General features: G+C 33.2%; 9 protein-coding genes, 4 non-coding genes and 1 pseudogene across 17 annotated transcripts; 7 read left to right on the top strand and 7 right to left on the bottom strand.

The window, feature by feature from the left end:
• Nucleotides 1-18664: 18664 nt before the first annotated feature.
• Nucleotides 18665-20329, top strand: LOC140866178 (WAT1-related protein At1g43650-like). The gene is made up of 6 exons (XM_073271091.1): nucleotides 18665-18915; nucleotides 19017-19133; nucleotides 19224-19467; nucleotides 19669-19827; nucleotides 19934-20085; nucleotides 20176-20329. The coding sequence occupies exons 1-6, from the start codon at nucleotides 18665-18667 to the stop codon at nucleotides 20327-20329; spliced, it is 1077 nt and encodes a 358-aa protein (XP_073127192.1).
• Nucleotides 20330-23238: 2909 nt separating this feature from the next.
• Nucleotides 23239-27308, top strand: LOC140866186 (WAT1-related protein At1g43650-like). The gene is made up of 7 exons (XM_073271101.1): nucleotides 23239-23266; nucleotides 23479-23671; nucleotides 25222-25338; nucleotides 25555-25792; nucleotides 26542-26700; nucleotides 26796-26947; nucleotides 27122-27308. Exons 1-7 carry the CDS (start codon nucleotides 23251-23253, stop codon nucleotides 27306-27308), a joined length of 1062 nt encoding a protein of 353 aa, XP_073127202.1. The 5' UTR covers nucleotides 23239-23250.
• Nucleotides 27309-32287: 4979 nt separating this feature from the next.
• On the top strand, nucleotides 32288-36634 carry LOC140866197 (WAT1-related protein At1g43650-like). The gene is made up of 6 exons (XM_073271114.1): nucleotides 32288-32538; nucleotides 34773-34889; nucleotides 35271-35514; nucleotides 35879-36037; nucleotides 36130-36281; nucleotides 36436-36634. Exons 1-6 carry the CDS (start codon nucleotides 32288-32290, stop codon nucleotides 36632-36634), a joined length of 1122 nt encoding a protein of 373 aa, XP_073127215.1.
• A 3626-nt stretch (nucleotides 36635-40260) lies between these two features.
• LOC140892242 (uncharacterized) lies at nucleotides 40261-44946 on the top strand. Of its 4 annotated transcripts, none has more exons than XM_073301071.1 (11): nucleotides 40261-40466; nucleotides 40740-40838; nucleotides 41550-41635; nucleotides 42087-42224; nucleotides 42321-42542; nucleotides 42635-42756; nucleotides 42879-43061; nucleotides 43156-43434; nucleotides 43572-43832; nucleotides 44095-44378; nucleotides 44616-44946. In XM_073301071.1, exons 2-11 carry the CDS (start codon nucleotides 40833-40835, stop codon nucleotides 44640-44642), a joined length of 1608 nt encoding a protein of 535 aa, XP_073157172.1. In that variant the 5' UTR covers nucleotides 40261-40466; nucleotides 40740-40832; the 3' UTR covers nucleotides 44643-44946. The 4 variants fall into 4 exon arrangements, with proteins under 4 accessions (XP_073157172.1, XP_073157198.1, XP_073157181.1 ...); XM_073301097.1 differs by having other exon boundaries at nucleotides 44098-44378; XM_073301080.1 differs by having other exon boundaries at nucleotides 40744-40838.
• Nucleotides 44947-48988: 4042 nt separating this feature from the next.
• On the top strand, nucleotides 48989-49091 carry LOC140876722 (U6 spliceosomal RNA). The gene has a single exon (XR_012148959.1). It is a non-coding gene; the product is annotated as a U6 spliceosomal RNA (small nuclear RNA).
• Nucleotides 49092-63165: 14074 nt separating this feature from the next.
• LOC140876720 (U6 spliceosomal RNA) lies at nucleotides 63166-63268 on the bottom strand. The gene has a single exon (XR_012148957.1). It is a non-coding gene; the product is annotated as a U6 spliceosomal RNA (small nuclear RNA).
• A 765-nt stretch (nucleotides 63269-64033) lies between these two features.
• Nucleotides 64034-64136, bottom strand: LOC140876721 (U6 spliceosomal RNA). The gene has a single exon (XR_012148958.1). It is a non-coding gene; the product is annotated as a U6 spliceosomal RNA (small nuclear RNA).
• A 753-nt stretch (nucleotides 64137-64889) lies between these two features.
• On the bottom strand, nucleotides 64890-64992 carry LOC140876716 (U6 spliceosomal RNA). The gene has a single exon (XR_012148954.1). It is a non-coding gene; the product is annotated as a U6 spliceosomal RNA (small nuclear RNA).
• A 312-nt stretch (nucleotides 64993-65304) lies between these two features.
• On the bottom strand, nucleotides 65305-67729 carry LOC140875814 (uncharacterized). The gene is made up of 9 exons (XM_073279609.1): nucleotides 67497-67729; nucleotides 67326-67391; nucleotides 66630-66710; nucleotides 66444-66497; nucleotides 66290-66358; nucleotides 65911-65973; nucleotides 65728-65810; nucleotides 65576-65641; nucleotides 65305-65431 (listed from the first exon to the last, which is right to left on the bottom strand). The coding sequence occupies exons 1-9, from the start codon at nucleotides 67722-67724 to the stop codon at nucleotides 65398-65400; spliced, it is 744 nt and encodes a 247-aa protein (XP_073135710.1). The 5' UTR covers nucleotides 67725-67729; the 3' UTR covers nucleotides 65305-65397.
• A 6983-nt stretch (nucleotides 67730-74712) lies between these two features.
• Nucleotides 74713-78362, top strand: LOC140875068 (glycolipid transfer protein 3-like). The gene is made up of 6 exons (XM_073278612.1): nucleotides 74713-75091; nucleotides 75214-75269; nucleotides 76238-76368; nucleotides 77187-77322; nucleotides 77895-78038; nucleotides 78233-78362. The coding sequence occupies exons 1-6, from the start codon at nucleotides 74887-74889 to the stop codon at nucleotides 78266-78268; spliced, it is 708 nt and encodes a 235-aa protein (XP_073134713.1). The 5' UTR covers nucleotides 74713-74886; the 3' UTR covers nucleotides 78269-78362.
• Nucleotides 78363-78481: 119 nt separating this feature from the next.
• On the bottom strand, nucleotides 78482-80990 carry LOC140875067 (endoglucanase 25-like). Its single transcript, XM_073278611.1, has 6 exons — nucleotides 80589-80990; nucleotides 80121-80431; nucleotides 79557-80033; nucleotides 79339-79465; nucleotides 79084-79256; nucleotides 78482-78997 (listed from the first exon to the last, which is right to left on the bottom strand). Exons 1-6 carry the CDS (start codon nucleotides 80956-80958, stop codon nucleotides 78611-78613), a joined length of 1845 nt encoding a protein of 614 aa, XP_073134712.1. The 5' UTR covers nucleotides 80959-80990; the 3' UTR covers nucleotides 78482-78610.
• A 1516-nt stretch (nucleotides 80991-82506) lies between these two features.
• LOC140874646 (serine carboxypeptidase-like 42) lies at nucleotides 82507-85358 on the top strand (annotated as a pseudogene).
• A 646-nt stretch (nucleotides 85359-86004) lies between these two features.
• Nucleotides 86005-91731, bottom strand: LOC140891627 (auxin efflux carrier component 6). Of its 2 annotated transcripts, none has more exons than XM_073300218.1 (7): nucleotides 91202-91731; nucleotides 89737-90251; nucleotides 87674-87875; nucleotides 87140-87225; nucleotides 86880-87037; nucleotides 86724-86800; nucleotides 86005-86146 (listed from the first exon to the last, which is right to left on the bottom strand). In XM_073300218.1, the coding sequence occupies exons 1-7, from the start codon at nucleotides 91624-91626 to the stop codon at nucleotides 86080-86082; spliced, it is 1530 nt and encodes a 509-aa protein (XP_073156319.1). In that variant the 5' UTR covers nucleotides 91627-91731; the 3' UTR covers nucleotides 86005-86079. The 2 variants fall into 2 exon arrangements, with proteins under 2 accessions (XP_073156319.1, XP_073156327.1); XM_073300226.1 differs by having other exon boundaries at nucleotides 86013-86146; nucleotides 86724-86796.
• A 2753-nt stretch (nucleotides 91732-94484) lies between these two features.
• Nucleotides 94485-102712, bottom strand: LOC140879169 (putative transcription elongation factor SPT5 homolog 1). Its single transcript, XM_073282832.1, has 22 exons — nucleotides 102312-102712; nucleotides 101304-101536; nucleotides 101045-101191; nucleotides 100763-100921; nucleotides 100580-100663; nucleotides 100335-100405; nucleotides 99893-100250; nucleotides 99626-99781; nucleotides 99454-99551; nucleotides 99327-99375; nucleotides 99101-99253; nucleotides 98839-98982; nucleotides 98656-98749; nucleotides 97411-97569; nucleotides 97281-97329; nucleotides 97081-97175; nucleotides 96897-96975; nucleotides 96443-96497; nucleotides 96247-96361; nucleotides 96024-96167; nucleotides 95790-95890; nucleotides 94485-95053 (listed from the first exon to the last, which is right to left on the bottom strand). Exons 1-22 carry the CDS (start codon nucleotides 102619-102621, stop codon nucleotides 94808-94810), a joined length of 3099 nt encoding a protein of 1032 aa, XP_073138933.1. The 5' UTR covers nucleotides 102622-102712; the 3' UTR covers nucleotides 94485-94807.
• Between the last annotated feature and the right edge of the window lie 19598 nt (nucleotides 102713-122310).

The following is a 122310-nucleotide window of genomic DNA, read 5'->3' on the forward strand; positions in this document are numbered from 1 at the left end:
CGTCCGCGAATTCGGCGAGTCCAATCTGGGTTAGTCCCGTTGGATCTGCCAAAAAATAAATATTTTTAAATTTATTAAATTAAAAGTTTAAAAATTAAATTTAAAATAAATATTGATAATATTTAAGACAAAAAATATTCTTACAAGTTAAAATTTATCAACTTGTAATTAATTTATAATTATTAGCCAAAATATTATAATTATATATTTTTATACTAAATATATCATGATAAAATAAATTCATTTCAATCCAATAATATTATACACTCAAATTAAGGATAAAATATTAACTATTTAGTATAAAAATATAATTATATATTATTAATATTACATATATATTTTACATTTATATATATATATATTTAAATGTATATTTTAAATTTATATACATATATATTATGGCGAGGCGAGTTTGGCCAAACCCGAGATCCGTCTCGGACCCGCTTGTAGATCCATTTTGGCGGATCTAAACCCGCCCCGTCGGGATGAGTTTGATGCGGGCTCAAGTTTAGACCCGACCCATTGCCATCCCTAATTAGTACATATGTTTCTCTCCTTCCATGTCATTGAGAGTCCCACCAATCGAATATTTAAATTATTATTTAGAAATCTTTAATAGACTCATTATTTTTTTATGACGTGAAAATTCGTAGTTTATATTTTTTGATGTGCACTGGGTAAATTTCGGATTTAATAGACTATTAAATCATCATGAAAATTCAATTAATACTTTTTAAAATATCTGTTTTCAAAACCGGTCTCCCAAAGTTAAAATTCTAAATCAGCCCCTGTTTTTCTGTAAGTTGCAAATTATACAACTGCACAAGCATTTGTGACATTTAAATTTATTTAGATTTTCATGATGAACAAATGATAGTTTTTTCTGTATTGTGAATTAATCAATCATATAAATTCTTTCTATTGGTCAGAAAGTATGAATCGGTAGAGAAAACTACAAACTTCATCTTGTATATTGTGGATGAAACGACTATTAAACAATTTTTTTTTTTTTTTATGTACATTAGTTTTAAATTTAATTTTTAAAATTAAAAATCTATAAAATTTAATTGAATAAATAAAATAATATAAACGATCATGGTACTCTTTACTAGGAAATAAACTTCGTACAAAGACAAAGCGCAATAAAGATCCCACTTTAAAATTAACTTTATAGAATGAATGAATGATGACAAAATAATGAAAAAATTGCCTCTTTAAAATACTGTTAAATTATCCACTTATATTTGTATTAATTGTTTTTATATAGTTGCACCATATAATGAAGTGTGTGATGAATCAGTCCACCAATTTAAATTAAATTTTAATAGAAAAAGTAATGTTTTTGGTTCAGCATTTGTGGTCTTATCATGTATTGAATATTTATTATGTGTTTTATAATCAAGTGATATTGTTTGCACTATATTTGTTGTTACGTACATACACTTTATTTTGTAAATAAAATCAATAAAATATTTTGTGTAGGATCGAATGTATGTCGTTTTATAAAAAAATTAAAATTAACAGATGGTAACAATGTATCATTTAAACCGTACAACAATTCACTTAATTATCATGATTTGATCGCTTTATCAACATAGACAATTACAATTTACCAACAATATCTTCTCAATAATTGCATTTCTTCCGATAAATGAGAACCAAACATTACCTTAAATTGACACAATTATCAGGGATGTAGCTAGAAAAATTTCATTAGAGGGTGCATAATTTTCTGTCGTTATTTAATTTTCAAAACACTATTAAAATAAATACTAATATTAAAAGACTTTTTATTGAATAGTTGTGTACTTGGATTAGACGAATTAGTAGTTTTTCAAAACATAAACTTTAATTATTAAATTAAAATAACCTTTATTTAAGAATTGGCTGGATTGTGAGAGATTTTGACTAAGTTATAGAGAACAGAGTGCTAAAATTAATATGAAAAATAAATAACTTTTTAATGAAATAAGGGTAATTAGAAGTCTCGGACGAGTTGAGGGCAGAACCGTTTTCAAAAAATTAGAGGTCCTAAGCAAATTTTCAGAGGAAGATACTGTTGCATAATTTTTTTTTATTAAAAGTCTATACGTTTACTTCATCTAATATAATCAAATTCTAAATTCTTACAACTAAAATCAATGACATACAAGATTGCTTTGAAAGAAGAAGAAAAACTAATACTAGAAAATTAAGAACTCAAAGAACTCATTAATCTCATGAGTCATATATAAATCAATGCATAATACAAATAGAATAAGAATAATCAAACTAAGGAAACATAAATAGTTTATTTTTTCACAAAAATACAAATTATAATTTAATTAAACACTAACGAATGTAAGAAATAATTATAATCGAATGAAGTACTGAAAATTAGTTCAAGAGCCGAATAAGCAAATCACAAGATTCTAGAGACTAAAAAATCAAATAAATTATTAATTAAAAATAATAAAAACATAAACCACAATACACAACTCGACAAGAAAATCATGTTCAATAAGAAAAAAAGACATGTATTTAACACAATTTGAACAACCTAACTCACCCGAGTAGAACAATTTAACGAATTTTTTTTAAAAAATAATAATAAAGAGGTTTTTTAAGAAAAAAGTACAAAAAAATTGACCAATTTTTCAAATTTTAAACAAAATAATTAAGAAACTCTGCAAAGTTTTAATAGAAAAAAAAAACAATAATAATAATAATAAATTTTGAAAAAATTGAGACCTCCACCAAAGGGTTGCTTTCGTCTTTGATCATTAGAGGGCGGGTGCATCTCACTTTATTAAAAATTATAGTTGATGTTAATGGAACAATTACAATATTTTAAATTATAAAATAATTCAAATATAATTGTCCGATCATTCTCTTAACGTGGACGATTATGATTCCCAACGTTTGTACATAAATGCTAGAGTATCGATAAAAATCCCCTCAATATGGAAAGGAACCACTTAATAGTTTATGACTTTAATCTAATCAAATGTTAACATTCCCGTTTAATTATATATCCCAAAATAAGCAAAAGAAACTTGTGTTCAATGAGCAATATTGTAATTAAAAGGGTTGGCCTGTGGAAAACAATAAGTGGACAAAAATAATAAATAAATTTCATATATACAATATAAAGCTTTAAATATATTGATTGATCACCTCCACTCCAACACATAATGCATAGAAAGAATGAAAAAATAACTAAAATTATAAAATAAGCAAAGTTATTATTGTATTAAAACTTGAGAAAACTGCGATTTTGGTCTTTTATGTTTGTCATTTTACGATTTCGTTCCTCTATGTTTTCATATTTCAGTTTCAGTCCTATATGTTTTGATTTTTTGGCAATTTCAGTCCTTTTTATTCAAACATGCTTACGTGATACTATACACGTCAGCTCCATCAGCACTGCATTGGTGCCACATCAGCGTCACATCAGAAAAAAAGACTAAAATTTCCAAAAAATAAAGACAGCAGACTAAAACTGAAATTTGAAAATATAGAGGACCAAAATCGAAAAGTGACAAACATACCGAACTAAAAAAGTAATTTTCCCTTAAAACTTGCATTCGACTAATTAGATATCAAAATAAAATTTTGGCTATTTTGCACAATTAAATTTGTTATTTTTCCCAAAAAAAATCTTTGCAAAAATTACATCATAAACATTGTTAACTCTTGCAACTAACCTTAAATTAACCTTATGATGGCGGAGCACTCTTTCCTATTGTGAATAATATAAGATATAGCAATAAAAAAAGAAAGAAAAGAAACCTTTGAGTACTCCCCATTCGAGAATTTGTCCAACTATGCCAATAAATCTCAAATGCATTAGAATATCAGCAATATCACATGAAAATATAACCATATGATACTATCTAGCTAGTTATTTCATCGGTCGCAAATTAAATAAAAATCAAGTACATATATCGATATATGATGCAGATCAAACAGATCAAGCCATACGTTGCTGTAATGTTGATAAAGCTTAGTTTTGCAGGGTTGTTCTTGTTATCAAAGCTAACAATCTCTGCTTCTGGAATGAAACCTCCCATCTTCGTTGCGTACCGGCAGGCATTCGCCACTGTTGCCTTAGCTCCATTTGCTTTCATATGCAACAAAAATTCTAACACTCCTCCACTCTCATGGCTTGCATACTTCAAGCTTTTCATTATTTCGTCATGCGGGTATGTGCTCACCTGTGGGCTTGTTCGATCCTACCACTGCCTGTACATAGGGGTAATCCAGTGGACCCCCTTTTTTTTTTGCATGCGAGATATTCATGTGAATATCTTGCCTGAGAAAAAAATATGAGCCCTTAGATCCCCTGCATCCCCTGCAGGCAGTAACTGCAGGGGTAAGATCGAACAAACCTCGTCAGCGTGTATATATTTATAGATATTTGCACAAATGCTATACATCTTTTGCCGAAAATTATAATTAAGTGTAATAATAATTGATTAGGATTACATTGGCGCTGAATTTAAACTTTGCTGGATTGAAGTATACCTCTGCAACATTTGCTACCGCCGTCCTCAACATGTCTCCGGTGTTCGTCTTTGTCATGTCTGTTGTTTCCAGGTAATTGAAATCAAATATAATTAACGATATGTATCAAGCACCAAATTGCTAAAGGAGCTATGCCTGGAAACCAATCAAATTTAATGTTTTTTTGAAAAATATATAAGTTAATTTCATGCAATGAACAAATTAAAACTCAACTAATTAATCAAACGTACATGAGTTGTATCCCTCAAAATCAAGAATTATTACTGAACTTTAGATAGATTATATATTCTCGCCCATAAAAATATTACATTATTTTAAATTTAACCTATTAATTTTTACCTCGATATATTTGAACATTGTAGGGTTGAAAAGCTAGACGTGAGGGAATGGCATGGAATGGCTAAGGTTTTGGGCACCATGCTTGGGTTTTCAGGGGCAATGATCTTTACTTTCTACAAGGGCCCTTCTCTATTTTCAATGTCTTCAAATAATGAAAACTCTCGTCCTTTGATAAAGAGTAGCGGCTCTAACAAAGATTGGATCAAGGGTTCTTCTCTCATGTTGGCTGGTCAATTTAATTGGTCCATGTGGTTAACCATGCAGGTCATATATATATTTATTAACTTTACAATACTTATAATTGGATTTTTTTTTTAAAAAAAAATACTATATCAGCCACATGCGTATATGTGATAGATACCTTATCTTACGTACGTTGGCTAAAAATAAAAGTTTAAAATTATTTATATGGGTTATAACTTATAATTAATTTTTATATATAGCAATTCGAGTTAGTCATTTGCATAAAACGAAAACGGATACCAATTAGTTGTTATATGACCTCATAGTACAGTAGTACTCGAGACGACTTGAACCCGAATCGTGATGGATGATATCAGATACGATAGTCATCGACAAAACATCGGGGGATAAGTGCCATGTAATACGAAGTGATACGTGTATGATGTCAGCAATTGGCATTGAATTGAGGTTTGAAAAGTCAAATAGAGTGGTTGGCAAATGGCAACAAGTTGAATGAAGAAAAAACGTGTAGCAAATGTAGCAAAGCAAATTAAAAATTGATTTGCTTTGCAGGTTCACACCGAGGGATTAGCTCTATAAATTGAGTTATTCCCTCATCATTCTCTGCATCCCATTCTCAAGCAAATCATCCGAACTTGAGTTTCTTCTTTCTCCTTAGTTATTTCTATATATTTGTGAGATATGTTTTTTCCTGTATTAAGAGAGTGAGTGTCTCTTTGGAAACACAGAGAGATGTTGTAATTCTCCAAATATTATAGTGAAATCTTTTGGTCTTGCCCGTGGTTTTTACCCTAATAATATTTTTAGGGGTTTTCCACGTAAATCTTGGTGTCTATTTATTCTTCAATTTCCATAGTTTTTATCTCGTGATACCGCACCTGGGACCAACAAGTGGTATCAAAGCCTTGACATAAAATTTCTTAAAATTCTGAGTATGCTCTGTGGTTGCAGCTTTGACTGATCTTCCACATCAGAAAATATTTTTTGAAGATTTTATAAGGCAGGATTCTTGTAGTCAAGATGACGGCAAAATACGAGATAGAAAAGTTCAACGAGAGCAATTTTTTGTTATGGAAATTGAAGGTGCAAGCAATTCTAACAAAGGAGCGTTGTTTGGCAGCTATTGGAGATAGACCGGCGGATGTCACGGACGATCAAAAGTGGAACGAGATGAATCACAATGCTGTTGCCAATTTGCACTTGGCTATAGCGGATGAAGTTTTGTCAAGTATCTCTGAAATAAAAAGCGCAAAAGTTATTTGGGATACTCTGACAAAATTGTACGAGGTCAAGTCACTACACAACAAAATTTTCCTAAAGAAAAAGCTTTATACTCTTCGGATGGCGGAATCCTCATCGATGACCGACCATATCAATACACTGAATACTCTATTTTCCCGGCTCACGTCTATGGGGCATAAAATAGAGGAAAAAGAACGTGCGGAGCTTCTTCTTCAGAGTCTACCAGATTCATACGATCAGCTCATCATCAATGTTACCAACAATGTTCTTTCGGATAATTTAAATTTTGACGATGTCTTAACTGCGGTTCTTAGAGAAGAGAGTCGTCGAAGGAACAAGGAAGATAGGTTGGCAACATCAAATCAAGCAGAGGCTTTACCGATGATGAGAGGAAGATTGACGGAGCGTGACTCCAGTGGGAGCCACAGATATGGTAGATCCAAGTCAAGAAGTAAGAAGAAGAATATTTACTACTTTAAATGTGGCGGTAAAGGGCACTTCAAGAGAGAGTGTACGAAGAGCATCGATAAGGGATCTCAAGGAAATGTGGCCAGTACTTCAGGCGGTGGTGAAATATTATTCAGCGAAGCAGCAACGGTTGCGAAAGGCAGACACAAATTTTGTGATGCATGGATTATGGATTCAGGAGCGACGTGGCATATGACGTCAAGGAGAGAATGGTTCGATCAGAATGAACCAGTCTCAGGAGGATCTGTATTCATGGAAAATGATTATGCCTTGGAAATCGCTAGGGCCGGTACCATTAAAATTAAAATGTTTGATGGTACTATTCGCACCATACAGGAGGTACGACATGTGAAGGGCCTGACAAAGAATCTTTTGTCTTCGGGGCAATTGGATGATATTGGGTGCAAAACTCGTATTGAGAAAGAGATCATCAAAATTGTGAAAGGCGCGCTTGTGGTTATGAAGGCGGAAAAGGTTGCTGCAAATCTGTATGTATTATTGGGGGAAACACACAAAGAGGCGGAACTAGCTGTTGCATCAATTGGTTCGGGAGAAGAATCAACAGTGTTGTGGCATAGAAAGCTTGGACATATGTCAGAACGAGGAATGAAGATTCTCTCTGAACGGAAGCTGTTGCCAGGGCATACAAAAGTGAATCTATCCTTTTGTGAGCATTGTGTTACCAGTAAACAACACAGATTGAAGTTTGGCACGTCTACTGCCAAGAGCAAAGGAATATTGGAGCTGATTCATTCTGATGTTTGGCAAGCACCGGTGGTATCCCTAGGAGGAGCGAGATACTTTGTCTCGTTTATTGATGATTTCTCTAGGAGATGTTGGGTGTATCCAATCAAGAAGAAGTCAGATGTTTTCGAAGTTTTCAAAGTTTTCAAAGCGCGGGTTGAACTTGATTCTGATAAGAAAATCAAGTGTTTGAGGACTGACAATGGAAGAGAATATACCAATGATGAATTTGATGCATTCTGTCAGCATGAGAGCATCAAAAGACAGTTCACGACGGCTTACACGCCTCAACAGAATGGAATGGCAGAGCGGATGAACAAAACTTTGTTGGACAGAACAAGGGCCATGTTGAGTACTACGGGTCTACCAAAGTCATTTTGGGCAGAAGCAGTCAAAACCGCTTCTTATATCATCAATCGTTCTCCTTCAGTAGCGATTGATTTGAAGACTCCAATGGAGGTGTGGACTGGCAAGCCAGCTAATTATTCTCGGTTACATACATTTGGAAGTCTGGTGTACGTGTTGTACAATGAACAAGAAAGATCAAAGTTGGATTCCAAATCCAGAAAGTGTATCTTCTTGGGCTATGCTGATGGAGTAAAGGGGTTTCGCTTGTGGGATCCTACTGTCCACAAGCTTATCATCAGCAGAGATGTTATCTTCGAGGAAGATAAAGTGAAGGGAGACAAAGGCACACTGAATTCAGAAACTACTATCATTCAGGTGGAAAATAAGACAGACGAAGATCAAGTTTCTTGTGAAGCAGTACCAGAGCACGAAGAACAAGAACCAGTTGAGTCAGAGGTTTTCAAAGTGAGGCAGTCAACTCGAGAGAGAAGACCACCAGGTTGGCTTTTAGATTATGTAACTGAAAGCAACATTGCATATTGTCTATTAACAGAGGATGGTGAGCCATCGAGTTTCCATGAGGCTACTCAAAGCTCGGATGTATCCCTGTGGATGACAGCAATGCAGGAAGAATTGGAAGCATTGGACAGAAACAAAACTTGGGATCTTGTTACACTACCACGAGGAAGGAAAGCTATCGGTAACTGATGGGTCTACAAGATCAAGAGTGATGGCAATAACCAAGTGGAGCAGTATCGTACAAGATTGGTTGTCAAAAGGTACGCTCAGAAAGAAGGAATTGACTTCAATGAGATATTTTCTCCTGTGGTTCGACTTTCAACAGTCAGAGTAGTATTGGCATTGTGTGCGGTGTTTGACCTACATCTGGAACAGCTAGATGTGAAAACAACATTTCTTCATGGCGATCTTGAAGAAGAAATCTATATGCTCCAGCCATAAAGTTTTGCAGAAAAAGGCAAAGAGAACTTGGTTTGCAGGTTGAATAAATCTCTGTACGGTCTCAAACAGGCGCCGAGGTGTTGGTACAAGAGATTTGATTCCTATATCATGAGCCTTGGGTACAACAGACTCAGTGCAGACCCTTGTACGTATTTCAAGAGGTCTGGTGATGATAATTATATCATTTTGCTGTTGTACGTGGACGACATGTTGGTAGCAGGCCCCAACAAAGATCGGGTCCAAGAATTGAAGGCACAGTTGGCTAGGGAATTTGATATGAAGGACTTGGGACCAACAAACAAGATTCTAGGGATGCAAGTTCACCGAGACAGAAGCAATAGGAAGATTTGGCTTTCTCAGAAAAATTATTTGAAGAAAGTCTTGCAACGCTTCAACATGCAAGATAGTAAGCCAGTTTCAACCCCTCTTCCTATTAACTTCAAGTTATCTTCTGAGATGTGTCCTAGCAGTGAAGCAGAGAGGATGGAGATGTCTCGAGTACCGTATGCATCAGCAGTGGGAAGTTTAATGTTCACCATGATTTGTACAAGACCAGACATTGCACAAGCAGTGGGAGCAGTCAGTCGGTATATGACGAATCCTGGACAAGAGCATTGGAGCACGGTTAAGAGGATCCTTAGGTACATTAAGGGTACCTCTGATGCTGCATTATGTTTGGAGGATCAAATTTTACAGTCAGGGGCTCTGTGGATTCAGATTACGCAGGTGATCCAGATAAAAAAAAATCTACTACTGGTAATGTGTTTACAGTTGCAGGAGGTGCAGTCAGCTGGGTTTCAAAACTGCAAACAGTTGTGGCGTTATATACAACGGAGGCAGAATACATGGCAGCTACTCAAGCTTGCAAGGAGGCAATATGGATTAAAAGGTTATTGGAGGAGCTTGAGCACAAACAAGAAAAGATTTCTCTGTTTTGTGACAGTCAGAGTGGCTTGCACATTGCAAGAAATCCAGTCTTTCATTCCAGGACTAAACACATTGGAGTTCAATTTCACTTTGTACGAGAAGTAGTAGAGGAAGGAAGTGTGGATATGAAGAAGATCCATACGAAGGATAACATAGCTGATATTCTGACCAAGCCAGTGAACACGGAGAAGTTCGAGTGGTTTAGATCCTCGTGTGTTCTAGCAGAAACGTAAGCAGCGGGAATGACAAGATTGAAAGAATGTGTGGAGATGTGTTTGATTCTCAATCAAATCTCCAAGTGGGAAAAATGTCGACAATTGGCATTGAATTGAGGTTTGAAAAGTCAAATAGAGTGGTTGGCAAATGGCAACAAGTTGAATGAAGAAAAAACGTGTAGCAAATGTAGCAAGGCAAATTAAAAATTGATTTGCTTTGCAGGTTCACACCGAGGGATTAGCTTTATAAATTGAGCTATTCCCTCAGCATTCTCTGCATCCCATTCTCAAGCAAATCATCCGAACTTGAGTTTCTTCTTTCAGCTCCTTAGTTATTTTTATATATTTGTGAGATAGGTTTTCTCCTGTATTAAGAGAGTGAGTGTCTCTTTGGAAACACAGAGAGAGATTGTAATTCTTCAAATATTATAGTGAAATATTTTGGTCTTGCCCGTGGTTTTTACCCTAATAATATTTTTAGGGGTTTTTCACGTAAATCTTGGTGTCTATTTATTCTTCAATTTCCATAATTTTTATCTCGTGATGCCGCACCTGGGACCAACATATGAGAGTTACTTTTTGTACATGTAAGACAAAGTGCTTCATGATGTGAGCACATTTAGATTCTCGGCGGTATTGGATTGAGGAAGTGAGGGGTGATTATGATACCATGTATCACAATATTTGTTAAAAATGCACGTTAACCATTTTCGTAAAGCCACGATAGTTGCAAAGTAGCTTCTATATGAACCCATTATGGGGTTGCATTTGAGCAGACATGAGTCTGAAGCATGACAATATATGTCTAATATTGAACCTAACGAATGGTTAAGAATCCAAGCACAAAGGTGCATCGTAATAATAACTACATTTTAAACCAATTAATTCTCCTCGTACATGTGATTATTCTAGTTAGTTTCTTGATTCGAAGTTGTTAAAATCGTGTGACAGGGTCCACTATTAAAACAGTATCCGGGAAAATTTAGGCTTACATTCCTGCAGATTGGGTTTAGTTGTGTATCGGCCATGATATATTGCGCATCTGTGGAGAGGAATATATCATCGTGGAAGCTCGGTTGGAATGTTAATATTTTGACCTTGGCCTACTGTGTATGTTTTTCGCGCAAGATATTTTTTTAAAGTTTATATTGGGAAATCTTTATTTATTGTGTGTCTATTGCAGGGTATTATTGTGAATGGGTTAGTCTATTGGTTGCAAGCTTGGGTTGTTGAGAAGAAAGGTGCTGTTTTCTGTGCAAATTTTGGTCCTTTTGCAGCTCTTTTTGCAGCCATTCTCTCAGTTATTTTCCTCAAAGAAACCCTTTACATGGGAAGGTTGGTGCAATTTTTTAGTTAATTTTATATAATTAATATTCGAATTTGTGTTTGAAACAGATTCTAATTAATTAATGGGTTATTGTGACGCAGTGTTATAGGGGGCCTATTGCTGATTGGTGGGGTGTATGGTTTTTTGTGGGGCAGGAAAAAAGAAGCCCAACAAAATTTGGATCTTTCCAAAGGAGAAGCCCATTTAGAAAGTATCGATACATCTACACATGAAGCTGAGCAGAAATAAGAAAGAGATTGTATGTGGATTTGATGATAATTATAGACCTAATTTGAATCTATTCTCACATTTGTTAACTTAATTAGTTATAATTCAATTTATCAAACTTGTTGGAATCGATTACATGAATTTTAATCATCCTATATGTACATAGTTGTACTGTTGAAGGATATTATATTGAATGAAATTGCTCTAAAATAATTCCATTTTCATGTTTCGTATTATGTCTGTAATTATATACAGATAAGAGAATATTATTTATCACTTGTTAAGCGATTCCGTCACTCGTTGCTCACCGCCTCGCTTCTTGTTAGGTTATGTCTCTAGGTGTTGTCCGCTTAAGCGGCGCCCAAGCCACCTAGGCTGGCAGAAATCCGTCTAGGCGGTTACTATTTTTTATTTAAAAAAATTAAAAATGAAAAACTAAAAGGGAGACACGAAGCGAAAAACAAACACGGAATGAAAGAAAAACGCAAAAAACAAAAGTCAAGCAAAAAATTAAATATAATATTACATATGAAGACTTGATATCTATTAATATTTATGTTGTTGTTGTTATTATTATTAAATTTTATAAGAGTTTCGTATAAAAATTGAAAAACATAAGACATAAAAATTATATTTTATAATAAAACTCATGAATATTTCAAGTTATTTATTATTTAGGTTTTTTTTTTAAAAAAAAAAACCACCCAGGCATTTCGTACAAAAATTAAAAAACATAAGACAAAAAAAATATATTTTATTGTAAAACTCATGAATATTCCAAGTTATTTATTATTTAGGTTTTAAAAAAAACCGTCTAGGCCCCGCCTAGGCGGCTAGTTGCTAGGCGGTGAGTCGCCGCATGCCTACCGACTAGCGCTTTTTAGAACATTGATTATATCCACCCTCATACTCATTCTCATCCCGTCGTGTATTCAACTTTCATATTCATCCTTATACCCATTAGATGATGGATACCCATACCCATACTCATACCTTACCCAAATATCTTATTATCACATATAATTGCTTTTTTTTTTCAAATTTGATTGTTTTGCTAAAACTATGCTTATTTACCAATTTTTTTATAATAACAATAAGAAAAATATGAAAGATAAAAAAAATCAACCAATTAAACATAATATAATATATATAATTTATCCCAACATCATTATTCTACAAAATACGGTTAGCTTTATACTAATAATTTTTTATATTTCATCCAACTACCATCATTAAAAAAAATAAATTAGAATTAATATTTATTTAATATAATCAATACATGAATAAATATATATTTATATATTTATATATTTATTTAAAATTTTAATATAATAAGTATTAAATAAATTTCTTTATTATAAAATACATGAATAAATATATACATATAAATTTATATATAATATATGTATCTGTGTGTATATATATATAGTTTTTTTCAGCTGCCCACATACCATGTCCACCAATGATGAGACACTATTCTATTGGATGTGATAAAGATGTGATAAATTATAGGTCCAATAGAATAGTGTCACATCATTGGTGGGCACGATAGGTGGGCAGCTGAAAAAAAACTATATATATATATATATTTAATCGTACATTCGGATCGGGGATGGGTAACATGTTACAACATTCTCTTCTATCCCCAAATCCGAAATCCACATATCCATTTACCTATTTATTGAATCGGATCCAAAAAATGTCTCCATACTCTGCTCCATTCGGGTCGAAATCGAATATTCGGATCGGAGATGAGTATATCTCCTCTATCCCCAAATTCGAAATCCACATATCTCTTTACCTATTTATTTAATCGGATCCAAAAAATGTCTTCATATTCTCCTCCATTCGGGTCGGATATCGGATTTTCATCGGGTTCGGAGGATATTGTCATCCCTACATTCTGGGACAGAGCCAAAAAAATTTATTAGAGGGACGAAATTTTATTATTGTTATTTTTTCAAAACACTATTAAAATAAATACTAATATTATAAAAACTTTTATACATCGAACAATTGTTTCTTTGGATTGGTGGATTGGTAGTTTTGTAAGAAGAAATTTTAATTATTAAATTAAATAAACCTTTTAACTATTTGTGAATTAACGAGAATTTGAGGGATTTTGACTAAATTAAAAAAGTACGGGATGCTAAAATTATTTTTAAAAAACAATTATTTCTCAATGAAACAAACAAGACCCCTTTGGCCCCGTCTTCAATTTATGTGGCTGGTCACATCATTCTTCATGTTAGTTAATAATCTCAACTTTCCGATTATCTGTAAATAATGACAGTCACAGCCCTTAATAAAAAATAATCTTTGTAGAAAGACAAAGCGCAATAAAGGTTACCACTTTAATATAAACTTTAAAGAAAGTAACAAAAAAACGTCTCTTTAAAATACTGTTAAATATCCACTTATATTTTGGTTAAATATTTTTATATTATATTGTTGCACTTTGTAATTAAGAGTGCGATGAATCAGTTCATCACTATAAATTGAAGACAGCAATCTAAAAGCTAAGCTTTTAATTAAAAAAAAAAAAAGTTTTCTGCGTTTATGTTAGTAAAATCACTTTATTCTCTATAAAAAAAATTCACTAATATTTTGTGTTTGTGATAACATTTACCATTTTACTAAAACTTATAGCTTATTTTATTGTGAAACTCTAACTTCTAGATCATCTAACAACTCAATCGTCATGGTTTGGTCGTTCTTGCTCCCAAAAACTATCATCTCAATAATTACATTAGTCTTGCCATCAATGAAAATCGAACACATATTTTGAATATGATACTATAAGTATGAAATTGAATGTTTTTTGTTTAATCAAAACTTATAATTAATAGTAACGGTGTAATTAGTTATATATGACGGTTTAATACCTAAAACAAATAACAATCATTGTTTATCGTTCTTCAAATAAAAATAATTATTCCTCCCGACGTGTGTGTGTGTTTTTTTTTTCTTCCAGAAACTGGAGTACGATTAATTTTCATCAAATAATATAATCAAAATCACGAATATCATAAAATTAATTTTATTTTATTTAGTATCGATTGGAGTTAGTGATAAGATAAATAATATAGAGATAAGTAATATATTGTAATAAAAAAATAAGAAATGATAATTAATATAGTATTTGATTTGATGAATAGATTATAGTATGTTTGATTTGATTTATTAAATTTTATATATAATAATAAATTACCAGTTTGACCGTTTAACAATTAATAAAATATGAATATTATTATTTATGAAAGATAATGTAGTAATTTAAATTTAATTATTTGATTGATGTACGATAAATAATTAATAATTTGATTGATATAAGATAAATTGTTAATGAATATATAAATAATATGACAAAAATAACGTAGATAAGATAAAATAAATTATACATAAATTAATAATATGACAAACAAAAAAATAATTGAATATCAACTATCAAATGATTCAAATTAGTTTATCGATGGGAGAACAAATTAAAATCCCGCCAAGATGGCATCAAATATATATATGACGTGCGTAGATTTTGACTTTGAATGTTATAATTGAACGTTCCACTTTGTTCAAATCAACTTTTAATTGATATGACGTGCGATAAGAAAAAAGAATGACACCACCAAAATAATTAAGGATAACATGTAAGTTTGTTCATTTTATGTTTTAATTTTATAAATATTTAATTTTAGATTTGGTATTATAAGTTAGGTTGTCTTTCGGTTTTAAATTTTTATTATTATTATGGAGTGTTGATATGGTCCCGGATATACATGATTAATATTTAATGACTTTAATCAATTATAATAAAATGTTAAATATAATTTCCAGTTAATCCTAAAATAAGGAAAAGAAAGCTTGCGTTTTATATTCTAAATTAAGGGGGTTTAGGGAAAAATTAATCCCATAGTGCATTCTATATAAGAAAGCAATAAAATTCTTAAGATTAATTTTGCATGCTAATATGCTATATAAGAAAACAATAAAATTCTGATAAATTAACTAAGGGGTTGTAGGAAAAAAAATCCGAAAAGAGTAAGAACATGTTTGATACATTGGAAAAAAAATAATAATGGAATCAACTTTGAAATAAAATACGAATGAGAATGAAATGATAGTTATATTCAATTCTAATTATTGATATTTGAAAGAAATGAAAAGGAATGAAATGAAATTATTTTATATAATCAAATTATTTTTTAACTATAAATAATATAATAATAACTATTCAAACGCTTTATTATTATTATTATTATTATACTAAAAAATATAATTATTGTTCATGTATTAATTATTATAAAATTATTATTTAGTTAAACTAATCTAACCTATATTTTGAAATTTTGATGATTATTACTATTATTTTATTATAATAATTAAAAAATGATTGTCATAATATTTTTATAATAATAATAATAAATAATTATAATAATATTTTTATTAATACTTTATTAATCTTTACTGTATTATAATACGTCTCTACCTTTTAAAAATTGTTTTTGGTATGCAAATGATGACATTATTATAATATTACATTTATATCCTCAAAAATACCTTTGTTTTTTCATTGTTGTAGGATAAAATGGACAAAAACAATTCAACCATACTATCATCTTCTCTCACTATCTTCATCTCCTACCATCTTCTCCCACTATCTTTATTTTTTCAAATCAAACGATTTAACCCACTACCTCTCCCATCATCTTTTTCCACTATTTTTGTTTTTTCAAATCAAATATTTAAATTTAAAATAAAATAAATATATAAAATTTATATATTATATCACACACACAAAGCGTGTGCTTGGATGCTAGTAATAATAATAAATAAATAAATCACATATAATTAATATCCAATACTTATTATTAATTATATAATAATAAAATAATTATATAATTATTTATCGATATATAATAAATTATTGTTATTATTATTATTATTACATAGGTTAATAATATTTAAATAAATTAAATATGAAAATATTTTTTTATATACATTTAAAAATAAGATGTGTGAATGGTTATTCTCATCTAAAATGGATGAAATAATCAATTCCTATTAACATGAGAATAATCATTCCAAAGAGAATGAACAGTCTCATTCCAATGGTAAATAATGATTGTTATGAGATGTTCATTTTATTTTCACCTCATTCTTTCATATCAAACATGTCCTAAAATTAATATGAAACATGAACTAATATCGGTTAAATGTCAAATTGATACACTTACAAAATTTATTAATGGTTTAATGGTTTAGAGGGTGTTTGAGAGAGCTTTTAAGCTTTTAAAAACAGTTTTTAAGCTGTTTTAGAGCTTTAAAGCTCTCCGAATCTGTTTGGTAAATTTTTTTAGAAACAGCTTATAAGCTGTCAAAATAAACTGTTTGACAGCTTATAAGCTGTTTTTAAAAAAGTAAGGGGGGAGATACTTTTTTCAAAAAGATCTTATTTTAATATTCTATCTCTCTAAAATATCCTTAAATATTTTAATAAATCTTCATCATATTCTCCACCCATTAGATATTAAATATTATTTTTTAAAAAAAATTCCAAATCACATAATTTTTTCTAAAATAAAATATTATAACAATTTTATTTTTTAATATATGTTTATTCTAAAACTATTTTCATATATGTATAACTCGAAACATTATTTTCATATAATTAATCCCTTCTTGGTAATATCGACGATAAAAAAATCTTATAATACCAAACACATTAACATATTTAAGTTATTTAAAATAAGTTTATCCAAACACTTTAACAACTTATTTTTAAAATAAGTTCTAACAGCTTATAAGCTCGTAAAACAACTTTTAATCTCTAGAAGCTTATAAACTTTTTTTAATAAATTAGCCAAACACCCTCTTAATGGGTAGATATATCCAATTGAGTTTGATCAAATCAGATAAATTAAATGATATAATAATATTTTTGTCGTCAAGTGCATTTACCGACGGAATAGAGACGAAAATAAATATAGTTATTTTATTTCATTTTTTCTGTAGTGTACAGATTTATTATAAAAAAACTGATCTGGATAATTATAAGGAAACATATTTTGAGAGGAAAATTTTCAACCTAGTTACCCTATGGGTATTATCTCATGAGATAGGTGTATGTATTTTATTTGTTTAAATCATGGACTCCATATAATTCAGTGAGATCCACATGATTTGAACCAACCATTAATTTGCATCTACCCATGGGTAAGATCTAACCTACCTTTTGAGAGGTTATATTCTTGAATACTGAAGTGGCATTGATTATGAGTATCTGTCCGACTTCATTTAAACATTCCAACTCAGGGGTTATGACTAAAAAATTTATTGGGCCCAAGTCCAATTATAAAGTTTCAGTGCAAATATTTATGGGGCCCAAATTTATTTAATTATTATTTAGATTTCTTTAAGGGATCCTGAAATTTACGAAAGCTAATAAGAGGCTTAAGTACACAAAATTCTCCGAATATCTATAAATAACTCGATCAAGTCACCTCATTCTTAAGGTACATACTGATCTTTTAGCACTATAACGTTCTGCTCTCGATTATTATTCTTCAAGTAATCGTTGACTTGAACGTCAGAGTTCATGCCTATGTTGGAAACTCTTCCGGCGTTTCTGACTTTGCATTGTGACGTAAGAACAACCCAACGAAGATCGTGACTGAGATAATACAAGAGACTGTTGATACTCCGTATTTTGCGTAAACAACTAATTGTCGGGTACGAACATTTTTCGGCTACATATATACGACCCAAAAAAAACTAAAATTGCAAAACAACAAAGTTTTAATAAAATACATTAATTAGTTTATCAAAATTAAAATTTAATTTGGGCAAGTTTCATAAACAATTTTGATTTCCAAAAAAAAAAAATAAATTCTGGGCAAAAATTAAATTATAATATACAGTAAACACTTTTAACTCTTGCTCCTCTAAGCTTGTAATTGGCGCCGGCATGATATAATATGTCCTGGCCTAGCTAACAATAACAAAGAAGAAAAGAAACATTTGACTACGCGAGACCAACTAAGCCTATAAAAATCTCAAATACATTAGATTATCAGCAATATATATCACATGAAAATATAATTTTCTAATTACTATTAATATCTTGGTAGAAAATATATTCAATAAAAATAAAGTATCGATGCTGCTGAGGAAGCAGAAGCCGTACCTTGCTGTAATGTTTATACAGCTTAGTTTCGCGGGGATGTTCTTGTTATCAAAGGTAACAATTTCAGGTTCTGGAATGAAGTCGCCAATCTTTGTAGCGTACCGGCAGGCATTCGCCGCCGTCGCCTTAGCTCCATTTGCTTTCATATGCACCAAAACTTCTGCAACTACTCCTCCACTCTCATGCCTTGCATACTTCAAGCTTTTCGTTATTTCCTCCTACGGGTACGCATGTGTTCGAATATTTGTGTGTGTATATATATTAGATATTTGGACAATAATTATTGTTGAAAGTTAGTGTAATAATTAACATTAAACATTTGTAGGATTACATTGACACTTAATCTAAGTTTTGCTGGATTGAAGTATACTTCTGCAACATTTGCTACCGCCATCCTCAACATCGTTCCGGTATTCGTCTTTGTCATGTCTGTTATTTCCAGGTAATTAATAGTGGCATGGAATTATGGCTAAGGTTTTCCAGGTAAAAATGATTTGATGATATGATATTTAATTGATCTTAAATATTGTAGGGTTGAAAAGCTAGACATAAGGGAATGGCATGGAATGGCAAAGGTTTTGGGCACCATGTTTGGGTTTTTAGGAGCAATGGTCTTTACTTTCTACAAGGGCCCTTCTCTATTTTCATCTTCAAATAGTGAAATATCTCATCCTGATCTCATAAAGAGTAGTAATGGCTCTAACAAAGATTGGATCAAAGGTTCTTCTCTCATGTTGGCTGGTCAATTTACATGGTCCATGTGGTTAACCATGCAGGTCTTTCATTTCCAACACTTATTATTTTTATTTTAATTAAACTTTTAAATTAAACAAAAACTCATGGGAAATTAACTTGGATTTAAGTCAAAAGCCATTTAGAATCAGTACTCTTTTGTAGTGCTAAATTCTAATTGAATTCTTGATTATCCTAGCCAGTTACATGATTTGAAGTTCTTGACATATATAAATGCTTGACAGGGTCCGCTTCTAAAACAATATCCAGGAAAACTGAGGCTCACATTCTTACAAATTGGCTTTAGTTGTATATCAGCCATGATATATGGTGCATCTATGACGAGGGATATATCATGGTGGAAACTCGGTTGGAATGTTAGTCTTTTGACAGTGGTTTATTGCGTACGTTTTTTGTGCATGTTATTTTTTCCATTACATATACATTTTGATATTTTGATATGGTCATTTCTGAAAATTTTTATGTGCTTTCTGTTTTTGTCTTTTGCAGGGTATTATTGTGAATGCGTTAGTCTATTGGTTGCAAGCTTGGGTTGTTGAGAAGAAAGGTGCTGTTTTTAGTGCAAATTTCGGTCCATTTGCGACTATTTTTGCAGCCATTGTTTCAGCTATTTTCCTCAAGGAGACTCTTTACATGGGATGGTTGGTGCAATTTTAAATTTGATATGATATTGGAATTGGAATTAGTATTTGAAATTGATCCTAATTCATTAATGGGCTATTGTGACGCAGTGTTATAGGGGGCCTACTGCTGGTTGTTGGGTTGTATAGTTTTTTGTGGGGCAGGAGAAAGGAAGCCCAACAAAATTTGGATCCCTCAAATGGAGAAGCCCATTTAGAAGGGATCATTACATCTACAAATGGAATGGAGAGAGATGAGAAATAGACCTAATTTGAATCCATTGTCACATTTGTCAACTTAATTAGAATTCAGTTTACCGAACTAGTGGAAACGATGTTGTTGGAGGATTTTCTATCATTTTCTCTCACTTGCATCAAGTTTCTCTCACAACTTTTTGTACGTAGTTGAATGTTCGAAAATTTATTAATATATTTCACGTTATTTATTTATATCATTGATTGATAATAAAACTGTCAGACGGGCCAACTCATGAAGAAGTGGCCGGCCGGGTCCATAAAAAACCCACGTTTTACTGATCGAGTGCGGGCCGGCCCACCATCCCGTCAGGTTGAAAATCCTCAACCCAACCCAACCCAAGGTGGGTTGCGGACCGCCCTGCGTATTGACTCACTACAAATAAAAATAAATAAATAAAAATAAAAATCAATATAAATAATTATAAATTTCATAAATAAATAAATATTAATAGAAACATATTAATAAAATTTCTAATTATTGATTTAAATGTGTAAATTTTATATAAAGTAATTAATACAATATAAATTCACAAATTTCGTTAAAAAATACATATATATCACCATAAAAGTAAAAATAAAAATAAAAAATCCAGTCCTGCGACATGCGTGGGTTGGCCCGTTTAGGCCCGCCATTAGTTGGATTGAAAAAATTTCAACACAACTCACTTAAATTATGTGGCGGGACGGACCGACCGACGGACCTAACCCAAATTAATGGCTCTGATTGATAATAATCATCTCATGTCATGGCAAATTAAGACGATGCTGATATGTCTATAAGGATTGTTCGAGTTGGTGGAGTAAGTGAGTGACTAATATTCAAGAGTTTGTTTCCTCTACTAACACAATTTCGAATGAACTTAATTGTGTCATAAGATTTGCCTAATACGATTTACTTGACTAACATTATTTTCAAGTTAGTGCATTGTTTTATTGATTTTAATACGTCTCAAACATATACAGTGGTTGCGAGCTCCATGCATCGTTCTTAAAAAAAACAAAAGTTCCAATCTTTTACACTAAGATTAGGAATGAATTGATGGACATGATCTAAACCTAGCTAGACCCACATTAAACCCATCTCATTTGGGACGGTTCAAATCCGGTTAAGCGGCTTATGGGACAGGTCTAGCTAGACCCATATCACCGAAAGCAGGTAGCGAGTTTTGGTAAACCTGCTCCGGTCCCTATATTTATATTTTAAATAATAATTTATTTAAGTCTTTTATATTATTTAATTTATATCTCATTCATTTTTTTAAACTAAACATGTGTAACACTAAATTGAAAACAAATAATATTCAAAAAAAAACTTTACACTATAAACAAACTATAAGAATAAAATATTCTAAGCAGTTACTTAAATAACTCGACCGTTGCCCTCCCTAATTGAGATCATTTTTTAAAAAAAAATTATATGCATGGATACGATATTTTTATTGCGGTGCAATCACTTTTTGGAACGCCCCAATACATATTGAGTGGAGAAATTATAACATAGAGGAAAATAATTGCAAATAAAAGAATGGAAGTTTAATTTTTTTCGTTGATGCCTGATTGACTATATAATGGCTAACATCAGACCTTAACTTATTTATCTTTTTGAGAAGTATGGAATTTATTGTGAAATTTAAGAAGAGTGGTATAATTAATTTAAATACAATTTATATAAGACTGGCCTGTTTAAAGTTGTCAAAATAAATTAAGTCCGTCACGATGAAATAGGTGAGTTGAGTTCATATTAATTAACCAACCAACCCCAGCAGTGCACAACTAAAATGACATAATTTTGAAATGGAATGTATCTTCCTATTTAATTTATTTAGTTAAAGTTGCGACCCTCATACTAACCAAATTTTAATTAATTTGATTAAATCTTATTTTACAATTATATATATACCATCATTATATAAATTTATCGATGATTTTTTTTTATTTTCCTGAATTAGACTTTACTATTAAATCTTCAGTACTTTCCTTATACGTATTTTTTAAATCGAATCCTATTTTTTCTATATTTTAAAATTGTTAGATAATCTATCACTCTTATAATACTAAATATAAAAAAATAATTAATTTGAAAAAAAGAAAAATTATCATGTTCTTGACAAATATTTCATCTATATAAACACATGCACAATACGCAAAGAACACTAGAATACACCAATTGATGTTGCTAGCTAGGAAATTAAACCTTTACATGTAGACGGTTCATTAGAGCACAACCATATCTAATTTAATAATATTTTTGGTAAGCCACTAATTAATGATTTTCTCTCATTCTGTAATGATTTAGTGCGCTATGCTTCATTAATCACTAATGCCCATGATATTTGACTTTTTATTACGTAAAATGATGGTTTATAAATTATCATATTCATTAGTTGGAATCTATTATGCATTTCATTATGATCTGTTCTATACTATAACAGATGAGCTAGCGCTAGGGGTGGTATAGAGTAATCAACTAATTAATTAATTAATATTTGTGGTATGATTGATTCAACATTAACTTTTTATGATTAATTAATGACATTATTATTAGAAAAAACTGCAAATTTGATCCTTTATGTTTGTCACTTTGCGATTTTGTCCCTCTATGTTTTCATATTTCAGTTTTAGTCCTGCATGTTCTGATTTTTAGCAATTTCGGTCATTTTTATTCGAAAATGCTTACGTGACACTGTACACGTCAGCTCCACATCAGCACTGAATTGGTGCCACGTCAGCGCCACGTCGGAAAAAAGACTAAAATTTCCAAAAAATAAAGATAGCGGACTAAAACTGAAATCTAAAAATATAAATAATAGAAATCGTAAAATGACAAACATATCGAACCAAAAAAACAATTTTCCCTTATTTATATATAAATGAAGTTAATTATTAAAGAAAGACTGTACAAGCATATACGTGCATCGATGCACTAGTATGAATATGTGTACACGTGGGTGAATCTGAGGCTAATATATATGTAACATGAATATGAAATATATACACCCTTATATAATCTGCACTTATATTATATTGCTCAGAAAATCAGCATATATTTAACATTAAAAAAAATATAGGAAGCAACTGATCAATTAAACCTAATTAGGATGCTAGAGAAACAGAAACCTTACATTGCTGTGATGTTTATACAGCTGAGTTTTGCAGGGTTGTTCTTGCTAGCTAAGTTGGCGATTTCGGGTTCAGGAATGAAGCCTTCGGTGTTTGTCGCATATCGACAGGCGTTCGCCTTCGTCACCTTAGCTCCATTTGCATTCATCTTCAACAAGGGATCTGCATCCATTACTTCACAGCTTCCATGGCATGCACACCTCCAGATTTTCATTATTTCCTCTTACGGGTACGCATCAATATTAATTAATACATATATATAGCTTAATTTTGAACCACCCCACAAAATGGAGCAGCAATTGCGATTCTAACCTCAAAGCTACTGACAACTGACGTTGATGTTATTATTAAATGCGCACGCTGTTAATATATTGGTATCTTCTAAAAACCGTCGATTAGAAGATACATCCGTTGGTACTATCTTCAAACCTAGCTCAAAGCTATATCCAGACCTTCTACGTGAAAACTTCATGCTTGCGTTAGATACTTCGACATTTTTTGAGGCTGTTACTTATGATCACCAATAACTTTTGTTCTGTCGACAAGCATTATGATATATATATTTAATTAAGGATTTTGTAATCTCAAATAGTGTAAATGTAACATTTTTCTTTAATTAATGATGTGTATTAAAACAAACATCTTATATTAAAGGATTTTGATTAGATTGTCAACAATATCTAGATCCACGTTAGCACTTGGTCAACTAAGAGAGTGTTTGCAACCACTAAAAAAAAGTGATTGTTAGCTTTTGGCTTTAAAAAATCATTTTTGTGTGTTTCTTAAACCTAGATTATGTGTTAGCTTATGCTTAACTTAATTGAAATCCAAAAGCTAGTCTTGTGCTGATTATGATTTTCCAAAAGTGATTCTAATAAGAAGGTCATTGTTAAAATAACTATAATCACGTATTTATCAAACACTACTCAACTTTGATTTTTAGATTTTCACATTTGTTTTCAAACACTACCAACTTTTGATTTTTCTTAACTTTTTTAGAATCTATAAATTAATCACTTCTACAAAAACACAATCTATTGCAAACACTCCCTAAGAAAGACTAAAATCACATGCAAAAAATAAATAAAGAAAGAAAGGTCAATGAACTAATACTGAAATTTGATTAATTAGAAGCCCACAATCATAATTAGGGAGTGTTTGCAATCACTAAAAAAAAGTGATTGTTAGCTTTTGGCTTAAAAAAAATCATTTTTGTGTGTTTCATAAACCTAAATTATGTGTTAACTTATGCTTAACTTAATTGAAATCCAAAAGCTAGTCATGTGGTGATTATGATTCTCCAAAAGTGATTCTAATAAGAAGGTCATTGTTAAAATCACTCTAATTACTTATTTATCAAACACTACCCAACTTTGATTTTTAGATTTTCACATTTGTTTCCAAACACTACCAACTTTTGATTTTTCTTAACTTTTTTATAATTTATAAATTAATCACTTCTACAAAAGCACAATCTATTGCAAACACTCCCTTAGTCGAAATTATAGGATTAATTTTAGTCCAATTTCAGTTTTGCCAAAAAGTATATATAAGATATATACGGGACTGATTTTTATTTTTTTTTTAATCTAAGATACGGGACTTATTAAACTGATCAACTTTGCCAACATGAGTGGAGGACCAAAATAACAAAGATCGATTTATTTTATCATATAATAAAATTACTTTGAGAATTAATTAGCACGATTTTCATAGTCTAATGATTAAGATCGTTAATTTGATAAACGCATGGATTCTTGATTAAGTAAATTATTGCAGGCTCACACTGACAATGATTCTAACCCTAGTTGGATTGAAGTATACTTCTACGACATTTGCTACCGCCACTCTCAACATAGCTCCGGTACTCGTTTATGTCATGGCTGTTTTTTGCAGGTATAATTGGTAACCAAATTTTTTACTATTAATATATATTAATTTTAATTGTGTTTTGAAAAATATATATAATGAATTTTCTGGCTCCGTCTCTGGTCATATATATACGTAAAATTTCCAAGTCTTTTACCATGAATAAAAAAAATCAAATATTTCACAAAACAATCCTATGAATTTCCGATTCATTTTGACTATAAGATTAAATTAATATTGTAGGATTGAGAAGCTAGCCATAAGGGAATGGCATGGAGTGGCAAAGGTTTTGGGAACCATGTTTGGTTTTTTAGGAGCAATGGTCTTTACTTTCTACAAGGGCCCTTCTCTATTTTCATCTTCACATCATGAAAACCATACTTCTTTGGAAAACAGCACTCGCACAACTAAAGACTGGATCAAAGGCTCTGCTCTGTTGCTGGCCGGTGAATTTACATGGTCCATGTGGTTAACCATGCAGGTTGGATCACTTGCACTTCAGAAATCACACTTTATATATATATATATATATATATATATATATATATATATATATACCAAAGGAATCGAAGTCCCTAAAATTTAGGAAAAAATGCAATTTTGGTTCAATATGTTTATCACTTTGTGATTTCAATCCTCTATGTTTTCATGTTTCAGTTTCAGTCCTGCATGTTCCATTTTTGACAATTTAAGTTATTTTTTGAAAATGCTTTCGTGACACTATACACGACAGCTCCACATCAGCACTGCATTGGTGCCACATCAATGCCACATCAAAAAAGGGACTAAAATTGCCAAAAAAATAAGGATAACGGACTAAAATTAAACTGAAATATGAAAATATAGAGGACCAAATTAAATTACAAAGTAACAAACATATAGGAACAAAAAAATAATTTTCCTAAAATTTAATGCTCGAGTGTGCTGATTGAGTTCTGAAAGGATCGAAATGCTCTAGCGCAGTTGCAATAACTGGATCGACCTATATGTATATGCTATAAGAGTCTAATGTAGTATTTGAAAGAGCTAGCTTATAGAAAGCACTTATGAGCTTTTTCTTCACAAAAACTCTCTCAAACACTATTTAAAGCTCATGGATTTTTTTTTCACGAATTATCATGAAATCTAGTTAATTAGAATATGTGTTCCGTGATTGTAATTTCCTTACTAAATGATGAATTCCTTGTCATGATATTTTCTTGATCGTTTTGTTTATTAAATTTGTTACAGGCTCCACTTCTAAAACAATATCCAGGGAATTTAAGACTCGCATTTCTGCAAACTGGTTACAGTTGTCTATCAGCCATTGTATATAGTGCATCCGTGGAGAGAAATATTTCATCATGGAAACTTGGTTGGAATGTTAATTTTCTAATTGTCGCCTATTGTGTAAGTAATTTATTAACCATATATATAATATATGTATATATTGGATTATTTATTACTATTTAATTTTTTTAATTTCATTTTCTAATTAATTGTAGGGTATTGTCGTGAATGGGTTTGTTGGTTGGTTGCAAACATGGGTTATTGAGAAGAAAGGTGCTGTATTCAGTGCCAATTTTGGCCCCTTGGCAGTTGTTTTTGCAGCCATAATTTCAATCATTTTCCTAAAAGAAACTCTTTACGTGGGAAGGTTTGTGAAATTTTCATTTCATACTTCAATAATAACGTTAAAGGAGAATCAAGATTCAAGCAATTAAATATACATTATTTAGTTCCTTCTTAGTTTTTTCCCCTTAAAATACATGTTAATTCTCTATTATTTATTATTGTTGAAATTACTCGAGTACTGTATCTTCGAGTGCAGTATTTTGGGGGCACTATTGCTAGCCGGTGGGCTGTATGTTTTCTTGTGGGGTACGAGCAAGGAGTCCAAAAAAGAATCCCAACAAAATTTGGATCCCCAGAAACAAGAAGCTCAATTAGATTCCATTATTACATCTATATCACCAACTCATGAAGATTATAATAGACAGAGAAAAGAAGATGATTGATCGAGGATCTGATCAAGCTTGATATGTAGTGTAGTTCGTTGTACAAAAATTAAATCTCGATTGAAGTCGACCTAATCGCGTTAAATTATATCTTGTGTAACAATGCAACTACATATATATGATAAAACTTAGATGATTTTATTATAACAATCAAAGAAATGATGCAACTCTTTATATTTCCATTTACATTTACATGGAACCCTAAAATTGCAAGTAACAATAATAATATATATTAATATAGATTCAAATTATATATGTCACAACTGAAACGATAAAAAGAACCGAAATTTCATTAGATTAATAATTTTATTTATTTACATTTTTATTTAAATTATATATTTTATGAAATGATATTAGTGAATAAAGGATAATTTTGAATAATTAATTCATTTCGATTTTATATTTGAAAGTTTTATCTTATCTAAAAGTTCTTTCAAGCAACTTATAAGTTGTTTTAGAGTTTTTAAACTCTCAAATTTTGTTTGGAATTTTTTTTTTAAAAACAGCTTATAAGCTGTCAAAATAAGTTGTTTGACAGTTTATAAGCTGTTTTTAAAAAAATTAAGGGGGAGGTACTTTTTTCAAAAAGATCTTATTTTAATATTCAATCTCACTAAAATATCCTTGAATATTTTCATAAATCTCCATCATATTCTCTACCCATTAAATACTAAATATTATATTTAAAAATAAATTACAAATCACATAAATTTATGTTTATTCTAAAACTATTTTCGTATGTGTATAACTCAAAATTTTATTTTCATAGAATTATACTTTTTTGGGTAATTTTGACAATAAAAAGATCTTATAATATCAAACATATCAACATTTTTAAGTTGTTTAAAATAAGTTTATCCAAACACTTTAACAGCTTATTTTTAAAATAAGTTCTAACAGCTTATAAGCTCGTAAAACAGCTTTTAAGCACTAGGAGGTTATAAGGTCTTTTTAATAAGTTTAGGCAAACACCCTCTAAAATTAAAAAAAAAAAAAACCTAATTAAAATACCGAAATCTAAACCGAATTTGGTTTGTCGGGGGCAAAAGATGATTTATTTATGTTTTTAAATAAGTAAAAGAAAATCCTTTCAAAAAAAAGTAAAAGAAAATAAAAAGGGACTGGTTGGGACTCTGCGCCAACTAAGGGTGAGCAAAATTTCGGTTAAACCGAATTAATCGACCGAACCGAATCAATTCGGAAATTTGGTTCGGTTAATTTCGGTTTTTATGTTAGAAAATTTTGGTTAATTCGGTTCGGTTTTCGATTTTCTTAAAAAAAATTCGGTTAATTCGGTTAACCGAATTATAAATAATTAAATTTTGAAATTTTTTTAGTATGCCTTATATATAATTTATAATATATTTTTAATGGGTTTATATTTAATATTTTACTTAATTTTTTATATTTTAATTTTTTTAAGATTAATATATTTTTATAATGATAAAAAAAAAGCATATTTAAATTATTAATTTTATAATTTATTAATTTTTTAATTTTTTTTAAAAAATCGGTTAAATCGGTTTTAATATAAATTCGGTTTGGTTAACCAAAAAATAATTCGGTTAATTTAATTTCGGTTAATTCGATTCGGTTTTTGACCGAATTAACTGAATGTTCGCCCCTAGCGCCAACTCCTCTTTGCACTTCACTCGAAGATTTTGCGAGGACTCGATAATATGTGTCATCTAAATCTCCTTAAAAAATCAAAGCTTTTGTTTTCATATTCAAATGTGATCGCGGCAATTACTGAAGAAACTCCATCTCTCTGTTGGGTTCGAGTGATTTTGCTTGCGTCATGGTATGCCAATCTGGCTTTTCTTGTTCTTTTCCAGGATAACAGTCAATCAGAGAAAATGATTTGTTTGATGATTACACAAATAATAATGGTCATGCTCGTGTTGATAAAAGGTCGATGGGGACTAGATTGAATACAAGTACCGATGATTTTTTGGATAGTAATTTTGATAAAAAAGTAGCACTTGAGTGTGAAATTTATACTGATCTGAAGATTGAGCTAGATCATTATTCAGTAGACAAAGTGTTGCCAAGAAATGTTGATTTTTACTTATTGGAGTGGTGGAAGACCAATGGAATCAAGTATCCCACTTTGATGAGGATGACACGAGATATGCTTGTCATTTCAATATCAACAGTCGCATCAGAATCTGTATTTAGTACAGTTGGTATATGGTGAGTCCTCGTAGAAGCAGGCTTCATCCAGAAAACCTTAAAAGCATTGATGTGCACTCAAAGTTGGTTATTGAATGAGAAACAAGGTAATATAAATTGAATTTTAGTTTTTATTGTTTTTGAATAAAAGTATTATTCATTTACAATCTACAATAATGATTTGTCTCCTTCATTGAATTTTGTAGCTAATTAAAAATTCGCAAGAAACAGAAGCATATTACATCTTCAATTGAATATATATGATGAAGATGTGTACCATTGATATTGATGGGTTAAGTTTTCAATACAACTTAATTTTGTTAAATTAGATATTGAAAGTAAACTATTGGGTCAATTATTTATATCACTTTTCATCATTTTTCAGGACTCAACAATGCCAAGTTATGAAGACATTTATGATTAGTTTGGAGTTGAAACTGATCTGGTTTACTCTTTGGATGATAATGCATGTTTACATATGATTAAATGAGGGGTAGCCCATAGATGTTTAATCCGTTGAATTATGAATTTTTGGATATGATGTTAATTCAAATTTACTTTTGTAGGATGATGTAGTTGAATTGAATGATGAAAATTATTGGTATAGAGATGAAGTTAAGTTTATAGGATAATTATGTTGGAATAAATTATTTCTAATATTTTGTTTCTTTTTTCTTTGATGTTTACTTTGCGAATTTTTATCTTTAATCATTTTTCTTATTCTTCATTTAAAGAATTTGGTAAATATTCATAGTTTCATCAAAATAGTTCAAAAATTGAGAAAAATCAATTGTAGGTGGTAATAAGTAATAAGATATATGGGTAGGATATGGATATCCGATCCTCCAACGGATATGAGATGAAATTGAATATCCGATGTATATGAGGATGAATTTAATAAATAGGTATTGTGATGGAGATACGATATATTAATCATACTCGACTACTCATTGTCATCCCTAATGGCAAACTGACCCGTCTTAACTAATGGCGGGTTGCAGTGTATTACGAGTCGCCCTACACGGTACAGTTAGCTCATTTTGATGGTGCTAGCTAGATTTGTTAAATAAAATGACATAATTTTGAAATTGATTATATCTTACTATTTAGTTGTGATCACGCTGATACTAACCAAATTTTAATTAATTTGATTACGTCTTACTTAAAAGAGATAACCCATATAAGAGACCCGTCTCAAAGAAATAACACTTAAGACCGTCTCATAGGAGTGTTTGTCTATTTAAAATTACAATTATATATACCATATAATTATATAAGTTTATCAGTGATTTTTTTTTCCAGAAATAGCCTTTACTTTTAAATCTTCAATACTTTCCTTATATGTCTTCTTCTTTTTTTTTTTTTTTTATAAATCCGATCGTATTTTTTCTATATTTTAAAATTGTTAGATAATCTATCCCTCTTAATACTAAATATAAAAAAAATTTGAAAATGAGAAAAATTACTATATGTTTTTGATAAATATTTCAACGACCGATTCGATGGAAAATCACTGATCAGGTTCGAAATATATACTCTAAAAAATCATTTTAACGGTTGAACCGGTCAAGAACCGGTTCCATCGATTTTTTTTAATTTATTTTTTGATTTTTTTTTAATGTTGAAACTTTTATTTTATATTTTATTATACATATTACATATTTATATGAAATTTTTATTTCGTTAAAAATATTATTTTAATAAGATTAGAGTTTTATTAATTACATTATTTAAAAAATATAATTATAATTAATATTTTTAATATATTTATATATTTATCTAATATTTAAACTCTGATAAATATATATTTTTGGCTATATATAATTAATTTAAATATTTTAAGGTTTTAAAATTTAAAATAAATTATTGATTATATTATATTATATTATATTATATTATATTATATTATATTATATAAACAATTTTTCGTTCCGACCGTCCGATTAAAACGGTTCAACCAATTGAATCATTTTTTAAATGTTGACCGGTTCGATCTTTGATCCGGTTATGAAAATATTGCATCAATTGATGTTGCTAGCGAGGAAATTAAACATTTACATATAGACGAAGCACGACAAGAATCAGTTCGGTTACAGAAGCATTTTGCTTTAAAAAGTGTTGTTTTAAAGTTGGTTTTAAAAAATATTTTTTAAAGTAAAAATTGTAATAATTTTATGTTTGGATAAATAGATTGAAAGCATTTTTTTTAGTTGAGTTACACAAAAAAAACATCTGAAAAAGCTATAAATTAAATATGAGTTTTTTTATAAAAAAAAAACACTTATTTTGGTTTAAATAAGTGGTTTTAAAAACACTGCAGATCTATCCAAACACATATATTGAAACAATAAAAATATTTTTTTAATAAAAAAACATTTTTTATCTCGTAATTTCTAATCCAATTAAACACACTAATATCTAATTTAAAGATGTTTTTGGTCAGCCACTGATGTTTTTATTTTCCTTCCGTCTTGGTTTTAGTGCGGTATGCTTCATTAAACTCACTAATGTCCATGCATGATATTTGATTTTTTTTATTACCTATAATGACGGTTTATGAATTTATCATATTATATTATATTATATTGTATATGCATTAATTAGTTGGAATCTATTATGCACCAGTACGAAATATGCATGTGTACACGTGGATGAATAGCTCAGGCTGGCTAATATATTAATGTAATTAAGATGAATATGAAATATATACTTACCTTGTATATATTATTCTGCACTTATGTTACTGAAAAAATCAGATATTTAACATAAAAAAAAGGAAGCAACTGAAATTAATTAACCTAATTAGGATGCTAGAGAAACAGAAACCTTACATTGCTGTGATGTTTATACAGCTGAGCTTTGCAGGGCTATTCTTGCTAGCTAAGTTGGCGATTTCGGGTTCGGGGATGAAGCCGCCGGTGTTTGTTGCATATCGACAGGCGTTCGCCTTCGTAACCTTAGCTCCATTTGCATTCATCTTCAACAAGGGATCTGCATCCATTACTTCACAGCTTCCATGGCATGCACACCTCAAGATTTTCATTATTTCCTCTTACGGGTACGTATCAATATTAATTAATACATATATAGCTTAATTTTGAACCATCTCACGAAATGATTCTACCTCAAAGCTACAGATCACAACTGACCATCTACGTATCAATATTATATGCATTAAAACGAACATCTTATATGTAAACGTTTTTTTGTTTATTTCGTTTTTTTAAAAAAAAGAAATATATAGTTTGCTATTTTTTTAAAATATACGTATGAAAGGTAATTTAAGTGGGAGAATAACAAATTTGATAAATCGATTTAGGTAGTATTTGGGAGAGCTTTTAGAAAATATTTCTTAATTTTTTCTTCACAAAGTTGATAAATAATTCCTAAAAACTCTCCCAAACAATACCTTATAGTCTAACTAGCTAATGAATAGTGATCAAGATTAAGCTCTAGTTCAATGTTGTGTGTTTTTCGCTCGCAAGCGCATATGTCAAGTTTTAATATATGATAAGTTGAGTATTGTTCCCACGAGGATTGAAAATTTATATTCACATCAAATCCTGTAATTAAAATAATCTCAACTTTATTTAAAAAATCAAAGTTTTAAATTCAATAAATAAATTAAATTAAATTAAATGAACCAGAATTTCAAGGAAGTCTTTGGGTACACGATCTGAGACGGGATCTAGATACAAGATTTCACCCAATATTTTTCATTCATGTAAATCATATTAGTTGATAATATCACTTATTCCAATTTATAGGCCAAGATCCCATAAGTGTTATTTATTGTCTCTTCCGAGTGCCGAGTAAATTTATTATTTTAATGTCAGTTTCGATATCTCTATCAAAAATCAAACATATAAATAATTTAATCAAGTCATATGGTTCTATTTCAATGACCTCAAAGGAAATTATAGGCCTCTCGAATTCTACAAAAAATTCTAGGTTGTGTTTTCCTATGATCCTATTCAAAATCGTCTGTTTCGAGTATCAGATTTCAAATAAATTTAACATTCAATCTATGACAAGTTAATTGAAAGGCAATCAAAACAAGAATATACAAATAAATTGTTAAGAACAAATAATCGTAGGCAAAATAATATTCAAAACATGAAAATCAAATCAAGATCCGTCAATCTCTATAAACAACTAATAAATTTATAATGAAATTATAATCAAACACATAGATATATCCAAAAAAATCTCATCATAAATGAAGACAGATAATAAAAATCATCAGTCATCTGTCTTGTGATTCGATTATCCCTTGTTGTTCGCTCCCACGTCTCAAATCCAATTCCCAAGACTTCTTGAATGTGTAGTTTTGTGTGGTTGTGTTGTTTGGGTGTTATCGTATGAAAGAAGTATGAAAGGTGGTAAAAAGTCCCCCAAAAATCAGCTGTCGTCTTTAATTTATAACACAAAATCATCAACGGGCCGAAAACGGCGCATACAAGCCCAAAATAGACAAGTTTCCAAAATCTGAATTTTTGTAGCGCCTTCGGTAATGAGCGCAGAGACTCTGTCCATATATAACGCAGAGGCGCTACCTTCTTTCGGCGACCAGCGCAGAGGTGCTCTAAGACAGCGTAGCTGCTCCGTAAAATTTATGGGTATAGCGCCGAGGCGCTAGACTGGCGCAGGGGTGCTGTCTGTCTTCTTCATTTTTTATTTTTTTTTTCTTGAATCTCGATCTTTTTTTCCATCTCTTCGCTTTCTCTTACTTTTTTTTCACTCGATTTCACCACTTTTTCTCAACAAAAAAAGATTGTTACCTAAACTCCTGTAAATAACACAAACAAACACAAACACATATAATATTGTTTGATACATAACAAAAGCCACATTAAATCATATAAGATATAAGCACAAAATTAATAACTAATTTATTTCGTTTGCGAATTATAAGCCAACAATGTCTAGACCCACCTCATTACTTCAATGAAAAATACAAAAATCACAAAAAGAAACAAACAAAACAAAACAAAGTCAAATGGCTAATACTTATTAGAAGTCCCCAAAATCATAATGATCAGTGGAAGTTCTAGGATCAAGAATTCAAGATATTTACGGGACTGATTAAACTCAATTTGGCCAACTTGAATGGAGGACCAAAATAATAAAGATCGAGAATAACATAAAAGACGTTTGCAATTTTCCCTTTATCATTTATAATAAAATTACCTCGATCGAGAATGAATATATTAGCACGATTTTCATATTCTAATGATCAAGGTTAATTTGATAAACGCATGCATTCTTGATTAAGTACTAATTAAATTGCAGGCTCACACTGACAATGATTCTAACCCTAGTTGGATTGAAGTATACTTCTGCGACATTTGCTACCGCCACTCTCAACATAGCTCCGGTACTCGTCTTTGTCATGGTTGTTTTTTGCAGGTAATTAACTAATATCGAATGAGGGTATTTGCAACGTCTAGGCGGAGATGCTGCAGATGAGGGGCGTCTACCGCCCCTCTCAACGCCTCCTAGCGGTTGAATTTAACAACGGCCATTTTATTTTCTTTTAAAAAAAATACAAGTGCACGCGATCCACGGACACAATTGTTAAATAAAATTTGTTTTTATACTATATATTAAATTTAATTTTAATAGTGTTTTGAAAAATAAATATAATGAATTTTATGGCTATGTCTCTGGTCATATATATATATATATACGTAAATTTTCAAGTCTTTTCCCATAAGTATATCAAATTAATATTAATTCATAGAACAATCAACTGAATTTCTGATCGAATATAAGATTAAAATATTGTAGGATCGAGAAGCTAGCCATTAGAGAATGGCATGGAGTGGCAAAGGTTTTGGGAACAATGTTTGGTTTCTTAGGAGCAATGGTCTTTACTTTCTACAAGGGCCCTTCTCTATTTTCATCTTCACATCATGAAAACCCTACTTCTTCGATATCGGAAAACAACACTCGCACAACGAAAGACTGGATCAAGGGCTCTGCTCTGTTGCTGGCTGGTGAATTTACATGGTCCATGTGGTTAACCATGCAGGTAATTGGATCATGACTAGTACTCTATAAGAAATTAAATCACACTTTCATATATTATATATTGGTCATATATATACATAGATAGCCTAATCGATTTGGTGCATATAATATATGCCAGAGGAATATTCCAAGTTCATAAAATTTAATTCACGAGTTCAGGTTCACGAACTCGATCGACATATATCTGTATGCCAATTCTTTTGGATTAATTTGCTTCATGCACGTATTATCAGGATGAACATACGTTAGTTTATAGATCATATATATATATGTGTTTCGTGATCACAATTTCCTTAACAAATGGCGAATTTCTTGTCATGATATTTTCTTAATCTTTTGGTGCGCGCATTTGAATTTTGTTACAGGCTCCACTTTTGAAACGATATCCAGGGAATTTAAGACTTACGTTTCTGCAGACTGGTTACAGTTGTCTATCAGCCATTATATATAGTGCATCCATGGAGAGAAATATATCATCGTGGAAACTTGGTTGGAATGTTAATCTTCTAATTGTTGCCTATTGTGTAAGTAATTTATTAACTACCTATATATATATATATATATCGGATTATTAATATTATAACTATTTAATTTTAAAATTTCATTCTAATTGTAGGGTATTGTTGTGAATGGGTTTGTTACTTGGTTGCAAACGTGGGTTATCGAGAAGAAAGGTGCTGTATTCAGTGCCAATTTTGGTCCCTTGGCAGTTGTTTTTGCTGCAATAATTTCAATCATTTTCCTCAAAGAAACTCTTTACGTGGGAAGGTTTGTGAAATTTTCATTTCATATTTCAATAGTAAACATTAATTATTTATTTCTTCTTAGTTTTTTCCCCTTAGAATATATGCTTGGCATGCCTGTTAATTCTCTATTATTTATTATTGTTGAAATTATTCGAGTAATGTGTCTTCGAGTGCAGTATTTTGGGGGCACTATTGCTAGCCGGTGGGCTGTATATTTTCTTGTGGGGTACCAGCAAGGAGTCCCAAAAAGAATCCCAACAAAATTTGGATCCCCAGAAAAAAGAAGCTCAATTAGATTCCATTATTACATCTATATCACCAACTCATGAAGATTATAATGGGCAGAGAAAAGAAGATGATCGATCGAGGAATTGATCACGCTTGATATATAATGTAGCTCGTTGTATGAAAATTAAATCTCGATTAAAGTCAACCTAGTCGCGTTAAATTATATATCGTTTGTAACAATGCAACTCTTTATATTTCCTTTTACATTTCCCTAAAATTTCAAGTAACAACAATAACACAGCTTCAAATTACATGTCACAATTGAACCGATAAAAAAACTGAAATTTCATTAGATTAATAATTTATTTATTTATAATTTTATTTAAACTAGTAAAAGTCACGTGCATCGCACGTGGAAACATATTTTATTGTCGATAAACAATGTTAAATAAATTAATTGATATAAAAAGATATTAACACGCAGTTAATAAATTATTTTCATGGTAATAATATATACTTTTTGAGAAAAAAACCTATTACATGTCTTAGTGATGTAATCAATATAATTTTCGATATTGCAACTAATAAAAATATTTGTAAAATTTTCAAAAAATATATCGCTTGCAATTTCAATGTTTGTATTAATTACGGTCATGATTAATTTACATTCACATTAATAATTTAGAATAAGACATTATCAATGATTCATATAAGCTTATAAATATAAGTATTACATTTATTGTATTTTTACATTAACACAATATTAATATTAAAACTTATGTAATTATTACAGCTCGATCGAGTTTTTTATTTTTTTTATTAATCATGAGAAATTATGGCATGCTTCGTACCATGAATTCGTCTTATTTTTTTTATCTCATGTATGTATGATTTATTCTTTATTTGTTAATAAGTCAGATATGTTAATCAAATTATATTAAATATGATTTTGTAATTTCTTTATGTTATATGTTGATCATTATTGATTTATGAAAAAAAAATTGGTATAAATAATGCATTCTAAACCTTTATTTAAATTATTGCGTCAAATATTTTTTTATTTTATATTTGGGATTTTTTAAAGATTTTTCATATCATGTGTTTTTTATTCTCCATGAAAGAATCATTATTATCATCATATTTAATAACAATTCTTGTAATACTATTTTCATCAATCATTTGCATTTTTCTATCGTTATTATTTAATCAGACGGTCTCTTTTTATGCTAAAAATATTTACTTTCAAAGAATAACAATAATTTCATCATTCTCATCTGCATTCTGGTATGTTATCGTCTTTCATTACTTGTATGTCACTATCGTTAACGATCAATGTATTTGTTGAACATCCTCTTTTCTTTTTTTATTTAGTTCAATAGGTCCTTACGCAAATTAAAATACATAAGATTTTTTTGTTGAAAAAATATGTCATTTCATCTACAAACAAATAAAACCTAAAGTATTTTGGTGTTTCAATCTTTTAGAAAACTGAATAAATATTTAATTTATTTAAAAATTTTGTGAAAAAAATATGTTCACTTTATATACAAGAAAATAAAAACTGAAGTATTTTGATATTTCAATATTTTTGAAAACTGGAACTTTATCTAATATGCACACATTGTCAATTTTGACCTTATCATAATAATTTATTTTACAAAAGTATCCTCATAGAATTTATCAAGTGTGTACTAACCAATGACAAAGTTGAAAATACAAAATGAAAAACTTTGACCTTGGTTCACACTTTTATAATTGGTATATAGATATAGATTATATATTTTATAAAATGATATTCGTGAATAAGAATAATTTTGAATAATTAATTCATTTAGACTTTATATTTGAAAGTTTTATCTTATCTAAAAAGATAATATATTTCATTTTAGAATATATTTTATTATTAATTTAAGGTATTGTCAAAATTTTAACTGGACCAAAATAATCGAATCATGATTGGACCGAATAAAAAATTCGGATGTCTACTTATTTATACTTCTAAACCCGAAAAATCGGAAATTCACTTATGTTGTGCTTGGATGGGTGGATTTAGGCTGGTTTGAGGTCACTTTATTTTTTCCATTTGTTTGGAGGTTTCGCCATTCAGTCAATTGCCCAAACATCAAAAAGACGCAGCTTTCATTTTCTCTATTATGGTCGCCTTAAACTCCCTGTTTCTCTTAATAAAGCCCTCTTCAATCTTGATTTTTCATGTCTCTCTACCTCCATTTATCTTTATTAAAAGGTTTTTTTGGTTGATAATTTGTATGAATGCCCTTTTGTTTTGCTAAGTTTGATTGTATTCTTAATCCGTTTCTAAATTTGTGCTTACCTTCTCGAATAATTGGCAGTTTCCTGCAAATGGTCGGTTGTATTTTTGTTTTAGATGGCCATAGTTAATGGAGATTTAAGCAATTAAGCTCAAATCTTGTGGGATTTTGCCGTTATTTCGTGAATGAATTCTTACACATGAGGTGTAAAGGTGTGATCTTGATTATGAAACTAGGAAATCTTTGTAATATATGAGTCCAAGATTTCAATTTGTGTTAACAAGTAAAACTTCAAGATTTCAGTTTGTGAGCACATTATTGGTTTATATTTTGTTATAATGCAGAAATATTTCTTCAAGATGATTTGGTTGAGGTTGTTGGCATGATCGCCGCATCGTTTCAAGATTTTGTGACAAGCAAGAAGAAGGAACATAGACCAAGCGGTATTGAAATACACGTGGTTGTTTTTAGCATAACTGGACTTTATTACGAACACCGAAAGATTTAAGGCGATCCAAAATTGATGAATGATGACGTTGAAAATTTTAGATTATAAAAAGCACTTTCGGATGATGAGAAAAGAAAATGGGTGCATTTTCTCATCAACTCGTGATTATTCTAGAATTTTATTTAGAAACTAAGTTAAATATTAGATGTTTCTTTGTTGATGTTTTGGTTTTACAACTCATCACTATCCTAAAATTTGGATTTGATATTTTTTAGCTTATGAGAATGAAATCATGATTGCTATATCTATTTTATATGTTTGTTTTGTTGGAAAAATGTTAATACTTTGTTATATGTTAATTTATATAAATATTCTTGTCTATTTAAATAAATAAGTCATGAACTCTTTTGAGTTGAATATGGTTATTGTGTTATCATAATACTTATTTAATTTCAAAATTTATTTTTTGAATATTGGATGCGTTAATATAATTTTTTTTTTATCAATATATGTTACTAAATTTTGATTTTATTGTAGAGTTATTGCACGAAAAATAATGTTTTTATGTTACTAGTATGATGAAAAAAAAAATTGAAGTTTAATATTATAATAAGTTATATAATAATTTTTTAGAAAAGCTTAAATATTTTGTTTAAAATTTATTTACGTAAATTTTGTATTTAATCCAATTAAAATAAATAAAATTTATATTTATATTATTTTAAATTAAACATGGTTATTTTGTAATTACAATACTATTTTTAATTTCAAAATAAATAAAAAAATAAAGAATAATATATTAGACTTTTTAATTATTTGAAATTTTTAAATTTATTAGACAAACAACTAATCAATGAATTTAAAATTTGACTTTGAAATTCTATGTTATTCCAAGCAAAAGATTTAATAAAAAAAGATTCAAATCAATGGATTTTCAAATTTATTTATTTGAAATTTAATCTCAAATCCAATTGCCTCCGTCCAAGCACAACCTTATATATTTCTAAAGACTAAAATTGAAAATCTAAATACCAAATTAAAATACCAAAAAAAAAAGTAAAAGAAAATAAAAAGGGACTGGTTGGGACTGTGCGCCAACTCCGCTTTGCACTTCACTCGAAGCTTTTGCGAGGGCTCGATCAGATGTGTGTCATCTCCTTCTAAAATCGAAGCTTTTGTTTTCATATTCAACTGTGATCGCGGCAATTACTGAAGAAACTCCAGCTCTCTGTTGGGTTCGCGTGATTTTGCTTGGGTCATGGTATACCAATTTGGCTTATCTTGTTCTTTTCCAGGATAATTTTTTCGAGGTTTTTTCCACTTTGTAATTGCGATTTTGCTCTATTATGCTTCGGTTTCATTGCTGGTTTCCTCCTTTTCCCTGCTTCGGAAGTCAAACCTTTACCGTGTTTAATTACTATTTGAATTTTTGCATTTTAATCATTTTCTGTTTCGGGTTCGTTATTGTTTCCAAGTTTAATTTTTGACTGAATTTGTTGAAATTTGATCGTATTTTAATAAGTTGCTAATGTAGGTAGATCTCTCGATGTTGCTTGTGAACCCATTGTCGCTCATAGGGGAAAAGGGTTCCCTTTAGAGAGCCCAACCATGTGTAGTTATTCGAGAAATGAAGGTTGTTATGCCATTTTTTTTTAATAGAATGACGTGCATTTATTCATTGTCGTAGGATGCTGTTATGTGTGGTGACTATGAGCTTGAAACTCTTTTGGGGTTCTTTTTTTAAACTCTTTTAGGGTTCTACTTGACTAAAAAATACGAAAATTTTAATAATCTGGGCCCTTATTTTGTTTACCTTTTTCTGAGATATGTAAGCAATAAGCAATGGTGGATCGAAGTTTTACTGAAGGCTAAAATGGAATTAGCATGGCAATACTATAATGTTTGAATAATTGCACATAACATTCTCAGTGCCTATGTGTGCAGGGGTGAATCCAGTATTTATGTCTGGGGGAGGCGAGATGAGGGGGGAAGGAAATTTGTTGTAAAAAATACTCATAGAATTTATAAGTATTTAATCATAGGAGGAGGGTGGGGGGGTGGGGGGTTGCGGCGATCACCCTTTCTCGGTCCACACTTAGGGTATATAAGTTCGTACTGATGATTAATCCTCTACAGAAAGTATCATTGGAAAAATAATGGGGAAAATGAAGTGGCTGTAAAATGACAAATAAAAACAGATTTTTGTTCGGGTTATCAAAATGAATCTTTTCAGGACTTCCTTTTATTATTTCATTTCTTTCAGCTTTATGCATGTGATTGAAGAAGTCGTAATTTATGACCCTGCCTCTTTAATTGCTAAGTGGCGTACAATTTATTCATGCAGGAGACCACATGTTTGCAATGTGGCTGTAGAGGATTCACCAATGCCTTTGTGTACTGTGTCAAATGTCTAGATGTTGCCGTGCATCGGTAAGCTGCATATTGCTGAATGCTAAGTATAGCTACCTTATGTCTTATTTTTTGCTTGATCTAATATTTTTAGTAGCGTGGACAATTGATTTGAAAAATTCTGGTTTTCACTTATCTTTTGGCTCTGATTAAATGAGTCAGTAAACATGAACACGTGTCATGCCAAAGAGCTTTCTACTTCTCCACACTCAAGAATATCTTGAACTGTAGTTGCTGCTTTCTTTCTTTTTTTTTGAACAAATAGTTGCTGCTTTCTTGATTCTTTATTTCCCACTCGCGTCCCCGAGAACTAGAATGACTTGTTATATGGGTTTTTCATGTTTCCATCTGCCATTATCATTTACTGGCAATCATTTTTGATAAAGCAGTATTCAGCAGACATGTTTTCTCCTTATCTTCCAGGTTTACACTATCAGGGATTTTCTTTTATTTTTTTTATCCTGCTTTTCAGCTACTGTCTAGATGTAATACCCGGTAACAATGAGTTCATCCATTGGGTTTGTGATGAATGCAAAGATGAAGTTCAAAACAGAAAACCAATGGTTGATTGTGGTACACGTGCTGAACCCGTCGTCAAGCCCATTTGGATGTGAGAAAAATCAAATCTCATCACACCCAAGTTTTTGAAAAAATGCTTATGTTTTGCTCGAACATGTAGCTTTGATCGCTAATTCCTTGCTGACAGGGGAAGTTTCCACATATGGAACAAAAAACTCAGCATGCTTGATGGAGTCGTAGCACACATATCTACCAGAGCGTGCCAAGAAGCGTACGAGGAGTCGAGTCAATTTCAACCTGTGCTACACCTGGAAATGCTTCCCAAGTCTGCTGTTTGGCCAAAAAGTTTTGAAATATCAGAACCTAGTTGTGACAGTATTGCACTCTTTTTCTTTTCATCGGAGAGAAGGTGTTAGTAATGATTTTTCTCTGTTTTGTTATCTTTCTTTTTTATGTTTTCTACGTTCTAACCGCATAGTTTTTTAAATTTCTACATGGAAGTGAACGGGATTTTGATCTTTTTGTTGATGCAATGATGCATAAAGAACTTGCCATGAGAGCCTTTATACAGAATGCTGAACTTTTGGTTTTTACTTCGAAGGATCTGCCTTCGCTTTACTGGAGTATGTTTCAGTCATTTTTGTGGCTAAATGTTCATTTTTGCACTTATTTTACATATCCGCACTGGGATACTTGTCCTTCATACCTCATCTGCTAAGCCTCCTGGAATAAAACTACTCTGCAGGGTTCCAAGAGAAATATTATCTATGGGGAGTATTTAGAGGAAAGCACCGCCCGGCACCAAATTCTCATTTATGCAAAGAGGAGTTGGGAAGACACATGATGATGCATGGTGTTGGTGGGTTTAAAATTACTGAAACAATGAAGAGTTGTGATGCTCGTAGTCTTCTTGACACCCTGAGAAAAGGTAATAGTTGTGGTTCAAGCACCGGTTGTTGTAATTGTTTAGGAGGTTTATTGATGCATTGTAGCTTCCTTTTGTACTTTTACTTTTGTGACAGGTGTCTCGCTGGAGGATAAAACGAGAACTCGAATAATTGATAGTTGGGAACAGGCCAAACCTGTGGATGATTCAAGACAAAAGGCAGAGTGTCATTTCTGTGGTTTTGTGTCTTCAGAAGGAGGGATCTCACATCTCAAGGCACATTTGGGGGGAGGGGACCTGAAAATTCATGTACCAGGATGCTGTAAGGTGCCACCAGAAGTCAAAAGAATAATAGCTGAATCGGTCTCTGGATGTGCCCAAAACGAGAAAGCACAGTGCATAAAGAATACTCAAGGTGTGCCTTAAGAGAGAGATGGCTGTATATGTTTAAATTTTGTGGCAGCTTATTAGTTTGAAGTGACTAAAATTTTTCTGTGAAAGAGTAGCATTGTGTTACGATTGTCTTTCTGACTTTTGAAGTAACTACCACAGGAAAATCTCGTAAGAGGGGAAGGCCACTAGATGATGCTTGGGACCACGCCATACCAATGGATGATATAAGGCAGGGCACAAAATGCAAATATTGTAACTTTGTATCTAAACGTGGTGGAATTACTCGTTTAAGAGCACATTTGGGTGGAGGTGATCCTACAATGCGAATTAATGGTTGCCCTAACGTGTCACCAGATATCAAAATTTTGATGGAAAAGGAGATGAAAAAATTTATGGAACGGCCAAAGATTCCATTCCAAGGTAAGGAATCTATAAGTTGGTAAAGATGGTAAAGTTTCCTCTAGAAAGCCTCGTGCATCCACATGGAACAAATATCTGGTGGTATTGGGTCTAGGATTTATAAGGTGGAAAGTAGTGCGTACGATTCAAGGGATTCGTGGGATGAAAGTTGCATTCTTGCCATACATAAAATTTAAATTTCATTTTTGTTATAGTCTAGGCCATCTTTTTCGAATTTCAGTGTCCTGCATTATCTTAGCATTCTTTCTTACTTCGAAAATAGCAGGCACAGCAAAAGCATCTGGAAGGGGAAGGCCGCTTGATGATGCTTGGGAACATTGTATACCATTGGATAACATAAGGCAAGGTGCAAAATGCAAATACTGTAACTTTGTTTCAAAACGTGGTGGTATTGCTCGACTGAAGGCACATTTGGGTGGAGGTGATCCTATAATACGGATCAGAGGTTGCCTAAACGTGCCGGCGGAAGTCAAAAAGTTGATGGCTGAAGGGATCAAGAAACGTATGAAAACACCCAATGGGCAATCTGTTGGAGGAATTTACAAGGTATGACTTGTTTCCATGGTAATACTTTTGTTAGTTGGTGAGAAAAATCCAAAATTCCTCTTCCGTCTAAATCTTAAGCTTACAGTTTCAGAGAAAGTTACGCATAGAATCTCTAAATCTTATTTTGGTCGCATACTCTTTCATTCTTGCACCGCAAAAGTTCATATGCCGATCCATGATACTTTTCATACCAATGTACTTCACAAAAGAACACCTTGATGCATGCTTTTTTTGCAGGATCCGAAAATATACCAACCTACATAAAAGAATATTCTCCTCCCCGAACACTACTCCGAAAAGTCGGTCGTCAAAGATCAATTCATGTGAAGTACTCAGAGTTGCAAAAGATGCCATCTGAAATAAAAGCACCGGAGATTCGGTTAGCTTCAATGCCTTGGCAGGTTTGATGATTCCCACCAATGACACGGAACATACGATACTTTCTCGGCGAAAGGGTTAAAAAAAAAGGGATGGCTTTTCATTCTCCCATAATAGAATAGAAGTGTTTCATTTTGTTTGTATATGGAATTCTAGTTTTCATTCGTAGCCCTTCCTGTGTGTTTCTGATCCAATACACTCTGTGAGAAGGAAAGAATTAGAATTATGAGCAAACCATGCATCTATATTTGTCTACGCAATGTTTTGAGGACGAAGGTCTGTTGCATTTTCACGACTGTCATTTCCAATTATTGGTTTATTTATACCTATATATATATTCTATTTTATTAAAGTTGAGGGGTTGGTATGTTGGTAATTGGTATGACCGTAATTGGTATGACCAACTTTTTATGTCCATTTGATAACTATTTATTTATGAAAATACAACGTTTATAAAATTAATTTATTTATTTACAGAAAACACTTTCAAAATTGTTCTTTATTTTATTTTTTTTGTTTTGATTTTAAAAAAATTATTGCAAAATCACGCAACGCGTGCTCTCGAGTGCTAGCATTAAGTAAAAAGTTCTTAGAGAAACTGCTTGGTCTTTTGGTATGACCACACAAAATTAATAATAATATCTATTTATTTATCTATTTTCAAATTTCAAATTATTTTAAAAAAACTAACGGGGCGGAAAATACCTAATAAAAACAACGATGTTTTAAGCCTTTAACTACTTCTTATGGTTATCATTCTTAACCCAAAAAAAAATTATTTTTTTTAATATAAATTTATTAGATTTTTTTTATTGAAATTAAGTATAATAAAAAAAAATAATTTTTCGTCACACACATCGTATGTATGCAAAAACATAAATGCTAGTATATATATTAAAAAAGATGAAATGTTCCGAGAAAAACAATGAGTCATTTATTGAAAATACTAAATAATAATTGTATTATTTTATTTAAAAATTATTATTTTTATCAATGTCCACAAGTGTAACACGTGAGAAATATCGACAAAAGACTAAACCCCCCAAAACTCTTTCGCCCTGTTGTTTTTTCGAGTTAAATTTTGGTTTCAAACTCTATTTCACCCGTGACTGAAAGTTTGACTAAGTAATCATTTAAAAAACGAGCCCAATACATACAAAATTTAAATTTTCCAATCAAATTATCTCGTTATTATAAAAATAAAATCGCAAGCCGGAGACTACGTGACAAGATAAACGCCTGAAATTATAAGTACCATCTCTCACAAGTCACAAAGACAAATATATATACAGTATAGACACATATATATGTGTGTGTGTGTTAGTGTGTACGTGTATATATATATATATATGATATATACGTACACATATATCATATAAGGGCAAAAAAATCTCCTATAACAATTCATCAATTTACTCATGTAACTATGTATGCTCAAAAAATTGAGAAATACAATGCACCAAAAGTATTACAAATGGAGAAATCCCATGCATACATGAAACGTTTGAATGAAAAAAGTTTTCTCCAGTACGAATGAAGTTTCACAAAGCAGAGGTAATATATATGTACGTCCACGCATATTCTTCCTTTCTTTCTACTGTGCTGAAATTATATCTACGTTTAAAGTTCAAACAAGTAGTGTTGATTGAAATGGTCTGAGGTATTTGCAGAAGGAATGTTGATTTGTGGTGAAAATAGAGAGTTGAAGAAGTAGGAATAGTAGTGTAATTCAAACTATTAGTACTCATGTAATCAACACTATTATTAGTCCATGTGATCTGGTAAAAAAAAATCAACGGATTAGAATCCGGTAGAGGGGGGAAGAAACTCGCTGGGATCGGCTGAAGGCAGCGGATTTAGATGGTCTAAAGTATTTGAAGAATGCAAGTTGGTTCCTTGTTGAGAAGTTAGAGATGAACTAGGAGCAGGATTGATGGTATTCAAACCATTCCAATAGGGTGGAGGGGGGAAGGAATTCGACGGGATCGGCTGAAGGTCATATGCATATGGATTTAGATGGTCTAAAGCATTTGAAGAATGCATGTAATTGGTTCTTTGTTGTGAAGTTAGAGATGAACTAGGAGGAGGATTGATCGTATTCAAACTATTCCAATAAGGTAGAGGGGGGAAAGAATTCGACGGTATCGGCTGAAGGTGATATGGATTTAGATGGTCTACAGCATTTGAAGAATGCATGTAATTGGTTCTTTGTTGTGAAGTTAGAGATGAACTAGGAGCAGGATTAATGGTATTCAAACTGTTCCAATACGGTGGACTAGGGGGGAAGGAATTCGACGGTATCGGCTGAAGGTGATATGGATTTAGATGGCCTAAAGTATTTGAAGAATGCAATATTTGTTGTGAAAACAGAGATGAACTAGGAGAAGGGTTAATAGTACTTAAACTATTCTCCAAGTCACTGTGTAGTATTCCTGCATGGATATCGGAATCAGGTAAAGAGGGGAAGAAATTTGGTGGGATTTGCGGAAGATTTGGATAAGAAGATTGGGCGAAAGTATTCGAAGAAGGCGAGATGAATAATGATTGTTGTGAAAGTCTAGGAGTAGGATTATAAGTAGTATTGAAAGTATTGTCCAAGTGAAAATTAAAACTGTCTGTGTCTCTGTGTAGTCCTGGATGGGTGTGACTAGGTAAAAAGTTAAAATTTGGTGGGATTGGCGGAAGATTTGGATGATAATATTGGCCGAAAGTGTATGGAGAAGGCTGCATATTGATTTGTGGGGAAAACAGAGTTGAATGACGAGTGGGATTGATAGTACTATTTACTGTATGGGATGGTGTCGTTCTTTGGAGCATTAATCCTCTGATATTGCCATGATATTGAGAACCCTGTGTTCTTCTTCCTTCGCCGCCGCTGTTTTCTTGAGAATCGGAGGATGAATCAGAATTTGAGGAGGAAGGGCCGGTCAGAGCTTGAACCAGTGGCTTGAAGTCTTCGGGTTTTACGCGGATTACCTTAGTGCCTTTACGTACTTGGGGGAGGGGTTCTCGGCGGGAGCGTTGAATTTCCTTCGAGCTGGAAGGACCGCCGGAGGCGGCGGGACTCAGAAGCGGTGGCGGCGGGGTATTGGTGGTGGTTCTTGAGGAGGAGCCCTCGCGGCCGGTCAGAGTTTGTACCGGTGGCGGTGGTGGCTTTCGGATCTTGCGCGAGTCTTTACTTATTTGGAGGGGTTCTCGGCGGGAGCGTTGAATCTCCTTCTTGGAAGAATCGCCGGACGGGATTTCCGGCTTGCGCATGATGGCGGCGGTGGCGGTGGCGGTGGTGACGGTGACGGCGGGGTGTAGAATTGGTGACAAAGAAATAGTGTATCGTTTTGGATAAACCAGAAAGATGAATATTCTTCAATGGGGGTTATAAAAAATGAAATCAAATAACAGAAAACTAAATTTTGGCGGTTCATATGAAGAATTCTGAATTTAAATTTAATTTAATTTAAATTTAAATACAAAAAAAGTATGATACTTGGTAATATAATTTTAAAATAAATGTAGTCTTTTAAAAAAAGTAATCAATATAATAATATTGAAATTAAAAATGTGTACCAAATTGAATTAATAATAATTGATTTAAAAACAATTTATGTTCAAGATAAAATAATTTTTTTAGACGGATCAGATTATACACTAATTAAACAATTCAAATGATCCATGTAATATATCAATAATTTATATACCAAAATAATTTGTCCCGCTTTAAATAAATGGCTCATACTTATATGCACGTGTCTGTAGAACATTTTTATCGTTGTGAAGCATTCCAAAATGAGTTACTATATGAATAACAAAATTTGTATACTAAATTTTATAACACAAAATATTCAATACAATAATTTAATTTATCAAAATCTCGCGATAAATTAAATACAAAATTTCACGATAAAATAGCAAAATCTCACGATATAATTATTATAAATATCGTTGTACACAATATTTATTGTATCTCTAACATTTTTCTTCCAAAATATAGGGAGTTTTTGGTAGGCAATTATCTAATATTTAAAGCAATTCATTAATCAATTAAAAAAATCATTCATTAATTAAATAAATAAATAAATACAGCATTTAAATCGATGTAACGGATCCAAAATGCTGGGCTACAAATGTCGGCCTGATTCTGTGGCCCAAAATAATCGAATCGCTCCCCCAAATCCCACATTTATAAAACAACGAGCTTATGTTTTTTATATACTGTTTGCTCCACCCAACGGTTTGCTCCTTCGGGGACATCCGATAAAATTGAAATGATACAGAGAAGATTGGCATGGCCCTTGTGCAAGGATGACACGCATAAATTGAGAAATGGTCCAAATTTTTTTTTGGTTTTATTTTTGCATCTTGTTTATTCAGTGCGATTTCTAATGCCATGGACGATGTGTTATTTATAGGGGTGTTCAAATTTCAGATAAAATCGAAAAAATCGTAAATCCAAACAGGAAAAAATCAAATATCGAACCGAACCGAAAATCGTATTTTGTAATTCGGATATAAATCTTAGAATCGAAGTTTATTTTGTAACACCCGGTATTTTTAAATACGTAAATCTGCCTGCATAATTAGGATACTTAATTATTTAAATTTATGATTTATGGGTTAAATAATTATGTGAATTATTTGTGCATGGTTTAATTTATTTTTAAGCATTTAACCCATAATTAGTAATTTTTATGATTTTTTTTAGTATTTTAATTATTTGATCGCGTAGACGGGACCGTGGACGGACGAGATGACAACTTTCGAGCCAAATTATTTTATGAGCCTTTTTGGAGCCTTAAAATATTATTTTGAGTTTTATTATCTCAAAATTTTAAGTATTTAATTTTATATAATTTTAGGAGTCCTTTTTATTCAAAATTAGCCAAAATATTGACTTTTTACTATTTTTAAAAATTCCCTACTCTAATATTTCGGGATTTAACTTTCCCATCAGATTATTTTTATTATTAGGAATTTTTAAATAAATGTTTTATGGTATATTATAATTCTAAATAAGCTATTATCCTATTTAAATTCTAATTAACCCAAAAGTCTAACCTAATCTACCCAAACTCACGTCTCTAAGCTCCTAGCCGCCTCCCTCCCCTCCATTCTCCATCTTCACCTTATTCCATCAGCCAAGGAGGTTCCATAGTCGATTCCCTCAAGCTTTTGGTTGGTTGTTCGTCTCCCCGTCGTCCCGGAATCGTTATCTACGCCTTCGTCTTTCCTTCTACGGTGCAAGGCATGATTTCTTCTTGAATTTTCGTACCATCTCAGTTATATTAATATGCGTATGGTGTATGTATTAAATTCTTAAATAAATTTCAGAAAAATATGTTTACCTCTCGGTTGCACACACATAGCGCCTTGTTTTTCATTGACATACACACGTTTTCATGGTTATGGACGGCTAGGGTGCTGGTCAGGGGTTCCTAGGTGGAGGAAGGGTGGTTTGGGCTCGAGTGGCTCGAGTGGTTCGAGCCAAACGAGCCCAAGTTTTGAGCTAGTGCAGTCGGCGGCCATGGTTCGACGCAGGTAAGGGTTTCGTGTTCAGGGGCTTCGGGTTCGTGGTTCCTGGCTGCATGGGGGCTGGGGCCTGGTTAGGTTAGGTCCGCCCGGACGTGGACTACGTCCGGGCGGCGGCGCTCCGGCCAGGGGCGGCCGGAGCCGGCCGGCAGCAGGCCAAGAGGGCCTGCTGCTCACGGCCGAGAGGCAAAGGGAGAGGGGGATCGGGTTGGGCTAGGTTAGGGGTCTGGGTCGGGTCTGAGTGGTCCGGGTCGGGTCGGTTAGGTAGTGGGTCGGGTTAGTGAGTCCGGGTCCGAGTTTGGTGGGCCGGGCTCGAGTATTTTATTTTTAAAGTATTTTACAAATTTATGTGTTTTTGGGTCAAATAAATTGAAATAAAATTATTTGGACTCCCAAATAATTTTATTTGGACTTTTAAAATTTTAATTAAGTTAGTCCATTTATTTTATGGGCTTTTGGGCCCATAAAAGTTAATGGGCCAGTCTTTGGGTTTTTGGGCCCAATGGGCCAGTTTAAGTGTTATTGGGCTTAGTGTAATTTTAATGGGCTTTATTAATTTAATTGGGCTTAGAATAATTATTTGGGCTTAAAGTTTGAAATAATGGGCTTAAGTATGTTAATGGGCCAGATTTAAGTTAATGGGCTTGTGTGTAGGGCCAGCAGTCCAGGACCATCCATGAGAAAATTTGCATGTGTCCTGAATATATATTTAATTATTTATATGCATTTAAGTTATTTTAATATTTATATGTTAGTAAGAAATTAAATTAAATATATATGATGGACACACATTTTATTCAAGTACATGCATTCATGAAATAATATTTTATGCATGATTTAATGTTTAAGTTGAGCAATAAAAATATTTTATGTTGGAAGTTGAAGTAGTGTGACAATTTAAGGGGGATTCATCCCCATATGATTGAAGGGCAGTTTACTGCCAATTTAAGAGGTGATTCGTCACCGGCCACGTACGTAGGTTTCCACGCTGATCAGTATTTAATGTATGATTTAAGGTTACACTACGGATACAACCATGCTATGTTAGAAAATAAATTGCTCAATATTGTTATGTATTATGTTATGTATTATGTTTATTTAAGTAAGTTATGTTATGTAATTTTTAAGCATGCTCATTCATGTATATATGTATGTATTAGTATTAAATTGGTTTAAATTATTTTAAACCCTTGTTATGTTAGCATGTTGGGCCTCTAGGCTCACTACACTGGTATGGTGCAGGTGAGTACGTTGAGGATGACATTGTACCCACCGGAGGCGAGGACGTATGAGCATGCATGCAGTGGCCCCGTGACCGTGAAATATTCTGAGTCGCTATGCATGTTATTGTTCTTGTCAGCATGATACATTTTTATTATTTTCAGTGATTGAGGGTCTAGAATATTTATTTAATATTTTCAGTGCATGCAAACTTTTATTTACTTATGCAGTATATTTTTAATTAATGTTTGACTCAGATATTTATTATATTTTTAAGAATGCATTTTTATTTAATTATTTAATTGTTTATTCATTTTAAATATTTTTATTCTGTGCATATATGTATGGGCATATATGTACATATTTTATTTAGTAAGTAAAAAAAAAAAAAAAAATTTCCGCATATTTATTTATTATAGAGTTAGGGTCGTTTCAGTTGGTATCAAAGCACGGTCCTCGGAGGGGTCCTCACTGCTATGCGAGCTCAGAAATCCACGCTACCGGTCTGTAAGTTTTAAATGTTTGTAGCATGATTTAATTTCTAGAATTTAAGTTAGTATTAATTTCAAAACACTTAGTTATGCATGGCGATTTACGTAAATAAATATGTGGTGGTGCAGAATGCCTCCCAGACAGGTGAATCGACGTGGGAGACCTCCACATCCACCTCCACCTCCACCGCCACCTCAGCAGCACCCCATGACAGCACTGGAGCAGGCCAGTGCCACGATGATGGCGGGTATTACTGCCTTGCTGGAGCAGCAGGCAGCCCGTCCCAGACTGTCCCACGAGGAGGACGTCGCCGAGAGGTTCCAGAAGAAGGGGCCTAAGGAGTTCTTGGGGACCACCGATCCGTTGGTGGCTGAGGGATGGATTCGCTCACTTGAGTCCATCTTTGACTATATGGGGATCACAGACGCCGACAGGGTGAGCTGTGCTACATACATGATGCGAGGCGATGCAGCCTCATGGTGGGAGGGTGCAGTACGAGGAGTCCATCTACCTACTCTGACATGGGCGGAGTTTAGGCGTATCTTCTACGCCAAATATTTCACTGAGGATGTGCGCAGTCGCATGATCCGGGAGTTCATGAGTCTCCGTCAGGGGGACAGATCTGTGGTGGAGTACATAAGCCAGTTTGAGAGGGGCTGTCGTTTTGTGCCCATGATTGCCGATAGTCCGCAGGAGAAGCTGCGTCAGTTTGTTGAGGGCCTGAAGGCTGAGATCAGGCACGACGTGCGCATGGCAGACGTTTTTACATATGAGTCTGCAGTCAGCAGGGCTTTGCGTTCTGAGGAGGGTCGGAGAGCGATCCAGAGAGAGCAGCAGAGTAAGAGGCAGTTTGTACAGACAGGTTATCAGCGACCATCTTCGCAGCCTCCTGCGAAGAAGCAGTATACAGGGCCGGCTAAGGGCCCGAATCAGCAGCAGAGGACACAGCAGCAGAGGCCGCAGCAGCAGCAGAGGGTCGGGGCCCCTAATGCCATAGCTCATCCCATTTGCCCGAAGTGCCAGAAGATGCATTCGGGACCTTGCCTATTGGGAGCAGGAGTTTGCTTCCACTGCAGAGAGCCGGGGCATCAGATTGCTAACTGCCCCAGGAAGAAGAACACCGCTGGTAGGGTGTTCGTGATGCAGGCTGAGGAGGTCGATCCAGACACCTCCTTGATCACCGGTACATCCTATCCCTAGTATTTTAATAAATTCTCCTTTGGTTAAAGATTTAGTATTTAATTTGAAATTCTTGTTATTTGGGTCATTTAACTGCATGTTAGAATAGGAAGCATGTTTTACTTGTGATTAGAATTAAGAACTTGTAGTGACTCGTTTGGGAAAAAAAAAAAATTAGAAGTGGTATGAAACTGTTGGGAATTTTCTGCGTGCAGGGAGAATTCTAGTTGGAGGCAACTCCACGTTTGCGTTGCTAGATTCAGGGGCTACGCATTCGTTTATCTCCCTGGAGTTTATCAGGCGGGTAGGCATCACACCTGAGAGTAGTGACAGCGGGTATGATGTTACTATGCCGTCAGGGCAGATTATGTCTACCTCGAAGGTTATTCGAGGACTGGAGTTAGAGCTGCAGGGACACTCCATTCGAGCAGATGTAGTAGTCTTGCCTTTGAGTGGTTTTGATCTTATTTTGGGTATGGACTGGTTGACAGTCAATGGAGCTTCGATTGATTTTCGTCGGAGATCAGTGTCAGTGAGACCTACAGGGGGCGACCCGTTCACTTTTCATGCATCTCAGAGCAGTGATATTCCTCAGGTGATATCCTATATTCAGGCGAGGAAGTTGTTGAGACGGGGTTGCCAGGGGTTTCTAGCGAGTATTGTCACGACTTCAGAGCCATCTAGCAGATCATTATCAGAGTTAGAGGTGGTTCGTGACTTTCCGGATGTCTTTCCGGAGGATGTGGCAGGAATTCCACCAGTAAGAGAGGTGGAGTTCAGTATTGACTTAGTGCCAGACACCGTGCCTATCTCTAAGGCACCGTACAGGCTTGCTCCTACCGAGATGAAAGAGTTGAAGGAGCAGATTCAGGAGTTGTTAGAGAAAGGCTTTGTTCGACCTAGCTTTTCTTCTTGGGGAGCTCCGGTGTTGTTTGTGAAGAAGAAGGATGGCAGTATGAGACTGTGCATCGATTACCGAGAGCTTAACAGAGTCACAGTGAAGAACAAGTATCCACTGCCGAGGATAGAGGACTTGTTTGACCAGTTGCAGGGAGCTTCAGTGTTCTCCAAGATCGATCTGCGATCTGGTTACCATCAGTTGCGTGTTAGGGATGCAGATGTGTCCAAGACTGCTTTCCGGACACGATATGGGCATTACGAGTTCTTAGTGATGCCATTTGGGTTGACCAATGCTCCAGCGGTTTTCATGGATCTCATGAACCGAGTCTTTCAGCCATATCTGGATCAGTTCATCATAGTCTTTATTGATGATATTTTGATCTATTCTAGGAGCATCGAGGAGCATAGACAGCACCTTCAGACCGCATTGCAGACTTTGAGGGAGCATCGGTTGTATGCCAAGTTCAGCAAGTGCGAGTTTTGGCTTGAGCAGGTGGCATTTCTTGGCCACATTATTTCGAGAGATGGAGTTGCAGTCGATCAGTCTAAGGTGGAGGCAGTGCAGAATTGGGGCATTCCGAAGAATGCTTCAGAGATTCGCAGTTTCTTGGGTTTGGCCGGATACTACAGGAAGTTCATCAAGGGTTTTTCTTCTATTGCAGTACCCTTGACTTCCTTGACCAAGAAGAATGCGAAGTTTATATGGAGTTCAGACTGTCAGAGGAGCTTCGATCAGCTGAAGGAAGCACTCACTACAGCACCAGTGTTAGCGATGACAGTACCACACGAGGAGTTAGTGGTGTACACCGACGCGTCTAAACTGGGTTTAGGCGCAGTGCTTATGCAGTGTGGTAAGGTTATTGCGTATGCGTCGAGGCAGCTAAAGATTCACGAGCAGAATTACCCGACGCATGACTTGGAGTTAGCAGCAGTGGTTTTCGCTTTGAAAATCTGGAGGCACTATCTTTACGGCGAGAAGTGCAAGATTTTCACCGACCACAAGAGCCTCAAGTACTTCTTCACCCAGAAGGAGTTGAACATGAGGCAGCGCAGATGGCTTGAGCTTGTTAAGGATTATGATTGTGACATTAGCTACCATCCGGGTAAGGCTAATGTAGTGGCAGATGCTTTGAGTCGGAAGTCGTCAGTGGTATCATGTTTGACTGTGCAGTTACCACTACAGACCGAGATTCAGAGATTTGGGTTGGAGTGCTATCCGAGCGGCCATGCACCGAGCTTGTCAGTGTTGACGGTGCAGCCAGTTTTGAGAGATCGGATTAGAGAGGGACAGTCCACTGATGAGGAGCTACAGCGATGGAGACAGAGAGATGAGGCCAGAGGTAGTCTCTTGTATACAGTGGAGGATGGCATCGTTCAGTACCGTGGGAGGATGTGGGTACCGAACGTTGATCAGTTGAGAGCCGAGATTCTAGCAGAGGCTCATGCATCTCCGTACTCCATTCACCCCGGAAGTACGAAGATGTACCGAGACTTACAGTTAACGTATTGGTGGCCCGGGATGAAGAGTGACATCGGGAGAGTGGTGTCAGAGTGCTTGACTTGTCAGCAAGTCAAAGCAGAGCATCAGCGTCCAGCGGGACTTCTTAGACCTCTCCCTATTCCGGAATGGAAATGGGAGAATATTACGATGGACTTTGTAGTTGGCTTACCGAGGAGTACCAGAGGGTGTACAGCGATTTGGGTGATTGTGGATAGACTCACCAAGTCAGCTCATTTCTTGCCGGTAAGGATTAACTACACTTTGACACAGTATGCAGAGCTTTACATCAGAGAGATTGTTAGACTGCATGGCATACCAGTGTCTATTGTGTCAGACAGAGATCCGAGATTCACCTCAGCATTTTGGAAGAGTCTGCACACAGCTTTGGGGACTAGGCTTTTGTTCAGTACAGCATTTCATCCCCAGACAGATGGCCAGTCCGAGAGAGTGATCCAGGTTCTCGAGGATCTTCTGAGAGCTTGTGTCATTGATTTTCGAGGATCTTGGGAGACTAGACTGCCATTAGTGGAGTTTACCTATAACAACAGCTTTCAGTCGTCTATAGGTATGGCTCCATATGCAGCACTTTATGGGAGGAGATGCAGATCTCCGGTGCATTGGGATGAGGTTGGTGAGAGGATTTTGTTGGGTCCAGAGATTGTGCAGCAGACAGCTGACATCGTGACGCAGATTCGAGATAGGATGAGGACTGCGCAGAGTCGGCAGAAGAGTTATGCAGATGCCAGACGACGCGATTTGGAGTTCGCGGTAGGTGATCACGTATTCTTGAAGGTGTCACCCATGAAGGGAGTAGCGCGTTTTGGACGGAGAGGCAAGCTTAATCCGAGATATATAGGGCCATTCGAGATCTTGGAGCGAGTTGGCACGTTGGCCTATCGTTTAGCTCTACCTCCAGGGCTAGCGGCAGTGCACAACGTTTTCCATGTATCCATGCTTCGGAGATATGTCTCCAACCCGTCGCATGTGTTGGATTTCGAACCCTTACAGTTGCCACCAGATCTAGTGTATGAGGAGAGACCAGTACGGATCTTGGCTAGGGAGGAGCGGAGGCTTAGGACGCGGGTCATACCGATGGTCAGAGTCCAGTGGCTGAATCACTCAGAGGAGGAAGCTACTTGGGAGACCGAGGCAGACATGAGGACTCGCTACCCGGAGTTGTTCGGGTAAGTACTTTAATTTCGAGGACGAAATTCAATTTAAGGGGGGGGAGAATTGTAACACCCGGTATTTTTAAATACGTAAATCTGCCTGCATAATTAGGATACTTAATTATTTAAATTTATGATTTATGGGTTAAATAATTATGTGAATTATTTGTGCATGGTTTAATTTATTTTTAAGCATTTAACCCATAATTAGTAATTTTTATGATTTTTTTTAGTATTTTAATTATTTGATCGCGTAGACGGGACCGTGGACGGACGGGATGACAACTTTCGAGCCAAATTATTTTATGAGCCTTTTTGGAGCCTTAAAATATTATTTTGAGTTTTATTATCTCAAAATTTTAAGTATTTAATTTTATATAATTTTAGGAGTCCTTTTTATTCAAAATTAGCCAAAATATTGACTTTTTACTATTTTTAAAAATTCCCTACTCTAATATTTCGGGATTTAACTTTCCCATCAGATTATTTTTATTATTAGGAATTTTTAAATAAATGTTTTATGGTATATTATAATTCTAAATAAGCTATTATCCTATTTAAATTCTAATTAACCCAAAAGTCTAACCTAATCTACCCAAACTCACGTCTCTAAGCTCCTAGCCGCCTCCCTCCCCTCCATTCTCCATCTTCACCTTATTCCATCAGCCAAGGAGGTTCCATAGTCGATTCCCTCAAGCTTTTGGTTGGTTGTTCGTCTCCCCGTCGTCCCGGAATCGTTATCTACGCCTTCATCTTTCCTTCTACGGTGCAAGGCATGATTTCTTCTTGAATTTTCGTACCATCTCAGTTATATTAATATGCGTATGGTGTATGTATTAAATTCTTAAAGAAATTTCAGAAAAATATGTTTACCTCTCGGTTGCACACACATAGCGCCTTGTTTTTCATTGACATACACACGTTTTCATGGTTATGGACGGCTAGGGTGCTGGTCAGGGGTTCCTAGGTGGAGGAAGGGTGGTTTGGGCTCGAGTGGCTCGAGTGGTTCGAGCCAAACGAGCCCAAGTTTTGAGCTAGTGCAGTCGGCGGCCATGGTTCGACGCAGGTAAGGGTTTCGTGTTCAGGGGCTTCGGGTTCGTGGTTCCTGGCTGCATGGGGGCTGGGGCCTGGTTAGGTTAGGTCCGCCCGGACGTGGACTACGTCCGGGCGGCGGCGCTCCGGCCAGGGGCGGCCGGAGCCGGCCGGCAGCAGGCCAAGAGGGCCTGCTGCTCACGGCCGAGAGGCAATGGGAGAGGGGGGATCGGGTTGGGCTAGGTTAGGGGTCTGGGTCGGGTCTGAGTGGTCCGGGTCGGGTCGGTTAGGTAGTGGGTCGGGTTAGTGAGTCCGGGTCCGAGTTTGGTGGGCCGGGCTCGAGTATTTTATTTTTAAAGTATTTTACAAATTTATGTGTTTTTGGGTCAAATAAATTGAAATAAAATTATTTGGACTCCCAAATAATTTTATTTGGACTTTTAAAATTTTAATTAAGTTAGTCCATTTATTTTATGGGCTTTTGGGCCCATAAAAGTTAATGGGCCAGTCTTTGGGTTTTTGGGCCCAATGGGCCAGTTTAAGTGTTATTGGGCTTAGTGTAATTTTAATGGGCTTTATTAATTTAATTGGGCTTAGAATAATTATTTGGGCTTAAAGTTTGAAATAATGGGCTTAAGTATGTTAATGAGCCAGATTTAAGTTAATGGGCTTGTGTGTAGGGCCAGCAGTCCAGGACCATCCATGAGAAAATTTGCATGTGTCCTGAATATATATTTAATTATTTATATGCATTTAAGTTATTTTAATATTTATATGTTAGTAAGAAATTAAATTAAATATATATGATGGACACACATTTTATTCAAGTACATGCATTCATGAAATAATATTTTATGCATGATTTAATGTTTAAGTTGAGCAATAAAAATATTTTATGTTGGAAGTTGAAGTAGTGTGACAATTTAAGGGGGATTCGTCCCCATATGATTGAAGGGCAGTTTACTGCCAATTTAAGAGGTGATTCGTCACCGCCACGTACGTAGGTTTCCACGCTGATCAGTATTTAATGTATGATTTAAGGTTACACTACGGATACAACCATGCTATGTTAGAAAATAAATTGCTCAATATTGTTATGTATTATGTTATGTATTATGTTTATTTAAGTAAGTTATGTTATGTAATTTTTAAGCATGCTCATTCATGTATATGTATGTATTAGTATTAAATTGGTTTAAATTATTTTAAACCCTTGTTATGTTAGCATGTTGGGCCTCTAGGCTCACTACACTGGTATGGTGCAGGTGAGTACGTTGAGGATGACATTGTACCCACCGGAGGCGAGGACGTATGAGCATGCATGCAGTGGCCCCGTGACCGTGAAATATTCTGAGTCGCTATGCATGTTATTGTTCTTGTCAGCATGATACATTTTTATTATTTTCAGTGATTGAGGGTCTAGAATATTTATTTAATATTTTCAGTGCATGCAAACTTTTATTTACTTATGCAGTATATTTTTAATTAATGTTTGACTCAGATATTTATTATATTTTTAAGAATGCATTTTTATTTAAGTATTTAATTGTTTATTCATTTTAAATATTTTTATTCTGTGCATATATGTATGGGCATATATGTACATATTTTATTTAGTAAGTAAAAAAAAAAAAAAAAAATTCCGCATATTTATTTATTATAGAGTTAGGGTCGTTTCATATTTGGTTCGATTTTGAAATATATATGTCAAAATCGAACCGACTGAACAAATCGAAAATTTATTATATTAATAATTATATTTATATTTATATTATATATGTTCTGACTTATGAGATGATATTTACTTATTTAGTGAATGAATAATCATTTTGAATAATTCTCAGTTGATTGTTGTTTATGTAATTCATTGTTGTTTTGGAATTCATTGTTGATTAATTGATGGTTGTTTAATGTAATTTTTAGTTTATTTTTTTATGTAATTCATTTAAAATTTATTTTTCAAAGTTTACTAAAAATTCATTTAAAAGGATAACATATTATATTTTACAATATATTTATATTGTTAATTTTAATAATCGTATCAAAACCAAAAATAACCGACCGAAATAATCGAACTGTTTTGGTAGAAATCGAACCGAATCAAAGAAAAATGGTTCGGATATCGGATTATATATTTCTAAAATTAAAACCGAAAAAAATAAAATAAAAAACAGAAAATGAAATCGAACCGGCCGATGAACACCTTTACATTTTATTGTGTTATGTATTATTGATCAAACCGGCCAAACCAAACCGTAGAAATTGGTCCATTATAGTACAAAACCGAACCGATCGAAGTAAAACGATTTGACTTCGGATTATATTTTTCATAAACCAAAAACCGAATCGAATTTGGACAAATTAAAACCGAACTGACCGATGAACATCCCTAATTATTTATTTTCACCCATTTTAATCATCGGTTATTTTTATTTTAAAAGTTGATTGTTCTCAATAAAGTTAGAAGAATTGATTCAAAAAAAGTTTATTGTTCTTATTTAAAAAAATATAATTTTGATAAACAGAATTACAATAACTCGTGAAATATGCTAATTATTTTATGAATGTTAAAAACTTTGAATTTAATAGTAATAATGTATAGTATGTATGGACAGAAATTCGAATAAATCGGAATGAACGTTTTAATTCGAAAAATTCGGTTCGATTAATTTATGTGATTTTTTTTTTTAAAAAATGTTTAAATCTGGTTATTCGATTCGATTTTGATTATTTTTTTTAAAAAATATCAATTATACCGAATATATCAAGTTTCTAAATAAAAATTATTATTATTATTATTAATAATTTATTTTATGTGATGTGCTATCGGACTTGGAGATCATTTAATTAATTAACTTGCAATTACTTGGTGAAATACGATTTGAAGTTATCATTATATCTTAACTTAATTTTTAATAAAATAAAAATTATTAGACAAATAATTAGTTATTTATATGGATTTTATTTTTTAATCATTAGGTATTTTGTTATTTATCAAAATGACACTCTCTTTATGTCATTTGATATTTTTTTATTTACAAAAATATCACCCACTTTATAAAATTGATTGACATATCTATTGCATTTTTGTGAATATTTGTTTAGGAAAACGTTTTTTTTTTTTGTAATTTTTAAAATTTACAATTTATCTATATTTTTTGTTTTCATTAAAAAACAGACTGTACGAACACGCAACACGTGCAGCGAAATACTAGTTATTATAATAATAAAAATGAGGGACCGGAGTTCGAAACCCCATTTTAATTAAAAAATTAAAAAAATAAATTATTTGATATTTTGGAAAATTATTATTTTATGTGTCATAAAATAAAAAAAATAAATATAATATTCATATACATAATACATATAAGTTATTATTTTATGTGCCATTAAATTTTTATGTGTCATAAAATAAAAAAAATAAATATAATATTCATATACATAATACATATAAGTTATTATTTTATGTGTCATTAAATTCAAGTTGGATACCAATCAAGCTTAAATTAAACAATCAAATAAGTTCACCCAACTCATCTTACACTTTTTTTTGGAGCATAATCTTACTCTTTCAAGCTACGATAAGATTCCCAAATTCCATTTCAAATCAATAATTCAGTTTTATGCAACCAAAAACAGATTCAAAATTCGAATTTGCAAATTCGGTAATCGTCTATATACCTAATTTATCGAGTTTTTTTCCCCCTAAATTGAAATAAATAAAACTAAAATTCTACAGAGAATGTGCAAAAGTACAAGTGGTCTTTATTGATTTTTTTTATTTATAAGAAACGTGTCTTAACGAGAAGGTAGTTATCTCATACATCGTTTGGTCGTGAGATGAACAGTAAATGATGCATGTTATAGATATTAAAATGGTAAATTAGTTAGGATATAATGGTAATTTCAAATTGAGTTTCACCAATTCATTGTAAGTTATAGTTTTAGATGATCTCTTGGTAAGATAGCAAGCATATCACATAAAATAAATTAATAAGAACAATAATTTTTATTTGAAAACTTGATATATTCGATTTAATTGATATTTTTTTAAAAAATAATCAAAATCGAATCGAATAACCAATTTTAAAATTTTTTTAAAAAAAAATCATATCTTTAAATTAATCGAACCGAATTTTTCGAATTAAATCGTCCATTCCGATTTATTCGAATTTCTGTCCATACATACCATATATATTACTATTAAATTCAAAGTTTTTAACATTCATAAAATAATTAGCATATTTCACGAGTTATTGTAAATATGTTTATCAACATTATATTTTTTTAAATAAGAACAATAAAATTTTTTAGAATCAATTCTTGTAACTTTATTGAGAACAATCAACTTTTAAAATAAAAATAACCGATGATTAAAATGGGTGAAAATAAATAACTAGGGGTGTTTATCGGTCGGTTCAGTTTTAATTTGTCCAAATTTGATTCGGTTTTTGGTTTATGAAAAATATAATCCGTAGTTAAACCGTTTTACTTCGATCGGTTCGGTTTTGTACTATAATGGACCAATTTCTACAGACAATAAAATGTAGAGGTGTTCATCATCCGGTTCGATTTCGTTTTTTGTTTTTTATTTCATTTTTTCGATTTATATAATCCGATATCCGAACCATTTTTCTTCGATTCGGTTCAATTTTCTACCAAAACAGTTCGATTATTTCGGTCGGTTATTTCGGTTTTGATACGATTATTAAAATTAATAATATAAATATATTGTAAAATATAGTATGTTATCTTTTTTAATGATTTCTTAGTAAAACTTTTAAAAATAAATTTTAAATGAATTACATAAAAAATCAACTAAAAATTACATTAAACAACCATCAATTAATCAACTATGAATTACAAAAACAATAATGAATTACATAAACAAACAACAGTCAACTAAAAATTATTCAAATTGATTCTTCATTCACTAAATAAGTAAATATCATTTCATAAGTCATAACATATATAATATAAATATAAATATAAATATAAATAAAATTATTAATTTAATAAAATTACGGTTTTTTCAGTCGGTTCGATTTTGACATATATATTTCAAAATCGAACCAAATAAACTTCGGTTCTAAGATTGATATCCGAATTACAAAATACGGTTTTCGGTTCGATTCGGTGTTTGATTTTTTCCTGTTTGGATTTACGATTTTTTCGGTTTTATCTGAAATTTGAACACCCCCTATAAATAACACATCGTCCATGGCATTAGAAATCACACTTGAAAAACAAGGTTCGGTGTTTGATTTTTTTTTTTCGGTTTGGATTTACGATTTTTTCGGTTTTATTCGAAATTTAAACACCCCTATAAATAACACATCGTCCATGAAATTAGAAATCACACTAAAAAAACAAGATGCGAAAATAAAACAAAAAAAATTTGGACCATTTCTCGATTTATGCGTGTCATCCTTGCGCAGGGGCCATGCTAATCTTCTCTGTATCGTTCCAATTTTATCGGATGTCCCCAAAGGGACAAACTAAAGCGTGGAGCTAACAGTATATGAAGAAACATAAGCTCGTTGTTTTATAAATGTGGGATTTGAGGGAGCGCTTCGATTATTTTGGGCCACAGAATCAGGCCAACATTTGTAGCCCCGCATATATTGTAAAATATAGTATGTTATTTTTTTTAATGATTTCTTAATAAAACTTTTAAAAATAAATTTTAAATGAATTACATAAAAAATCAAATAAAAATTATATTAAACAACCATCAATTAATCAACTATGAATTACAAAAACAACAATGAATTACATAAACAACAGTCAACTAAAAATTATTCAAAATGATTCTTCATTCACTAAATAAGTAAATATCATCTCATAAGTCATAACATATATAATATAAATATAAATATAAATAAAATTATTAATTTAATAAAATTTCGGTTTTGACATATATATTCCAAAATCGAACCAAATAAACTTCGGTTCTAAGATTTATATCTGAATTACAAAATACGATTTTCGGTTCGATTCAGTGTTTGATTTTTTCCTGTTTGGATTTACAATTTTTTCGATTTTATCTGAAATTTGAACACCCCCTTAAATAACACATCGTCCATGGCATTAGAAATCACACTTAAAAAACAAGGTTCGGTGTTTGATTTTTTTTTTTTTTCCGGTTTGGATTTACGATTTTTTCGATTTTATCCGAAATTTGAACACCCCTATAAATAACACATCGTCCATAAAATTAGAAATCACACTAAAAAAACAAGATGCGAAAATAAAACAAAAAAAATTTGAACCATTTCTCGATTTATGCGTGTTATCCTTGCGCAGGGGCCATGCTAATTTTCTCTGTATCGTTCCAATTTTATCGGATGTTCCCGAAGGGGCAAATTGTAGCCTGGAGCTAACAGTATATGAAGAAACATAATCTCGTTGTTTTATAAATGTGGGATTTGAGGGAGCGCTTCGATTATTTTGGGCCACAGAATCAGGCCAACATTTGGGCGGCATAGTATGTTATCTTTTTTAATGATTTCTCAGTAAAATTTTTAAAAATAAATTTTAAATAAATTACATAAAAAATCAACTAAAAATTACATTATACAACCATCAATTAATCAACTATGAATTATTAAAACAACAATGAATCACATAAACAACAGTCAACTAAAAATTATTCAAAATAATTCTTCATTCACTAAATAAGTAAATATCATTTCATAAGTCATAACATATATAATATAAATATAAATATAAATAAAATTATTAATTTAATGAAATTTCGATTTTTTCAGTCGGTTCGATTTTGACATATATATTCCAAATAAACTTCGGTTCTAAGATTTATATCCGAATTACAAAATACGATTTTCGGTTCGATTCGGTGTTTGATTTTTTCCTGTTTGGATTTACAATTTTTTCGATTTTATCTGAAATTTGAACACCCCCTATAAATAACACATCGTCCATGGCATTAGAAATCACACTGAAAAAACAAGGTTCAGTGTTTGATTTTTTTTTTCAGATTTGGATTTACGATTTTTTCGGTTTTTTCCGAAATTTGAACACCCTTATAAATAACACATAATCCATGAAATTAAAAATCACACTGAAAAAAACAAGATGCAAAAATAAAACAAAAAAAATTTGGACCATTTCTCGATTTATGCGTGTCATCCTTGCGCAGGGGCCATGCTAATCTTCTCTGTATCGTTCCAATTTTATCGGATGTCCCCGAAGGGACGAACCATTGTGTGGAGCAAACAGTATATGAAGAAAACATAAGCTCGTTGTTTTATAAATGTGGGATTTGGGGGAGCGCTTCGATTATTTTGGGCCACAGAATCAGGCCAACATTTGTAGCCCAGCATTTTGGATCCGTCACATCGATCCAAATGCTGTATTTATTTATTATTTAATTAATGAATTGCTTTTTTTAATTGATTAATGAATTGCTTTATTTACACAAGACCAGTCATTCGGTAGTTATCTCAGACATCGTTTGGTCGGTGAGATGAACGGTAAATGATGCATGTTATAGAGATTAAAACAGATCTTCACTGTGAACTCAGACGGTAAAATAGCATTTGTACTCCAAGAAAATTTCTCAGGAACCTCGGAACACAGCTGAAAATGGCTATTCATTTCATTATTGAGGATTCCACTTAATGCTGCATCCGACACTGGTGAAAGAGAGTTCAAGCTTGCACTTTACCATCCTCAAGATATATATATTTTTTAATTTGCATTTATATAATATATCAAATAAAAAAGCATCGATCCATGCGACAAAAGAACGCAGAAAAAAGTAGGGTATGAGTGAATACCTGGGCTTTTGAATCGAATTTACGGGTTGTCCACTTAAAACACTGTCTATTGCTAAGCTCAAGTCCCTAAAAACAGCATCAAAATAATCGTTCAGAACGCGTGAACACTTTTTTCGATTAAGTAAAAGTTTCATATGATGTAAGTATGTAACCTTCCTGTGATGGGAGCATTGCTACTTGGTCGTGAATCATCAAACTGTCCATGGTATACTAACTCGAAAGGCCTGCGACCATCCTGCGCCACCGGAATGATAATCAACTATGGACTACCAACAACAAACTTAAATTCATTTGCTCTTCAAAGTTATATATGTATCAAGATAATGATATATTACCTTTTTGAATAAGAAAAATTCTGGCGTGCAAACAGCTCCAAAATTTCTTGCAACATCTTGCGACTAACAAAATAGGAAATCAAAACAAAAAATGCAACAAAATTTCAATCCACCGCATTTCTTGTGAGCCGGACAACTTACAAATCACCTAGAGAAGGTAGATATAGATAAGCATTAAGCAACAAATTTTTTTGACACCAAGAATTCATCATTATAACTTGTGTAAAAAAAATCAACATGAAAACATAACAAATCAATTGGTTGCAAATATTCTGATTCATATTGGCAATGACAAATGAGGTTATGATACAATAAAAGAAACGGATATACCAAAAAATTTACTTCAAAGAGGCAGAAGCTAGATATTCGAAATACATACCTCATCATAAAGATATGGAAAAGGATACTTAAATACTTCAGCGTCTTCGGCCATGTAATCAGGTCCATCCTGTGAGGAATAAGGTAATGTGGGATGGATAATTCAATGGCTTCAACGTGGATCAAGTTCTAAGATTTATAGCAATTTGAACAACCTGTGGATGAGTGGTCACGGAGTTTGAAGATATTGCTATTACCGCAAGCCCTTTCTGCAACAGAAGTATACAAGGGTTTATATCTGAATGTGCGAGCATATGTGCATGTGTGTGCACACATATATAGTGGAAGTGCAGTAACGAAGCAACAGAAGAGACACAGAAAAGGAACCATAATAAACTTGCCTTCATGTAAAAGTTTGAAAGCTTTACAATATCTTTCTTCAAATGTTTAACGAATGGACAATGGTTGCAGATGAACATAACCTGAATCAGCAAAACAGTTCGTTCCCCAAAGCTTTAAAATGACGAAAACTGAACAAAGATGGGAACACCAAGAAGAAAGCAAGCATTGTATTATAGGACGGAAACAACAACGAGCAAGATGCCAACTGATGAAAATATTTCTGAAATTTTCTTTACATATCTTTTCTAAACCTGCAGGGATCACAATTCACCCCCAAAATCCACTGAATCGCCCCCACCCCTACGCCCGGTCTTCCACATTATTAAATTCAGACCCGATTGCGAACATTCTTTGTTTACATAACCTTGAATTTGGTCAAAGCCCCATCCTTTTCTTTCTTCCAAAATCCCAGCTTTTGGGGGGGTCATACAAATATCAATTTCATTGGGAATTTTTATTTATTTATTTTTTTTCTAATTTTACCTTCCTGCACTCAACTACATTCCTATCTCGAGCTAACTTCTATAGTTCTATTGGGAAAACTGAAGTATACAGTATACTTAAAAAACAAAAAACAAAAACGAGGCAACATAGTTTCAGTCAATCATGTTCGAATTAAAAATAACCAAAAAATAATAAAATATAATGATACCCTGAAAATTTTAATTTTACATGAATGAAAAAAATATCAATACCAGCAAAGCCGGGTAAGATTCAAAATCCTCCAGTTTCCACAATTTTCCAGTCAGCGGCTCTGGAAGCTAGAATCCAAATTCCCACATTATATAAATAATAAACACAAAATACCCATTGAATCGAATATTATCAGTTTGCGTAACTAATCCTATAAATTTTTTTTCACAAACCTCGAAATCTGGTGCTCTGAAACCTAGAGACACCCCTTTGGACTCGGCTCTGGCAGCTCGAGTCACAAGCTTTCTTGAGGGCAATACAGTGGTCCTGCGATTCAGAAGATTGAAACCCATGCTCGAATAGCATTTCGAAGATGATATGGAAGAGCTAAAAACTCGGGTCTCGGCTAACGTACGCGGGAGTGTAAGCAGTGACAGGGTGACAGTTAAGGCACCCGCCATGGCTATGGCCGGAAAATGGTGATGATACGCTGCACAAATCTGTGCTTGCGTGAAACTTAATGGGCTTACTATTGGGCCATTATCATCCACGTGGCCCATTTACTACTTAACATCTGAATTTGGGCCAGAAGCAATGTTCAAACACGGGTTCTGCCCCAATTAAACTTTCTAATTAGATCGTAATGATTTTTAATATTATTTATTCTACTATTTGTTTAATATTTTCAAAAAATTAAACAATGAATCAAATATTTTTTTATAATATATTTATTGGTATTAATAATATTTTTATGAATCAGACTTAGTTAATGTGATGGTTTGAGTTAAGTATTCCTTTTCAACATTGGAGTACCATGCATTCTCTCTCTTTTAAACCTTTGTATATTCATTTTATAATTTTACAAAGAAATTATATATTTAGAATAATTTTAAATTTTACTTTCGTATGCTATAATATACTTCAAGCTTTGTCATCGAATTAGTTATTAATACTTTCGGCAAAATGATAATTTAATCACCGAATTATTAATGATGGGTAGATTTTTTTTTCTTTTTTTTTTCTTGGTGATATTTAAATTTTAACGGATCAAGTTAATCAGTATACATATTCAAATTCTATTATCCATTTTAATTTGTACAAGCAAAATGATAATTTATGACCTCATTCTAAACTTAGGGACGCTATTTTTTTTCTTGTTATTTAGTACAATTGATACTTGTCACAATTATTGCCACAGAAATACTATTTATGGTTCAATCAAGCTTATTCAAAGATACTCCCAAGTAAGATAAAACTATATTTTTTGTACAGTTGTAATACATTTGATACCATCTAATATTTGATTATTATAAGAAATACCTTAATAATTACTTTTGGATTGATGATATTGATACGCTACAACAATTCCTTCTTCCCTTATGGTGACTATCTTGAACATAAATAAATAAAGTCTTTAATTGGCTAATACTAAATGCCCTTCTTCTAGAAGGAATGATATAGATAATCTAGAAAGCGTTTTAATTTGTTTATGTTATAAATACTTCATTTCAAAAATGAGATTTTGATTCTATGGACTGGACTATAAACCATATATTGGTGCAATGTTTGATTTAAATAAAGTGTTATTTGTAAAAAAATACTCTCTGAATCGAAATATCGAAAAATATACTCCAACTCCCATGGATACAAAATAAGCATTGCACGAATTACATTTGTGTACGAGTTTTTTGAAACACGCAATATATCGTTATTCCTAAAAAACCAAAATTTGAATTATATTGTTTTAATGTATAAATATAATATTTTATTGTCTATAATATTTTTCAAATCCACACTATACATCATTCGGATTACAATTTTATAGATTCACATAACAAGGTTGAGCGAGAACTATGGAAATTTCGAGCAAAAAACTATGGAATTTTAGAGCAAGATTTACCAATTTCTTGTATGAGAAATATCCAATCAATATTTAATTTCACGTTGATTTCTTAGTCATAACTCAAGTACGTGTTCTAAAATCACGCGACAAAAAATAGATCGTTCAATTTTTATACATCAAATTAAAGTCTAAGGCTTTTGGTGATTTAATGCACTTTACAGGAAAATATTTGTTAAATATTGTCGATGGTAATATTCTGTATCGTAAATATGGACGTTGTTTTGGTTAATGTAAAATATTTCGCATTTTTAGATGCTTTTTTGCTATTTCTAATTTGTGAATCAACATATTAATCATTTTATTACATGCTTCCGATGTATCATTGAGCAAAGAATTAATTCCTGAGTCACATTATTTTGCACAAAGATATCATGTATGTGTGTGTTTATACACAAACACATATATTAATTATTAAGGCAGACGAAACTTACAAAAATTAGGTTTCCAAGTCATTTTCGAAAGGGGGAAAAGAAGAGAAGAAAAATTAAATAATTAACCATCATGATCGCCTCTCAATTTGTGGAAGCTTTATTATTATCACTTATTAGCTTGTTTGCACACGTAATACATGGGCATATAAATTCCAATTTCAAAGAATATTTTTGTATATTATATTTTTGAGATGAAAAATTAATTGAAAAAAACTTTATTTTTATTTTAAAATATAAAACAAATCGTCCAAGTTATTAAAAATTATATGATGACAGAAATTATTTCCAAATAGTAAAATTCACCAATATATTAGAAATTAATTGATAATATATAAAATTAATGTTATTTAACAAGAGCAGATTTGAATTTATGGTAGTTGATAAGATTAAATTTGGAAGTTCATGTTAATATGTCAAATGTAGTTATTATATTACCCTCTTACTTTATTATATGGTAATAGATCTTCATCGATGATGATGAATAGTTAAAACTTAAATTTCAAGTGAAATATAGTGAAATTGCACAAACTTTAAAGATTTAAAAAATATGCAGGTAAATCTTATCAAATAAATTTAGGATTCGAGTAGGTCTTGTGAGAAAGATCCATTAAATGGTAAACTCTATCCAAATTTATAATAACAAAAAAAAAAAATTGACATAAAAATTAATATTTTTTAATGGATAACCCAAATAAAAGATTTGTCCTATCAAATTGACTCGTGAATCGTGATTGAGACCTTGACAGAAGTTTTTGTGTTAGGATTATCCATGTATTAATATTATCTTTTTATTAGGATCATGTTAAAAAATTAATACGGATTATTCAAATTTTCAAATTCTTTGACTTATTAAAATGAACAAAATTGATTTGAATTGTATTTTAAATCCACTCCATATCAATTAATTAATATACGAGTTATTTGCACCAAACATCCCTGTGAAATATTGAAAATGCACACTTCTTCCCTGTGAAATTTTAATAAGCATTTTCAACCCTAACCTTTTAAAAAATTAGCACACTCGCCCTATCAAATGAGTGATTGTTGCGCACGCGCCCCTCATGCGACTGGGCAAATATTTTGATATTTTTTTTGCACCAAATACCCCTGTGAAATATTAAAAATGCATTTTTGACCCATGTGAAAATAATTTTTAAATCTATTCAACCCATAATACACAATTTTTAATAAAACCCAATTATAAATATTTACCAAACATTTTTTGTTTTATTAATTTTTATTTTTTATTTTAAATATATTATCATTAATTAATTATTTTCTAAAAAAACATTATTACTTTATAATGTTATCAATATTTTATTAAATTCACTTCATATTTCCAACTTTTCTATTAAATATGCATTCATAAACACATATTTAAATAATTTCAAGTACCAAAATATTGAACTAAACCGATAAGTTCAAAAATATTGCCTTTTAATTTAGGACTATATATTATTGAACCAAAATTAAAATTTTTCGAGAATATGCATTGCACAATTTGTAATAAATAATAATAAAAATAACATGCTTATATAATTCTAATTTGAAAAAGTAACATTCATGAACTTATCATTTGGTTCAATATTTTGGTATTTTTAGATATTTAAATCTTTATTTATGAATCATGTTTAATGAAGAAGTTGAAAACACGAAGTGATTTGATAAAAATAATGATAACGAGTTAAAGTAATAATTTTTTAAAAAATAAATTAATTATAAATTATAAATTTAAAATAAAAATAAAAATAAAAATAAATAAAATTAAAAATGTTTGAAAAATATTTTATAATTAGATATTAATAAATATTGTGTATTATTATTTAATGAAAATTCTGCAATGAATTTTAAAAAATTTAGATTTTGGTTCAAAAATCTATAATCCTAAATTGAAAAGTAATATGCATAAATTATCATTTTGATTTAATATTTTGGTATTTTTAAATATCTCAAAAAAATAATATTTTTTGGAAAATAATTATATAATCATAATAAATTTAAAATTAAAAATAATATTAATAAACAAAAAGTGTTTGCTTAATATTATATAATTATATTTTAATAAAAATTGTGTATTATGTGTTGAATAGATTTAAAAATTATTTTCACATGGGCCAAATATGCATTTTTAATATTTCACAAGGGTATTTGGTGCAAAAAAGAATATCAAAATCTTTGCTCAGTCGCATGAGGGCGCGTGCGCAACAGTCACACATCTAATGGGGCGAGTGTGCTAATTTTTTAAAAGGTTAGGGTTGAAGATGCCTATTAAAATTTCACAGAAGAGAAGTGTGCATTTTCAATAGGTATTTTCAATGCGCAACAGTAATAATAGTTTTTAGAAAATAATTAATTAATGATATTATATTTAAAATAAAAAATAAAAATTAATAAAACAAAAATGTTTGCTAAATATTTATAATTGGATTTTATTAAAAATTGTGTATTATGGGTTGAATATATTTAAAAATTATTTTTACAGGGGTCAAAAATGTATTTTTAATATTTCACAGGGTATTTGGTGCAAAAAAAATATCAAAATATTTGCCCAGTCGCATGAGGGGCGCGTGCGCAACAATCACTTATCTGATGGGGCGAGTGTGCTAATTTTTTAAAAGGTTAGGGTTGAAGATTCTTATTAAAATTTTACATGGGATAAGTGTGCATTTTCAATATTTCACAGGGGTGTTTGATACAAATAACTCTATATATATGTTGGCAACGTTTCCTTTTTTGGAAAAAAATATCATCTCTCAATTCTCAACTACCCATTGCTGAGAATTTAATAAATTTTATGCATTCGTAACGTATGACCAAGATTTTACATGCTTTGAATTAAGTCGGAAAGTATAGGAGACGAGACGAATCTCCTAAGTTCACACGGTTAAAGTTACGTCATTACACATACAATTTTAATATCTTAACCGGCTCTTACCATGCGATGTCATGGGGAAATTCAGAAGAGTATCTTTTTTATTTTAAAGGAGCTACATATCATTTGTAAATTAAATGTGTTCGAAAAATCACTCGTTTTAAAAAAAATTATTCACAAAAAGTCTTGTTCGATGTGGATTACTATTTTTTAACATGTTTATAGCTTTGCTCCCGATGAATTAAGACGTGCTTATAATAGTCTGGACATACTCGAAGTAGACGTTCGGGGCCAAATCAATCCCAACTCTTTGTTTAAGAGAAAATTCGGTCACGTCTTTAGGCACTGGCATGAGATTTTTTTTTCTTCTAAGTAAGTCTTTAATTTGTGATACGATTTCACGAATCTTTATTCTTGGCACGAGTTAGTTCTACACATATTTACAAGAAAATAAACACTTTCGACATAAAAAATAATAATTTATCATGAGCGACTCAATCAAAATATCCGTCTCACAAAATCTTGTGTTCTCACATTCACATCTGATGCTAATTAGATTAGCGAATGATGTTGCACCTACGCTGGTTCGTGAAGCCCTTAAGAGTTAAGGCTAACACTAGTTTCCAATGGCTTAATAGCGCCTTACCTTTTTTAATTATCCAACATTGTACTTCGTCCTAGACCTGGCCAAGGGTTGGGTTAGGCCCGGACCCGACCCACCACGGGCCGGTTAACCGGGTCAACAAGCTTGACTCGAAATCGGGATCGGACCCTTCATAAGGTCTCACTCTTGTCATTAGGCGAACAGATCATTGACTAATAGAATGTGATTCTAATAAATTTTTTATACAAGATGTTTAAAGTTAAAATGCAATAAATTTTTTATTGAGATATAGTTTTTAATGTAAGATGTTGAAAGTTGAAATATAATATATTTTTTTATTGAATAAATGTAATAAAATTTTTATTGAGATATATATAATTTTTAATATAAGATGTGAAAAATTGAAATATAATATATTTTTTATTTATAAATTTATTTATTGAGATTGATAGAGTTTTAATATAAAATGTTGAAAGTTAAAATGACATATAATTTTTATTGAATAAATGTAATATTATAAGATATTAAAAGTTGAAATGTAATATATTTTTATTGAATAAATATAATAGATTTTTTATTGAAATAATGAAATATTTGATAGAATTTTTAAAATTTTAATTTTACAATTTTTTTTTAAAAAATAAGGGTTGACCCGAAATCGAAACCGAAACCAGCGGTTAACTTACTTAACCGGACCACCGATTTCACGACCTGGACCGTAACCGGCCACGGGCGGGCCGGTTAAGGGCCGGCCTTTTGCCGACCCAGACCCGGACCGTGGCCAGGTATACTTCCTGCAAGAGGTTCAAGCATTTTAATTGAAGGTTTTTTTTGTCTTTGAAAAAAGAGCAAATTCTGAATTAACTAAGTAACAACTTTCTTTGGCTATGTTTGTTTGTTTTTTTCCCCTGAAAAACGTACGATTTTTATGATAAAATGTAAATACAATATACGATCGAGGTTCGAAAATTGAACACAAGGAAACGGTGTGCGAGAATATAGGTGGCAAGAATAAATTTTATGGTTGATTATAAGTTGTCGGCATGAGTTGCGACATTACGGTAATCATCACCAACGGTGTCGCAAATTATTATATAAATAAATAAATAAATGATCGATGAAGATGCCCAATCTGATTAAAGAAAGTACGATAAAAATTTATCCCTATCTACGCTAATTCAAATGTAAAACATCTTTGTTTTCGAAGATATATATAAGACTCGTTCAAATATGATATCAATCTCACCAAAAAAATTTTACTTTTTTATGGTCGATCCAAATAATTTTGATGCGCGTCTCATAAAATTAAATATTCTCACAAGAGTTTTTGTATTAATGAGTAACACTCTTGTGAGATGGTTTTATCCGTGAGATGTAATAAGTAATATTTTTGGCATAAAATATAATACTTTTTAATCGATAACTCATGTAATAGACCGAACTCTTATATGGGACTCATCTAAAAAAATGACCTTGAGACCGTCATAAGAGTTTTTGTTTTTTTTTTTCAAAAATGTTTAACCCTTAATATGAAGGTCAGATTTTAAGTGTCGCAATCTAAATAATGTCTGCTAATAACTTCAAATAATAATGCTAAACAAAACTAAAATCCCAAACAAATATTTTATGCGAAAGCATCTTGAGAATTCAGACATGAGATGTGTATTAGTCTATGCTTTGCATAAACTAAATATTATAATTCTACTGAGTTCATTCATTGCATTCATCCGGTTGATGTAAACATTCTATAATAAAGAATCCTGCGTACTATAAATTCCACAGAATCTTGGAAGGAGATACATAAAGAAATTAAATGAAGCGGCGGAGAGAGGCGGAGGTGGTGGCGTCGGAGATTAGGTCCGCCATCGAGCAGCTGTCCCAGATGGAGGTTCACCGCAGAACCGCCTCGGGCACCTCCGGATCCGCCGGAGGGGTCGACGGGGATCAACTCACCGCCACCGCTCAAGTTCCCATCAAGCCTTTTCTTTCCCTTTGCAATCTGCTGATTCAAGTTCTTGGTTAATTAATTGCCCTCTACTCTTTCTGATCTCTTTTTGTTCGATACGAAATTATATATTTGATATGTACGTACGAGGATTCCATTTCTGTTTTGATATCTTGCAAAGTAATTGTTTTGCAGATAAGATAGGGCCAACAATGGCCGTTTTGAGACTCGACATTCATCAGAATATACAGGTATATAAACAGCTTAGATCGAGAACATATATGATACCGTTAGTTGTTACGGCATATATAGCATGTGAAAACCCGAAGCTGTTACTTTTGGATGGGCATTAGGTAACCCTCGAGATAAATGCAATATCATTTAAATCATGAAAGCTAGATAAATCGCACAATGCTCCAACTCAGACACTGAAAAAGCACAAAGCCCTCAATTTTATGATCATATGTATGGTAAACATGTTTTTTTGTAAAAAAAGCCAGGCACTAAATTTAATGTTTTAACATTTTTATTTTTAATGAAATGTTCAATTTAGACATGCATGTGCATTTTTATTATTTTTAATAATAAATTGCAATATTATTTTTCCTGGGTAAAAGTGTGCGTCGTATACCACTCCATCGCTGAGGAACAGACAAAACCAACAATTTGACTTTAGCTCAATACGATAGTTGATTTTGGATATCCTATATTACATAAGGAGAATTGCTCTCTTTTTTTGTTTTTGTTCATGATGTTCGTTCAAATATCTCACTGAAAAAAATATGTGGATCTCATGAGTATATCACTTGTTTTTTTTTTTTGGTTATTTTTTAGCAAAATGTTCACACGAATATTTTGAAAAAAAATGTGAAAATATTTCTCTGATATAGTAGAGTCTTCGATTAATATTGTGCTTTTACTTTTTCGTCCATTGTCTTAATGTATTCCTCAAGTCAACGAGCCAGCTAGTATGCTCACGCATACATGCACTCCCTAATTAAACTCCACTTAAGATAAGCTTAAATATGCATATAGAAGTCATTAAAGTCAAGTTGGAGGCCTATCCAAAATGTCATGGGTGTTTCTGTCATTTTACTGAAAATTTATTAGATTAATTTTCTTGTTTTTATTTACTAATTTTATTATTCGTGCCAGTTCCGTGTATATATCCAATGCGTTAATTAATTAATGGTTGCTTTAATAAATTAATTAATTATAGAGATTAGAGAAGTTCCATGACTCCGACCCTTCGACATATTGGGATGTGGTGGAGATTTTAAAGAAAGAGGTCGGCGAAGGCAAGGCAAAAGTGGGTCCCACTTGTTGTAAAGCCTTTGTTTGGCTTACTAGGTAATAAATTCTTTTTTTGTTCTTTACTAGGTTGGTTCACTTTATTAATTGCTCGAATAATAATAATAATAAACAACTACTTTGATTCCCACAAGTTTTCGTCCGGCTAAATTGTATTTTTTGTCATATATATTTCTATATTTTAGATTTTGTTTATGTAGCCAAATTTCACTTTTATTCTATTTTTTTAATGTTTTTAGTCGATTTTTCCACGTTGATTTGACAATAACAAGATGATGACTTGTGCAATACCATATTAATAATCGATAAAAAGATATAGAATTTTCGAAAACCAAAAGATACAAAACTAAGACAGAAATTTGATAACGTGAAAGACAAAAACCAATTTTTTTTTTTTTTTTTTGCAATTTTTCCCTTTTTAATATTTATTCTTAGTTTCAAAAAAAAAAAAAAATTATTCTTATGTCTCCTTCTTTTGAACTAATATATTTTCCTCTATATTTTTACCGCTGGGGAAGAATATTTTGAAAATATTTTTTTTTCTAATTTCTCAAACTATTAGCTAATCTAAATTGTTTGGAAAAAAAAAATCAATCAATCAAATTTATTCTTTTTTATTTTCCCAGAAACCTTTTAAATCGATAAAGTTGTTGAGATTATTTGTTTTATTTTTGAGTAACTATTTTTTATGAAATTATTTTAATATGTACTGTACATAACTTGTCTAATGAAATTATTTTTTGGCTACAGAAAATAAAAAATACAGATTCGAGGAGATAAAAGTCAAATTTAATTTGAATAATAAATAGAAATTGAATATTTAATTCTCATGTAATTGTCAACTTTCTTGTTTTCAGGTCTCTTGATTTCACCGTAGCTTTGTTAGAATTGATAGTAAAAGACAGTGGTAGGCCGATGCAGCAAGCAGTGGAAGAGTCATATAACAAGACTTTGAAGCCTTGGCATGGATGGATTTCTTCTGCAGCATATAAAGTACTATTTTAAAATCTTCTTTTTAAAAACTAAAAATAGAAAAAGTAGTCCACACGGGCATAAGCGAGTTGGTAAGGCCTAAGGTGATGTGGGAAGAAATTTTCCAGCGTTGCGGGTTCGATCCTCGTATGAAACATATTCTATGCTGAAATATTGTGGGGTATGCTATGGGGGTTGGTCATGTTGCTCCCTCCCCCACGTCCCTGCCGTTCGTGCACGTCCCTCGATTTGCCAATGAGCCTCTGACTCATGTGGGGTGGAATCCCCTACGAGATTGTTAATAGTTCTCCATGAAAAAATTATCTATTAAATCAACCTGTTTTTTAATTTTGAACACATGTATCTCTGAAAGATATAGAGACAATGATTTTTGCTCAAGATCTGAAAACTAAGGAGTTAACAGATAATTTTCAGGAGTTTCAATAATCTCGGGATTTCATGGGTTAATGTATGCAATAAGCCAAAAAAAAAAAAGGTTGATTGAAACTTTAGCTAAAAGTAATAAAATAAAATAATTGACATTTTATTCATTTTGATTTTAAAACTTTTATTTATATATTTATGTTTTGCAGGTAGCTCTAAAATTGGTGCCTGATATCCAAACATTTACATGTGTTCTCAAGGCCAGTGATCAAGACTCTGACATGCTCAAGGAAGAAATGCAAAAGATGATTTCCTTGCTCATCCCTGTGATCCACCAAAACCAAGACATTATGGTATGTAATATTTTTGTTATCCAGTGATGAATAATTTCATACTTCAATTAAAATTACTCATCCCAGAATTTTGGGAGGCGAAAACATACTATTTTTCGAAAAGTTGAGCATAAAATTCAGATTTTAGATCCGTCATGATCAAGTTCAGTTGCTGATTTACCTTCTTTTTCTTTGCGCGTCCTATGTAAATGCAGAGAACATATGGGTTGGATAAGTGGAAGGGTACATAGAGGAGACATCTGAGGCCAAAAAAAAAAAATCATGAAGTTCAATTTTGCTGGTGCAATGTCATATAATATGTCTTATAGCCATTATTTTAGGGTGCTACTCTTATGTAGAACCAACCATATGTTGTACAGTAGGATGTGTTGTCCTTTTCGTCGAATACTAGCTCGAATTTTCATGATTGTTTTTATGTACACCTATCACATGATTTAACACCTGATGGATCATGTAATGTTCTATGAAACTGCTGTACGAATATTTCAGTTATTGCATTAAGATTGCAAGAAGCTGATAGATCTTGTAAAGTTTCTTTCAATAGACGTTTATAGTACTAGTTGGGTTGGAATTTAATGAACATGTTGAAAGATTCCCATTTTGTCTATGCCTAAATTATGGCCATCAGAATCAGCAGAACCGGCGAGATCTGGATCAAGAAGCGCGACCAGGGCCGCCACTAAACCAGCATTGCTTGTTATGCTCGGCTCTGTGAACCACGGCTTGGCTCTATCGTCATAAAAAGCATCCTTTTTATCCGGCCCTGCTACAATTGCTCCAGAAAGGATATTGGGATTTTTGTCTTTCGATTTCAAGAAGCCATTTCCTTCCGAGCATGAGTGTTGTTTTCCATCCGGAGGAATCGATGCAGCCCTGTGGTGAACATGTAACGGGTAACGGTCCCCGTACCCTACCATGTAGCTCATCTTCATTGGGTTATCTCCAAGTATATAATTCACCTGAAAACAGCAGAATTTTTCGTGAATTAGCCGAAGAATCGAATAATCGAGCACCTTGATTCCTTAACAATCATGTGTCCGAGTACCTGAGACATGGAGAAATCTCGCAACATTTGAACTGAAAAGATTGCAGTATTGCAACTGCCACCAGTTCTGCTCAGCAGTTCAAGATAGTCACTGTATAATTTGCTGAGAAAAGATGCAGTGGCAGCATATTGGAGAGGGGTGTCAGTATCTGGTATTAGGAGAACTAGTCCACCTAAAAATTTAGAGAAAAAATTTTGTCACACAAATATACAATGAAATCAACGAACTTAACGATTATTTTTCATTAAATTTACCGTTGGTTGCACTTAAATTTTGATTAGAAAGATATGAACACATGAGCAAATCTGTTCTGTTTGTGGCCAATGCATCTTCATATGGATAGCCAAGATCAATGAAATATCTGATTCTTGTCATCAAGACCTGCAAATGTGAGTTACAATGATCTGTTGCAAGATCAACGATTCCGTCCAAATCGCCAAGACATGAAACTCAAAAACTATAGAAGATTTACCGCATTTGCTGTGAATTTGTTGTTCCAATAGAACACTGCTTTTTCCGAAGCCATTTCTTCCATCTCCGCTGCATCGAACTTATCAGTTGAGTATTTTAGATAACTGCTGTTCCCTGTGGCGAAAAACAACCATGTCCCTCCCCAAACTAACTCGTCTACATAAGTCGTCGAGTTGTAGAAATCGCGTGCTAGACCGCCACAAGCACCATCTTGGGTGTACTTTCCAGGCTTGTGAGACTGATCCTGCCTTGTTGCTAAGTTAAACAGCTTTTCCGCCGCCTCAACTAATTTTGCTGAATATTCTTTCTCGCCCACGAGAACTAGCGATGCAGCCGACAGTGCTGAGACTATCTCTCCGGCTAAATCTGCCGCTGTATCATCACATACAGAAACATGCCTAGTATACTTCATGTCCTCGGGTTTTTGCCAGCAAGATATGTCATTTTCTTGACCCGAACTTCCATCATTTCCACCTACCTTTAAGTTAGAACATAAATATGTATAATTTTTTCATGCAGATATACCTAACAAAAAGATTACCAAAAGGGTTTTCAAATTCTTGACCTGAGAATACAAAACAGCTGAAGCTTGATTTGTAGCTGGTGGAATGAAGACTTTGAGCAAGTAATCGGTTCCCCATTTGATAATGTCTTTTATATGATCAAGCTCTCCAAGATCAGCATACTTTTGCCGATACTCAATCACTGTCCAGCTCAGTAAAGTAACTGTATAAGCTGTAGAAAAGCTAAACTTTATGTTATTTCCTGAATCATAGTATCCTCCGACAAGATCAGCATCAGTTTCCCCATCTTTTCCATCATTCAAACCGGAATCTCCTCGAAAATTTATCGTACTGTTCCCTGGGAAATGTCCCGCTGCCATGAACAAAAAAATATGGTTAAAAACAAAGAATCAGTGAAGAAGCACACACAATTATGGACTAAATTCCAAAAGGGATGTTAGAAAACATGCCGAGGCTAAAACTACGATGACCATTTAGACACAGAAATTGAAAAGTTTCCAAAGAATTACATTTCTGAGCATCGAAAAACAGAAGGGCTTGCTTCAGAGCAACCGACAGGTTCTTGGGACCGCCATTATCTTCATTCTTGTGTGTCAAGAAATGCAACAGCAGAACCAAAACAGGAACGAAAACAACCGCGAAAATCGTCGTGTAAACGCAACGCTTGAAGAACGCTCTGTCACCGATGGTTAGATTGAAATCCACGGATTTAGAGAAACGAGAAGGCAGAGTATCGAACCCGTCCACTGATCGAGGGAGAAAATGGAAGTCGAGTTCTGTGGAGTTCCAGCGGCTGGAAGGAGGGATTAGCCTGCCTGATTCAGATGCTGAGTGCACAAATCTGCCGGAGTGGAATTCGGTCTCGGAGCTTTCGGACATGGCGGATTTTTTTTTTTAACGTACGAATTGGGGTGAAGAAGGAAGTCCAAATGTATGATATAACTGCAATTCAACAGTCTTGGTTTTCTTTCTTTTTTTATTTTTTATTTTTTAGTTTTTTTTTTGGCTTTCAAAATCTTGTTGGAAGTTTCAACGAATTAACTGTCATAACGGTCATTCCAAAGCATGCATTTTTGTCTGTCATAAATAACTTACAAGAGCACTCTGTTACGGAAAATTTCCTTTATTTTAAAAAATGCAAGTCTTATTCCAAAACAGTAAATAATTTTTTTAATGTATTTAAACGGTTATTTCTTTGAAAAATGTGTTTTGTGAGACGATCTCACGGATGTTTATCTTTAAAACTAAACAATCACGTCCATAGTTATGATACAAAATAATATTTTGACATAAAAATGAAAAAAGTTACAATTTTGCCTCATTATGATTTAGGTCCTCTATATTTTTCATATTTTAGTTTTAGTCCTACATATTTCATTTTTTAACCATTTTAGTTCTTTTTCATCGAAACTACTAATGTACCCTTAAACATGTTACCAGCATTGCAAAAATGTCATATCAGTGTCATATCAGAAAAAGGACTACAATTTTTTTAAAAAAAGATAGCGGACGATAACTGAAATCTGATAACATAGAGGATCTAAAATTGTAATAAGAGAAACTTATGGGATCAAAAAAACAATTTTTTTTTTAAAAAAATATTTTTTTATGGGTGACCTAAATAGGATATTTGACTCATAAAATTAAACCTTCTCACGTGAGTTTTGGTATAACTCTGGTTATATATAATCTAATCGAAAATAACCATTAATTTATACCTAAAGTAGAGGGGTAAAAAAACTTAATGATTTTGTGGGGTTAAAATGTTTAATTTTACAAACTGACGATAAAACGTGAACAAATTAAAATTTGAGATACAAATTAAAGTCTTTTATTGTTTTATATTATTTCTACAAATATATAATATACCGTCTAGTGATTAAATTTATATTATTTTATAGAATAAATCTATTATTTTGATTCTAGTAGTTTATAAAGAATTTTTTTACAAAAATGTTAATGATAAATTAATTTTAAGATAATAATTAGTCTTTATATTTCCTTTCCTTGGATAGTACTTAACTTATAAAAAAAGGTAAGAAACTTGTGATAAAAACAAGAATGAAATCTTAAAAAATTGGAAATAATATGTAGATATATTTATAAGAGAAATAAACGTTAATAGTATTAATTTTAATTTTTGTGTAATTTTATATCTATGGAAATTGACAAATTTAAATATAATTTTTTGAGGAGCTAATCTTTGGAAATCTAATTTCAGAATTGAAAGTCATTAACAACCTTACTTGAGAAAACTGAACATTAATTAACAAAATATTATTAATATTGTTGACTAATACAACAAAAAATAAAATCAGTGCATGGAGAGCGTAAATATTATTCCCCTGGAAAGTGATAATTTTTTCATATATATTTCAGTCAAAATATTCGAGTGTCTATATATAGAAGATTCACACGTCCAAAGCAATCCCAACAATCCCGTACCATTTTCTCAACAGAATTCGAGATTTATAGCGACGCAAAGTCTTTCCTTTCATTCGTTTGTATATTCACTAGTCAAGGGAATCAATAATCCTTAATTAATCTACTTTTTCTAAGATGGGATTGTGGTGGAATTGCACCACCGCATTGGCGGTGGCGGTGGTGATGGGATTTCTATTTCATGGTTGTTTCGCCTTTCCGGCGGAGGATCTGGTGGCGATGTTGCCCGGTCAGCCGGTGGTGAAGTTCAGGCAATATGCAGGCTATGTAGATGTGGATTTGAAGAATGGGAGAAGTTTGTTTTACTACTTTGCGGAAGCTCAGGATGATCCTCAACACAAGCCTCTCACTCTTTGGCTCAATGGAGGTCATTTTTCAAACCTTAATTTTCTTGCTCAATATATATTTCATGTTTTTCTTTAGTTTTCACTTTCATCTTAACTATGAAAAATGTGTGGCATTTGTGTTTTGGTGGTATTTTCAGGCCCGGGTTGTTCATCCATCGGAGGAGGAGCCTTCACAGAACTAGGCCCTTTCTTTCCCACAGGGGACGGCCGAGGCCTTCGGATAAATTCCAAGTCTTGGAATAAAGGTGAATACCATCCTTTTTTCTAATCAGTCTCCTTTTTCTTACAAGTTTTCATCCTTCCTATGTAGCATCAAATCTTCTGTTTGTGGAGTCTCCTGCCGGCGTTGGATGGTCGTATTCAAACACGAGCTCGGACTACTCCTGTGGCGATGCATCCACAGGTAAATGTCTGCTGCAAAAGAGAGCACGCGCGCAAACACTATACATGCCTGCACGTTGTAGGATTTCGTGTTTACTATTGATAGTTGTCTGTTTGAGGGAATGAAATTCCTATTTTCTTGATTTTATGGCAGCTGCGGATATGCGCGCTTTCATGCTGGGATGGTACAAGAAGTTTCCAACGTTTAAAACCCGAGATTTGTTCCTCACTGGAGAAAGTTATGCTGGTACAAAGAATTAGAGTTTTGTAGACATTTTAGCCCATATTTTGAGAATGAATGCATATCTCTGTTTTTCTGCACAGGGCATTACATTCCTCAACTAGCCGTCGCCCTTCTCGACTACAACGAGAAGTCTACCGAGTACAAGTTCCCCATTAAAGGCGTTGCAGTAAGAAATCACATCTCGATCTGAATGCCATTTTAGTACAAAACCTTTTAAGTGTTGAGAATTATGAAACTTTTTTCCAGATTGGCAATCCACTTCTTAAACTTGATGTTGATATATCATCAACATACGAATTCCTCTGGTCACATGGATTGATCTCTGATGAAACCAGCCTAACCGTCACAAACGCCTGTAATTTTGAAGACTACACATTCGATGGTTCGCACAATGTATCCGATTCCTGCAACATTGCCATATACAACGCCTACGAGTCTGTCAGCGAGTATACAGACAACTATGATGTCATTCTTGATGTGTGCTATCCATCTATTGTAGAGTAAGAACTACGGCTGCGAAAAATGGTAACTTCATCTCATATTTTGGTTAAAAGTTTACTCTAGGGGTTGACGAATCCATGGACGAATAACGGGTTGTGCCATTTCTAGGCTACAAAGATTAGTGTTGGAGTAGATGTGTGCTTGAGCTATGAAAGGCGTTTCTACCTCAACCTTCCTGAAGTCCAGAAGGCTCTACACGCGAATCGAACCAATTTACCGTATGGATGGTCTATGTGCAGTGAGTAAGTTCACTAAAACCTCAAAGATCAAGTCTTTTCTCAGCATTACATAGACTATAGAAATTTTAGTCATAACAGCCACTGTATGAACTTAAATCATTACTTTTTCTTTTTTTTTCTGGGAAGCATTCTGAGTTACCATTACGAAGATGGGAACATCAACATGCTACCTTTGCTCAAGAGGATCATTCAGAATCAGATTCCAGTTTGGGTTTACAGGTAATAAAAATCATCCATTCACGCGAAAACGTAACGACGTCATTTTCCATAAATCAATCATCATGTCACAGAACAAAGAATAATTTGTCACAAATTTCCAACTTTCAGTGGAGATCAAGATTCGGTTGTCTCTTTAATTGGCTCCCGGACGCTGGTACGTGAACTCGCAGATGATCTTCAGTTCAAGGTTACAGTCCCATACGGCGCGTGGTTCCATCAAAAACAGGTAAACATCTCACACCTTCTCATATGTATAGTGCTAAAGGATAAAAAAAAAGTATGTAATGTAAGAGAACTGAACAGCTCGATCAAGTGCAACAACTCGAAAAAGGTATATACGGACAAAGCTCGGGCTTGTGTCCAGTACAGCCATTCTTTCACTTCTTGAATGCTACTTAGATTACCATACATGTCAACTAAATAACCACACATATCACCCTTTTTCACAATCAATCTTAAAAGGATCCCTACAAATGAGTCGTTTCCAGCCTTTTGATCTCGAAAACGACCTATTGTATTCGCAGGTGGGAGGTTGGGCAACTGAATATGGAAATTTGTTGACATTTGCGACGGTAAGAGGAGCAGCACACATGGTACCATACGCGCAGCCTTCAAGGGCTCTGCATCTCTTCAGTTCGTTCGTGCGCGGCCGGAGATTGCCTAACAACACACGTCCTTCTATTGATGATTAATGAATCAATCTCACAGATTGGATTCAGTATTTTCTCTTATGTTAGTTATTTTCTTGTAGTTGGGGCATTAGATTAACTCACTCAAGTAGAAAACTAGCCGTGGAATTTGAAAATCTCCACGAGATATGAGCTTCTTTTTTTTTTACTAGTCAAGTACGTATTAATTGTATGAGCTTCTTTAGTTGAGTAATCTAATATTTTGATTCATTTTAAATGTTAGCAAACTTACGCATGAAATATAAAATTCAATTAAATTTGAACCTTTTCATCTTTACGTAGGATTTTCATGTCGATTACGATTAGTAATACTAATGTATAATAAATAAATAATAGAAGATGGATATTTAATTTTTTATCCACTATAATTATTTTACTTTAAACAATAAAATTATAATCGAAATTGGCCCAATGACACAATCTCTCCACTATATGAGAGAGAGGTTATGGTTCCAGATCTTGAATTTTTATTTATTTATTTTTTTTAGAAAAAGAAAATAAAAACTCTTTCCATTTTAATAATTTTTATTATATTATAATTGATAAACCCATTAGATTAACTAACTTTGGTCATTTTAATATATTTCCAAATTTATTCTTATAATTCTTTCAAATATATTCAATATTAAAAGGTAAAAATGTAATTTAGGATTAAAAAACTCCCACATCTTATCCCCACTATCCCACTATCTTAATTTTTAATTATTATTTTTATAAAATTATATTATGTCAACATGCAATGCATGTGCTTAGTGTACTAGTAATAATAAAAACCGAATGTGCCAAAACAATTAGGGCTTGCTTCTTTCTTAATTTAAAAATTTATAAATAAATAAATTTAAAACAAAACAAAAAAGCGCGTTTAAATATTTAAGACTTAAATTTCATTACAGTTAACACGACTTTTACATATGTAGTGCTGCTTAATCGGGCCCAATTCATAGGCCCAATAATAGGTAATATAGTAGGGTAATGGGTAAAGAAATCAACATGCCGAATATAACCCTGCAAAAATTAGACGAACCAAAGTTTAATTAATACTAGCTATAGTGGCACACGCTATGCGTGTGTAACTAATAAAATGTGATAGTATCAATTGTGAAAAAAATTAGATAGATGATACGAAATCAAATAAATTCACTATAATGAAGCATAAAAATTTGATTGAGATATGGAAGAAAAAAAAGAAAACAATAGCAACACACCCTTGCATTGGAGAAGAAACTTCCTATCTTTGCTCGATATTTTGGCTCTAAGAATTGGACGATTGAATTCTTTTCTACTTTGTGGAAAAAGTTGTTATGGAGACATGGGAAGGTGGGAGAGAGAATGAAAAAAATTGTTATGGAGACATGGGAAGGTGGGAGAGAGAATGAAATAAGAAAATATATGTAAAACGTAAGAAAAGAGTTAAAGTGAGGGTAAAATGGAAAAAAAAAAACATGGTGTCCTCTTGTCATACCAAATACGGTTATTATATACTTCTCAAGTATTATAATACAGTATAGATATATATATATACACACACATATATCTAAAACAAAAACAATTTCTATTTTATTCTTAAAAAATTAGTGCTCACCCGGTACTTAATATGTCTGGATGCAACCCATACTCTCTAGCAAACACAAATGGGACAATTCCTTGTGGAAGAGCTGCCTACAAACAAATTACCCAAAAATAATACTTATAAATTATAATAATAATAAAAAAAAAATTATAAAAAAAAATTTGATACCTGAACTATGGCCGCATGAAGGTGCACCCCTTTAAGCCCGATGGCTAGAGACGCGGCGGACATCAGGATCGGGCCGCCGATAAACCGGACCACCATCGATATGGCTCCCATCTTGAAGCCACAAGCGATTATTCGAGGCTGAAGCGCCATGAACAACCCTGATATAGTAAAATTCAAAATTTTATATTGTTTTTTAAAAATAATATTTATTATTATATAAAAATAAATAAGATATGGATACACAACGTACATAAACATACCCAAACTGAACATGGCCATCCCAAGCCCTGCATCCGATATGATTTTGATGGAGTATTTCACCACACTCGGCATTCCCACATCCCATCTGTTTTATCACAACCCAACAAGATTTGCCAATTTCATTAAAAACATCGACAATGAATCGGATTGATTTGTCTCAAAATGAATCCGAAACTATTTTAATCAGGTCTGTTTGAGTCCGATATCAGAACTAGTCCCGGACCGATTATATAGTTAGTAAATAAAATAAGAATTGACATGAAAATTTTATCTAATTTATTTAGATATATACATAATGGTTTTTTTCATGAAAATATTGATTCCAATTTGATCTCAATCTGGTTCAAACAAGATTGGTTTGAGTTCATCACCGACAATCCAATTTTGTGAAAAAAAGCTGATGAAAAGTACTTTGTATAAGCTCTCTCAAATATTACCTAACTTATATCAAGGTTAGTCCCTAAATTTTCCTTTAGAATAGTTATTAGATATATGTATGAAATACAAGAAAAATAGAGGTTAAATAAACTTACTTAAATGAGATGAGAGACCACAAAAGGCCTAAAACGCTGGAATAGGTATTTGGATTACGCGAAAGCTTCCTTCCAACCACGATTAATATAAGTCTTAGCATAACCACAGCACGTGGCAGTTCCTGATTGGCCGGCACACCTTTCATATCTGGTCCCTCTTCCACTGGAATCTTTAGGCAGTCCCTAAAGCTAAGATCTTTATCTGAAAATAAATAATTATCATTATAATCCATACTTAGTAAAAAACTTTTTTTCCAAATTTTTTTAAATCTAAAACTAGTGCAAGTGCTTAATATAATATGTTAATATATATTATAAGCTCTTGAATAATAATTTTTTTAGTTTTTCAAATAATTGTTTTATTTTTATTTTTTTCAAAATAAAATATTTAAAATACTTGAATTGGTTAAGAATTGTTGTATTTAAAATGATGGAACTAACTAACTATTTGAGGAAAAAAAGTGGGAAAAATTTAGTGAAAAATTTTGAGATTACTGATAAACTAATGGTATATTGTAATCCAAATATGAGGTTGGGTAAATAGAAACGAGAGAAAAAAAAAATGGGTGTGATAAGGACATAAAAAAAATCTCTAGCCTAAGACCCCATGTTGTAATATAGTATAGTAATATTGATAATTTCAATAATCATCAAAATTACCTTATATGTTATGTGGGCCAAATAATAAAGTTGGAGTGGGAATAAAATCAATATTATTACTATTATTATTATTACGATCATTAGAGCATAATTCAAACGAGCAATGATGCAAATATAAATATCAAATCCTAATTCAAACTCACGTGCTTCCTAGTAATAATAATGTCATCCATTACCAAAAGTAATTTGACCCCAACACCACCATAAACACTATGAAAAGGGTAAAAGAAAACAGGGTCATTTTATTCAAAAAATGTAGCTAGACACCTTCATGAATTTTTCATTAATGGTATTTTCATACGCGTATTAATTTATATTTTTTTTTCTAAAAGCGAGAAAATGGACGCTTTGGATTAGTTTACAATAATACTATTCTTTATATCAATCGGAAGACATAACAAAATTAAGTAGTATTTTAGATTGTTTTTAAAAAATATTTTTTAGTTTTTCTTTCAAAAAAAAAACAAAAAAACAAACAAACAAATATGTTTTCTAGAAGCAATCCCGAACAGTACTAACTACTAAGTGCAAAAATTAATGAATTTATGGGTTTTAACAAATTATTCATATTTCCATTTCTCCCAAAAATTAATGAATTTATGGGTTTTTTTTCCGACTAAGTACAAAGGTGGCGCAAAGTAATGATATAAAAGGGGAAAAGCAAAAGTGTTGGGTGTTAAATTTAAATTGGATTGTGCGGTTAAAGCCTTGAAAATACACAGTTCTGAAAAGTGAGTCGCATAAGTTAGATGTTGAAAGATGAGAAAAAGATAAATGATTGCTACCCAAATTTCAAAAGCATGCATAGTTATTAATTATTATTCTTTTGTGAAAAAAAAGTTTAAAAAAAATATGTCCCTTGACCTTGAGATGTAAGTCAGTTTTTATTCAAAGACAACATTTAACCGTGTAACTAAATGTGTAAATCTAACACATATCAAATTAACAAACCTTGTTACTTTTTTGTGAATTTCTACCTCGTAGAGTAGAGATTTTTCGCGTTTTTCATATTTTGTGCTAAGATCATAACTTGTCTCATCCAATATCCTACACTTAAAATTATAGCTGTGTAATTATAAACAATTGGGTATTGTAGAAGAATTTTCTTCTCTTTTTTAGTTAGAATATGTATATTATTGGAATTTATATTTATAATAATTTTGGACACCAACATTGTCAGGTCAATTCTGTGAATGCACGTAAAATGTACATGCAAAAGCCTACTGAAACCTGTCATCTGCATGCATTGTCTCACGCCTATATATGTTTCCATGGATTCTTTTTTCGTTAATTTCGATAAAAACAGAATCCAATTCCAAGCTAATCGCAAAATCCAAACGAAAATCTTGCAAGAAAATAAACAGTGTCAGGCGCAATAATTGACGTAACATTCAGACACGTACCTCCGACGATGTTGTTAACGTCACCTCTGGACCCATCTGACGGCGACTCCCATGGGATTTTCACCGCCGGTGATGGCTGCCGGGAGACCTTCCCCGCGGCGGGGCTCGTGGCGGCGGAATCCATTCCGTTGAAGCTGGATGTTCTCGGGGTGGGTTGGAGGGAATACGCGTCGGAAGAAGCGTAGCCCGACACCCTCGGGCTGAAGGGTCGGAACCCGAGCCCGAACTCGTGGGGCGTGTTGATGGAGAATATCTCGGCGTTGGACAGATTGGAGGCGCGTGGGGAGGATGATCGTGCGGCGGAGGACGTGGTGGACCGTCGGATGCGGACACGGATGATGCGTCCGGCGTCGTCGATCTCGGAGTCGGTCAGGAGTGGGTCCCGGCCGTCGAGAGATATGACGTCGTTTTCGACGTCGAATTTGGTTACGGCGGCGGCGGCTCCGCCGGGGAACTGGGTTTTAATTAGTATAGTTGCGGCTCGGTACTCGAAGAGGAAGAGTAGTAGTGTATACCTGCAATTAATTAATTGAAACTCTAAATTAATTATGGACTAATTGACAATTTCATTTTTTAAATTTTGAAGGAAAATTGATTTAAAATTTCAGGGTTTTAAGAACCCAAAGTAAAATTAAATGAAAAAAACAAAAAAAGAGGCGGCAGCATCGGTCAAAAGAAAAGAAATAATTGAATATTGTCAAATGAAAAGTGAAATGCACTTAATTTCCGCACTTTTAGACTTTTGGCATAAAATTGATTTCACTTTCTGGGTTGCGCAAATGCTTCCAAACAAAAGGGAATTGGCTTTTAACTTTTATCTATCTTCAACACGCACCCATTTCTATTTTACACTGTACATAAATTTATGGATTACTTAATTTATATGGATTTTATCAAGAAGACATAATTTCTTTTTTTTTGTTGTCAGTAATTATAGCATATGCCAGGAAAAATAATATTTCCATATGCAAAGTAGCCACTTTTTCTTTTATTCAAGGTTGTTTATTATTTGGCCGATGACGTGTAGCTTATCTGGGATCTTCAATATGGGATGAAGTCTCGAGTTCGAGACTCAATTATGACAATCTTTCCTCAACCCCAGCTCAAAAAAAAAAAAAAAGGCTGTTTATTATTTGTTGGATAAAATTTAGTAATACAACTAAAATTAAGTAGTCCTACCAAATAATTAGTTGTAGTGAAAGTAATTAAGTCACGACCAAGATATATTATAAGAGCTAGCACACACATGTAATCTGTACTTTGAGGTTGCATGCATGAGCAAGAACATTGATGGAAATTGAAACCCAATTAAAGAATATTTTCAAGCAACCAGGAAAAAAGATTAAAAAAAAGAAAAAAGAAAAACAACAAATATTATATATCTTGTAAATCATCAGTCATGGAATGAATTCAGGAACAAAATCATGTAATATGTAAATATTTATATATATAATAATATACATACCAAAGAATACATTGAAGCACCACCAATTGAACCATGATGGGCTGCGTGAAGTCGCCGTACATGGCTTTAAGCAAAGGTATCCCCATAACCAATGTATTTGGCAAAGTTGAAACCGAGAAAATAGTAATCAGCCACTCCAATTTCCCTTTGAAAATGCACCAAACTGACAGCAAAACAAGCACAGAAAACTTAGAAATGGTGTCCGCCAATATGAACTTGGTGTCCATTTCATAAGGGTTGTTCTGTGATATGAAATGAAATGATAGTACCGGAACCGCGAAAACCGCCACGAATCGGTTGATGCCGGAGCATTGCTCCGGCGAGAATATGTTGCAAAATTTTACTGATACGTAGGCCACAAGCATTGCGAAGTAGAGAGGCACCATGGCACACATGACCTTGTAGAAATCATCTGTGCTAATCATTTTTTTATTATTATTATTTGTTTGCCTAGTGAATGTGTTTGTGTTTTGAGGCTTCTTATATAGAAAATTGTGTGGTGAAGGAAGAGTAAAATTGCGAAGTTGGGAGTATTAGGAAAAGGTTTTCCAATATCATGACTTTTTGTATACTTCAAATTAATATATAGGATTGTTTTTTTTAAAAATAAATTGCAGGCTGGTATATCAACGAGATGTTAGCATAAAGATACTAACATCGATACACTAACAACCATCAAATTTTATTTTAACTACGCGGGATCAATATATTTTAGACAATGATATATTGGATTATATACTAGCATTTCATCGAGCATAAAATATATATTGGCTCCGCTTGAACAATTACTTATAAAAAATTTTTATAAAAGTATTTTTAAATAAATTTTATAAAATATTTTAAAAGTTGTTTAAAAATAATTATGCGTTTGGACAACTATTTTATAAAACTTAAAAATATTTTAACATTTCAAAAGTAATGTTGCTTTGATTTTCATCATTGTCTTCTATATATTCTAAAAACATCTGATTGTTCTTTAAAAATTATACTTGGACACACTTTTTAATTAACATTTTACAAAAAAATCTTGTCTAAACACATGCTTTAAGTTTTTTCACTTATAGAACATTAAAAATGTTTTTAGAGTACATGTTCAAACAGAATCCTCGATTCTACCTATGACAACAACTTGGTACACTAGTAAATGAAGCCATGAAGGGCACGAGTATTTTTCTCTAATGATTGAAAATTAGCCTCGCAGATTATGTTGTCCGGTTGCTTAGTGGTGCCATTTTTAATACTAATGATTGATTACTAGTGGTTTAAAAACCCAAATGATTTTTTCGCAATCTATGTATGATCGAAATATTAGTTGCTGGGCCAGTGCGTAGAGTGTGAAAGCACAGTGCTCTGTTTCACGAAAATGGTAGAACAAATGGGCAATGTGCTTACACATAAACAATAGAGCAAGTGTACGTGACACATTGGTGTAACGCCTTAATTTGCTCGTGCACATGTGTGGGAAGACTCCATTTCTACACCTCTTATCATGTGTAGGGGCCGACCACCTGGGGTCGCTCTAACTCGTCGGTCTAACAAATGCATGAACTAAAACGAAGACATATCGGCCATTGAAAAAACATGAAATTGGAATTCAAAGTTCAATTTGAAGTTTTTTTTTTTCATTCAATGAGTTTGATGTTAAGATTATCGACTTGAATCTATTTCAACTTTAAAAGCTAAATCAAAAGGGAAAGTTCATTCAAGTCCATAGTTACAACTTCCAATTACTCAATTCAACCGATGTGGATATCTGACACATGTCCTTCACGCGCTAGAGGCTAGAGCAGTCAAACACATAACGTTGAGTTTGGAACTTTGGACTCTGATACCATGTTAAGATTATGAACGTGAGTATTATCCCAATCCCAAAAGGTAGCTAAATGGGAAAGATTGTTCGAGTTCATATATATTTGACACCTCCCATATATGTATCACTTTTGCGCTAGATAAAAAGACAATCATTAAGGTTGTGTTTGGATTGATTTGTTTCAAATGTACTTATTTAAAAAAAAGTAATATCATGAACCTCAAATAATCCACAATTATATGTTCAAACGGTATTTTATGTTAATTAAGATTATTTCAAGTTCATAGTTACAACTTACAATGTCTCAATCCAACCGGTGTAGATATCTAACACTCTCCCTTCACGTTCTAGGAAAGTCCAACACATAATGGTAGGTTTAGACTTTGATACCATGTTAAGATTATAAACATGGGTGTCTAACTCAACTCCAAAAGCTTAACTAAAATAGAAATATTGTCCAAGTTCATATATGTATTTGACACCTCTCATGTAAGTACCACTTTTGCCCTAGATAAAAAGCCAATCATTAAGGTTGTGTTTGAATTGATGTGTTTCAAACGTATTTTTGTTGTTTAAAAAAGTAATATAATGAATCTCAAAACTACACTTTTACATGTTCATATAATATTTCATATTAATTAAGATAATTTCAAGTTCATCCAATCATATATAAATAAGTAAAATATAGATTTTTAAGATTTGATTTATTACTCACGGTAAATTAAAAAAAACTATAATCGAAATTTATACTCTAACCCAACATGATGGTAAATGCAAAAATCTCATTAACCCATCGGCAATAACTTGAATGAAATGGGTAGTTTAAAAGAAATTGTGGAGTAGGTTGAGTGTTGGGAAATAAGGGGCAAGAATTGTCCATACATGGTAAAGAGACAATGTGAAAGTGAAAGGACAATCAATGTAGGCGTGCAATGGGCCCAATCTCCAAGCATGCGCCGGCCCATCACTTTTCTGTTTTGTCCCTTTCTCCACCGCCTTCTGTCTTCCCACTGCATTTCTTCACTTCTAACACCTCGTATTGGGGTTTGTATCCAAGAATTGGATTTGCGGGGGAGTGAAAATAATTTTAAACCAAAACCAGATCGAACCCATCTTCAAGAAACTCTTCCAATGCCCATTTGGTGCAATTTGAGTGAGCCAACTTTCTACAAGTAGGCTTGTGAAATGGAAAGCATGTCAAAACTGAACAAACCAAATAGTACTTCACAGACCAACTTTACAGATACTGAAAAGCAAGTGTGTAAATGCCATCAAAAGTTTAGGGTGTCACGTGTGAAATACACAAAAGAGAATAAAGTATAGCCACGAGAAACTCAATAAAATGAGAAGGTAATGTGATAATTAAGTGCACAAAGGATTGTGGTTTGTGGTAGAGTTAGTTATCCAAGTGACAACATATTCCATCATTCATTCTCTAGTGAAACTACAAAAAGGAAGCAGAACACCAAAAACTAACAGTGCAACAAAGGTATGAATTATCATAAATACAATTGAAGTACAAGGGACATCCTATTGAATACCAATCCCAACTACCGCAAGCTTAACTGGTAATTCACTAATTCTTGTTCAGCTACATTCCCTACCACATGAATGTACAAAGTAAAAGAAAAATAATCACTGGAACCTGGCCAACTCATCTTACATAGAGTGGAAGCCATTTCTCTTGGTTGCTTTAAATATCCCCATCCAATGCTTCTTCACAACAGCTTCTGCAATCGGATAGTATCTGTGAAAGTGTTGCTGTCCAAGTTCATGCTTTCATATTTTCATTGTCGTCACGTCTGAACAAGCTTTGCCAAAATGGCCATATCTAGAATTTTGACATCTAGTGTGTCGTCAATTTTTACGATTCCGTCTGTGCCATCAATACCGATAAGTTTCCCAGTGGCCCCACGATGTGCGCCACCCATGATCCTTATCTTCTCAGCCTTCCTTGGAGCCACGATCTCTATTTCATTAGGAAAAGCATTAATAGATTCCCCATTGCTGTTTGATCCGAGAGCCACTCTACATGAGCCATCCTAAAAGACAATAAAGTGGACAATAACTCGATGGATTCAATTTTCATTCTTGAAAGAAATTAACTAACATGCCCTTCACAGAAAAGACATAAATGTATATGTTCTAGCAAGCACCACGTGCCGATGATCTATCACATTATTTAAAAAATGGTACTACTGGATACCTGCCTTGATGATTTCATATAAAACATTCATCTACCAGATTTAGGACAATTACAAAAGACAAATCTTGACTGAAATAGAGGCAGTGTTGGTGGTCTCTAAATCTAAACGCAAATTGTCATTCAAGTGAGTCAAGTTGTAGGTTTTATTAGACAGAGATTGGGGGAACATAATAAGATAGGTCACGTCCGATTCATCTTCTGACCCTTTTCAATCAGTTAAACAATGATATTTGATCATTTAAGGAAGAGAATTGTCAGCAAATAATAGAATGGGCTGAAGAATATATTATTAACGACAAGTTAGTCCAGGAAGCCAACACTTAAAATTGGAGGGTAATCAGTGGGTAGCAAGTATTCTTTAGCATATCAGTGGTGACGCCTCATTCTCCCACTATTAGCCTGCCCATGCTGCATAAACAGCTAATGGCTACTTTGCATAAAAACAAGAAAATCACCACTCATGTATATTAGATTTCTTTTCTCAAACCAACAATTTTCGTTGTAGACTGTTAGCCATGAACATGTCGAGAAAAGAAACAACAAATTTACGATTAAGATCGAAAGAAATATACTGGAAGCACGTCTCTTATAACTCCCACGACAGCATCATCACCAGGTCTACGGATGTTGACCAGAATATCTGGCAAGAACCAAGGACCTTCATTGTCAGCACCTGCAACAAGGAAATATTGCAAAAATAATACATCGCGTCATAACAAACTAGCAGAGAATCTGGAACGGAATTTTAATAAGAAGGAATAACATATGGATGTGCGCAGATGGTCTTATAAGGTAGGAAGACAAACCAACTACAGGTGACATCATATCCAAACCACCACTTCCAGGTGTCATTGGTTGTCCACCCGGTGTACCGGGTAAATATGCTGAACTCGGTGTCATTGGTGGCTGTCCACCAGGGGTAGATGGCAAGTATGGACTTGGAGCATTTGCTGAAAAAGTAATACATTTTTATGTTATTAAAATCTGATGCATGTAAGACCCAAAGGAATGTCAAAGAATTAGAGGTACCATAGGCAGAACTGTTCTCCCTAGGAGTGCCAGCATCATTATAGCTGCCACTTTGATTCGTCCAGCCTGATCCAGGTGTCGGAGCTTCATAAGCTCGTGATGGAGGACTACCCGGCTGAATAATAGAAAGTTCATTGATACCATACAACACAATGAAAACTATTTAGAAATGTTAATTACAACCTGAGAAAGTTACCTGATATTGTGGACTGGTTGACCAAGATCCAGGGTTTCCGTCTTCCCAGTTGTCCCTACATTGTCAGTAAAATTATATTAACTTCACATCAACAGCATGGAAGCTTCTAATTATCACTGAAAGGTGTAACCGTGTAAGGTAATGGAGCAATGGCATCAATGTCAAGAAAATCAGAAGGAACATGCATGTTGGTTTCAATTTAAAATATGACCAATACACGCGTTGGAGGACATAAACGATATCATTTAACAATCAGATTTGGACGTAGATCACAACACAAAAATAGGAGTAGCCTTGTTCAATCGATTCACGACACAGTTTCTTTGAAAACAAATAAACCTATGGCCGGGTATTTCTAATGTACATTACTTGTAGTGAAACAATAAAACCGCAGAAAATTCGAAGTACAGTGAACCATCTACTCATATGGTTGGATCTTGACTTAGATACATACCTAGGTGGACTCATAGGTGTATATGGATTCCATGCTCTGTCACGCATAGGTGTCCTCATACCGTCGTGGATGGGAGTTGCTGCATAAAGTAAAAAAGACCAAAAGGTATCAGGTAACATCTTCTATACATAATACACCAAAATAATAAAACGAGTTTTGAGATAAACAAAACAGCAAATATTACCTCCAGAATCTCTCATTGGAGTCATATACGGATGAAGTGGAGTTCGAGAAGGATGCATTGGGGTTTCACTACCCATGCCATATCTAGATGTTTCCCTGTTAAAATAAAGCAACAGAACTTAAATTCCCAAAATGACAACAATAATGAAGATCAACAACACTAACAACAATGACCATAATCATAATGCAAGTAAATGGCACCTATAAGGCGTTGAAACATTCACGCTGTCAGAAATAGAACTCCGTTCAACTGCACAAAAAATTTAATATCAGAATCAATAAAATTTAATCAGATTTAGAGAAATATTCTTCGAGATAACAGGAAACTTGCCTGTGACAACCTTCATTTGTGACTCTAACTCAACCCGAACCATGGAACCTTTAACTTCTACAACACGACCTTTGCATCCCTTATAATGGCCCAAACGAATTTTAATTGCAGCTCCTACTAAGGAATCATGACCCCTTCCACCTCCATGGCGTCCTCCAACTGTACAATTCAAATGAATAAAAATGAAAAACATAATTTAAAAGATGACCAACACCCTTACCCAACTAAATAAACAAGAACACAAAAGCTATTTTGCTTAGCAAGGATGATAGGTGGATCACAAAGTAGTCCCACCCCTTCTATATTTGAGGGAGAGCCACTCCTGGAGCTTTACCCCCAACCCTTTTCAACCATTAGATTGGAATGGGGCCCACATGTTTTGAGAATCAACCAATCTAAAGGTGGTGGCATCGGGGGGAGGGGGACCCAGGAATTTAGTTTAGGGGGGTGATTTAGGGGGTGACAATTGCAATAAAATTACAAAAGTATAATTTATATCAATTAAAAGAAGTGCAGAAAAGTTGACAGAACACACATTATCATCAATTCAAATGCATGTTACAATTGATCTTTACGATCTTTCATTTTTTTCAATAATAACTCATGATACAATTATTTGATAAGCTACTAAATATATTATTTTCAATATATGCCACCAAATGTATCATTAACAAAGTCAATTTTAAAAGCTTATGAATTTTATTTATTTATTTAATAGTCAAGATGTATTATTTAATAGTTGGCATATCATCCCCCATAAATTAAGAGTTATAGACCCAAAAAGCCCTCTTCTCCCCATTATGTATCTTCAATTTTCAATTTTTCTCCCCGCTTACTCTAAAATCCATCAACTTTGACAAACCACTAGTCTGAAAGACATAGCCCATCAAGGAACCTACCATTGAATCTCAAAAAAAAAAAAGATAAATCCCATGACATTCTCAAAATTACTAACAGTCTAACAAGCACGATGGTGGAATTATTTGTTCATTCATCCGATAAACCAAACAATTTAATAATGATCCCATGCTGTTTGCTAACCAATGAAAACTGTATATAACACTTCATAAACCAATCAACAAAAGAGGTAAATGGATAAAGTCAAAGCCGTGAGAACAACAATATTAGTAGAAAAGTGATCGGTAGCTTAGTCTCCCAATCTCTCTATCTCACAGATAGACACAGAGAGAAATAGAGAATCACATAGAATAGGTAAAAAAAAATTCTTCAAATATGGTGACTAACAATTCATTGGACCGCCTCTAGGAGTTCTCATCGGAGATTGGGGAGCACGAGGTGGATTTCTGAAATTGGAAAATCTCGACGTAAATCCACTACCCTGCACCAATAGCAATTTAAAATGCAGATAAACACGAAGAAAACACCCCAAATGAAAACAAGAACTTGATGTCAGATTGAGATCCATACACTCCTATCTCCATTTGCACGTGATCCACCAACCATCATGCAAGATTCGGATTTAACACAAATAAAACCAGCATGCTCCAGGTGATGCCGATCATAAACAAACAGAATTCCTTTGTAGATATGTTCAACGGGACCCTGTTTCCCCTGGTATAAGAAAAATTAATTGGCATTGGGAACAAATCAAGCGAACCAGGAGAATGATTTTCATAATAACAACAAAATCCAGAGTCAAAAGCTAAACAATATGAGTTGAGTAACATACTCTGCATGGACCCTCCAAAATTTTTACAACATCTTTCACAGACAATGTGTTCTTGTATCGATCTTTCGCAAAAATCTTTTTGTTGATCTTGTATTTAATCTCTCTTAACCTCACAAGTGCAACATCAGGCCTCTCTGGGACACCCTTAAGGACCTGACCAGCCGTAAACCAGGTTCAGTATGAAAATTTTTATAATTTTTACAGATTAATAATATGAGCTGCTTACCTGAAAAGCCTCGCTCTCAACACGTATAACAACACCGAAACTATTATCACTGCATGGCCATAATTTTATTAAGACAAGCAAAGAAAAATCCAGAAAAGTGAAGTTTGCATAGAAGAAACAAGCTTACTCAAGCAGAACAAGGTCGTGAAGCTCATAATTACCAATCCGAGTAATGCCCGAGGTGACTTCAGAGCTTTCCACAACATTATCTGCAAACACGCGGAGCTGCAGCCAGAGAAAACAATAGCTGAAAAAACAGTGAACAAAATAGTAAATAAAATTTTTAATGATTGACTCACAAGTTCTTTGGTGGTATCTGAAACTATATTCACCACATGGCCTTCAACAGAAACAACCATACCGGTTGCGCCTTCTGTAGAACCAGATACAACCTTCACATGATTTCCCGGCTCAAAATACTTGCAAAGTTCTTTGTCACTGATAGCAAGAGTTGTCTGAAAATGAAAAGGGAAAAGGCGCACAAGATTCTTTAATTACAGGACCCACATACAAACATAACATTATAGATATAAAGTAGGTAAAAAAAATCTATCAATTTTACTCACATTAAGGCCTACTTCACTAGGCTTGATATGAACAGTGTCTTCTTCAACTTTTTCCACGCATCCTTTCAGGTTTCTCAGATCCCCCTTGATAATAATAACTCTATCGCCTTTCATGAAATGACCTTTCCTTCTATTGGCAAAAAGCGTTGACAAACTTGATACGTCACCATCCCCAGTTTCAGTAGGCTGTCTAAATTTCTCGAGCTCATCAAACGTGGGTTGCGCATTCAGAGTGCTGAGCGACTTGAGTGACACATTCTTATACAGGAAACCATCTTTAAACATCATTCCTTCAATTTTTTCATAATAGTCACCGGTAGCAGGATCTCTCTTACGCTCGACACGTATATGCAGTTCTCTGGATTGAACCAAATTTGAAAATTCATGTTACAAATGAAAATATGACCACCGATTGGGAAAAAAATAAAACAAAGTAAGTTACCGAGCTTCATCGATATTCATAAAACGTGCAGGTGGAGTAAACGCTTTCTTCTTTGGAGCTTCCCTTCCTTCCTAGAAAAAGCCAACAGGGCTCATAACACAGATTTACTTATAAAAACAGTTTTGTCAACAGCACGTAACTCTTGTAAATGATATATTAATGGGAAAATTAAGACAATTACATGCAGGATGAGCTCAATAATAACAATCTCTTAAAAAACAGAGAGAGAAAGAGGGAACACGAACAATTTTGTTGGCCAGAGCTTGCAAGTCAATCCTTGGAATTAATTTCACAGTTGCTCTCTGCCGGACATTGTCAACATCAACAACCTTCCATTTACAAAGAAACAAAAGTTACATATCAAACACTAAAATCATAAATAAAATGATTGACAAAGAGGGGGAAGAAGAGTCCAGTGTACGGCATACCTTAGCGAGATCTCCTTTGTAGGTTCCGATCTTCATTCGAACCCACGTATCCCTAGAGATATCAATGGCTTTAGTCTCCACAGAAAGCACATCGGTCATCTCTTTAATAGGGACAAGGTTTATTTTACTAGGATAAATATTGCGCATCCCTTTAATTGCCTATAGCATAATCAGACAGAGATTTAAATTAATAAAATCATATGAAAATGATCTACACCATGTCAATCGACAATTTAAATCATGCAAAATCGCATGTATCCAAAACAATTAGCAGTTGCATACCTCTCTCACATGGGCTTCTTTGTGTGCCTCGATGTATATATAGTTTTTTAAATGATCGAGGGCTATGGCAGATGTAATCTGCACTTCAGATCCTTTGTCGATGCACTTCTGCATTAGGCAAACCGCCACCTCCCTTTCACGGCCAATCTATGTCGCACGAAAGATGATACTTAATACAATAGTGACTACAAGTAAAAAAACAAAAAGGGATCTTACTCATTTAGTTTTTTCAACTGAAATGAATCATTCATTATCATACCGCACATTTCAACATCCAGAGTTTCGGGTCCCGAACAGAAGGCAGAAGACCTTGTTGTTCTACGTCCGTTGCCTCCTCTACATACTCCACATTGAGGCTCTTAGCATACTTCTCATGTATCATTCTCTCAATTTCCTCCACGTCCTCTTGCTCATCCTCGCGAGACAGCAGTGGGCGCCGATGACTTCGCCTCTCGTCTTCATCCGGTATATCAGCTCCAGTGTCGATGAAGTCTATATCATCAGAACAGCACGTAATGATGCAAAAGTAAGTCAGAAAAAATAATCCATTAGCAAACATTCCTTGCTCATATGTCAAACTCACCGCAAAAAGTAAAGCTATTCAACAAGTTATTAAAGGTTCAATGTAAATCAGCATTAGATTACAATATAATTTTAAATATTGACAACAAGAAAACAAATATTCATTAGCTCACAATAAAAATCGCATGACCATTACTAAGTCGCAATTTACCTCGAAATGAAAATCCCTACACTTAAGGCATACGCTTTACTAATGGGATATTTCTTAGTTTGTGCTTAGGTGCAAGAGATGAGATTCACAGAATCTTGAACTTAGGCAAGTGCTCTGTAGAATAGGAGCTTTTAATGGTTACATTGCATAGCAAGAAAAATATATAGCTTTTAAAATCTTTTTTTCCTGAAAGCTAAGTTGCACCAAGAAAATCTGAACAAGTGACATCCTGAAGTTTGTTCCCTGCCTGAAAGATCAGTGCGATTAATTCAATTTTTTTGTCAATTAGCAAAGAGCATTCACAACAAAAAAGCCCTCATAAGGCGATAATACCATACAAAGAAACCAATGTATGCGTTCACTGAGAAATTTCATTATCCACTGCTAAAGTAACTCTACAAACTGAAAGAGGCAGGCGCAAAACCTTTCGAGCAACCCAAAACAATCTACCAATTCAAATACAAAATTCTACCATTTCAGTTCCAAATATCACGAACTGGCATACGGGAAAAAAAAGAAGAAGAAAACCCTAACCGTCCTCGCCTTCCTCTTCCTCCTCATCATCATCACTGTCCACAGCAGCCTCCTCGTCAAAGAACCCGGAAGCAGCTTTCCTGTGCCGCTTCCCTCCGCGACCAGCCCCAGAGACTCCATACTCTTCATCGTCGTCTTCCTCTTCCTCGTCGTCTTCATCGGCGTAATCATCTATAAAATCAGATCTGCTTCTTTTTCTCTTGTCCTTCCCACCGCCTCCGCCATAATCATCAGCTTCATCGTACTCCTCGTCCCCATCTTCGTATTCCTCCTCTTCCTCCAGCTCGTCATCATAGTCGTTCCTAGGCATCTCGATTGAATTTGTGTGCGTGAAAAAGCTAATGAATTTTTGATCGGATTATAATGAAATGGAGAGAGATATGTTTCAGCACTGTAAAATCAAAGCCCTGGGTGTGGGGGTAATGGATATAGAAATGGGGATTGAAGCAATCCATGTATTGGGCTTGGGCCTTTGTAAGTTGGGTTCATATTTCAGAATCCAACAATGCCCAAACAAAGGAATCCTTGTTCTGATTGAAAAAATTATTGTCAAAATTTTTTAAAAGTTTTAATTTTAATATCATCTATAATTTTTTTTAAAAAAATTAATATATACGCATGAATCGCGTGCATTGATATGCTGAGTTTTATTACTACTAGTAACCGATGTACATGCTATGCATGTACGTAAATAATTTAATATCTAATTAAAATTATAATAAATATGAAATTTTAATATTGCAAATAATATGTTCATATTAAAAAAATATAATGAAATTGATATAATGAAATTGATTGGAATGAATTCTTAATTTTAGCAAGACATAAATAGTGGTTGGTTTTTGATAGTGTAACTACATTTTTACCATGTTACCCATTATTTTATATAAAGTACAATGCATGTCTGGGGGTTAAATTTGTAAATTTATGTTGGTGTCATCAAACCCACCAAAAGTAGTTTTTAAATGGGTCTCAACTTTTATTAATAGTATAGATTTGAAAGTATAAAATTAAAATATTTTGAATACATACATACATACCTTTTTTCATTTTAAAAAATGGTTGTATTGTTGCGGTTATTTTATCAACTTAATTATTAATATGACTGCATTTGTTTGAACGAATATGCCATGAATAATACCGATCAAGCTTTAAAATCGCATAATTTCATTGTTGATTGCAGTCAGGGGCGGATCTATGTGAGAACCGCCCCCGAAAATTTTAAATTTTTTTAGTATTATATATATGAATATTTTTATAAAATACGTATATATATTTTAATAACTATTTGATATGACAATTAGTACTCTTAGGCCTTGTTTGGTAGGGGTATTAGGATGGAAAAAATAAGTAAATGGGTGTTTGGTTCAAAAAGCACACATGTGCAGATATCCCAAGGGCCCTGCATTATTTGGCATGGCAGGGGGGAAAACCACGGATATTCAATCCACGTAAAATAGCTTGTATTGTCAATATTTTTTGAACAGTACATGAGATTGTGGAGCATAATTACTCTTTTACCCATAGCCCTAACAAATTATTATTCTCTCTCTTTCCCCACTGGCTTTCATCGCATAACACAAAAAAAATAGATCCAGATCCAGTCGTCTCGAACGTGAAGAAAGCTATGTAGATGCATCTACAGATCTGCGAGGTAGCTTCTTCACGGCCAATATTTGAATTAACGTCTTTTGTTGTACCATTTTTACGACTATATTTCCAGAGTTTTACGATTTCTCATTTACTCATATGCGTATTCTTGATCTTGTCGGGTTCTTACACCGTTAACCGGAACCTTTTCCAGCACAAACCGTTCCCATGGTAAGCGTATTTACACCAGCATCGGAGTTTTGAAAAATATTGATTTCGGAGAACGACTCTTCGTGCAGTGCTCATGTATTGCAATGTAATTGTAGCTGAAAAATATGTGTGCCCCTGTTTGAAATATTTTTGTGTGTCGGTGAGTATATAGAGCTCCAGCGACTATACTTTTACTTTAAGTTGGACAATTTCTTTGATAAACCAGCTCATGATTTTTGAATGGTAATTTATATATGTTTCATTTTCTTAATGCTATATGAATCTTTGAACGTATGTGCCTTCGTACAGACATCCATATTGTTTTGAATATATGAAATGAGTAGTGGTCTTTTTGTTACACAATCAATTCCATATTTTTTGTTGTACGAAAGTGCTTTTTTTTTTGTTTCAGTACAGTCGCAAGATGGACAAAAAACGTCGAAACATACTCATCTTTTTATTGGTACACCAAATGTTGTCTCGAATGTATTTGATGATATGTCTTTTAATACGACACCGTAGAAGAATGTTGGAGCGGCGACGCACTGGTCGCCGCAGATCGGCGAATTCGTACTCGATGACGGATAGAATAAATGCCCAAATGATCCATTTGCATAGGATCATTGACGCTGGAGATGTCCAATGCGTTATTAATCTGAGAATGAATCGTAATGCATTTGCACGTTTGTGTTATCTACTGACTAATGTTGGAGGCGTAGTAGATTCTAGATATGTACGAGTGGAGGAAAAGGTAGCTATGTTTTTGTCTATCTTGGCACATCATAAAAAAATAGAGTCACTGGACATGATTATAATCGTAGCGGACAGACAGTTAGTGCACATTTTCATGAAGTATTGCAGGGTGTGCTGAAGTTACACCCACTACTTCTTGTGAAGTCTTCCCCAATTGACGAAAATTGTTCAAATGAGACCTGGAAATGGTTTAAGGTACTTATATTACTTTGTAAACATGTCATAAGGTAGGCATTACTGTTGGTCAGCCCATTTACAAGTGTAACACCATACTCGGATTTTTGCTATCAACTACTGTAGGGTTGTTTAGGTGCACTAGACGGGACACATATTGTCATACACGTACCCTGCCAACAGAGAGCAAAATATAGAACAAGAAAAGGTACTATTGCGGTGAACGTATTGGGTGTATGTGACATAAACATGAACTTCATATATGTCTTGACTGGTTGGGAGGGATCCGCAGCAGATGCAAGGGTTCTAAGAGATGCACTCACTGGAGATGATAGTTTCAAAGTTCCAAGAGGTTAGAGTTAATTACTGTATGTGTTCATTATGTTTATCGTCTAATATTTGGCCATATATTACTGACGTGCATATATTCATGTTTATTATAAATAATGCAGGTTGTTATTACCTATGCGATAATGGATATGCAAATACAGAAGGTTTTTTGACTCCTTTTCGAAGAGTTAGATATCATAGGGACGCATGGGGCAACCGTGCTGCTGGACCACAAAACTACAAGGAGCTTTATAATTGGAGACACTCACAAGCTCGTAATGTGATTGAAAGAGCATTTGGTTTATTGAAGAAGAGATGTGCGATTCTTCGAAGCCCTTCGTTTTATCCAGTTAAAGTGCAGAACCGAATAATTCTTGCATGTACTCTTCTACACAATTTCATCCGATCACAAATGACTGAGGATCCAATGGAAGAATTTGAAGAAGTAGTTGGTAGCCCGGTACAAGAAACACAACATGATTTCATTAGCAGTTTTCAGACATCAAACTCATGGGATTCATGGAGAGAGGAGTTTGCCTCGTCAATGTGGAATACGAACAATTATTGAATTACTTATTCTAGTACTTATGTAGATTGTTCTTAAAGACCTTAGTACTTGGCTGTTTTCAGAAAGTATTCCACGTACTTGTTTGGATTGAAATCAATATTTATGATGTTCGGTTGTTTGTATGTTGTTTTAATTATGTGTTTATTTTTTATATATGCGCTAGTGTACTATGTTTGTTTATTTTAATAACTTGTCAGATGTAATGTTGTGCTTATTAATTTAATTTTGTGCCAGATCAATCATCTGTTAGAAATGTACAGCAACGCAACTTCTGGAAGTGTCAATGGAAGTGCGAAGAAACCTGAAAAAACGAGAAGAAGTTGGAGTGCACGTGAAGAAGAGGTTCTGATCCATGCTTTGAAAGACGTAATCAGTAAGGGTTGGAAAAGCGATAATGGATTCAGATCTGGTTATTTAAGTTTACTAGAGACTACACTGCAGACTGAAATTCGTGGCTATAACTTACGTGCCATTACTCATATCAATTCTAAAATACATGTGTGGAAAAAAACGTATAGCACTTTGGTGACTATTTTAACAAGGAGTGGTGTTGGATGGAATAATGCTGAGCATACCATAGATGCTACAGATGAGACATGGGAAGACATCATTAAGGTATATAATTTAGCTTGTTATTGACCCCGATTGTTAAACCATATTATAATGTTTCCTCTGTATTATATTGTCGTAGGGAGATCAAAGTTTACGAACTATGAGACACAAACAGTGGATACATTTTCATGATTGGTGAGAAATATTTGGTAATGACCGTGCTGCTGGAGACGAACGCATGAATTATGACAATGTACTGTTCGATGTTTTTAAACTTTCAGATGAACCTCTTACCAATGAGTCCACCCCAATTGACACTCCGACAGCCCCTGTGTTAGAAGTGTCAGGCGACTCAATTTCAGATACTCCGACTCCGTCGTCCAAACCAACTTCCACAACCACTTCGAAGAGGAACAAAAGGATGAAAGTGAATGACGTCGACGAGTCCATAGTCAAGGCAATCAACAACTTTGCGCATATCACAGACAAAACAATGTCAGCTTTGATTAAGGAAATGGCAGCCGAGGAGAAAATTTCGGCTGCACAAGATATGGTTTTAGAAGGTGTTCAAGGTCTAACTGAGTTGAATGAAGAAGAGCAAGTACGTGCAGCTCGGTTGTTGTTTAAAAGCCATGACGAATTGGCACTGTTCAAGCATCTCGGTGAGAAAGGCAGGATATGCTTAGTGAAAAGGTTGTTAAAAGGTGACGAATAGACTTGTATTTCTATGCAACTCTGGTATTTATGTTTTTGGAGGCTACTCACTGTCTCATTACCTCACTATAGTTTTTTGGGTGAGTTAGAATGGATAAGTCATGGTATGACTTCATTTTGGTTTTGCAATGTATGTTTAATGATGGATTGAAATGTAATTATGTGGTTAAAAAATTATGCCACGGTTTAAGCAATTTAGCCTCCCAACATTGTCTGTCTTAAAATTGCTTATGTGTTAGGAATTGTCTTTGGTGAATAATTTTTGCAGTTTGCCTTAAACCTTTCCCTATGCCATCTCCAAGTGATAATTATTACGATGAATTACTTACTATAAGATGTATCCGAGAATGACATAAGTTGTGCTATTATTTTGAGTATAATTTTTTTTTAAAAAAGAATAACTGGGAATTGTGGCACTGATTTTTTCTGCAAATGCATTATTCTTTTTGTTAAAAAATAATGCATGTGCATTCGTGTAACATCTCAAATATGGTGTGTGCATGTGCTCTGAACCGCATGTGCAGTAGATTTATTAAAAATTTGTTTCAGTATAGTGCACAATGATGTGCGGAGTACGCAATGAGTGTAAATGCTACACTATTTAATACTCATTCTCTAATACTCAGTTTTGAACAAGGTTTCTCGTTACTGTCAACGAATACAAAATGTAGAGAACACAACAAGGTATAGCAAATGCATTGAGACTCTATTTCACAACAACCTTCAAACTTAACACAAAAAGGCCTAGCGAACGCATTGCGATTCTATTTCAAAACTTGAAACAAAACACAAGGCCTAGCAAACAAAACAGAACAAGGTCTAGCATATTCAAACCTTACATTATCCTCTTGCCCACTAACAATATTCAAAAAGTCTGCCAAGTACTAAGAATGATAGCGACTCAAAAAGAGTGGAGCAAGAGTCTAAAGTCAAATACAGTCATCATATACTAGCCACTATTATCATCGGTGAGATCAATCACCTCAACTGGTTTCTTGCCTTCACCCACCAAATTTTTCAAACGATATTCATTTATTGGGCTAGTTTGAAACACCGGTTCTGTGGCGATAATGTTCTTTTTCCCATCATGTAGTGTCGGAAACAATGGATGGTAAGACTTCATCTTATTCCCAATATTACCTACATTGCCTGTGGTTCGAAGACATTCACGTTCTTGCGTTTCACTTGACAATCATTTTCGTTGGTGGAGGTTGATTTTTCATCATCGGAGCTCAGATTAACCGCAGGAATGATGTATGCGCTGTTGACAGAATCTTCTGAACAGCCCTTCCTACTCACAGACATGATCAAGCTCAAGTTAGGAAAAGGACAGAGAATATATGCGTTTATATTTTTACTATGAATAATATCGATGAGATGTGTTAAATAAATGCTATAAATAAACGGTGAGTGAAGCCATCCAACCACTTGTAGTAAATACAAGTCAATCACCCAAGATATCCTACTGAATAAAGATATGTAAGTCACATCAATTAAAATGTGTGAAAGTAATTGAGGGGGAGTTGAAATCAGAATGTAGTAGATAACCAACATTAAATGCTTGCCTTAAATTACTTGATAAAAAAAACTCCAAAATTCTGATAAGTATTAGAATGAACTACCGAATGTCTGCATATGTAATAAATGAACTTCCATTGATCAAAAAGGTGCGCATAGGCTGATCGGCAACATTTGTAAAAGCTAACCTGCAAATAAAATCGAACTTGAAGAAATGAGGATAATGTAACCAGACAGTCGTAATTAAAAAAATTGAAAGTAGAAGTACACACCACAATCAAACGATGTCACTATCATAGTCGTTCTTCAGACAGTGTTTAATTTGAAGGCATCAAGTGTTCCTAAATCTGTAAAATAACATCCTCCCATCCCAAAGAGTAATGAAGAATCACAACATTGAATCAACTATGAAGCACACTGAATAATTTATAATTTGGTGTTAACAGAGTAAGACCAAAGTCAGTAGCTCTGTAAAGTACAACAACGCACTTTCATTGCAACATCTACTCACATTCAAATTAAACACAATAACTAGATACATATCTCATACAACCTTCGTCTGTTCTTCATACTTCAAAAGAAACACACACATAAAAGCCATTAGTAACGAAATCACTGATAATGTTTTCGACTCAGACATCTCCATTTGCTTCAATAACATGGAGATCTTCTCGGCATTCTTCTCCACTGTATTTGCAAGCTTGCGAGTTTCAGAAGCTAAGTCTAACATAGCTTTTAGTAAAGGTCAAAAGCCCTTTAAACCCTTACTCTCATTGTTTATGTTGCAGCTTGGCCTTGGAGTGGAAGTCGTATGTGTCGAACTTGTTGGACCAGCAGAGTCTTTCCTCAAATAGTCTGCAAAGGCTTCCTCAGCTTCTATCCTGGTAATGTACCCTTTGTAACAAGCCCCGGGATATCGACAAACTTTGGTGTTTGCGTCGTACCATGTATTGTATATCCCAGGATTCCTTCCAACGAAAACCACGTAATACTTTCGCTGCATTTTTTAGAATATGCATAACACAACAATGTGAAGAAAACAACCTATTAAAATTAAATTCCTAAAAAAATAGAAGATAATCTGAAACATCTACTACTAATAAATGCGGAATTTTTTTTTTAAATAATACTAAGTAAAATAGATGTACATACATGCCCATACATATATGCACAAAATAAACAGATTTAAAAATAACATAAATAAATTGCAACATCTTACTTAAATAACTGAGTCAAACTTAAATAGAATACTGTCAAACAATCCACTTAAAAGTTTGCATGCAATAAAAATTATTTAATAAAAATAGTACTAAAATTCACCACTGACAAACATAAAAGAAACAGATTTTTTAAAAATTCTTAAAAATATCCATAAAGACTCAGCCGGCGGTCACGGGGGATCACTGCATGTCCGCTCATACGTCCTCACCACCGGTAAGAACTACATCTTCCTCTACGTACTCACCTGCACCATATAAGTGTAGTGAGCCTAGAGGCCCAACATGCTAACATAACAAGGGTTTAAAATAATTTAAATCACTGGAATACTAATACATAACATATACATGAATGAGCATGCTTAAAAATCATGAATCATGACTGAAAATCTTGCTTAAACTTGATCTTATATATAATCATATATTACATACATAAACATTGTTGAGCATAACATTTTCTAACATCGCATGGTCATATCCGTAGTGTAACCTTAAACTTAAAAGTTCGACTGATCAGTCTCTTAGAACCAATGTACGCGGTGGTGACGAATCACCTCTTACTGTCAATTTAAGGGTAGTTTACTACCAGTAAGAGGTGATTCGTCACCACCGCGTACGTTGGTTCCAAGATAACCAGCTGAGATGGCTTCGTTCCTAGCCCTTCCTGGTTCGATCCCACTGAGCCAAATGACTCCTAGGACCCTCACTCACACCCTTACACGACCAGCAGCAGTCTGGTCCCTCCCATGGCTGAAAAACGTGGCTATGTCCAAGAAAACAAGCAAAAACATGAATAAAAACATGACTAAACATGCATGCTTCAAATTTCCAGATTTTCTAACGTAAAAATCGTGGTGATTCTGATGAAAAGAGATTTAATAGCTTATATAGTGTAGAAGAAAAGGAATCAAACATGCATTTATAATTGTTTGAAGTAGGTTGATGCGTATAAGGGCTCCGGGACGACGAACGGACCAAAAACTCGATAAATATTCAAAGAAAGAGTTGATCGGCTATGGATGACTATTTTTCTGAGATGGAGGCGTGAAGAGGGTTTGGAAGAAGGTGGGAGTCGGCTGATTAGGGTTGAGAGATATGGTAGGTTTGTTTTAAATTTGATAAATAGAATTAAAATAGGATATTAACTAATTTAGAAATAAAATCATACCTAATTAAATATTTAAAACTCCATAATAACTTAATAATTCTGATAACACAACCCAAATCCCGAAATATAAATTTAAGGGATTTTTAAAATTTAATAAAAGTCATTAAAATGACTTATTTTGGCTAAAAATAAACCCTTAAATAAATATATAACTAAATACTAAATTTTTCTTGACAAAATACCTTAAAATATTATTTTAAGGCTCATAAAACTCATAAAATATTTTTGGCTAAATATTTTGGTATCTCGTCCGTCCACGGTCCCGTCTATGCGATCAAAACAATTAATTTTCATAAATCATGAAAAATCACTAATTATGGGTTAAATGCTTAAAAATAACTTAAAACATGCACACATAATTTCACATAATTATTTAACCCATAATCTAAAATTCTAAATAAATAAAATCCCTAATTATGCATGCGAATTTACGTGCTAAAAATACTGGGTGTTATAATTCTTCCCCCCTTAATTTGAATTTTGTCCTCAAAATTAAAGTACTTACCCGAACAACTCCGGGTAGCAAGTCCTCATGTCTGCCTCGGTCTCCCAAGTAGCTTCCTCCTCCGAGTGATTCAGCCACTGGACTCTGACCATCGATATGACCCGCGTCCTAAGCATCATTTAACACAATAAAACATTTAAATGACAAAAGCATTTAAATAGCAATAACATTTAAATCATAAATAATCAAATGAAATAACTTAAAATTCATTTAAAATTTCTTTAATAAATCAAGAATAGTTTTATGGATTTTCTGGATATTACAATCTACCCTCCTTAAAAGAATTTCGTCCTCGAAATTTGACTGATCAATCTCCAAAAATATAAATTTTCCTCAACTAATCCATACAATCCCACACTCAACTTACTCTTTCTCTCCCAAGTTATTTCTCCAAGATTTCCAAGAAGAAGATGGGATTTGCAATGTTACTCTTTGTAACTATTATGATTGTCCCATTCACGAGCCTTATATTTTTCGGTGAATATCCATCACAAGTCTTTTATTTGTTCTTACTTATGCTTGTACTCTTTGTTCTTCCCTTATATTGTATTGTCATAATGATAGAATTTTACTAAGCTCAACCAAATTCTCGATTTCATCAGTTAAAACTTAGCATTCAAACTATTAACCTTGAAAATAAGCTTGTTCCAACAAACTTAACCTTGTAATACTCCGAAAGTAATTTCACATGCCAACAAATTTTCGTGTCACAGCTTAATCCTAAAGCATTTTTCTTATAGTCCAAAGAAACAATCACTGAGGACATTAGTTGTCATCGAATCTATTCTATACAACAAAAGTATTCCAACAGAAAATCAATAATCATCTTACATTCCTCATGGTGAAATTATAACATCCTCATAGAATAATCTTAACTGTAATGCCCAAGAAGGAATTTTTTTCATCAATAAATCTCGTGCCCTCACAAAATCTTTTATTCCAACAATAGTATCCAAAGTATAGCACATTCAAATCTAAAAATGATCACTTAATTTATCCAAACAAGATATTACTATTAACCAAATTTAGAAAGTAACATTAATCTAAATTCATGTCTTTGAACAATGCTCATTATTTCCTCAAGATGCTCTTAATCAAGTAAAGTTCGTCACGATCACAAATCCAAAATCCATTAAACACATGAAAAATTTCCTTTTGAAATTCACACCCGATCATAACTGTAAGAGAAAACACAATTAAAAATTTCAAACATTAAACTTACAGTCATGGAGGCAGGAGCATTCGAGTCCTTGACGAGATTGCACGCACGAACTATATCCCAGAGCAAATTGCTCTGATACCAACTGTGACGTCCCGTATTCTAGAACATTTAATAAAATAATTGCGGAAAAGGTTGGGAAAAATTTTTCATAACTTAAAAGTCATACAGCGAGTGCATCATACCAATTCCAAAAGAATTTAAAATCTAAATCTTTAACAATAGAACTCATGACTCCGTGTTCACGAAGTCTAATAAACACTGATGCAACTCAATAACAAAGACCATTTAAAATACGGCACGTCAAAACTTACTACTAACATTTAAATAGGAAAAGGGAATGTGAATTCAATTAATTATTATATAAATAAAATACAATTGAAAGCAATTGAGAAACTCACTTAACAACTATCAAACTGAAATGAATATTTAAAAGACGAACCATTTGAAATCCTCAAACTCATCTTTAAAAGATTGACAATTCAAATAATTAAATCATTACTCTTAAACATCGTACATAAAATATTATAACAATATGATGTAAATAAGCATAGGTAAATATTTTTGCTTTAAATACATCAGAGCTTCTGAACTGTCGTGTCATGCAATGACTTCGCCTCTTGGACTCTTCAGCCATGCTACCAGAGCTTTTTAAATCAAAACTGCTAAACCATCTGCACCATTCAAGTATAGTGAGTCTAAAGGACTCAGCAAGATTAAAATATACATATCGATGTCATTATAGCTTCAAAATAATTTAAACTTAAAATGACTTGAGCATACATAACATGATACCTTGAACTTGAAGAATTTTAACGTAAACATCATGGAACTTTAAACTTAAAATCTTAAACATGAACTTCAAAACTCTTAAAAGATGCAAGAAACTTAAACATAGACATCAACTTACTTAACTTTAAATCTTGAAAATAGACTTCATGCATATTCCCAAAACATTACCATTTCATTCTTAAATAAACTTTTGCACTTAACATCTAATAAATAAAATCATGCAACTTGGACAACATCAAATCATGAACATAAACCATGAACATTACATAGAAACTTATCATTTTGGGGTGATGAATTATGTGAAATTTTGGCAACCTTCATAATGGGCACATTTGTAGTTCCTGTTGATCAACAAGCATATGACACTAAGCCTCATAACATTCGTTCTTTGGAAAGGCCCTCTCCGGAGCTCATCCCGGAGCACCAGTCCCGTGTACTTATCTGTCTCATGAGCCATGTTTGGAAAGGCCCTCTTCGGAGCCCAAACCGAAGCACAAATCCCGTGTTTGCCACCACAAAGACACATAAGACATCAAAATCTTTTCATACATCAACATATCATATCATGCTTCATCTTAACATCATTCATCATATCATTTCATTCATTATGAAACATCATTGTTTCATCGTAAATTCCGTCATAACTTTCATTTCATGAACATAAAACTTTACTCCATTACTTCATGCATGTCATAGATGATAAAATCATACTTTCATATTGAACATAGGTTTCATGAATGAAACTTAGACATTTACATGCATCACATAGCGTAATCGATCCACGTAAGTCGTTCTTGTCGTTCTTGACTTAAAACTTGAAACTTTTTGCATAAAAACTCTTAAATATATTTTAGAAGCCTTAAAAGATCATAAACATTAATTTAAGACCCTAAAATAACATAAAAAGAACTTGAAATTCGAAGGTTAGGCGCGGCCGCTCCATTCTCGGCGCGGGCGCGCTTAACCTGCGCAGATGGGTCTTCTTGCTCGCTCTGAAACTCTATTTTGAAGCCGGAATTGGAAAAAGTGGTAAACATGAAAGTTGTAGCTCTGGATCTTGGCTTCCTAATGCCGAAAACCTCACCTAAATTGGAGTTTTCAATAAAACGTTATGCGCATGCTCCCCAGATGTGTCACTGCCGGGAATTCAAAACACTCAACACCCTTTGGGGTGATTTTGACCAATCTTTCAAAATGATTTTGACAAAACCCAAAACATCAAAGTTGTAGATAAATAAGCTAGCTTTAAATAAAATTGGCCTCATATCATTTGGATCACTACACTAATTTTTATCCTCAAAATCATAACAAGTATCGGTAATCCAGTGCCACCAAACACAACTTCAACACTTCAAACTTCAAACATAAACTTCTTTTACCCAAAATCCTAACTACATAAATCATCAAACCTCATCTTCTTGTAATTTAAAATGGATTAACTAACTTCAAAACACTAAAATATTAAATGATTTTGCTTCAAAACTTTTAAACCGTAAATACTATCAAAATTTCTCAACTTCTTCAAAATCTCAAAAATTCATTTTCTTTCAATTAAACATCAATTTCTCACCTTTAAAACTTTCAATAACATCATAATCTTCAAAGATTCATTATTTTCTACACATCTATCAAAAACTTGTCAAGAACGACCACGTTTCACAATTTCAACAATTCATAACTTGACACTCGTAATTTCATGCTTCTTCAAAATCATAAACCATTAAAACATGCACATAAACATACATTTTCATATTAAAATAATTATAATCTTGAATGGGTTTCAAAATCTTAAAATACTTGTTGAAAAACTTGCCTTGAATGAAGATCGAGAAGATCCGAAACCTCGGCAACGGACTAACCTTGGCGCAAATGGAATTTTGGAAGCTAAACTACTTTGGATTTGGGGAAGCCGATGGAACCAAGAAATGAAGAGGGAAGAATAATGGAAGGAAAGAGAATGAATGGGAAAAAGTTGACGTGAAGAGGGGGGATGATAGAATAATGGGGTGGGGTTGAGCATGTAATAAGAGGGGGAAACCATAGATTAATGAGGTGGGTAAATGGTAGATGGATGAGGTGACATTTAATTAATAAATAACGTGTGTTGATTACTTAAAACACATTCAGGTCACACGTTTCGAAACGAACTGATAAAATATTCCACCTCTTGAAGATTAAAGTAAAATTATTACAATATTATACTTAAAATACTCGTAAAAATAATTCCTACGATCGCGTTCATAGGTTAGCTTCGTTCCGTGAGTTCAGAATCAAACTCGCCCTGAAATGATTAGTTCAACCGAGAACGTTAAAACATTAAACACACAAATCATGAAATCATATACATAATCATAACTTAAAACAATTTAAAATATAAAACCATTAAATCAAGCATAACATTTTAAATCATGAATAATAAAATGAAATAACTAAACATCATTTAACACAATAAAACATTTAAATGACAAAAGCATTTAAATAGCAATAACATTTAAATCATAAATAATCAAATGAAATAACTTAAAATTCATTTAAAATTTCTTTAATAAATCAAGAATAGTTTTATGGATTTTCTGGATATTACAATCTACCCTCCTTAAAAGAATTTTGTCCTCGAAATTTGACTGATCAATCTCCAAAAATATAAATTTTCCTCAACTAATCCATACAATCCCACACTCAACTTACTCTTTCTCTCCCAATTTATTTCTCCAAGATTTCCAAGAAGAAGATGGGATTTGCAATGTTACTCTTTGTAACTATTATGATTGTCCTATTCACGGGCCTTATATTTTTCGGTGAATATCCATCACAAGTCTTTTATTTGTTCTTACTTATGCTTGTACTCTTTGTTCTTCTCTTTATATTGTATTGTCATAATGATAGAATTTTACTAAGCTCAACCAAATTCTCGATTTCATCCGTTAAAACTTAGCATTCAAACTATTAACCTTGAAAATAAGCTTGTTCCAACAAACTTAACCTTGTAATACTCCAAAAGTAATTTCACATGCCAACAAATTTTCGTGTCACAGCTTAATCCTAAAGCATTTTTCTTATAGTCCAAAGAAACAATCACTGAGGACATTAGTTGTCATCGAATCTATTCTATACAACAAAAATATTCCAACAGAAAATCAATAATCATCTTACATTCCTCATGGTGAAATTATAACATCCTCAGAGAATAATCTTAACTGTAATGCCCAAGAAGGAATTTTTTTCATCAATAAATCTCGTGCCCTCACAAAATCTTTTATTCCAACAATAGTATCCAAAGTATAGCACATTCAAATCTAAAAATGATCACTTAATTTATCCAAACAAGATATTACTATTAACCAAATTTAGAAAGTAACATTAATCTAAATTCATGTCTTTGAATACTGCTCATTATTTCCTCAAGATGCTCTTAATCAAGTAAAGTTCGTCACGATCACAAATCCAAAATCCATTAAACACATGAAAAATTTCCTTTTGAAATTCACACCCGATCATAACTGTAAGAGAAAACACAATTAAAAATTTCAAACATTAAACTTACAGTCATGGAGGCAGGAGCATTCGAGTCCTTGACGAGATTGCACGCACGAACTATATCCCAGAGCAAATTGCTCTGATACCAACTGTGACGTCCCGTATTCTAGAACATTTAATAAAATAGTTGCGGAAAAGGTTGGGAAAAATTTTTCATAACTTAAAAGTCATACAGCGAGTGCATCACATCAATTCCAAAAGAATTTAAAATCTAAATCTTTAACAATAGAACTCATGACTCCGTGTTCACGAAGTCTAATAAACACTAATGCAACTCAATAACAAAGACCATTTAAAATACGGCACGTCAAAACTTACTACTAACATTTAAATAGAAAAAGGGAATGTGAATTCAATTAATTATTATATAAATAAAATACAGTTGAAAGCAATTGAGAAACTCACTTAACAACTATCAAACTGAAATGAATATTTAAAAGACGAACCATTTGAAATCCTCAAACTCATCTTTAAAAGATTGACAATTCAAATAATTAAATCATTACTCTTAAACATCGTACATAAAATATTATAACAATATGATGTAAATAAGCATAGGTAAATATTTTTGCTTTAAATACATCAGAGCTTCTGAACTGTCGTGTCATGCAATGACTTCGCCTCTTGGACTCTTCAGCCATGCTACCAGAGCTTTTTAAATCAAAACTGCTAAACCATCTGCACCATTCAAGTATAGTGAGTCTAAAGGACTCAGCAAGATTAAAATATACATATCGATGTCATTATAGCTTCAAAATAATTTAAACTTAAAATGACTTGAGCATACATAACATGATACCTTGAACTTGAAGAATTTTAACGTAAACATCATGGAACTTTAAACTTAAAATCTTAAACATGAACTTCAAAACTCTTAAAAGATGCAAGAAACTTAAACATAGACATCAACTTACTTAACTTTGAATCTTGAAAATAGACTTCATGCATATTCCCAAAACATTACCATTTCATTCTTAAATAAACTTTTGCACTTAACATCTAATAAATAAAATCATGCAACTTGGACAACATCAAATCATGAACATAAACCATGAACATTACATAGAAACTTATCATTTTGGGGTGATGAATTATGTGAAATTTTGGCAACCTTCATAATGGGCACATTTGTAGTTCCTGTTGATCAACAAGCATATGGCACTAAGCCTCATAACATTCATTCTTTGGAAAGGCCCTCTCCGGAGCTCATCCCGGAGCACCAGTCCCGTGTACTTATCTGTCTCATGAGCCATGTTTGTAAAGGCCCTCTTCGGACCCCAAACCGAAGCACAAATCCCGTGTTTGCCACCACAAAGACACATAAGACATCAAAATCTTTTCATGCATCAACATATCATATCATGCTTCATCTTAACATCATTCATCATATCATTTCATTCATTATGAAACATCATTGTTTCATCGTAAATTCCGTCATAACTTTCATTTCATGAACCTAAAACTTTACTCCATTACTTCATGCATGTCATAGATGATAAAATCATACTTTCATATTGAACATAGGTTTCATGAATGAAACTTAGACATTTACATGCATCACATAGCGTAATCGATCCACGTAAGTCGTTCTTGTCGTTCTTGACTTAAAACTTGAAACTTTTTGCATAAAAACTCTTAAATATATTTTAGAAGCCTTAAAAGATCATAAACATTAATTTAAGACCCTAAAATAACATAAAAAGAACTTGAAATTCGAAGGTTAGGCGCGGCCGCTCCATTCTCGGCGCGGGCGCGCTTAACCTGCGCAGATGGGTCTTCTTGCTCGCTCTGAAACTCTATTTTGAAGCCGGAATTGGAAAAAGTGGTAAACATGAAAGTTGTAGCTCTGGATCTTGGCTTCCTAATGCCGAAAACCTCACCTTTGGAGTTTTCAATAAAACGTTATGCTCATGCTCCCCAGATGTGTCACTGCCGGGAATTCAAAACACTCAACACCCTTTGGGGTGATTTTGACCAATCTTTCAAAATGATTTTGACAAAACCCAAAACATCAAAGTTGTAGATAAATAAGCTAGCTTTCAAATAAAATTGGCCTCATATCATTTGGATCACTACACTAATTTTTATCCTCAAAATCATAACAAGTATCGGTAATCCAGTGCCACCAAACACAACTTCAACACTTCAAACTTCAAACATAAACTTCTTTTACCCAAAATCCTAACTACATAAATCATCAAACCTCATCTTCTTGTAATTTAAAATGGATTAACTAACTTCAAAACACTAAAATATTAAATGATTTTGCTTCAAAACTTTTAAACCGTAAATACTATCAAAATTTCTCAACTTCTTCAAAATCTCAAAAATTCATTTTCTTTCAATTAAACATCAATTTCTCACCTTTAAAACTTTCAATAACATCATAATCTTCAAAGATTCATTATTTTCTACACATCTATCAAAAACTTGTCAAGAACGACCACGTTTCACAATTTCAACAATTCATAACTTGACACTCGTAATTTCATGCTTCTTCAAAATCATAAACCATTAAAACATGCACATAAACATACATTTTCATATTAAAATAATTATAATCTTGAATGGGTTTCAAAATCTTAAAATACTTGTTGAAAAACTTGCCTTGAATGAAGATCGAGAAGATCCGAAACCTCGGCAACGGACTAACCTTGGCGCAAATGGAATTTTGGAAGCTAAACTACTTTGGATTTGGGGAAGCCGATGGAACCAAGAAATGAAGAGGGAAGAAGAATGGAAGGAAATAGAATGAATGGGAAAAAGTTGACGTGAAGAGGGGGGATGATAGAATAATGGGGTGGGGTTGAGCATGTAATAAGAGGGGGAAACCATAGATTAATGAGGTGGGTAAATGGTAGATGGATGAGGTGACGTTTAATTAATAAATAACGTGTGTTGATTACTTAAAACACATTCAGGTCACACGTTTCGAAACGAACTGATAAAATATTCCACCTCTTGAAGATTAAAGTAAAATTATTACAATATTATACTTAAAATACTCGTAAAAATAATTCCTACGATCGCGTTCATAGGTTAGCTTCGTTCCGTGAGTTCAGAATCAAACTCGCCCTGAAATGATTAGTTCAACCGAGAACGTTAAAACATTAAACACACAAATCATGAAATCATATACATAATCATAACTTAAAACAATTTAAAATATAAAACCATTAAATCAAGCATAACATTTTAAATCATGAATAATAAAATGAAATAACTAAACATCATTTAACACAATAAAACATTTAAATGACAAAAGCATTTAAATAGCAATAACATTTAAATCATAAATAATCAAATGAAATAACTTAAAATTCATTTAAAATTTCTTTAATAAATCAAGAATAGTTTTATGGATTTTCTGGATATTACAGTCCAACTCTGATCCGATCTCGTAGAATCGGTTGCACCGTCAACACTGACAAGCTCGGTGCATAACCACTCGAGTAAAACTCCAAATCAAACCTCTGAATCTCGCTCTGCAGTGGTAACTGCACTGTCAAACACGATACCACTGTCGACTTCCGACTCAAAGCATCGGCCACTACATTAGCCTTACCTGGATGGTAGCTAATGTCGCAGTCGTAATCCTTCACTAACTACAACCACCTCCGTTGCCTCATGTTCAACTCCTTCTGAGTGAAGAAGTACTTGAGGCTCTTATGATCCGTGAAAATCTTGCACTTCTCGCCATAAAGATAGTGCCTCCAGATTTTCAAAGCGAAGACCACTGCTGCTAACTCCAAGTCATGTATCGGGTAGTTCTGCTCGTGAATCTTCAACTGTCTCAACGCATAAGCAATAACCTTACCACCCTGCAAAAGTACTGCGCCTAAACCTAGCTTAGACGCATCGGTGTACACCACTAACTCCTCGTGTGGTACTGCCATCGCCAAAACCGGTGCGGTAGTGAGTGCTTCCTTCAGCTGATCGAAGCTCCTCTGACAGTCTGAACTCCAAATAAACTTCGCATTATTCTTGGTTATGGAAGTCAAGGGTACTGTGTAGTGACCCTGCATGGTATCACCTACTTACTGGCAACTAATAGCATGCATTAAACTTAATACAGCAAAATAACTTAACAGAGTAAGACATGCGGAAACAAAATCAAAATATACATATCAGCTTAGTAACATAATCCAAACTTAAATCTGTAGTGATACAACCAAATCGAAATTTTAAACAGTAAACATTATACAGCTATATCGAATCCTGCTGTATAATAAAATCCTTAAGGCTCCTGCTCCCTAATCCTGCCTTGAACTACCAGCTCCGTCCATCCTGCGACCTGCCCCATGGAATAGGGTGTCCAAGATAACAACTAGGACGTGAGCGCTACGCCCAGTACATAGACATGAGTAAACATATGTATATAATGCATGCAACATGATGACTGGTACAGGGTCATCTGAAAAGTCATGCTCTGTACCGGCGCCATATGAGTGCTGCCACCGCACGGATCAACCTCTGGGTGCAACCACACTCGTCTAGTACACCAGAGTAGACAGACATAAATGCCCCCGCCGTCGCGGTACTCTCAGTGACAGACTATCGAGTATAGAGATGAGCGGCTCTATAATCAGGTATAACAAGAAATAGGCTCAACGTGTATATGCACATGACATATGAATATAGAAAACGGTAAAACATACATCTTGCCATATAATAATGCCAAATAAAGGCAACATATAAACATGTATACTCGCTGGCAATCTCAGTCAATGTGTACGTATCTCTAGGCTAGTTCAAGTATAATAGGATCCTAGGTTCCAAGCCTATATTCAAAAATTCATCGTATCACTACATAAATTCTATAAGTCTTAACTAAGCTAATAAGTACTCCCAAAACTTAAATAGATTCTCGGACCATACCTTCGTCCGTAGTTAGCCCTTTGGAGTCGCTAGTCCTGAATGACTATAACCTCACCGTGGTTATTTCAGAACCTCACTATTAATCGATAGGGCCCTCAAGTGTATATCTCACACTATATAACTGAAGAAGGAAACACGGGAATTCGTATTTCAAAACTGAAGCAAATGAGCCCTATTTATAGCCAAAATCTCGGCAATGATCGGAACCACCGATCTCGGGATCGGAGCTTCCGATTCCAGCTCATTCTGTGCATGTCCGACACGTCGGGATCGG

Source organism: Henckelia pumila, chromosome 1, assembly GCF_033568475.1.
Source record: "Henckelia pumila isolate YLH828 chromosome 1, ASM3356847v2, whole genome shotgun sequence".
Taxonomy (NCBI): domain Eukaryota; kingdom Viridiplantae; phylum Streptophyta; class Magnoliopsida; order Lamiales; family Gesneriaceae; genus Henckelia; species Henckelia pumila.

Bases quoted from the DNA above. Each gene is read 5' to 3' on its own strand.
- LOC140875067 (XM_073278611.1), bottom strand. From the start codon at position 80,958: ATGTCCGAAAGCTCCGAGACCGAATTCCACTCCGGCAGATTTGTGCAC. The intron at 79,466-79,556 runs GTAAATCTTCTA...TCACATTTGCAG, and splicing joins ACAAATTCACAGCAAATGCG to GTCTTGATGACAAGAATCAG. The intron at 79,257-79,338 runs GTAAATTTAATG...CTAAATTTTTAG, and splicing joins AAATTTAAGTGCAACCAACG to GTGGACTAGTTCTCCTAATA.
- LOC140892242 (XM_073301071.1), top strand. The intron at 42,225-42,320 runs GTGAGAAAAATC...CCTTGCTGACAG, and splicing joins GTCGTCAAGCCCATTTGGAT to GGGAAGTTTCCACATATGGA. The intron at 43,062-43,155 runs GTAATAGTTGTG...CTTTTGTGACAG, and splicing joins TCTTGACACCCTGAGAAAAG to GTGTCTCGCTGGAGGATAAA.
- LOC140875068 (XM_073278612.1), top strand. From the start codon at position 74,887: ATGAAGCGGCGGAGAGAGGCGGAGGTGGTGGCGTCGGAGATTAGGTCC. The intron at 75,092-75,213 runs GTTAATTAATTG...ATTGTTTTGCAG, and splicing joins TCTGCTGATTCAAGTTCTTG to ATAAGATAGGGCCAACAATG. The intron at 78,039-78,232 runs GTATGTAATATT...ATGTAAATGCAG, and splicing joins ACCAAAACCAAGACATTATG to AGAACATATGGGTTGGATAA.
- LOC140875814 (XM_073279609.1), bottom strand. From the start codon at position 67,724: ATGGCGGGTGCCTTAACTGTCACCCTGTCACTGCTTACACTCCCGCGT. The intron at 66,711-67,325 runs GTATTGATATTT...TTGCTGATTCAG, and splicing joins AATCTTACCCGGCTTTGCTG to GTTATGTTCATCTGCAACCA. The intron at 65,974-66,289 runs GTATGTATTTCG...CTATTTTGTTAG, and splicing joins TTCCATATCTTTATGATGAG to TCGCAAGATGTTGCAAGAAA.
- LOC140866197 (XM_073271114.1), top strand. From the start codon at position 32,288: ATGCTAGAGAAACAGAAACCTTACATTGCTGTGATGTTTATACAGCTG. The intron at 35,515-35,878 runs GTAATTGGATCA...ATTTTGTTACAG, and splicing joins CCATGTGGTTAACCATGCAG to GCTCCACTTTTGAAACGATA. The intron at 36,038-36,129 runs GTAAGTAATTTA...TTCTAATTGTAG, and splicing joins TTCTAATTGTTGCCTATTGT to GGTATTGTTGTGAATGGGTT.
- LOC140879169 (XM_073282832.1), bottom strand. From the start codon at position 102,621: ATGCCTAGGAACGACTATGATGACGAGCTGGAGGAAGAGGAGGAATAC. The intron at 100,664-100,762 runs GTATGCCGTACA...TGTAAATGGAAG, and splicing joins ACAAAGGAGATCTCGCTAAG to GTTGTTGATGTTGACAATGT. The intron at 97,570-98,655 runs GTTAGTCACCAT...TGAATTGTACAG, and splicing joins TAGAGGCGGTCCAATGAATT to TTGGAGGACGCCATGGAGGT.
- LOC140866186 (XM_073271101.1), top strand. The intron at 25,339-25,554 runs GTATAATTGGTA...TTAATATTGTAG, and splicing joins GTCATGGCTGTTTTTTGCAG to GATTGAGAAGCTAGCCATAA. The intron at 25,793-26,541 runs GTTGGATCACTT...AATTTGTTACAG, and splicing joins CCATGTGGTTAACCATGCAG to GCTCCACTTCTAAAACAATA.
- LOC140891627 (XM_073300218.1), bottom strand. From the start codon at position 91,626: ATGATTAGCACAGATGATTTCTACAAGGTCATGTGTGCCATGGTGCCT. The intron at 90,252-91,201 runs GTATGTATATTA...AATTAATTGCAG, and splicing joins GTGCTTCAATGTATTCTTTG to GTATACACTACTACTCTTCC. The intron at 87,038-87,139 runs GTATGTTTATGT...TTACTATATCAG, and splicing joins GATGGCCATGTTCAGTTTGG to GGTTGTTCATGGCGCTTCAG.
- LOC140866178 (XM_073271091.1), top strand. From the start codon at position 18,665: ATGCTGCTGAGGAAGCAGAAGCCGTACCTTGCTGTAATGTTTATACAG. The intron at 19,134-19,223 runs GTAATTAATAGT...TAAATATTGTAG, and splicing joins GTCATGTCTGTTATTTCCAG to GGTTGAAAAGCTAGACATAA. The intron at 20,086-20,175 runs GTTGGTGCAATT...ATTGTGACGCAG, and splicing joins GAGACTCTTTACATGGGATG to TGTTATAGGGGGCCTACTGC.